General features: G+C 36.3%; 1 protein-coding gene and 2 long non-coding RNA genes across 3 annotated transcripts; 2 read left to right on the top strand and 1 right to left on the bottom strand.

Annotated features, from left to right (window-relative positions):
• The first annotated feature begins 31,376 nt into the window (after positions 1-31,376).
• mycn (MYCN proto-oncogene, bHLH transcription factor) lies at positions 31,377-36,608 on the top strand. Its single transcript, XM_066705663.1, has 3 exons — positions 31,377-31,504; positions 32,148-32,784; positions 35,037-36,608. The coding sequence occupies exons 2-3, from the start codon at positions 32,154-32,156 to the stop codon at positions 35,705-35,707; spliced, it is 1,302 nt and encodes a 433-aa protein (XP_066561760.1). The 5' UTR covers positions 31,377-31,504; positions 32,148-32,153; the 3' UTR covers positions 35,708-36,608.
• A 7,763-nt stretch (positions 36,609-44,371) lies between these two features.
• On the top strand, positions 44,372-138,872 carry LOC136750522 (uncharacterized). The gene is made up of 3 exons (XR_010816878.1): positions 44,372-44,579; positions 137,340-137,434; positions 138,484-138,872. It is a non-coding gene; the product is annotated as an uncharacterized LOC136750522 (long non-coding RNA).
• On the bottom strand, positions 95,275-122,372 carry LOC136750531 (uncharacterized). Its single transcript, XR_010816884.1, has 2 exons — positions 122,082-122,372; positions 95,275-95,687 (listed from the first exon to the last, which is right to left on the bottom strand). It is a non-coding gene; the product is annotated as an uncharacterized LOC136750531 (long non-coding RNA).
• Positions 138,873-144,179: the final 5,307 nt, after the last annotated feature.

The following is a 144,179-nucleotide window of genomic DNA, read 5'->3' as shown; positions in this document are numbered from 1 at the left end:
CTCTCTCTCTTTTGGGTGGGGGTTACATAGGATGAAATAATTCAAGGCTTTCCATAATGAGCTCCTTTTACATGTTCTGTCCCCTAATTTGTCTCAGTGCTACACCATTCTCAGAAAAAGTGACTTGAGCTCACATTATTTATTTGAGGTTAAAATGCTTTTTAAACTGTGTTAAATGTCTCATGATCTTATATTTTATTAGAGCAATTGCTGTGCTATTTCTTGTGAAGACTGGTTCTTTGATTTGCAAACTTGTTTAACCCTACCAATTATTTTATCAGACAAATACATTTCAAACAGCTCTTTGACTGTAGAGGCTGCCCAAAAGAAGTAATAAATTAATGTGTTGGTATCTTATAAAGAATAACCATCTATTTAGTGAAGAAGCAGCTTGAGGCTCCTGTGCAGCTAAAATAAAAAGAAAATGTTCTCTAAGGTTAAATCTCATTAAGGACTGCTTCTAATTCCTACCATAATGGAATATGAACATTTGAAAAGGTTGGTCATAAATGGCTTATAAATAGTAGGACTAAGGCCTAGACAAAATCAAAACTTTAACCTGTCTGCTATTTGCAAATTACAAACTCCTACCCAATTTAGTTTAGTTTAGTTTTCAGTTTATTTATTTTTTGCCAGAGGCTACTTTCTACTGCTTATATATACAAAGTGATTTGGTACAAGTTTATAATTAGCAATTTGAGGGTAGGTAGATACTTTAAAGTGATATGCAATAAGTGTTAGTATTTAATATATCTGGCAATTTCCACTGCAATTTTTCTCCCACTGGTTATGAGCACTGAGATAATACTACTACTACTACTATTACTAATGCTAATACTACTATTAATAATAATTATAGTCATTATTGTAATCATCATAATCGTAATAATCATAATTAAACATGTGAACAGTCAAAGTCTTTGAGGTAGGTGGAATTAAAGAAACTATACCTTTACCACCTTTTAGAACTGGCTTTAAAAGTCAGTTTTAACTGTTTATAAATATTTTGACAGGCTGAGAGATAAGAAATGCCTTGACCCAGAAAAACCTGTCATGTGGATTTGTGCTCTCAGGCCTCACGCTGGACTCACACACTGCACTTTAGGAGGAAGTATTTGTGTGGCAGGGTGGAATAAATACGAAGCAGTTTAAATTTCAGGTGAATTATCAGGTGTAAGCAGCACAAATCATGCTGAAAGCTTCTCAAAACATAAACAAAAAGGTGTCATTTTCAAAAGCATTTGATCTACTTTAAAAACAAATCTAAACATGGGAGCACTCTTCCACAACATTATGCATTCAGTTATTCCAGGCTGAGATGGGTCTTCCATGGATCTGTGGGAAGTTTCTGCACAGCCTCCTAGATGAAAGAAAATGGAAATACTGCTTACGAAACAAAGAGTTTTCTGTGTTATAAAACAAAATGCATTTTTTTGGTTTAGCTTTTTTTTTTTTCTCAGTTAGATGATCTTTAAGGTTCTTCCAGCCCGTCTTCTGACCAGTGACTAGTGCTTAGCCATGGCTCATATTGCCTGGTGTTTTATTAATCAAACAGTAGGGTTTCAATTCAGGAATGTGTGGCTCACACACAAAATGCTACAATGTGAGGAAATAAAGACGTAATCCAAAAGTGCAAAATGTAACCGCTTGCTAAGATTTCATATATGCTATTATTCTTATGACCCTTGCCTTGAGTGTTTTCTATAAAAACGTCATTGAATAAGTTATATCCTATATTCAAATTTTTCACACATATTTGTAAGCACTGAAAAATGTCTATTAAAAAGGCTCATGAAAAAATAGTTCAACAGTGGCTCATTAAAAATCATGACCAGATAATAAAATAAAATAAAGTCTTTGTTATCTTGTGATCCCAAGAACATGAATCACAGGATCTCATGATCACACAATAATGGCTTGTAACATAGAGATCCTAAAACAATTTCTCATGGCAATAAAATAATCTTGAGATAAATGATCCAATAATCACAAATATATGTATGTATTTATTTATATTGTATTGTATTTATTTGTTTATTTTTGGTCATGGAACAATGGACTATTTTGAAACGTTTCTCTCTTTAAACCTGGAATTCAAGCATCAGAGATTTAGTACCGACTGCATTATACATCCATAGCACCTACATATCTGTATAAATCAGTTCTGCAGTTGATTTTTTTGTCAGCTCGTATGAAAACGTTGTTGTTGGACTGGTGTTTCAGTTCGACAAAATAACAGATGCAGGTGTGAAGATGTATAGCAACAGAGAAACTACAGAGGAAGCTACACAAATCGAGCACAGCTTAACAAATAAACAGAGCCTGTGTAACTTCCTGCCATCTTGATATTAATCTCAGAAGGTAATCTGGTATTGTTGAATCAACTGCACACTGACAAGGGAAAACAGTTAATTTAAGGACTATTATATTATTTTTAGCAGTGGGATATGAAAACATTTCCCCTCTCTAATGGAACATACCTTCCTGTGTACCAAGGATGCCCAGTGACCTCACTCTTGGCTTAAAGGTGGCGGTGATCCTTGACAGGACTATAAATGCTTTGAACTCGGAAAGGAACCAGAAAAGTCATACTCTGCTGCTGATTATGGCATTGGAAATAAACTTCAGCAGACAGGAAAGAGAATTGCCTGGAACAAACAAGCACTTCCTGTATTTCAGCAAAGGGAACCAATCACCATCCTCTTTATGGTGAAGAACATTAAAACTAATTACCAATAGCTAAGAGGCATTTCTGTTTTTAGCAACCAGTCAGGGGCAATTGTTTTGTGCTTTCCAGAATTCAACTTGGAGTGTTCAGGCCTCTTCTAAAATGCAGCAAAGCTAATTGAAATGCATTATATGTAATTGCTTCTTTCTTCCCTCCACTCATCATTTTGACAAGCAGAACACCATTAAACACTTTTGTTGTTCGCAGCAACTCTACCAAACGACAGGACTATCCCTTGTTTCCAGTAATGGTATTTTAAAAAAGAACATGGCTCTTGTTTTTTAGAATTATGTAGAACAGATAAACATGTATTATACAAACAGCTCTCTCATTCAGAAAGTCATAATTCACTCTTTAAAAATCAAAACGCAAACAACAAACCTGAAAATTGTTCACAACATGCTGTCTTCTTCTAATCATACATGTAACTGCCATGATATATGGATATGTAGTTTTCTATCAACAGGTGCAAAGTTTTGATTAGTTACTGCTTCTGGTGATCAGTCTTATATATTGGTTTTACTATAATATACTATAATACTATATTATAACTATAATATAATCACATGTAAAGTCCGAATTATGATCAAATGTTTTTAAAATGCACAAACATAAAATTGAAAGATTGTGATTGTGAAAATATGTAGCCATGGCCAATGACATGCAAAGTATAAGCATGACAAAGCTGGGAAATTACTGTTTAAATGTACTCTGGTATACATTTTTGATATATATATCACATATATTTGAGATTGTCCATTAATGTGTCAAATGCAGTAATGGTGTTATAATAGAAATGACAGAGTTAATAAAGTATTCCATCACAAAAAAAACTTTAATAGGGATTGTATGAAAACCGCCATAAACATGTTCTTTTAACATAGAGATCATGCTTGAGTTTTATATTCTCTTCCATGTTCTTATTATGTCAGTGCTTTGGTAAGGGATGTGGTCAGAACTTGGATTTGAACCTCTGTCACAGGCACACGCCATGAGCCATCCACATAGCCACAAAGACAGATGCATCGCACTGAAAGACCAGTCCCCAGGTGCTGGGGATTTGGACTCTATTCAGAGTATTGTGGAGTGGTGTTACTGTATCAACTTTGTGTACACAATCAGTTACACTCACAATGCCTATTCTCAGCTGCATTCTGACACTGGATATCAGAGACACTTGTAAAGTGATACAATCACAAATTGTATACCAAGCAATTTGATTGATGTGCTTGTGAAACATGAAATATTAAACACAAACGTCTAGATTAAACATGTAAATGTTACAAAAATCCTCCCATTAACATCTATCATACACATTGAGATGCATTATTCTACAACTGCATTTCACAACACAAAGTGCTAGGGCTTAACAACCTAATAAATGGAAACACTTAAACGTGTTGCCTTAATAGAGATACTGTAATTTATAAACAGACAGATTGTAATTGCTTAAGGACAGATGGATTTTATAGCAAATAAACATCATGATATGATGGCATTACTTCCAGTTAAAAAAATAAAAATAAAAAGTGAATCATGTAATTTAGCAGAATTGATATTACACTGCACTTGTTCTTGAAAACTGGGCCATTCACAGAGGAAATAATTTCCTTAGGTTCAAACTGTCTTACTCATATTATTACAACCAAATATCCTTAATAGCATTTAAAACAAACATCTCCTCCCATCTATTCTTAGACCTTGTCTGATCTGCAGATAAAGCGCTCTCCATTTATTTGAGAACCTCAAGAATCTCAGCAGAACCGCTGCCTGGGTGGCTTGCTAATCATCTTGATTATATGATTACAGACCATTTCCCTTTGAGTAGCAATTGTACTTAAACCTGGATTTGAAAGGAAACCCTGCTGGCCACAGGCAATATGTCTTCCTGCTTCTTATGCCTTTCTTCATTTTCACATAAGTCTTACTGTTTCCTTGACTTTTCATTTTTCCTTTAATTTACATAGAAAACAAATAATAAGTATTATATTTCTGTAACACATAGCAAGGGTAGTAAGTCCGAGTTGTTCCAAGACACAGTAATATAAGGGTTGTGTTACAAATGGGTAAATCTTTATTTTCATTAAGTACTATAAAGGGCTAAACTGTTCCCAGCTACTGTAAAGCCCAAAGACTTGCACGTGTTTCCTAGTTAACCATCAACCATATGTTTATCAGATTGGCATGCTTCTGTACCAGCTGTTATACAATCTCTCGCCAGAGTACTGAATTATTCCTTAGATTTTTTACTCTGTCTTTCTTTTTAAGTACAACTATATGATTACTTATCCCATAGTCCAGCACTAATAGGAAAAGACTGACACAAGTCATGCAATGCAGAAGCTGAGAGACCATAACTGTGCTGAACAAAAAGATTTGACCACCCAGAAATGGATGGCATTTTCTAAATTGCTGCAGAGTCATGGTACATTTTATTATTTAATTTACATGCTGCAATTCCTGTGCAGCTTTTCACAAATAATACCTAGAGCATGTATGTACACGGTCAAAAGTTTTAGAACACCTCAATTTTTCCAGTTTTTATTGAAATGTACATAGCTTAATGTCTCGATGTATTCTTTCTACAATGGAAATCAAATATTGTTTGGAAAGATCTTCCCAACACTGTTGCAGACGTTCCCAGAAATGTGTTGCACTTGTAGGTTGCTTTTTCCTTCACCCTTCTGTCCAGTTCATCCAATTTTTTGGGTCATTATCTTGCTGTAGGATGAACCCCTGACCAACTAGGCATATACCAGAGGGTATTGCATGGTGCTGCAAAATGCTGTGGTAGCCGTTTTGGTTCAGGATGCCACTCACCATGTGCAAGTCGCTGAATCTGGGTCCAGCAAAATTGCCCCAGATCATCACCTCCTCCATGTTTGACAGTTGGTGTCACACACCATAGATTAATGCATGCTTGTCATAGTCACTCATATTTAAATTATGTTGCACTTTTGGCAAAGATAGTTTCCCTGTGCAAGAGCATTCATCTATTCATGAAAACTAATGAAGAACAGGCAATATATGGCCACACTAATTTCTTTCTATATTTTGTAATATTTCTATCTTGCAATTGCTGGTGGGGGGCTCTCTTTCAAGATTTATTATTATTTTATTATTTTATTCGTTCTTTTTCATTGTAGGAGTTGTTATTTGGAGAAAATGCTGGAGTATTTCATAATAGGAATCCTATATCCTCTATAGTCGTATATTTTTGATCATGAGAGACATCTCAAATCTGACTGGGAGTTACAGGAATTCAATAAATCAACCAAGGTTCCTTCAAGTTTTCTTTTTGGATCCTTTATTAAGGCAAACAAGGCTATCACTCGTTCAAAACCACCAAAATACACTTGTAATCTGTTCTGGATTTAAATCTCTTGTCACACCTCAGTACATGAACTTTGAAAGCCACCTCTAGTGAACCTGAACTAAAGTCTCAAAAAAATAGCTCAGTAGCTATGCACTGTTGTGCACAGTCAGAACAGCAGTGCAGAGCTCAGCTGCCTCTGTCATGTCACAGGCAGGGTTTGGGGTAAGAAAAGTTCAGTGCACTTAACTTGCCAATGCTTTCCTACTTTTCATATGTTTACTAATTGTAAGGAGGCTTTGTTGGTGGTGACAAGCAAAGAACCTAGTGATTGATTTATTGAAGGAAGCAGAACCTGAATGAGACAAGTACGTGTATCACAGACAAAATAGCTTTATACCTCTTTTATACCATATTGCATGATTTTTGGTAAATACATGTTAATTAATAATCGCTTCTGCTGTACTCTTTTTAAAATGAAAGGATGTTCAAAACAGAGTAAGATACCGAAAAACTACCCTTTAAAAAACAATAACGCAACACAGCTTAATCTTAGTCACTAATTAGTCTGTACTAAAAAACAAATACTTTACTAGAAATATGCGCATGACCTGACAACGCACACACACACAGTGCTCCTCTGACAAGTTCTATAGTTTGAGACAGTGAAGTATTTATTTTCAACCTATTATTCTTTTCCAACACTTTTACATTATCCCTTTGCTCTCCTGGGCCCGTTGCTTCATGGCACCGTCATACTGCCAGTTGTCAAACCTAATACTTTACTGCCTCACAGGTACTGATAAAGGCTTTGCATTTTGTGCTGACTAACAGCTGTCCACTGTGTCTTTGATCAGCGCCACAACAAATGGCTCAGCTCCCTGGAGGACTGTGAACATTTTGCTCGGTCCCTGTGCACAAGACCCACAAAAGCCTGTAGGGATATCCCTGGTGACAATGAGCACTAACCCTTGGGCAAGAAAAAGGAAACAAAGCTTTTTCAAGGCAATGATAGTACATCTGATATTGACCTACTGAAACACTGACCCCAATTCCCAGTGAAGGGGCCTGGTCTCCATGGCACTCCGGATGAAAATCAAAACATCCCACTGGAAGAAAATAAGTGGGACGTTAAAAGCTCACTTAGAGAAAAGCAACATTCTTAATTATTTATCTTTATCATATAAAGATAATGTGTGAAATAAGATGATAAAGGGCTTTATAATGCACAACATTAGCTTATATTTCCAATTATCTAAGCTATGAATGCATACATGTAATGATTATTCAGAATATTTTATATACTGGTAGCATTACTTAATTCTCAGTAAAGAAGCATTTTCCTTCAAATATTTTAGCTCAGACGTATATAATAATAATATGTATAGTAATTACAACAATATATGTTAGTGTTATGGTTATTCTTATTATTGCATATAAATAATATGTCAGAGTACATTGACAGTGATTCAGTATTTGTTCAGCAGCAAACTGCACATTCAGCATATTGTATGTGTTCTGCTCAAGGCCTGTATAACACAATACAGGTGTTGTACTCTTTAAATTGAGCAATTATTCCATAAAAGCTATCAAACTCCCTGTGCACATTGAAAAATGTTTATACTCTATATTTTAATGTTATTGAATTATGCCATTTTGAAGGATAAAATTAATGTGAAAAAGTGACTGATAACTGTATCAGTTTTCCACATGAACATGTTAGAGGGGTACAGCATCAATTGTACCTTCTCTTGGAACATTTTCTAGGACATTCTTGTCTGGTTTAACTGGGAATTGGGCTGGAATGTACAGAAAGGTTAATGCTGACTTCTAATGACTTTTGATGTTGATATGCATTCCTTGCACTCCTTGTGACTCTTGGAATCAAAGCCAGTGCTTGTTGGGGGAAAGCACTTTTCGAAGGCTCTCAAACATGAGTGCTTCAGATTCTTCACATGATGAAGTAGATTGGGAGAGAAGAAACAAAATTCTCTATAATTCGGAAATGATTTCAGGCTAAAGGAATGTGAGATGTGTGACTTATTTGATTTGAAGTTCACATGATGGCTATTTTTTTTTTCTTTCTGGAGGGGGGAGGGGTGTTTGACCCCACCAAATGCATGCAGGTCAAGAGCCGCGGGCTTCTAGTGCCCCTTGTGAAACAAAGCATTCAAGGCACGAAACAGTCTCTTTTTCAATTAGATCGCAACGCTAATTGAAAATTTCTTCTGGTTTGAATTGGAGAAGATATTTGTTTCCTATTGTTGTCCACATAGCAGACGTTTAAAATAGATACAGTATTTTTTTCCTCTTGCCTCATAGTTATTTGAATGCCTATTGTATACTTGCTTTAAATATAATCGGTGGCTAAAAATAAAAATGGATACACATATCAAAAGTGATGGGTGAATAAACAGAGCCATCTGGTACAAAACAAGAGAAAGGATTACTATAAAACTATGTAGTAGGATTAAGACATATAAACAAGAGGTGATGGATGTTATCTTCCATAGTGGGCAGTCTGAAGAAGTGATGTGGTCATCACAGGTCAGAGGTTGTAAAGCAGAGAGATCCTAAGGTCTGTCTGAGTATGTGTGAATTCAGAAGGTGCCAAAATGTGGTCAGAGATGCAGTCTTGGCGTTTCATCCTCTTCTTGTTGTTACAAAACATACCAGCCATTCAATGTTACTGGGTCCATCTGCAAAGTTATTGTAGCAGAGGTCTCAACACCATAAAGCAGCCTGAGAACACACCTGGATAATTTATAGCTCATCTGCTCAGTGCTGGTTTCCCATTTTTTAACTTGCATTCGATCAGGTGACTGAATGTGGTACTTACCTTAACAACATATTAAACACTTGATCCTACAAAGCCTGACTTTCCATGGTGGTATTGGAACTCCTGGTCTAGTGAACTCACCATGATCAGAGTCTTCTTTGGACTGATGAGGAATCAAAAGTTGTAGGAGCTTAGTGTGAAGCTGAGACTAATCTCTTCTTCAATGTCTAATAAGAGTCCCACTACCCACTTAATTTTTGGCGCTAGCATGACTGGGCAGGACAGAGAAGTTTCTCCAGATGTAAATACAGAATCCTCACTAGAGTCTGTACCATACTGAATTATAGCCTTCACACGCTGTCTTGAAACATCAATAAAATTTTTATACTAAAATGTATAAAATAAATGGACTGAAGAGAGAGCTAGAGCAGTAAGAGATGCAATTGTATATTGATTTTCATTTTGCAATCATATCTATCTCATCACAACACTGACCCTAAAGAATGATTTAATTTAAGTTGAAGTATGTAGTGTTAAAATAATCACAATGCACTTTCAAGAACTGAGAAAATATAAACAGCAGGCAAAACCTATTTTAATGTTTTACAGATAACAGGAAGCAATACTTAATGCTGTCACTAACGTAATGCTGTGGATTCTTTCCTGGTGACTGTGGTTAGTAATCTTAACAGGTCAAGGTCAATACTGCTGTCTCACTGGGGATAATAAATAGCATCTCAAAGAGCAGAAACGTGGAGCTAACAAGCACTGGATAGATAAGGCTTTCAGCACCTTAGGTCACTAAAGCAACCCTCAAAAGTAGGTTTTTTTGGATGATTTATAATTTTTGGGTTATTACTGTTGTGCCAGTACAAAACACATTTTCACACAGCGCATTAATTCAACAAAATATGGGGTGAGAAAGGAAGCAATATACCAGACATTTGGATGCATTAACTTCCCTCAGACGTAATGAATGGCATAAATTGTGTACAAAAGTACTTTATCAGTAGAGTAGATGAACACTGACTTTTGTAAATGTGTTAAGTGGTGTTTGAATAAATGCACCCAATTTCACAAATGTTCAAGATAAATGTTCTATCCTATTTGCAGTAATGTGTGGTTTAGCATGGGAGCTTGTTGCGAATGAATGAAAAATAATCAGGGCACTTGTAATAAATATTTCTAAAATGATCACATCATCTCTCTTCGAATTAATCTCCTGTAGATTGCTTTAAGAAGACAACCACAGAACCATTTTTATTTGTAACAATGAAGGGTGAGACAGGTGCTCAGATAACAGCATTACTTAATGTGTTACCATTATGTTCTCCACCCTTCCCCCATTTTTCATGTAGGAGACATAGCATAGTGCATTTGATTTTTCAATCCATAATTGTCCTTAAATTTCTGTCTTTTGTACTTAATTTTCCTTGTGAAGACCACAGAAAATAACTGGATAAAATGAACAGTAAAAAACTATTTAACAAGAGTATCTGTACACAACATGGAAATGTCTTTAAGCAAAGCCAAACCCATATTCTGCACACAATTTTGCAGTCAATACTGCAATTCTTAAGAGGCATCTTATATTCCCATAGCAACAGGGCAGAACAAAAACACAATTCTGTCACAACTAGACATCACAAAGATCAAAGCAGTCATGTACATGATTCTAAATTAGGCTTTCCTTTGAGTAAAGGCACAGACTGTGAAAATCAGTGATTTATTGATGAACCTCTGCCCTGTAGCATTAGAGACTATTCCCTACCTAGTCTATAATAGTTTTCTTGTTACCCACCACTGCAATTAACATAATAATAAATGTATTGTCTTATTAGTTTTATAACATGTGGGTTGCAACAAGATTTTTTTTTTTTTTATGGCACCTCTGCAGGCATAATGAACAATATGTAGATTTAAGTACTCCTACACAGACACAACAAATCCTTCAAAATCATTATCCTATGTACAATTAACTCTGCAAATGTTAACTTTTTCTATGTGTTTATATATATATATATATATATATATATATATATATATAAACATTGCATAATAAATGGTCAAATATTACCGGAACACAAACTGCAGAATTCCACATGCAGGACATTGACTGAAAAGAAGATATCAGTCAGCATGAAGACAAATGGACCTCTAAACACTGATAACTAATGCCAGACACACAGCCATTTGGCATGTAAACAATCTTCCTGTTTACACACAGGTTTAGACTAGTAAAGAGCTCAGACACATTCATAGAAAAAAAGAAGAAAATGCAGTGCAGCTTGTTGCAGTATATGTTTCACCTGTTTACTCATTGCTTTTACATATATACACCTATATATATATATATATATATATATATATATATATATATATATATATATATATATGTTTGTTCAACCCAAGGCAGAACATGTGAGGTCTAAGAAATGTTGTCTTTCTTATTATGTTAGGAACCCTGATTAATTGCACTGAAAGCTCAGACCTATTAGACCTATCTCCTGAGAAAGGAATGTGCGCTGACTTCAGAGAGTGTTTAGTTACAGCATGTCACCTATCGCTATAGTCCTCTATCTGAAGTTGTGAAATGCTTGTAATTCTTGAAATATTAGTTTAAACAAAAAGCACTCTTTTTACACATGACAGAAGAGCACCGTTGATAAATTAAAGTGTTGAAAATATTAACGATTTCTTCGTGTTAAGGCAAACATTTAGTCTAGATAATGAGCAGCCCAAATCAAAATAAACACTGGAGCACCAAAGGAGTTCTCATTGACCTTTGTTAAGAGCTCCGAAAGGCATGTCAGTTTTCTTGTGTCCAACACAAATGGGGGCTGCATATCAGATTTCTCTTTATTCTAAATAAATGTGCCTTTCTGGTTCCTATCCCAGCACACCTTGCAAGATAAATATTGTCTTTACATGTTTTCTGTTGCATACCATCCACAGGGTCCATTTACTACTATTTATGTATTTATTTGTTTGTCTGTTTGTTTGTGTGTTTGTTTAACACATTCTCATCTTCTGTGAAAGCAGATCAAAGAAACATTTGAACAAGTTCACCATTTTGGGAACATATATTATTTATGGGCGTAATAGTGTGGCTGGAAGTGGAAATGTGGTTTTAGTGTCCATATCTTTGAAAACTTTGAATCTTTCCAAATGCACCACAAACCGTACATTAAATATCACAATTTGTATGTAACATATCCTTGTAGAGAGTTACATAGGTCAGAGAGTAGTTGAAGTGAAAATGTAAGAAATAAATACAAAAAATTGACATAACTGAGTCAGCGGTGTTGAAAGTTATTTCACCATTTATGATTGTAGTAATTTACAGTATATCGTCTGTCCCTTTCTCTGCTAGGGATATAATATGAATCATGTAATAGGAGGCAAAGGGGTGTTTTGAAAGGAGTTTGAACTTTCCCTCTTAGCATTCTGCTAGATAATGGCCATCACATTCTCCAGTGGATTAGCTGAGGGGCTGAGATGACTGCTTTATCATTTAGGGCATTGTAGTAAACGTGTATTAGATGGTCTGTGTCAAGTTATCCTTGAAGTATGTGTGTGAAAGCTGCTGAGGTATCTTAATGTTTAGTAAGCTGTGACATAACAAGGGAGAGATATGTAGATCTTGCCAGCAGCTATCAAATGCCTCTGGAGACGAGGGACACTAATGAACTGAGGGCATCCCTCGCATAACAATAGAACAGATGTCTTTTGTTTTACACCTTTCATCCAGGCTATCTCTGCGATCCTGTCGTGCACTGGCCCACTGGGGATGACCCTTAATGACCCCATTGGTGCTTCAATATCCGTTGCATATCCTTCTTGAACACCCAATCTACTCTAATGAACACCTGAACAGTTCCTGTTATCAGTTCAGGCCGACTTTTCATGTTAAATATAATTTTTTCATATATTTGTTTTAATTATTACTAGAAAAAATATGCTTGGTTTATCCGAAATAACATCAGTCAAGATATTTCCTCTAAAAACATGTTGTTATATCTTAGGAGGAGCATGTTATTGAATTCCTCCCAATGTACAATACAATGGTTTCTGAATCTGTCCCCAGGCATAATGTTTAATCAAAGAACAATTTTGTCTGTACATGTATAGCTAAATATATGCACAATAATTAATGTCCTTTTTACAGGGCTACTCTTGAAACAGGATGCTACTGATTGCAGGAAACATTGTTAAAACTTTCCAATAAATTACTCAGATACCATCTTGATTTGTATTTAAGATGAATAAAGGCTTTTAAGTACCATTAGAAATTCTAAGAAAAGTAAATATTCCCAAGAAGCTGTCTAACTATGTAATGAATGCAATCGCTGGGTCATCTAGAAGGTTTCCCTAATTATAAAATTAATAGAAAGTCATCGGGTTAAAACTCAGTTAATATGAAATCTTTTCTCATTTTTAAAGTAGACATATGTTAGTTTTTCATAATCCTTGTCAAAGACACCAAATCAAGTAAAACATAAATAATATACATGTTTTGAAAATACATCACTTCTAACCAATTTATATTAGATTACAAAAAGCTGACCATTTTTAAATATATCTAGTATTCATCTGCAAGAATTGTTCTGTAAACTCTTAGGTGAGGCTTTGTTAAACTCTCTGTGAAGCCTGAATTTATTTAGTCGAGACAGAGTGGCACAGTTTTAAAGCCTCAGTCTTCGGGTGGTGAGCTGAAATTCTTTTCAGGACCACTGAATCATAATGACAGTCTACACTGATATCCTGCTCTACAATAATCCTAATAGGGGCAGATAAGAGCATTGAAAGGTATGTTACATCACTCTTTAAGCATGTTGTTTATCTCCAGAGTGGTAAAAATTGGGGATCAAAGTTACCCTTGTATGACACCGATATTAATAGTACTTATTTAATCTTATTAGCATACATATATAAATATACGATTCAGGAATGCACAAAACACTAGACTCCCAGTTTCTCCTCAGATCTTTTTACCTCATTAATTCCTTCATTAATAATGAATTCCGTGTCATCAAGTGTTAACTGGAGAGCATCTTTTACAGAGGAATTGTTAAGCAGACTAGTAAATGTTAAACACATATATCTTATATTGTAAAGGACTATCAAACAGGCTTCATAAGAGAAGTTGAACTCTGGGCCCATGTGTTCTGTGGGGGTTCCACGGGTGATGTTTCTCTGGGTTATGTTCAGCTGCCATGCTGACTTCATAGCAATAGGGACAACCGGTTGTTGAGGGACATTCTGGACAAAGCTAGAACAGAGCTACAGGATAGAGTGCTCTGTAAGAACAATAAAGGAAGGACACAAAACAAAATCTGTGATTGTGCAATAATAATGTCTCCAAACCTAAAGTATGTCAATTGAAGGTAAGGGCAGCAAAAGGATGGCAAGCAGTTATACTAGTCGTTATGGGTAAATTTTCATTTCTTGGCAGACGCCCTAATCCAGAGTGAGATTTGTAAAGCAAGGTGTGTGTGGAGTAGTGGTCAGGGCTCTGGTCATGGGTTTAATTCCCATGTGGGGGCACTGCTGTTGTGCCCTTGAGCAAGGTACTTTACCTAGATTGCTCCAGTGAATGCCCAGCTGTATAAATGTGAAACCTGTAAAAAGAATGTGATATGTTGTAACAATTGTAAGTCACCCTGGATAAGGGAGTCTGCTAAGAAATTTAGTAATAATAATGCATTATATTGAAACCAGAGGTAAATCCTTTATGAAACTGCTTCTCAGAATCAAGTCATAAGTACATTTTCCTGATTTTTCCATTTTTTTGTTTTCCAAGGCAGTGGAATGTGCACTGTGGAAAGTTTATTTTTGCATTGCTTACGTCATATATTGGCAGGGTTCTTCAGAGAATTCTAGGATTCCTTCCTAATGGACAATGAAAAGACGCTCAAATTATACAGTAGGTTGGAGCTGAGCAGGAAAAAACTATAAGTGCAGTCTTGTCTTTTTATAGGATTAAAAAAACAGAGGCTGCAAACTGACTATGCAGTTTTTATATATACAGTGAGGGAAAAAAGTATATGATCCCCTGCTGATTTTGTACGTTTTCCCACTGACAAAGAAATGACCAGTCTATAATTTTAATGGTAGGTGTATTTTAACAGTGAGAGACAGAATAACAACAAACAAATCCAGAAAAACGCATTTCAAAAAAGTTATAAATTGATTTGCGTGTTAATGAGGGAAATAAGTATTTGATCCCCTATCAATCAGCAAGATTTCTGGCTCCCAGGTGTCTTTTATACAGGTAACGAGCTGAGATTAGGAGCACTCTCTTAAAGGGAGTGCTCCTAATCTCAGCTCGTTACCTGTATAAAAGACACCTGTCCACAGAAGCAATCAATCAATCAGATTCCAAACTCTCCACCATGGCCAAGACCAAAGAGCTGTCCAAGGATGTCAGGGACAAGATTGTAGACCTACACAAGGCTGGAATGGGCTACAAGACCATGGCCAAGCAGCTTGGTGAGAAGGTGACAACAGTTGGTGCGATTATTCGCAAACGGAAGAAACAGAAAATAACTGTCAGTCTCCCTCGGTCTGGGGCTCCATGCAAGATCTCACCTCGTGGAGTTTCAGTGATCATGAGAACGGTGAGGAATCAGCCCAGAACTACACGGGAGGATCTTGTTAATGATCTCAAGGCAGCTGGGACCATAGTCACCAAGAAAACAATTGGTAACACACTACACCGTGAAGGACTGAAATCCTGCAGCGCTCGCAAGGTCCCCCTGCTCAAGAAAGCACATGTACAGGCCCGTCTGAAGTTTGCCAGTGAACATCTGAATGATTCAGAGGAGAACTGGGTGAAAGTGTTGTGGTGAGATAAGACCAAAATCGAGCCCTTTGGCATCAACTCAACTCGCCGTGTTTGTAGGAGGAGGAATGACCCCAAGAACACCATCCCCACCGTCAAACATGGAGGTGGAAACATTATGCTTTGGGGGTGTTTTTCTGCTAAGGGGACAGGACAACTGCACCGCATCAAAGGGACGATGGACAGGGCCATGTACCGTCATATCTTGGGTGAGAACCTCCTTCCCTCAGCCAGGGCATTGAAAATGGGTCGTGGATGGGTATTTCAGCATGACAATGACCCAAAACACACAGCCAAGGCAGCAAAGGAGTGGTTCAAGAAGAAGCACATTAAGGTCCTGGAGTGGCCTAGCCAGTCTCCAGACCTTAGTCCCATAGAACATCTGTGGAGGGAGCTGAAGGTTCGAGTTGCCAAACGTCAGACTCGCAACCTTAATGACTTGGAGAGGATCTGCAAAGAGGAGTGGGACAAAATCCCTCCTGAGATGTGTGCAAACCTGGTGGCCAACTACAAGAAACGTCTGACCTCTGTGATTGCCAACAAGGGTTTTGCTACCAAGTACTACGTCGAAGGGGTCAAATACTTATTTCCCTCATTAACATGCAAATCAATTTATAACTTTTTTGAAATGCGTTTTTCTGGATTTTTGTGTTGTTATTCTGTCTCTCACTGTTAAAATACACCTACCATTAAAATTATAGACTGATCATTTCTTTGTCAGTGGGCAAACGTACAAAATCAGCAGGGGATCAAATACTTTTTCCCTCACTTTATATATATATATATATATATATATATATATACACACCAATCAGCCATAACATTATGACCACCTGCCTAATATTGTGTAGGTCCCCCTTTTGCCGCCAAACAGCCCTGACCTGTTGAGGCATGGACTCCACTAAACCTCTGAAGGTGTGCTGTGGTATCTGGCACCAAGACGTTAGCAGCAGATCCTTTAAGTCCTGTTAGAGGTGGGGCCTCCATGGATCGGACTTGTTTGTCCAGCACATCCCACAGATGCTTGATTGGATTGAGATCTGGGGAATTTGGAGGCCAAGTCAACAGACCAGGCCACCTTCTTCCATTGCTCCGTGGTCCAGTTCTGATGCTCACGTGCCCATTGTAGGCGCTTTTGGCAGTGGACAGGGGTCAGCATGGACACCCTGACTGGTCTGCGGCTACGCAGCCCCATACGCAACAAACTGCGATGCACTGTGTGTTGTGACACCTTTCTATCAGAACCAGCATTAACTTTTTCAGCAATTTGAGCTACAGTATCTCGTCTGTTGGATCGGACCACACGGGCAAGCCTTCGCTCCACACGTGCATCAATGAGCCTTGGCCGCCCATGACCCTGTTGCCGGTTCACTGCTTTTCCTTCTTTGGACCACTTTTGATAGGTACTGACCACTGCAGACCGGGACACCCCACAAGAGCTGCAGTTTTGGAGACGCTCTGACCCAGTCGTCTAGCCATCACAATTTGGCCCTTGTCAAAGTCGCTCAGATCCTTACGCTTGCCCATTTTTCCAATTTTGAGTACAAAATGTTCACTTGCTGCCTAATATATCCCACCCACTGACAGGTGCCATGATAACGAGATTATCCGTGTTATTCACTTCACCTGTCAGTGGTCATAATGTTATGGCTGATCGGTTCAGTAAATAATACTAATACTAATACTAATATATATATATATATATATATATATATATATATATATATATATATATATATATATTAGTATTAGTATTAGTATTATTTATAAAATAAATAATATATTAGCTTCATTAAGCAGAGTGTAGGAACATTTTATGGTTATGCAAAATATGTATTTTTTAAATGATTCACTTCATTGTTTTTTATGCTCAGACCTCTGGTCTTTTTAAACGCTTGTGTGAAAATCTTCTTCCAAGTACTGTTCTGGATTCTAAGTGCTACACTTTATATCACATCTGTTTTCACAATATAATTTTTCTCTTTGTGTCAGAGACCTCCATGTGTTTGTGCGCAATGAACCCAACAGCATGCCTGCTGAATGAACATCAGAGCCTGAACTTCCGTTACAGATCACTATCTAAACACCAAGGCTTTTGTGCAATGGCATGACCAAACACAATATCTGGCCAATGTAATAGTGAACTGACCCTCAACATTTAAAAGAAGAGAGTTTCCATCTTGATGATCTTGATGACATAACACAGCAGAGGAACAAAAAGCAGTCAACCGAGGCATCACAGCTCAAATGGCTAATTCTTTACCTTTTAAATTCAAGAATATAAAAGGGGGATTTTTTTTTCTCTAATATCTGTAAAATCCTTTCACTAAAAGAAGGTGTGAAATAGAGAAAGTGCAATAACTGAATGACTTCACTACAATCATAATGAGCTGCCATGTATGTTGTAGTCATTCAAGAACAGCCCAAAAGAGCAGTCACTGTTTGCTTTGTTGAAACATGGCAGACTGTGTTATCTGTGTTCATTTTTAATGCCCAAGAATGCTTTCATATTCAAAGAGTCTAATGTATTTAAGCTGTATATTATGTTGTGTTTTGTTGCTGTTGTTGTTGTTTCTTTGTCTAAAGACATAATCTCTTTTCAAATGCATTTTATTTATTTATGTATTTATCTATGTACATACATGCAACTAAATATATTCTTTGTATAAATCAGCTGTTTACAAGTAGCCCTAACATTGAGCTTTAATTACCAGGATTTTCCAAAAAGTTGGTACAGCAAAGTAAACATTTGGTGAAGTAAATTATACTTTCTTTCCTGGAAAATGTAAACCTGCTTGTGGCTCACCTAACACATCAGCACTACCCTTATTGAATAGTAAAACAATGAAACCTTTCTCATTGAATTTTAGAGATCTATGAATGTGCTGACAAGAATGCTTGTGGTTTGTAACAGTTTGGAGCAATCATATACAGTTACATTTGAGCCCCCTATTATTTGGCCATTGGCTCAGAAATGAAAAAAATCTGCAACTTTTACCTGGTTTATACTTTTATCATTATTGCATGAAACAAAAATGAATCTCCCAAATTAAATTTTGCTATCAATGGGCCGGATTTAATCAAAATTTTGACCCACCCGCTAATAGAAAACTACAGAACTGTACTCAGTTGCGGCTTCATTTTTAGTAAGATGACACTTTCTTCTAATCATAAATATAACTGCTATAATTTACAGGTTTGTAGTTTTCTTTTAGCAGGTGGGTCAAAGTTTTGATTTAATCCGGCCCAATCTCTCATGCTAGCGATTGTTTCACTCTGATGGGTGAACATACATTTTTTAGAATTTTAAGACCAAATTTAAACCCCAGTGTCCAACAGTGACAGTTGAATAATAATTGGTTTGCATTAAAACACATATTATCACTCAAAAACCTACCTTTGCATGTTGAAAAATGAATTTGTAATTGAAACGAAGTCCAGGATTTGATTGGGGCTGGGAATTAGTCATGAAGACCACTTATAATAAGATAATAATATGTCCCTGTTTCTAAGCCTGGTGACTATTTGAATATAAAATCAATATTGAAATCATCAGATCTTATAATATGCAAAGCTATGCCATAATAGCTCCTCTAATTTTCAGCCAGAAAACCTGTGTTAATAGGGTTTCAGATGCACTAGATGTTGTATACTGAAATCAATAATGCTCTATGATTGTCTTAGAGTAAAATGAGAGACTCTTGAAAGATTAATGAGTGTCTGACAAATTCCTGGGGAAATAAAATTATAATGTGAAATTCATTATTTAAGATTTAAGTCCATTATGAAGAATATTTGTGGTGCACATATGGCATTGAAAAGTAGATTAATAAATAATAATATCACAATGCTCTATCCCACTGAACACCACTGGGATCAACTGGAATGGCATATAAAGAGCCAGCTGAGACCAGATTCTTTTACTGCACTAGAAACAACAGTATGTTGCAGGAGGAACAGTGCATCTCATTCAGACTCTACCAAAACAGTTGCAGCCCCTTCTGTTTAAAATAGTTATAATTACTTGTATTGTATTTGTACCACAAATACCTTGTATTATTATTATTGGATGTGAAAAAAATACAAAGTAATTAGAAAATGCATATAATTCTATAAATTCTATAATTCTATTCTATATTAGAATTCAATCATATTTTGTGATCAGTCCTATCAGTTCCAAGAACGTATTATTATTATTATTATTATTATTATTATTATTATTATTATTATTATTTCTTGGCAGACACCCGTATCCAGGGCGAGTTACAACTTAAGACTTACGTATGTTTGACAGTATCTGAAAACGCAGAGACTCATTTAAAAGTGGGGCAAATCTTTTCTCAACTAAATTTCGCTTTCAATTGATTTCTGCTTTGACTTAAATTTCATAGCATTCCTTTTGTAAAGATGTGTGTAAAGGTAATAATGATCTGTGCCAAGTTATAACTGGAAAATTACCCAACATGTTTTCATATGATACATCCACAGTGAAAGCAGAGGTGTCGACATCTCTGAAACATTGAATTATAGCTGGTTAATGTGTAATGAAAGACTCATTATGTTTTAATATTTTTAAACAGCCAACATAAACCCAAAGTAGGAAAGTATCTACTTGGTTTGGTTCAAAAGATTGAGCTCTGCCTGATTCTCTTCTGCTCAGGCAGGATTTGTTTAGTAAAAGGCAATTGCCATAGTAACAGTTAATCCTTAGAGCAATATCCTACAATATTGTTATGATTATACTTTGGGAATTTTTTGTTAATCCACAAGATTACCAAAAACTAGTCCTGAGACTCTAATCTCTGTGCAAAATGAAGCCTATTTCATCACTCAGTTGCTGTTAAAGAAAACATATACAGTTTAAAAATGAATGGTAATTTCAAATAAATATATTTTATGTTGACTATCATCACATGTCCTTCATTTGATCCACAATCCTTTCACAGCAGATAATAATATTCAAAACTTGGTAACACTTTACAATAATGGGCATTGATTCCTCATGAATTCCGATAGTGTGTGAAGACATAGGATATATATATATATATATATATATATATATATATATATATATATATATATATATATATATATCATGTCTTCACACACTATTGATCTACTTTATTTATTAAAAATGAATTCCATATGAATAAGAGCCTTTAAACCATTATAAATTAACATAATTGAATTGCAAATAAATTTCATCTGAGTTCACAAGAACTACATCATGTATTCATGTGTTTTACCTGTATTGAACAATCAGAATTCATGAGGAATTAATGCCCATTATTGTAAAGTGTTACCAAAAACTTAAATTAATAATACTGAAGATCTATGAATTTTGAAACCTACAGGGAAAATCCCAAACAACATGCTGGAATTTCATTTAGTTTATATAAAAAAGGTAAGAACAAAAACTAAATTAAATGAATGGAAACTGAGTCCAACATCAAGCAAAACAATCTCCACTTGCTGTCACTGGTGGGGTATAGAAATATAATTAATAAGCTAAGGACAAAAATGACACACCACATTTATATCCTAGAAGGAAGAAAAGCAGAGAAACCAATTTTACACTTGCTGATGACACAACTGTAAAATGTAATGCCCAGGTGAATCAAAAAGTGTGACCACAAGTTTCCAGCAACTGTAATGAAACGGAATTTAAAAATATCACATCCGTTAATACATCCGCTGGTATAAATGAATAAATAAACATTCAATCTTAAGTTTTCAATGAGGGATGACATTATACTGCTTTCTTCCATGTTTTTGAATGTATCTGTGTAGCTTTCACTGCTTTACCATTATTTGCATCAGCTCTAGAATGGCCCAAGCTGTCCCCGGCTACTCAGGAATATTTTGTGGTAGGCAGTTGTGGATGTGTTGAACAATTCATTATTCTTCAGTGAGTTAGTTTTTCAAATGCAATTTTTGCAGGGCTGTATTTATGCATTCAGTAGGTTAAACTAAATATAACAAATCTGAATATATTATTGTATAATATTATGCAGCTGTGAAAAAAAAATTGTGAAAAACTGAATTGTGTGACACAATTAGAACGGTATGTTTAATAATGTTATGTTATTTTGGCAAATTCACTCCTCTACAGTCTCAGCTGGAAAGCTAAGCACCATTTACATTGCAACCAGATAAAACTGTTTAGTTTTAGTAGCCTACCATATTTCAGAGCTAGTTTGCTTTAACTATAACTAACAGAGAGAGAAACAAAGAAGACTTCAATTGAAGAAAACGGAGGCATTCAATCTGATTTGTTAAGGAAATACACCACTGTGAATTCTGATATAACTGACAGTTGAAATGATTAAAGAAAGCACTCTAATGCATTTTCCAGACTAAGGTTTTTTCTCTAAGTTCCCTTTGTAAGATTTAAGTCACTCAGGACCAGTAGCTGTTCACCCAACAATAGTATACAACCCTTCTGAACTTCTAACTAGTAACATGTTGCTACAGCCCACGCCAAACACAGACAGATCTATCAATGAGCTTTCTGCCCACATTCCATTTTATGTCAACAGACAAAGACGTCTATGACCATAAGCTAATTCCCTTCAGAAATGCAGCACATCCTTTAACATATGTACTTTATGTATGTAACAGACACAAATAGATAAGCTCACTACTGATGCCTCGTAATTAGTAGTATCCATTCCAATGACAAGACCTAATCATAATGTCTATTCTGTATATATGCTCCCCTCCCTGCTCCTCTGCATGAAGGAAATTAAAAATCATTCATTATGTAATATTAAAGTGAAGCTCATTGGAACATACTTCATAGTTTGTTTGTGGTGCATTACTGCTGTGGTTTTATGGCATCAATGTGAATTCCTAATGCACTGCCTACTGTCTTTATTTATTATTTTCTTCTGATGATTTATAAGAGATCCTATGTCTTCAGTACCTATTGAGTGTGTCAATTTGACTGTTAGAATTGTAGTGAATAGGCATAACCCATAATTATAAGACCAATGGAATAATGGTAGTTGGTTCCCAGTAAATCACGGCTCCATGAAACACTATATGCTACCTTCAGCAAAAAGAGCAAGCATTTAGATTAAAATTGTTTAACCCAATTATATGAAACGCTGCCAAAATCTCTCTCTCTCTCTCTCTCTCTCTCTCTCTCTCTCTCTGTTTTAACATTATGGTCAGGTGTAAAGATATTCCACTGCACTGATGAAAATTGCATGTTGAGGGTCATCTGATGACATAATTACTGTCTTTAAATATCTATATATATATATTTATTTGTTTTCTTACGTGAATAAACAAAGATCTATTGTGGATCCATCTACTTCTGAGAATTAATCTGCTTTAGGTTGTTACTGATGGTTTTCGAAGTGAAAGAACGAAAATGAAAGGCAGCTTGTTGTTCATTGATTTAGTGATGAATGTATCAGCTACCAGTTTAGATTTAAACGAAATGAGACATTCTAACAAAACAGCTGCTAACATCTTAGTTTACTGCACTCCCAATTACATTCTTTCAGTTCTTATACATTAACAATCACAACACCAGTACTAAACTAAGCATTAATAATAACAAGAAAAAATCATAGTAAGTACTAAGTTACAGTTCATTGATTATATACATACATACAATACATTAACCTGTGAGCTGTTTATTGATATTTAAGTAATGATAAATCAAAAGGTTTATTCAACATAAATTATACATTTGAATTGATTTAAGGGTTAAACCATCTTTACCATCGATTACATATCGAAACATCTATACATATAGAATGTGAATTGGTTTTAAACATAACCAAATAATTATCTGGCACTGTTGAAAACAGCTATTTTAGAAACAATAATTGTTCTTGAAGAGTGTTTTAAAAGTAAACCCAAAGCAAAGTGATCACTGCATATATTTTTCAGAATAGCTATTTATGTTTCTTTTAAACATGTAGTGTAAGCATGAACTTAGTCTGCAACAATGTATCATGCAAACATGCAATACAATTGTTGTGGGATTGGTGCATGGACTCCAAAGAGTGTCTAAAACAGAAAGCATTATGGGTAGCATAGATGCCCCTTAATGCAAAACTTTATTTCTTTACCCACCACAGTATCACCACTGTGGAGAAGATTGATATTGACAATTGTTTGAAACCCATATAGAGACACGATATAACTCTGCAGAATTATGTTGATGACAAATTAAAGAAATATAGTACTTACACTTTAAAACATTAAAAATAGTGAAACATACACTCACCTAAAGGATTATTAGGAACACCTGTTCAATTTCTCATTAATGCAATTATCTAACCAACCAATCACATGGCAGTTGCTTCAATGCATTTAGGGGTGTGGTCCTGGTCAAGACAATCTCCTGAACTCCAAACTGAATGTCTGAATGGGAAAGAAAGGTGATTTAAGCAATTTTGTTGTTGGTGCCAGACGGGCCGGTCTGAGTATTTCACAATCTGCTCAGTTACTGGGATTTTCACGCACAACCATTTCTAGGGTTTACAAAGAATGGTGTGAAAAGGGAAAAACATCCAGTATGCGGCAGTCCTGTGGGCGAAAATGCCTTGTTGATGCTAGAGGTCAGAGGAGAATGGGCCGACAGATTCAAGCTGATAGAAGAGCAACTTTGACTGAAATAACCACTCGTTACAACCGAGGTATGCAGCAAAGCATTTGTGAAGCCACAACACGTACAACCTTGAGGCGGATGGGCTACAACAGCAGAAGACCCCACCGGGTACCACTCATCTCCACTACAAATAGGAAAAAGAGGCTACAATTTGCACAAGCTCACCAAAATTGGACAGTTGAAGACTGGAAAAATGTTGCCTGGTCTGATGAGTCTCGATTTCTGTTGAGACATTCAGATGGTAGAGTCAGAATTTGGCGTAAACAGAATGAGAACATGGATCCATCATGCCTTGTTACCACTGTGCAGGCTGGTGGTGGTGGTGTAATGGTGTGGGGGATGTTTTCTTGGCACACTTTAGGCCCCTCAGTGCCAACTGGGCATCGTTTAAATGCCACGGCCTACCTGAGCATTGTTTCTGACCATGTCCATCCCTTTATGACCACCATGTACCCATCCTCTGATGGCTACTTCCAGCAGGATAATGCACCATGTCACAAAGGTCGAATCATTTCAAATTGGTTTCTTGAACATGACAATGAGTTCACTGTACTAAACTGGCCCCCACAGTCACCAGATCTCAACCCAATAGAGCATCTTTGGGATGTGGTGGAACGGGAGCTTCGTGCCCTGGATGTGCATCCCACAAATCTCCATCAACTGCAAGATGCTATCCTATCAATATGGGCCAACATTTCTAAAGAATGCTTTCAGCACCTTGTTGAATCAATGCCACGTAGAATTAAGGCAGTTCTGAAGGCGAAAGGGGGTCAAACACAGTATTAGTATGGTGTTCCTAATAATCCTTTAGGTGAGTGTACATAGCTATATATAACCTGTATATTAAATTTTCAAAAGTAATGTACTGCGGACTTGACTAAGGTATTAATGAGCATGACCTAATTCAACTTACATGGTAACTGGAGCAGCTTAACCACTTGAGCAAGCCTTTTAGAGACAGTTTTGCAAGAATCCAGAGGTGTGTCTTTCACGTTAAAAGATTTATTTTTCTTTGTGGGTGAGATATTTTTCTCTGTCTAAATGTATGGTGTGGGCAATGGCATTATAGCAGAAAATCAAGCCCACGTCTTTAACGTGACAAAACAAGTTGAGAACATGATCTCCCTCTGTCAAAGGACTTACAATTGAATTCCATATATATATATATATATATATATATATATATATATATATATATATATATATATATGCCTGGTAGACTCAGTAGAATTTGCTCTTCTGAACACTACTGTAATAAACATTATAAACATTGACCACCAGGAATTATTGGTTTCTGTTGCAACTGGCTCATTTAAAATAACTGTGTACTCAAGAACCATTATTAATGTACACAAAACTGGGTATGTGACACAAGAGGACTTGCAGATTGATGGTATTTCAGCACAAGGTCTACCTCTAGACAGATAACTATGTCAAAATTGTTTAATGTTAAGGGTTAAGTAACCAGAATTCACTGTCAAAAACCTTTTGGTTAAACATAGTAAATGCCATGTTTTTTCTGTCATTTTAAAGACTCCAATGGAGTTACTAAAACAATGCAGTAGGTATCCTCATATTAACTCACATTAACTATTAAACAGACTTTCTTCTGGATAATATCTAGTGCAAGATGAGACAGGGGCAGATTTTAGCTAAAGGAAATAGCCACTTATATAAAAAGTCAAATTTTTATTGTTCAGAAGCAACATATAATCCATACATGTACTTGTATTTGTGTGTGCATTTATTTATTTATTTGTTTATTTGAAGATGCATGTGCCCAGATTTGTAGCACTCTGAAGTTATTATAATTCTGATACGTGTGTTAATTCAAGCAGAACCTAATACCATTTAGTGACGTGTCATCATTAATTACGTTTGTTTTGTTTTTGTTTCTGAAATTGTTTACAATATCATAGATTTTGTTATTAAAATATATTATGACTAAAAATAAGAATGTTAATTTGGCTCATCTGAAACAACCACACATTTAACTTCATTGGCAGGAAGCAACTACATGCCCAAAATGATCATCTGCACCATTTATGCCAGGTTAAAACCATTTCACCCTCTGCTGGCATACCACAACAAATTCCTCTGAAGGTTGTGTGATACAATGCCAGTATCGTATAGGTGGTTCACAGAGCCAAAAATGATGCTGTAATACCTGTTGAAAGCCATAGATTTGCTCTTTGTGAAAGCAGAGAAAATGGGTGTGAATGCCAGTACCATATGTTCTTAGAGTGGATTCATACAAGTTCACAAGATAAGGTTATTATGTTCCTGAAAGCAAATGCTTTTCATGATTGCTCTCAGTGACTCATCAGGATGTGTTATTTGTTATAATAGAAAGCCTTTATATTCTTGTGTCTAAGATCTAGGTGTCCTTGACAATATTGAATAGATATGTATCTTTCCACCATGGCATCTTTAGTGTTAAAAAGATGAGTCAAATAAAAGATGGAAAGACTGCATTTTTATTTTATAAATGCTGATAATGTTTACTTTGCTTTCCAGGTTTATAGTAGCAGCTGTTTTAAAATATCTTCTTTGATTTGCTTTGTGTGTAATAGTTCTCTATGATCTATCACATTTGAGTTTCATTTTTTTATTTTGTTCAAGAACAATAAGATTTGTGTGAGGGCACCCTTTAATTACAATGGTTTGCTTTACATAGAATTCATTTGAAGGAGTTAAAATAATCATTAGTCATAAGCCAGCCTTTAAAACACTTTTCTTTATTCAAACTATAACATTTTATGCAACAGGAATGATAATTTGCTACCTCACACATACATGAATGGTATTCAATTTTTAACTCAATTTCATTCTATATCAAGCTTTTGTTTAAATTTGCAATGTTTTAATAATCATCAAAATATTTGTTTTAAATAATAATGGTTTCCTGTGTATTATTTATTGCTGCTCAGAAATATCCCCACATTGAAAAAAATAACAAATTATTGTTGAAGCAGCCTTTTGTTATGTATTGAATGCTTATTGCATTCTTATAAGGTTTATTTTATTTTTCTAGGAAACACTTATGAATCTTTTAGCTATGCTGGCCCAATTGCTTAACCATCCATGAAACCATCTCCTGGGGCATTTCTCAGTCATGAAATAATAACATTCATAGGTAGCATACACAAAAGCAGCACAGCTTTTTCATTACTGAACTCAATGGGTTTGACACAATGTACTAGAATTAACCATGTTAAATGTGCAACAAACCTGGAATATTTTCAAATGATTTAGTCAATGTCAACCAATACAAATAGATCTGATTGTGAAAGGAGCCCTTCAATCATATATAGAAACATTTTCAAAAAGTATTGCAGCTGTCAATGCAATATATTAAAAACACCAGACAAATGGCTGATAATAGTTAATAAGTTAATAGGTCATGTGAAGAGGGGTCTCTTATTGTCTAAGAGTTGTGCCAAAGGACCACAATGCAAAGCTGAGCTGTTCTGGCTGCACAAATTGCACAAAATGACAATAAGAGACACCTTTCACCTGACCAATTAACTTAATATAAATCATGCATGTAAGGATTAGAGACACAAATATATTTACAGTGAATAAAACATTCATTGTCACAGCCAGTGAAGGCAGATATATATTATATTTATATTATATTTTGGCAGATTATTGTTTAATGGTTAAATGCCAAAACAAAACAAAAAGAATATAAACATAAAGGAGGGTTGATTCATTACTACTGTTGTTCTCATCAGCACCATGACAAATTCTGCCATCATATACCTCCGCTATAATAACTGCCTTGAAACTACTACTACCACTACTACTACTACTACTACTACTACTACTACTACTACTACTACTAATAATAATAATAATAATAATAATAATAATAATAATAATAATAATGTAAAATGTTACATACAACTTTTGCAGAAGTATTTGAAAATGACACCCCTAAAGCATTGGGCACTCTGCTACACATTGGAAATTATAGTTTCTTCAACACCTAGACCAAAGCAAAACTTTGACCTGTGTCATTCGCAAATTACAGACTTTTACCCCATGAGGTTATTATTTAAAAGTTGTAGAAAGTGATAGTAAAATAAACTGATACTTGGTACAAGTTTGTAATTTGGGATTTGCAGGTATGTGAAAGTGTTGCATTTGTCTAGGACTAAGTGTGAATATCACAATTTACCCCCTGTCATACCTCAGTGCATAATTAAAGAACGCACGGAAAAGATACAGCAGCATCAGTCATGTGATATGGTGTATTCCTTCACCCTTGATCACAGTTCAGCAGGTGTTCTTTTAAATGCTGAGTGGATTGTTTTTTTTTTTCCTGACATAGACTGGGGTAGATGTTTTCTGTCAAACATATCGATGGCTGTCAGTCTGTTTTTTGGAGTTCACTGCCTCACAAAACATGCTATAAATACATCACTCAACATGCTAACAATATGCAGATTATTTTATAAATCTGTCCAGTGAGAAACCAATTACCAGTTTGATTTCAGTGCCGCCGCAAGCTCTTCATTGAGTTTAAAAATTTAAAAATTGAATTAAGAGTAGGAAGGGAAGGGACCCTGTATGAACCATCATTTTGTATATTTAGAATAGTACTAACCTACATATGGGAAAGCTTTTATCATTAGATTGTGGAATCAGTGTGTTCTGATACTACGGTCACTTCAATAGGAAAATATCTGTCAAATATTACAGGCTTTAATATTTTTATAAAATATATTACTGATTACATCTGAAGGTTTGAAGGAGCACTCAATCTAAAAGCACATCATCAAGTGCCAGAGTTGTTTTTGTTGACATAACAAATCTGTGACTAAAACTCTTCAAAAGTAAACGACTATAACTTACCCCCATTCCACATTCATTTAAGAACAATCCTTATTTTTTTTTTCTTTGAGTGAATAGTTTTATAATTGATGTGGAGGTTACGTTAATATGCTCTAAAATATGTGTTCAGTAAAGTATTTCCCCACATCAGAAAACTGCTTTAACACAGCTTTTACCACCAAAGGAAATAATCACCGCTTCCAGCAGAGTTTTGTCACCTTCCAATTTACTCTCCTCTGGAGGCCTGAATGAGTCTAAAAGCTCTTTTCCTTTCCCTCCCACTCTTCAATCTGTGACCCCGTTTCACTTCTTTCTTGTGAACATTTCCCATTCTCACTCCCACTCCCCTCCAAATGATTTTAAATATGAAACTTCTTCCTGTTGTAGGTCAGAGAAAAAGTGACTCGGAAATAGAAGAAAATAAATAAGAATTATAACTCCCCTTGTTCTCATTCAAGGTCACTTCTCAAGCAAATAACAAATCTTGGTCCATGTTTTTATTGTTGAACTGCAATCCTGAGGAAATAGAAGCAATATCTCCAGCAATCTTTCTGAAAGATGATGGCGACAGTAGCAATCTATAATAATAGTTATAATGTTGTTAAATAATTACAGCTGTATTGTCTTTTGATTATATGAAATTGACTCAAAATCTCTAATGAATTCAATTATTGTTTATATTGTCTTCACCATCAGCCCATATTGATCCACTGCTGGATGAAAGCCTCCCCAAGATGTTTCCTCTTGCTGCGATCTACAGCTTCTCGTACATCTATCCATGCTTCTTTGTGTAATCCTTTTTTCATTAAGTGAGCACTTATAGTATGTAGTGATCAAATACTTTTCTCTTGAGACAATTGGCTAGATTTCCTTTCAACTGTGTGCTGTTTCTTCCAAATGCACTCCAGCCCATTATCACTGTTCTTTTGATTTATTCCATAATCTCTCTGTCTGTGCTGATTTGTTGTCCAAGGTAGACATAACTTTTGACTTAAGTATCCCTTGATCTTATTTTCTTAGATTTAACAAAGCTGTTGAACATGACTTGTTTTACTCAGGTTTACTTTATATACAGTTTTCTTGCTTGCAGTCTTGAAATTGAAGTTGCAGCTGATCAGTGGTATTGATTTAATCAGGAGGATAATTACACATTAAGTTGTATATATATATATATATATATGTTCTATTATTAATTAACATAAAAGTCAAATAACTAAATAAAAGTACTGCACAGTACAATAATCCTGTCGAAACGATGTTTCTTTTCGTACTGTGCATTTACTAAACTACTATCCTTTACTGTATAGATACGCATGTACTAAAACTACCATCCTACTTAAATTCCTCATTATGTATACCTTGTGGTTGCTCCCTGACTCAGTGTCAGATTTGCAGCTTCCAGTCTGACTAGTGTAATATGAGTGTTGAAACAGTTTGTGATGAAGGGAAAATAAAGAGCAGCCTGTGTGCATGTAATAGGACACACTGCTCAAGCAAACAACAGTAATTATAGTAATAATATAAGAAAAAGAGACAAATTGAGCGTGATGGGTGACATTTCATGAGGGCATGGCTTTCACGTCACACTTGTATTATTATTGTTGTTGTTGTTATTATTATTATTGTTATTATTATTATCATGTGTAGATGAAGATGACATTATGATATGCTCACCTCATGCAAACTCTCCACCTCATTCCAGCATCAGTACAAGTCTGTCCACAAGAGGTCGCAGGATCACTTATTTCTGACGCTACATTTCATCTTTGAACGTGAATTCTGTTTCACGGGGTTTGTTGCCATTATAATCGTATGTGCAGTTGTCTAGAAGTCTGGGTAATTATGTTACAATGCCTTAAAAGGAAAAGATCCCCCTTTTGTTTCGTTTCTGACACAAAATGAATTAATTGCTTCCTTTGTTTGGTGCTTTTTTACACTCATAATTCATAGGCAAGCAGCAATCATACTCTCGCATAACCACTCCCATCTGGTGGATGCAAATTGATTTAATATCCAGCTTTCTACTCATATTAATTGAAAATGAATACAATTAGTGTATGTCATTGCATAGTGAATCTCTGCGCCCCCCAGAGCCCCCTCCCCGCTTTCCTCCGTGCTCAGCTCATTATGCAGATACTAGGTCGTGTTACCGCTGAGAAAACGCACAAGTCCCTCCCCGCAGCCGAGTGGGTGGAGGATATTGGACTTTTTTCCGGGTGTCCACAGATTTGACTGAATAATATCCAGCAGCCGCAGACTTCCCTTGACAGTCCTCTGTCTGCAGCCAGAGGCGTGCATGAGGAGCTTCAGAAAGGCATCCGGGCACTATTTGGACATATTGACACGGCTCTGATCCTGCGGTCCATTGCGAGGTGAGGCTCTTTCATCTTTTTGTAAAGAAGCGTATTTGGCTTATTTTAGCGTGCACTTCTTCCGATGTAGGTCAGGGCTTTCGCGGCGCATTTCTTTGGCAATGACGGGTGATGCAGCAGCGGTGACAGATGCCCGCAGTGGCTGGCGCTGAAAGCGCGGTGATTTCAATATTGTGCCACAGATACCTGGTTCAGTGTCAAAGATGACAGCCGCGCATTTTTATAATCCTGTGTCGATTTTCACTTGAGAGCAACGAGATCCATCCGTCTCCCTCATTTATAGACATATTACACCCAATTGCTTTTCTTTAAAGTGCCGGATTATTTTGTATTAAGATAAAAACTTCAAGTTACTTACACCGAAATCCGGGGGTCTTCTGCATGTATTAATGTTATTATATTAGTCATTATTATTTACTGGTACTAGCAGTAGCAGTAGCAGCTAGGGTTGCATAATATAATTTGGCACCAGTTAACCATTTAAATACATTACGTTATTAAATAACTATATATGCATTATTATTATTATTATTATTATTATTATTCTCTTGTATCTCGTTGTATTTTTGTATGCATGCATTGAATGATTTTGGTCACTATTCGTGTTTTTATATATATATATATATATTCGCTTCTTCTTCAGGGAGACATGCCGGGGATCATCAGTAAAAACTCCGATGTGGAGTTCGACTCCTTGCAGCCTTGCTTCTACCCGGATGAGGATGATTTTTATTTCTGCGGTCCCGATGCCGCCCCCCCGGGGGAGGACATCTGGAAGAAATTCGAGTTGCTGCCGACGCCCCCTCTCTCGCCCAGCAGAGCGGGGCTCCCCGGGGACCTCGCGTCGGGCTCCGGCGACTCCGGGTCCCGGGGATTCGGTCCCGCCGACCCGCTGGACTGGGCTTCGGAGCTCCTCTTACTCCCCGAGGACGACCTGTGGGGCGCATCGGACGGAGACCTGTTTGGATCCGCTTTGGAAAGCAACCTGAACTCCATCATTATCCAGGACTGTATGTGGAGCGGGTTTTCCGCCCGGGAGAAGCTGGAGCGGGTGGTCAACGAGAAGCTGGGCAAGGCCATTTCAGCAGTGGCCAGTGGTGGAGTGAGTGCCATTGCGCAGAGCAAAGCAGTGGAGCTGAGCAGCTCTGTGGCGGAGTGTGTGGACCCCGCAGTGGTTTTCCCATTCCCAGTGCATACCAGCGGCACCAACACAGGTCCACCTGGAATTACCCCTCCATCTGTGGCCAGCAGCAGTGCGGAGGACACCCCCAGTGACTCTGGTGAGAGAGACGCGTATGCTTTCATCTAAACTGGCCTGGTGATTTAAGGACATGGTGTTATGTTGTGAATCAGTTTCAGTCAAGGGAGTACATCTGTAACACTATAGTATCCTGCTATTTTACACTTTCGGTACAATGAGTGTTGTTTGGCTTTTCAAGTTTCAGACCAAAGCATACAACTTAAAGTAGCTTAGTTTTGTTTATGTCTGTGTACATGTACTGAAACAAAATGCACCTTTGTGTGAAGTGTGTTAGCCCTTTTCCACCATTTATATTTGCACCCATTCAATATTCTGATTGGTCAGGATATTACAACCTTTAAAATGTTAAGTATTATATCCAGCAGATGGCAGTACAAATATTAGTCTTTTTCTTTTTAAATGAACTTAAACCTAGTTGGCATCTGCACAAGAATAATCAGCTCAGGTTGTGTTCAAAGTCATATTCCATCCAAGAAGCACACTTTTCACAAAGGTAAAATTGTCAGGGCGGTTTGAAAAGAAATGCAGTACAGCAGGGTCTTTTAGATACAGTGTAGGTCTTTATTCACAAAACACACACTGCTGTTTACAACAGGCTTCTCGTTATACATAAATACATACATAAAACTTACCAAAGGCAATGAGCATTTTAAAAGTTAAATAAATAGGCGTATATACTTAACCTAAAATGGGTTCACTGGAAAAATCTATCATTAAATGGCTTCTCAGACACAATCATTTGAATGATAGAGCAATGTATGGGTAATACATTTTGCATAATGAAACAGTGTTGTTTGTTTTGTTTTTTAAGGTGATAAGCCCTTACTGTGGCTTTAATTGAAAATGGCTCACAGCCCTCAGACTTTCTTGCGCATGTTTTGTATAAGGGTCCTGCTAATTGTGTTTCTGAGATACTAATTAAAAAATAGGCAACTTGGTAGGTTACAGTTGTCTAGGCTGTGTGGGATACGAGCTTATTCTCTAATTGCTACCATTTGTGCGTGTGTGTATTCTTTTGTGCAATTTAAGAATCAAACAAAGTCCATGGATAACTTGAGTAGGCTCTAATACGCAGTCTTGGAGTGGCAGGTTTGCTTCAAATGTGGTTGATCTAGCGGTCAGGAAACCCACCGCTTGGCCCAGGACTATTAATCCTGCTGAAAGTCCCTGCCAGTGTTGAAATGGACTCTGTCTCTTTAAAGTCTGAATTGACAGCTTTGAATGAGCGCGGCTCCCAACAGCTGTCTTTTTGGCTGGGCTCCAAAACACTGGCTTAAGCCCCACCAACTGCGACTGCGTTGAGGTTTAGATCAAATCATTCTGGCAATTATGTAGCTTTCCGGTGCTTTCAGATGGAGGAAAGGACATGTTTCTTCCTTGTGGATTCTTTTAAAAGAAACATGTAAGAGTCTGTGGTTCAAAGAGGAAAGTGGGAGCTTCCTTTGTTATAAATCCCTCTGATTTCCAGTATCTATCTCCATGTGGTGTTTATATAGAACCATATTTCCCTTTGCTTTTTTTTATTTTAATCAGACAAGCAAACCCATTCACAGAACTACTTCCTGTAGTTTCTATTTGAAGTATGTTTCTGTTATCAATAAATGTATTATGAGATACTTGTAAGGCGCCCCATAATAAGTTAAATATTAGCCTTATTTACAATAGACAACAAAGGGTTCCGTGCGTTAGGAGAAACATTCAGACCAAAGTTTCTTTGATAAAATCTGATACATTTGTTTTTGCATTACTGATTATTATGGAAGGTGTCACCATAATATTAATACTGCTGGTATACTAACAAAATACCTCTGGACTTTAATGGTAAGCCCAAAATGAAATCAACAAACAGCCTACAGCTGGATTATTTAGAATGCCACCACTTTCCTAAGAGAGTCCAAAAAAGTTCAGAAACAAAAGCACTTTTTTAAATTATTATTATTATTATTATTATTATTATTATTATTATTATTATTATTGTTTTAAGAAGTGTTTGTAATGCTTTTTCATACACTCCTAACTCCCATTTTATAGGACAAGTTTACAGGCTCAGCTTTAAAAAGTCGAGAATTAGGGATGTTATTTGACTCTGACAGACCATCAGATTGGAAGACACAAAAGCTCCCCTAGGTCATAGGTCAGGATCCTTTGACAATTTTAACCTCATCTCTGACCTTTTGTGTTTCAGCAGTTTTTTTGTTTGTTTTGTTATTCAAAACATCCTTTCCTAGACTAAAAGGAATTAAATGTTTCTTTTTCCTTTGTTCATTCCAGATGATGATGATGATGACGATGACGATGATGATGATGATGACGATGATGACGATGATGACGAGGACGACGAAGACGAAGAAGAGATTGACGTTGTCACGGTTGAAAAGAGGCGTTCTACCACCAACAGATCGTTAACCGCTCTTTCCATCACAGTCCGGCCAAAAAGCTGTAGCAGCAGCACAGGCAACACTGTAACCAGTCCAACTGTGACAAAGCCCCTGCAGGAGGTCATTCTGAAGAGATGTGCTCCCATCCACCAGCAGCACAACTACGCAGCGCCGTCTCCCTACACAGAGGCAGAGGATATGCCAGTGCCACCTAAGAAAATAAAGAATGAAGTGGCTCGACCTTCCAAGAATATGATACTCCAGAGGTCCAAGAGCACGAGCCCCCGCAATTCCGATTCAGAGGACAGTGAGCGCCGGCGAAACCACAATATCCTCGAAAGGCAGCGCCGTAATGACCTGAGGTCGAGTTTTCTCACGCTAAGGGACCACGTGCCAGAGCTTGTTAAGAACGAGAAAGCTGCCAAAGTGGTCATTTTGAAAAAGGCCACAGAGTACGTACACGCTCTGGAAGCTGACGGACACCGGCTGCAGCTGGAGAAAGACAAGCTTCAAGTTCGACGGCAACAGTTACTCAAAAGACTAGAGCAAGCACGGACTCGCTGAGCTTCACCTGTCAGGACTCTCACTGCCACTTTTGCACATTTTTTTGACGTTAAGAATGTTGGGTTTACTTTCAATCCAGTTGCATCACAAATACGAATAGAACACTTTTAATTGTATTCTTAATTTTTTTATACTTCGAGTTCTTGGTGAACCTGGCCATACTGTCTGATAACAAAGACAGATCTTTATAATTGAATGGACGGTGTATGGGCGTCTACGGCCTTTTTTTGCCTTCATAATTTCTGAAAGACTAAGGACAGCAACGCCATACTTAAGGTGTATCCTAAATTTAACATTTGTTCATTCCTCTATCTCACTGGTGCTTACATTTTAAGGGTATTTATCATGATGAACCTTAACAATTTTTTATGTACCCTATGGTTTTGTAAATACCATTTACACAATCTGCCTTTTTTGTACAACATTTTTGTTTTATTCTTTTTAAATGTCAAAGCTGCCAATAGACTGGAACTTTATACATACAAGTACTGTAATACCTCAATGTTTGAGGATCATAAAACCTTGTAATATAACAAATATATTGTTACTCTCTGTTATGTACTGTACTAATTCTTACACACCTGTATACTTTAGTGTGATGCTGATACATAACTAAATTTGATACTTATATTTTCGTATGAAAATGATTCGTGACTTGTAAGTAGATTTTACTTTATCCCTTTGTTTTTGGACTAAACAATAATTCTTTTGTACAGAAATTTACTCTATAAGCATTTACCTAGCCCTTTTTTCTTCATGTTTTTATGTTTGTTACTGTTGGGTGCATAGAACTGGGTAAACTGAAAAATTCTGTTTTGTTTTGTTGTATATTTAGTGCTGCAACTTATAGCACTTTGAAATACCTCATGTTTACGGAAATAAATAGACAATGAAATACTTATTTTTATTTATTTTTTATCATTATTCTTTTCTTAAAAATGCATACAACTTACACTAACACCTTCATTAAAATTCTGTATCCCAGGTCTAAACACAGACTGAAAAAGCAAATGTTTGAAATATTTTGCATTTTAGAAGCACACATACAAGGACACCCACAACCAGGAATTCAATAAGCTTGTTTTAGTATTATGTATACAAATATATGTATATATTGATTATTTTCACACATTTCAAGCTTTCAATGCACAAGGAACATCACAAAAACACCCTTTTAAAAACAAACAACATTTTATTACTTAAAATTGACAACCGAGACAACATTACTATCTTGTCAAAACTCAATCATTTGATAAATTGTCTGTATTGCAATATGTCTAGAGCATATATTCAATAATATTGTCAGTCATTCTCACTGGCAATAATAAGATTAAAAAAAGCTTTCTGGTACAGTATTGAAAGTATGCTTCTGTTTTAGGAAAAGTTACCGTACTTACAGTGTGTATATGTGTATATATACACCAATGTATTATAATGCATTTTAAGCAATAATTCACAACCTTATTTTGTAATTAATGACATGAACATAGACAGAGCATATAAGGCCCTTAAAGCACCATCGTTATATTAAGCACAGAAAATTGGTTATTTAAATGCAGTAAATCTGTGTCATTCATATTCTTTTACCCTGAAGGGTAGATCTTGATTGGAAGAGTGAAGCACATTGGATTAGTCCCTGGGGTGCCTCTGCCAGTGGCTCAAGATTAAAATCACACTGTGGTGGAATCCTGAATGAAATTGTCACTAAGAATTTAAGAATACGCTGGATACCAATGAATCAAATGAGAAGTGGTCATTTCCTTTGAGGTGTGATGTAATCAGGTTTCTTTGTGAATGTTTCAGCAAAGAACATCACACTTGGTGGTAGTTTAAATATATACTGCTGGCCCTGTTAATAACGTCTGGAAGTTGTAAAACCAGCATTTGCTGCATTATTACTCTTGTGTTTTGCCAGCGACGTGTTTCTAACAAGTGTAATGAAAGTCTGTTTACGTACTGTTGCCTGTTACAACAACAAAACCAAAACATGCAGATTTACTAGCTACTAAATAGCAGAGCATTTGAAGGCACTGGTTTGCTAGCAGGGTTTACTTGACTTTCCAGGAATGCTTATGTTTTGCATCCAAGTTCTTGAAATGTGAAGATTCAAGTGAATTATTATACATTTATCCGACATGCCTATTTTAACATCAGTAATTAAAACATCCTGTGTTTTATGCATTTGAAGTCATCAGGTCTGCTATCCAGCTACATGAATATGTTTCTGGACATTCAATTTATTACTATATTTGGTTTGTATTAAATTTAAATGTTCTCATTCCACAGCATTTTTTATTCATAAGAGTAGTGGTACTGTAGTCTATGAGGTATTGTGAAAATGTGGATGATGCTTTGACATTTTTCTTATTTATGTATTTTATTTAGTTCAGTTAAAGCTGAAAGAGAAACATTTTGCTGCACTGGTCGCAAAACAAAAGATCAGATGCCATTGCAGCTCCAATGTCTGAGTAAACAAAGCACTGTCTGCTTTCTCTAGTCTACAGGAATGCAGAGTGCTGATAGCTGAGAGAAAAACAGCATGAAAGAATACAATAAACCTTGAGTCTTACCCTTTATTTACCTCACATTTGTATTGATAGGATGCCGTGAACATGAACTCGAACAAGCTTGATAGCAATACATCTTTTTCACTATTAACATTTAACAATTACAAATATGATAAATAAACAGAAACAAAACCACCTGAATAACACAGGAAATCAAATGAACTAACCTGCTAATCCATTTGTCCTTCTAACTTCGAGGTGATGTCTGGTCTCCATGAGAAAGCCTGTGCTCTAAACACCTTCATATTATCATATAGCATTGAGAATTATCCAGTAACATGAACATTTGACATTTCTCTATGCAGACAGTGCTGAATCATATTGAACTTGTAAGGAACACCAACAAAAGAATGTAAGTGTCAATAAGATAAATCATTGAGCATAACAACGTATATTTCAATGCATCCTTACAAAACTACTGTAATGAGCACTTCTACACCACAGAGGCTTGGAGCTATTTTTTTTCTAATACTTAAACTTGTTAAGTAAATATAGAAAACGTAGTCTGTAAAGCTCTAAAACGTGGTGGTGCACAGTCACTTAAGAAATAATTAATATCACACCAAAAGTGTAAGACCGATTCTCAATAAAATCTTTGTTGTTAATTTGGCACTTATTATTAAAATATTGTTAGAGGAGAATGGGCATTTTCACACTGACATCACTGCAACATGCTTTGTTATTGTGACTGAGAACATAATGAAGTTGATTGAATGCCCTCTGCGCTCTTAATTTGGGTCTTATTAGAAAGATACAAGGTCTAGCTATGTATTAATTACTGGTATTAGTAAGCTCACACAGAGGTCCCATTGTAAACAATAAATGTGTAATTTCCTATTACAGATTTTGTGTGAGTATTTTTAGCTTTCCTTTTGGCTTCTCTGAATGTTATCGTTCCCGCTGTAATAATGTATTTATTCATGTATTTCTTTAAACGCAGATGTAACTAACAAAGAACAATAACAGGCATTATTATGTCCATCAGTAATATTCTGTGTTTAGACTTTTTTTTTTGTTTCCCCCCCTTGCAAATATAAAAGCTTACACACTCTTAGCTTTCCATGTATTGTTCTGGCTGGTTGCTGTGGAAACCAGCGCAGCTGCTGTATATCAGACCTCGGCTCTGTTTTGCTGGGCAGTCTGTCTGTTTGTGTGTCTTACCCACGTGACCTTCTAGCTAATCACAGTCCAGCAGATGACAGTGTCATGCCAGGGCGTTTAAGATAATGTTTACTAACATCAGCCACATGGCCCCCTTTTCCACTGCACTGCCCAAAATATGTCGCTCCTGGAGATTTGTTGGGCACAGGGCCAGCCTGTCTGGAGTGTGCTGAAAAATCTGTCACCAGGGACTAGTATAAGGATGGAACCTGGGCCAGGGATTTCTCAGAGGAGAGAGGATTGGGTTTTTTTCGCTTAGACTTCAGTATTTAGCTAGGGAGTAGTGTGATGAAGTCAACACAATAACCTGAAAGAGAGTTTTGTGTTGACTGTTTCTGTAATGGTATCACCCCATTGTATACACAATCCATACCAATTACTGTTTTAATTAGTCTTCAGCCACTTGTTGAAGACACATATGCATTCTGAAGGATTTCCACTCCTCAAGACCAGGACTGGAGAGAAACAATTTGTTTAAATTATAACATACTTATTGTTGTTTGTTAGTTTTCCACTAGAAAATACTTTGTGGTACTTTGCAGTAACAGGAATAGTATTTATATTAATTAAAGTAAACATTTCAGTTTTGAAAAAAAAACTACATGAAGTACTCCCTTGCGTAATTAGCAATTAGGGCTGTTTGAATACATTCTTCTCAACGACTCCTCAGACAAGGACCCCATCTCAAGCAGCTGCTGATAGTTACATAACAGCAAATGTGGAATGCATCACGGTTGGACAAAGACAGACATATGAATGATATATTGTCATGTGGTTGTGCTCATTCTGTCAGGTGAGGGCAAGGCAACATTATTTAAACTGCACATCAAGGAGAAAAACAATTATTAATCACCCTAGCAAGATTTTTTCGTTTAGAAGATGTTTCATTCTGCTTCATTCTTGATTATGAAAGCAGTCACGTTGTAATAACAAACTTTATTCCCACAGGGCATGGAGACTTATAAAGGAAGTTCAACACAAGAAGCCTCAAAGCGTCTGTATGCAGCAATCTGACATGCCCTGGTGTAGACAGAACGCCCAGTCATCCCTTTGCACTGTCACTTACACAGGTTCATATCCATAGAAGCAGTGATTTGCTCCTCTGATAATGTAACTATACTTGATAATATTTTTTAAAAAGCAAATAAACTCTGACATTGAATAAAGTTGTTCTTTAAACATCATTTGACAACTTCACACGAGCCCAGCACAAGTAATGTAGAGTTACTAGTGCAATGCACCATTGAATTATTGTTATTAGTAGTAGTTGTAGTATTAGTAGTAATATTTACAAGATGTGGTGTGTGTCAGTAATTAGATGTATTTCACCATATTGGCAGAAAAGCTTAGAGGAGCTGAGTCAGGTTAAAGCTCCCTACAGGGTTAAATCAGGATCTTCTGTTTCTACTACAGACTGTGTTGCATCATCAAGATAACAGTATCTATGTTACACTATTTTCTGTCCATTGTAAATCCTCAAAACACTTGTCTGAGTGGCTGATCATTCCTTTTCTTACACTTGACATTCAAGTTCAGTGTTTGTATTAAACAAACATATGGCAGGGATTTCACTTAATTACATAATATCCCCTGCTTCTCCCATCATTATGCTTTCAGTAATAGGACCTAGAAATTACTGCTCCTTCACATGCATATGCTACTCCTCTTGAAGTGATAATGTATTGTGCTTTTAACAAGTAATCCCATATGAAACACCAGGGTAGGTGTATATTTGTTGTCTTGTTTCTGTATGGTAAACCATGTTGTCAATAAATTCTCATAAAACTCCATGCTTAAAATGCACATAATGTCATCTCATTAAGGTTATATTAAGATGCTGCCTTAATCCTGGATAATTAATCTAGTCATAATATTATACAGTATGGTTGTCTCTCAGTATCGTATTTATTATTTTTATGGTGTTAAAAAAAAAAGATGACTGTTGCATTAGCATTAAGATATTGACCATTAAGTAAATCATATTGTTAACTCCATATTTATAATCAAAGTTGTTTATCAGTTAGTTCACTTTAGTTCCTGCCTCACAGGATACTTATTGTCATGAATCTTTAATTAAAGTTACAAACTGCTTTTCAACCCAAAACACACAACATTTCCATTCACTAAACAAGATCATTAAATTTAATGGGAAGAATCACAGATATTTTCACATTGATCTCAGGGTGTGATTTTACATTTCTGAAAGATAAACACACTTGCTGTTCCATGAAATACATAATTCTCAAAACAATGGTGTAATTTATTCAATAGCTATAGCTACTTTGGAAGATATATATATATATATATATATATATATATATATATATATATATATATATATATATAACTTTTAATATATTATATAAAATACAGTACAGTAGGCTATTGTAGGAATGTACTATATATTATTTATGCAATGGTTTTGAGAAAAATCCAAACTGGATACAAAGACTTATTATTTCAAATAAAAACATTTATTTTATTTTAGTTTGGTTGTGTTATATTAAAAATCACATGACACATGGCAAAAGCAAAACCATTGAATGTTTGCCATTAGAGAAATACATTTTACTTCAAATTTTGTTTGGACTCTCTCTCTGACTTTCTTGTACCTCCTCTTTCTCTCTCTCTCTCTCTCTCTCTCTCTCTATATATATATATATATATATATATATATATATATATATATATATATATATATATATATATATATATATAATGTATAATATATAATGTATTTATTTATATTTAAATCTAACTTTAAAAGAAAAGCATGTGTGCCAAAATATCTGTCGCTCATGAAGTCAGTACATATGTATTAAAAATAATTAAAGCATAAACATGTTTTTTTATGACACTAGCTTTTTTAAATATACATTACAAACTCATTTTTTCTTTGATACAAAGCACAATACACTATAAGTGCAGTCTGCAAATAGCTTGAAGTTTCATAATACTAGCAAGACCTGAAGTAGAAGAACTTATTCCTATTGCTTTGCTCAAACCATGAAGCCTAAACTGAAGCTGCATATATAATAATATTAATAATAATAATAATAATAATAATAATAATAATAATAATAATAATAATAATAATAATAAAAAAAACAGTGGATTGTATGTATGCACATTTATTGGTTACTTTTTATGTAATGCTAATCTCACAAATATGCATATTAACAAAAATAAAGAAATAAATCAGTACGGGTGCTAACTATAGGCTGGCTGTATTTGGCAGGACCTTGTTATTGATGCCAGGCCCTGCCATCTGCTGTGGGTTGGCGCAGGTGCTAGGGGGTATCCACTCCATACAACGAGTAATAATATAACACAAAGGGCCAATGTGCTGCAATAATTGCTGAACACATAAAGAGGGAAGGCCAGAACATTTTATCAAAGTTTACTTAGTCTGCAGAAATTTGCATACAGATGGCAGGGTCAGGGTACTGTGTGCTGCCTCAGTGGCTAAGGGTAGAGCTCGCCTTCAAACAGCTTTTTATAAAATAGAGGCTTAGGCAGGCACACACATACAGATCCATACACACTCTGCCTCACACCCACCCACCAACCAACCCACCCACACACACACTGCTTTCACTGTGGCAGTATGGAGAGGCCTCATTTGAGACTCACTGAATAGTCTTTCAAGTAGAAGGCTTTGAAAAAAGGGCTTGGCAATGGGAGAGCATATGAGAGAGAGAGAGACAGAGATAGAGACAGCAACAGAGAAATAAAAAACTCCTCTTTTTGTGAAAGGGGGCTGAGGGTTTATGTTATTGGAAACATATTCAGAAAAGCCAGGGATAGGGGGTCAGTAAAAGGAATTAAGACACTGTGTTATAGTTACTTCTATCCTCCACTTTGAATTGTGGGTAAGAGCAGAATTCGAATGGTCCCTAATGTATTTCTATAATGAGGAAAATTGGATTTAAAACTTTATTTGACATTGTAATTGCTTTTAAGAGGATGCGCCTAAAAGGTAATTCAAATGATTTTGTGTTGATGTGACAGGCATTACCATTATCATATTTTTTTTAAAGGAAAATACTCTGAACGTTTTCAAGGAGGAAAACAAATATCTAAAATCCATTCATTTTAGAATTCAGTGCAAAGTGGAATTGGTCCATTAAGCTAGATTTAAATAAAACAAATAGTTTAACAATAAACTAAAATGTTTATTCTCTGTGAAAAGATATTTTGATTAGATTAACTAAATAATGTATCTTGTTATTCCTGTTCATTATTATTCAAATCTTCTGTTAAAATAGCTATGGTAATTAATATACTTAACACTTCCATAAAATCCATGTTTATTCTGAACTGTGATACTGCATGGCAGTGTTGACATTGAGAGACTGTAGGCAATACACCATTGTAATACATGAATGCCACATTTAAAACCCTAACCACAGCCTGAACCCTGAGTCATTGGGGTAGGGAACCTAACACTTTAACATCAGTGTCAGATGCAACACTTTGGATGTACCCATCAGTGTACAGGGGTGCACCACACTACACTTTACTATATTTGTAACATGATTCAGCACGTTTTTACCATATTGCCACCTTATTACCATGTTTTTAACATATTTTACTATGATTTTACCATTTCTTTACCATTGTTTTAGCATGTTATTACACTACTGCACCATACTACACAAAGTAGAAAAAGGCATGGATTTTACTTTTTTTTGTTTTTGCTGTCACTTTTATAATTACATAAGTATCGAGATTCAAACCCACAACCTTCTAGATATGTGTAAGAACATGTCCTCTACTCCACGCTTTTAATTTTTTCTATTGATCATGTTCAAAACTTGGTAGTGAAACAGAGAATAACAATACCAGGTCCTTTTCTACATACAACATGTGAACCAAATCTACTAAAATAGGGGTGCCGTTACATCCACACGGAAGTGCAGAATTGCAACAATGACTTCTGGGAAATGAAGTGTATCGCTTTTCGCAATTTCTTGTGAGGTGTCGGTTTAGTCAAAGCAATGGAGAGGCCTTGGTGTTGTTGTTACTAGTATACCAGTGTAGTACCAAGCTCGGTTCGCCATGCTTTAAATGAGCACAGTCTGCTTCAAGGATGGCCAGGAAGTGGGGGTTCACAATACAGCCAGCGAGACGCTTCGTGATCGGTGAGTGTTTTTGTGTGTTTGTTTGTTTTTAATTATTATTATTATGAAATGAACTTTGTTACAATTATTACATACGAAATTATACTAAATTGTAATTCAGACACCTCAAGTCTCACTCATAGGTTGTTACACTCACGCCTCAGGCCGTAAATGAGTCCATTTGAGAGATGAGTCGATCCAGCCCCTACATTCAAGGGGAGGGTCTACTGTAAAGCGTTTGAACCTTTAATTTACATAAAGAAAACACTGCAGATTGTGATTTCTGTTCCTGATGTACATGCTGTCTCTTTGCCAGAATAGGGTGTATACAAATATAGGCGACAGACAATAAAGTGAACCTGTCCTTTAAATAAACTGTGATCTACGACATACTACTGCGACTAAATGTCCAGAGAGAGATCTGAGCAGACAAAGCATGACATACATCTATTCAAATAATGCATACAAATAAATAATGTGTATGCTGTTTACCAGAATCGCATAACTAATCAGCACACGCTAATGTTTCCAGGTTTAAGTCATTGTTGTGAAAGTGTATGGGTGGGGGATTGGTGGAGTAATGTCACGTATAGCTGTGTTTAGAATATATAGCTGTTTTTTGTGCAGTGATCCATGTTCACTCTTCCAGCTACACAGGTCTATATGAGGATATGGGACAGTATTAATTGGGTAACTTTTAAAAAAATCATATCCTCTTAAAGCATAATAATAATTAAGAAATGAAAACATCCTGCCTATGCATTTCCTGCCTGCTTTTGTCTCAGTGCGCTTATTGTTCCGTAGCTGACAGTGCAGCTTTCCCTCCTACAACGCCTCTCTCCCCCTAATGTTATTTATGTTGCATCCATTTCCTGAAATTCCTACATAATGTGACTGTAACATGTTTCAGTCTGTATAAGAAAACAACACAATTATTCAGACATTGAAATATTGTCAATTATATCCATTATGTTTTTAACTAATTACATTAGTGAGCATTAATCAATCTAAAACTGTACTGGGGCTACTACAATGACTGAGGGCATGTATAAAATATTGTATTGATTTTGTGACGAGGTTCACAGTTTAAACCGAATTATAATGTATTTTGACACATAACATATTATGCACTTGTATTTTGTTCTCTTCCAATGTATTTTGCAAAATGTTGCCATATGGCCTCTGTTTTCTGTGTGTAATGGTATTAGTCTAGTTTCATTTTCATTATATCACCAGAACTGTTCCCCAGATATTCCAGGAGACAGAATGTTAAGGTCATAATTCAAATTGTCCTACATTAAATATCACTGTGGTCCCAAGGTAGAATAGGGTCCACTCTCTGAACTGCTACCTTTCTAGAGGACGATAATGAGCTAACTGAGTCATTCCAGGTACATACATCAATGTCTGCATCCACAAATAATTAGATTAGAACTACTGTGGTACCCTACATGTTAGGATTGATTCATTGCTGCAATTCTAGATGGTGACAGTGTTCAAGTCCATGAGATATACTGTATGTATTTATACACATACTGGTGGACAAAATTATGGGACCCTTTTGGAATCTTACTGAAAGAGAACTGAAAAAAGTAACTGTCAGGATAAACAATGGATTTTATGAAAACATTTAAAAAAGCACAGTGATTTCTCAGTCAATTTAAAAGGTCCTTTTTACTTTTGTTTGGAGGAGTCTGTGTGGAAGGTCAAGTGCGTTAGTGTGTTTACTTGATGTATGTAAATATAGTGAAGCTATACTGGTAAGGGTTGTGCTGATTAAAATATATATATATATATATATATATATATATATATATATATATATATATATATATATATATGTTGCTCTTAGACTCTCATGCTTTTAGAGGCTCACCTCTCAAAGGAAAATGGATGAGTTCATATGGTTTAGTGCTATACTGGAAATAGTTTTTCACTATTAAAATATCACCCATTGTGGACAATGACCTCTCTCGGTACAAGCTCTTGCAATCTGTGACACAGCTTGAGCAGTTTACGTCTGTCCATTGTTGGGCCTTCAATAACCACAAACCCAAGCATGTTTCTGCTGGTGTTTACTCCCCTCTCAAGCTTATCCCACAGATAAGGCTGTAAGATCAGGGGAGTGCAGAAGCATGTGTTTCCATTTCAAGACCTCTTATACTTATTTGGATATTAGTCATAGTCTGGCTTGTTCTTTATTTATCAGATTGAAAAAGTCCTTGATCCATATTTTTTGATACATAAAATATGTTCCAACATTGAAATAACAAACAGTAAGGTTAGTATTTCTTCAAGTGAAGGAATGTGTTTTATTTTGTGTGTGTATCATTCTTAATCCATTAGAAATTTCAAGAGACTCTCAATGAGTTTTTCGGAAAGAATGGCACCCAGTTTCAGATCTGAAGGGCTACAGAACATGCATGAGGTAATGCTGATTTAACGGTCATTAAGAAGGCCAACACCAGAAAGCTGACCACTGTTTGATCTTTTTAACCTCAGAGGCTGGGACACCCTGACCTCTGCAAGGCTCCTGCCCCTCAACCTCCATGCTCACATCACCTCTTCTGTTGTCACATTCATCCCACATTAAATTCAAAATGAAACACCAATGCTTCTGTGTACCTAGCAAATCCTCCTAATCTATAGTGAGGGCAATAGACATTGTTTTACTGAAAAACTGGTTCATGTTGTGCCAATTCAGCAGGAGTCTCATTTCCTCATTCTAATGATCACATCCTAGCAGGGGGTTTTCATCAGTTTGTGATCTTGTACACCACAGTTATCTGTGTCTTTGATCACAAACCCATCTTAGAACTTTTCGGTAACCAGCCTGACACATGTTGGACACCTCTGAGAAAACAGGGGGTCAATGACACAAATTGGAGAAAAAGAGGTTATCTTGTGTATTTTTATGGTTAGTTCAGTGTGCTTGAATGACTCCTTTCTGAAAGTTTTAAAACCACAATAGTCATATATGAGTTTGATGTATTTTGTGAATAATGTATGATGTCAAATCAAAATCTGAATAATTTTGACACTGCTTAGAAAGCCTTTTAAAATTGTATCTCTGAAATCTGAACTATCAAGTACTCAAAGTTCAGTAACAAAGATTTGTATTAATATTAGTAACATTTTTTTTATTAATATGCATTTGATATAATTCTTTAATGTACAGAAGGATGCCTTTGGGACCATTAAGTGTACGTGTTAGTTGTTACACATAATAAGCTTATGTAATTTTAAATATGTAAAGCAGGGAAAAACAACAACAACAACAAAATTAAGATGAAAGATCCATACTTTTACAGAATATACTTTGAATATAGGTAATTTGGGAGCTGAAAACAGGTTACACAGTGGTTTGGACAGAGTTTTCCAGTTATCACCAGTTATTATATGAACCATGTGAGTATAAGTGTAGTCTTTTTAATTACTGAAAATTCATTTCAGCAGTATTCTCTTCCTCCCAGGCATATCATCACACATACCAGAAACATTTATCTCAACACGATCAGCACTTGTAATGTTGCGGGGTTAATAAAGCTACCTGTACTCAGATAACAGCATAAAAGGAACATTCTATTTATCATATCAACCCAGAATGTAAGCATAATAGGACTGTTCTGCTTTAAGAATCTACATTCCATTTTCCAGTACCTAGAATGCTTCATATATTCCAAATATGTATTGTGTGTAAATGTATGTACTGACTAAACTGATATATAAGTAATTTATGTACATGATAACTGAACCAAGGTAAAATTCTTAATCATGTACCATAGCTGGAAGTCATTGTGGGTACCAGCTGGCCAAGAGAGCAATCAGAGATCACTGTAACCGGATGCGGACTGTGTCTTTGACAGCTCTCAAGTTCAGTTGAAGGCATCATCTATCTAAAGTGAATTGGATTTAGTCATCTGTTCACTAGAACTCCCAGATGTTACATTCGGAGTCTTGGTTATTTGCCTAACTCTAATTAAAAAAAAAAAAGTGCTTGACCCACTCTTGTGATTTTAATGCAGCAAACATGTTCTGGTGACTACTCGGCTGAAACTTAACTATTATAAGCTTGTCTGCTTTGATGTACTATATTGACAGATCAGTGGTTTAAAGTAGAGTACTGGTACAAAATCTAATTACCATTCCACATTGCCAACTTCACTGTGTATATGCCACTTCAAGTGTATCATTGGATCCTACATTTTCACATTCTACTGGTCATGATGGTTGGCTGATCCTTTAACTGAGACTGAACTTTAAAGACGGTACCACTGGGAGAGTTTTTAGGCTAGGGAACAAATTTAATTTGAGTTGGTCAAAAGAGCATTGGATGAGAATGTTTTGGATAGGTGCAACAATGTTTCAGCTTTTCACCTACAAGAGGAAACCATTTGTTTGTGTAAAAAAAGGTGATCTACAATAAACACACAATGTTGGCCCTACATATACATTATAATGTTCAATTTTTCAACAGCTAGATTAACATGAATATCTCATAGAAGAGCAACAGCTCTAGAAATTGATGCACCGTCCTCTCCAGTCGCCTGATATTAAATCACCTAAATGTAGCGAGCTGAGCTTGTCATGTGAGTGAAAAAGAAGGCTACAACTAAATTAAATATGATTGAAACTGAGTGGACAAAATCAGATAGCAGTAAATTGTTTATGTTGAATAACGGAATGAAGCTTTCGATGGCTATGAAAGAGAAATATCTTGATTTGAAAAGTGAGCAAGGCATTTGCTTAGTTATATTTTGTGTTGGGAATGTGTGTGTGAGAGTGTATTCTGTATAAACCAAGCATTGAATGCTTCATTTATTTTTACAATTGTTTTAATAAAGATTTGAATGTTGAAAAAATCAGTGAACTAACAGTTTTTCCAAAACCCAATGCTCGCTTTGTGAATTAAGTAAACTAGGCTTCTCTTATACTGGAGCAAAAAAACAACTTACCCCTAACTAACCTTTCCAAAGGTATTGCATTAAACTACATCCTTAGCCATGTATCTTAATAATTAACAATGAAGAACAAAAAAGCTTATGCATTGTGTAATTAAGAATGAAACACAAGTCATGTTTTAAAATAACAAAAGCAACCTGTGATTATCTGCAATATTATGAAGCTAAACACTGTTATTCAAAATAAGTTTATGAGAGATATACATTTACCCTTGCATTTCATATTACTACAAATTGTTCATCAATGTAATAACAATCTACTAATTATTGTTTGTTAAAAGTAAAATTGAAAAAAATAAGAAACAAAGAGGGGGTGTCCTCCTAAAATATATAATTTTCAACTTGGATAACATATAAACAAACTGACAAATTAATGTTGCTTAAAATTTGCTGTGAACTACGGTACTTTTTAAAAATGTTGTGTAATAATTCATTAAACAAACTAAGCACTTCTGCAATAAAAATGCAAATTACTTGCTTACAAACTTTCCTGGACCTTTACTTGTGCAAGTAGGCGGCACATGGCATTAAACTGCAGCTTAAGAGGGACAGCAATTCAGATGCACAACAATTGGACATGATAAAAGATCAGAATAGCACTGCCAATTAGGAGATACTAGAAAGCAGGAATAGTATAGTAACGGGATGAGAAATCCCATGAATAAGACGGGGTGAAAAGATAACAATGGACTTTATTTCAGTTTGAGCTGATTTCTAATTACAAATGTAAGAGTTTTGCACACAGCTCTAGGACACTCTATTTTCACACATTGCTAATTGTGCTTGGAAAATGTGTTATGCTGCAGAAACGTAATTAAAATATATATTTGCCTTTGGGTTCAGTTTTGTTTTTAAAATAAATTGGCTTTTTTAAGATAACTCTTCATTTTAGAGTGACAATACACTTATTGTGTCCTCTATCTCCTGTATTACTGATTTTTATTTTTACCTTAGCGTGCACACGCACACACACAATCTGTGGACAACAGTATATTCCATACAGATATGTGTCAAATAGGGTTTAGTTAGTGTCTAAAGGTAGAATTGTTAAAAACATCTAGATCTTTTTGTAACTATTTTCAAAATGCCATACACTTTTCTAAAGTACCTGAAATAGGATTTGCAAAATTATGACCTTTGAATGCAGAGCTTGGAAAGGAAATCTGATGATGCACGGCTGCATTTTGCTGTATTTGCTGCTGTTGGGTCTGTTTATACAGAACTGTTTTGGGTTTTGGGGAAGGGTTTAATTGTCCACAGATCCTTGTAGCCCAAAGGGAGATTGAGGCAACCACTGCCCAGCTGATCACAACAAAGGCTGGTTTCGAGCTCATTGTCATCACCATGGAGTTATACCACATGAATGGTTGGCATTGATACTGATTGGGGTATTAATTCAGAGGCATTTGGGGCTCATGAATTTCACTTAACTCGTCCCATCATTTATTGGCCCAGATTTAATTGGGGTGATGTATTGCAGTGCTGTTAGATGAAGTGGAACAGTTTCTTTCTTCCAATGTTCCTTTTTTTTTTTTTTTTTTTTTTTTTTTTATACCCCTTTCCAAAACCTCCCAGTCAGAGACAGTCTGACCCTCTCTTTCCTTTACATTCTCTCCAGCCCATGAGAGCTTCATCTTTGTTTTGGTCACATGGCCTGCAAAGTATAGTGTGATGAGTAAAGAATAACAATAAAGACACCTAAGGAGTTTTTTTTTCTTTTTCTTTCTCATCATTGATACACAGATTCCATTCAGAGTTGTGTAAAAGAAGTTTGAACCGAGTCTGAGCACTGAATAGATGTTTGGTTATCAATTCCAAGTGCATTTTCATATATACAATGATCTGTAAGAGGCACATTTGGGCTATCTGAATATATCACTTGATGGTACAATAATGTATTTGTAGAAACATCATGCATAACATAATTTGGTACGGTGATTTGTATTTCTTTTGTTAAATTTCCACATTGCTCATTCAGTTTTCGATGACAACTTGTATGGCAGTGCTTTCCAATTGGAAAACTGTTTTACTGAGACTCTTCAGATAGATATTTAAAAGTGTATGTTAAAGTAAGAGTACTGCTAAATGCACTGAGGACTTTTCAATGACAATGGGCCAATTTTATATTTTAGATTTTGTATAGCTTTGTATTGTGATGAAGTGGCATTTTAATATGCAAATCACCATAATACATTCTATGGGGGGACGGAATGATAGATGCCTTTTAGATCCCTTTGCATTAACTATTAAACATTTGTCAACGTATCTGTGTGTTAAGGAAATTCATGTAAAAATTTTTAAAATGCATATTCACTGCACATTTAATAGAAGGCCTAAATATCAATGTATTAATGTGCAATGAAAACTGAGAACTATATTAATTTCTTGGAATAGTTCTGTTGCTATTGTTGTTTTATCATGAATAGTAGTAGTAAAGCATTTTAATGTATTGGTGAGTAAAGCAAAGGGGTTTGATTATGAATTTGAATGTACAGGCACTGATCCAATCAGGGTGTGTGTGTGCATTTAAACAAACAGAAACATTTTTGGCTTGGTGCCCACTTTGGAGAGACCAGGGGAAAATACCCACATCAAATCAGCATGTTAAGCTATTTGTTCACTATTAACTGAAATCTTACATTTTTAAAATGCCTGTTATAAAACAAAATGCTCCACCCTGCCAAGAGTGCCCCTCCCCCTTTCCAGCAGTATTCTTCAGAAATGTAATAAGTAACCACTGAAAATACAATTGATGTTATAGATTATGTTCATCCATCACTGATAATACCCACAGACAGCTGTGTGTTCTATTGTTCTGCCCCTCATACCAGAGATACCCAGTGACATGGCTTTGTTTACACTGTGATTTTTGCAATCAGTAATCATTCTCGCACCACTTCCTTCAATGTTTACCAGCCACGGTGTAGCCAGATGGCAAAATCAATGAGGAACACATAACAATGTTGTAATGAGAATTAGTGATGCTGTTGAGGACAGAGACCTTGGCTGCTAAGTATTGTACTGTTTAGTCTGGAACTAATGAAGAGTTCACATTTGACCTGCTTTTATTACACTGGGCACAATTCACATAGGGATCTGGTTGTAGACTATCGATTTTGTTTTGGATCAGTCTAAACTGTTATGTTTGGAGAGCCATTCATCACTAAACTAAAAAGTGAGCTCTTAAGGCACAGACATTTTTTGTAAAACGTGTGTGAGTTTATGTTGTGTTTTGCTGGTTAGGTCTAGTCCCATTTGTCCTGCAATTCACTCTATTCATGCAAAATGACCAAAAACCAAAATGAATGAAGGCTATACGATGAAGACAATTGTGATAATGGGTAGAACAGGACCCTTTCATTTGGAAATAATAAATTAAAACAACAAAAAATGTAATTTTATCTTCTGTGCAGCAGAATTTGATAATGCAGTGGCAGATTTATTGACTCTCCTCCACAATTTACACATGTATAATATAATTATAGGTGCTAGACTGGTATACATTTCTGCTCTCCAGTGATTGCAGAATAAAAGCCTTGTGGGGAGAAAGCATTGCAAATTTAATGAACACCCTGGAAAACTAGTTTGCTCACTTTGTGAACAAGTTCCATTAAGTCCAGGACAGCTGCCTTCTGCTACTAAAGTTGATAGATTACCCGACAGCATGAAGCGTCCGGGTGATTTGCCATCCTTACTGATACTGAGCCAAGAGATGCTCTTTGGGAGGCCTTGGGAGCAGGTAGGGCCAATCAAACCCGAAGCAGACTGCCTGTGCAAGCCTGCCAGGGCCAGATGGAACAGGGTGCTGTTTCTGACAGACCCAGAAATAAACTTTTTGGGTTACCAGAGAGCAAGCTACCCACAATGGCAAATGTAACCCCTGCATGACTACACTTAATGTTTGTAACCTAGCAATCATATAAAATGCTAGTACTTAGGCTTAGAAGATTGGCTCTGAATGTAATTATGTATGAGAAATGTATAGAAATATTTATCAAAATGTATGAAATCATAATGTATGTCCTTGCCATATATGTATTTTGAAATATCAACAGACAAAGTGCAGTACAGTAAGAGTTAACAACAGGCAGTTTGTGAGCTTGTTGCAGTAAGGGCAATATAATAAGCAAGGACCAAATCAAAACTTTGGCCACCATCCATGTACAAATTGACATATGGATTAGGACTAAGCATATTTGGAAATTCATACTTGAAGACAAAACTTTGAATGATAAAATGCAATAATAAACCATTTATCAACACCCACACACAGAACTGAGAACACGTTTTCGGTAATGATGCACTCTCAAGTGCTCAACATTACATATGACTAAATTAATCAGCAGCATTACTGGCTGTGTTTTTTCTCTCTCTCCATTTTTTTTAGAGGCTGGGAGGAAAGATTGTCTTGAAATGCACAACACTTTTGACAGTCTAATTGAATCGTGCTGAACTACATTTTTGAAATGGGACTTTAAAGGTTAAACTGAATATGACTTCACCTGGTTCATGTAACACAATCACCTATAGATCCTCTTGCATATTGTGTGCCTTTACTGTGTTGTAGTTCAGTTTAGAATTTAGTTTCCATTAACGTGAGATCATCGTATAAAAAATGAGTCCCCTTCAATTATTCTCATAATTGCAACAAGGAAAAGGGCTTCAGATTAGTATCTGCCATCAAACGAGGTGCAGGTCTTTGAAGAAAAGGAGAAAGGGATCTGTTGCTTGGATGTGGGTGTGTGTGTAGAGCAGCGTTTTGGTCATTTGCAACAAAGGAGAAGATGGCTTTGCAGGCCACAGCTATCACTCAGAAAGAGTGATGTTTCTATGGGATTGGTGTGACTCACAGGTGAATTGCACCTGGTAATTGTTCACCTGCTTCTAATTAGCCTGCAGGTAAGGTGAGAAGAAATGTGCGGCCTGTTTGATGAGGTAAAACACAAAAGGGGATTTGTTTTACAGTATGTAGGTGTTTGAGAACAGCTCATATGATAGTAAAGTAGTGGTAATGTTAAGTTCTTTCCTAATGTTTTTTTATTCTGTTTAAAAAAAAAAAAAAAGCCATTGTTGATATTGAAAGTCATTGAGTGCCAAAATGTGAGTAATCATAGCTTTATCTGGAATTTATTATCTATTGTAAATTGTTTTGGTTTTATAACTCTTATATTTCCAATAAATGTTTAAAATAGGGTTTTCAAATATAGTCTATTTGTGTACTAGTATAGCATTCGATATCTATGTGTGATTTCAGAAGACACAAGCTCCCAGAGGATTTGTATGTACCAGGATGTACCAGGAGCACCTTGGCACAAGTTAGTAACACTTTGTTTATAATTTGATTTGTGCCGTAAACTGCCCATATATAATTTATAACAAAACTTAATGGTGAAGAAGTTCATATGAAGAAATGTTTGTGTTAGTATTTAAATTTGTATTAGCCAATACTATTCACAATGTAAAATCATGCTCAGGAGAGAATTATTTCAGTTGGGGTCAATTATCCAGTTTGACAAACTTGTTGCAAACTTTTTTTTTTTTTTTTTTTTTTTGTCCCACAGTGATCATATTGAATGATGTAGGAAATGTGTGTTTTAAACTTGAAAGGAATTTACCTGTAGGTGGTATATATCAAGTTTCAGGATCATGCTCATAATGGTTAAGTGCAGAAACAAAATATTTTATTTATTTTTTATTTTTAAGAAATGCATTTCACATCACCAAGGTTGTGCTTTTTTGCTGACATCTTTATTGAAGTTCAGTCAATTGACCGTTTTGTTTAATTCAGTCTGTTTTAGAGTTCTTATGGTTTCTTGTTTCCTCTAGCAAATGTTCAGCACATCTTAATCCAATAAAGACACGCCTAGAAAAAAAGCACAATTTGTTAAGTCCATTTCCTTCAGATACCTAAACTATCCATGGGACTGTGTATGTTAAATGTACTGGTCAGTTTTTAAAGCATAATATAATGTTCTACACTTAATGGGAATGATTAATTAAAGCTTCTTGTCTGTTATTACACTGCAGGTCAATACATTCAATATGTTTTTAAACAATATAATGTATCAATGCATTGTGCAGCATAAACTCAAAGCCAGTGCTATTTAATCTCACCACTGTGATCTTGCATGTGTCCAATAGTATGTCTTGTCTTTCCCTGCAGCAGAATTGCTCCAAACCTCTGTCAGATTTATACCCCTAGACATATACGTTAGCTGTATATTGTTAATGTTTACGATGTTTAATGAATAAGCCTTTATTTTCTGGTTGCAAAAGTTATTAGAAGCAGGCAGTGGGGAAATAGCAGTCTTGAGACCCTTTTTTATGTAATTGTGTTTATTTTTAAGTGAATAAAGTCTGCAGCTTGTGGAGTTGTTGTTCTGAAGTCCCACAAGCCCTGTGGTGCCCTGTAACTTGAGTATATTTTACACTTTTACACTCTGGGCTTTTACACATTACCTAATGTTTCCATTTGGAGTTAGTGTTTCAGTTCTATAATAACACCTTTCACTCACCATGTATTGGGAGTCCGGCAGTTTCTTCCTGGGACACGTAGGTAAACTGCCTAACACACTTTGACTGGACCTTTTTTTTTTTTTTAAGCACTTCCAAATGAAAGCAGAAGTGCCCCTCTTGCAGTCGTTAGGTCCGATGACAATCTTAATACTGGTCATTGTCTGTAGAAAAGGGCCATTGTGAAAGCTTGTGTATGTGCTGAGTAAGGCCCATGGAATGAGCTCTCTTTGAGCTTCGCCTGCGGGACCAGCTTAGCTGAGATTGTGTAGGAATTTCCTGATTCAATAACTTTCAAACACAATCCAAAGGAGATAGATACAGCCTGAATGTTCTTATTAAGCTCATTAGATGCAACACTTTCCAAATGTACTACTAGTTTACTTACAAAATATACACAATTCCTGCACCGTGCTACTGCAAGTGACAGATGATTGATATATTAGTTGTAAAGAAAAGGAAATGCAATACACTATCTGTAGGCCTACTTCACAGTTACATAGGGCAAACTTCTCTAAAATCAACCCACATTTTATATTTATAAATGTATTATGCATAAACAAAGGGCAGTTTTATATTTTAACATATATATTCTTGATTAAAAAAAATTAACAGAAGTGAATCAGGTATTATAATCCATTGTGAATATAAGGCAAATTCCTTTTCCCCATGTAAAGGTTTTCTGAGGGTGAGAAAAGAATTTACTGTGGTGCAGGAACCAACTCTTAGTCATCTTGACTCATGCATCTTCAATTGCACATTGTGCTGTTTAATGAGACATTAACCCAATGCATTTCCTTGCATCAAAGAAGCTCACACCTAATTTTAAGTTCTTTTGAAAGAAACCTTACAATACCACCATTATGGTTCCGGGCAATACCCCTTTCTGTTTCAGTCAGCTAATTGTATTGCCACCTCATTGCAATAAATGTCTCAACCGGTATCCCCTCAGTTGCATTAAGAGGCAGTTATATACAAAGGAATGCAATATAAATTATTTTTAAGAGCTCTGTTTGCATGTCTGTGGTAGGTAGCTTTGACTTTCAAGAATGACACTTAAGTCTCAGTTAAGCTTACATTCTGTTGCATTTTTTTAACATGTCTTTCACCAACAACGTAAGATGTCTTTTAAGTTCTGTGGCCACGGCATTCTTTTTATCAGATAACATTTAATCATCTTATTTGCAACTCAGTTAATTCCTATTCAAATTCTCAGCAGGAATAAACAACAAACACAATTTAAATAAATAAAATGAATGAAGGTAGGTGAAACTTCTAATAGAAGAATCAATAAAACAAAAAAAACAACAATCACACTTAAATTACACAATATAGGCTTATATCATACACTTGAGTTGCCAATACACTAACGCTTAAATTATTCAAGAGTGTGAGGAAACCAGCTTTGTTTTTCAACAAATTTTGAATATTATGTACACAAATGTATTTATTTTTTTAAAACCATAATGAACTGGTTAAATTATGTTCTGTGGGTGATTTGATGTTTTTTCAAGAGAGGGTAATAGAATGTCCTTTTAAAAGTCAGCAACAGTGCAACACAGTAGGCTCAATTGTCGGCATAGACCATATTGCAGAATTGAGTCATATGTTAGCAGTTTGAATGTATAACACCAATTAGAGGCAGCTGTTTCTGGTGTATCATTCATAATGAAGTAGATTGGATTTATTGTCTGCATTGCCTCGTGGCTTGTTTGATGCCTGGATAATTAGGAAGTGAATGACTTCCTGTGGGCATGGATTGGCGACTTTCAAATAAAAGTGGAGGCTGTGTGGCAAAGCAACAAACAGCTGATAGTCAGTGACTACATATAAAAGGGATCCATGTTTTTTATTTCATTGACATGTAAATTGGAGCATGAAAGACACTGGTAATTTGGGTCAATAAAAGCTGAGTATAGTTACTGTGGCAGTTTTTTGGCAAACCACACTAAATCAAATAATGCACCACTGTGAAGTTATTTTTTGTGAAACAATCTGTGACATACAAGCAAGCTCTTCACAGTTTGGTTATCTATGAGCAGACTGTAATTCATTGTTGGAATGTTAATCTTTTTTTTTTTTTTTTTTTGCCAACTTAATTTCCCAAATTACTAAAGATAACATAGCTGTGATTTAAGTCTGATGTACTGATGAACTTGTACATTTGAATAGTGTTTCCTTGAGGAAAACTGAAGCAATATCTTTCCTTTGTGGCAAGACTGAAAATCATCCTAAAGCAGTGCAGTCTATTTAATATGTCTGAGTAATTAAGCAAGTCTTCTTTGATCTGTTTTAAATGAAACTATTATTACTTTTTTTTTATTCCAATGCTTCTTGATTATATTGAAATAATAATGAGTGCTTTCATAAAATATTTGCACTTCATAGTAATCTCTTATCCCATGTTGCTCTGGTTTATACTCCTTTTATAGTAATCTCTGTGTTATTACAGTAATCAGGTCACAAGTTATACATTTCAGATTTACTCTTTCGTTTCCCTTGATTTTCCAGCCTTTCTGAAGCGCCAAAGTCACTACAGAGCTCCACGTAAAATAAAAACAATCACACCCACTATTTACATAAACCATTACTGTCAAATTAACTGCCTAGCTTTGTTTATAGCCTTAGTCCCTGCTCTGTTGCATTTCCATTTAGATGAGTGACCTCACTAATCTATCAGATCTCATCTGGATGACGTTCTTCAAACTCTCACACTGCCTTTCAGCTATGTCACAAGTATGCATGCCTACACAGCGAAAGAGGGCATATTTTTTTAAGGACGGTTGGATCTCTCAGTTTTAGCGATTTATTCATGATGTCCTTTATGATGTATTTAATTCTTGAATAAATAATAACTTTTTAGTTTATTCATCCTACATATTTTTTTCTACAAGGAATGCAAAAGAAATAGACACTACAAATATATTTAACTGAATCGAAATAAATTCCAAAAGTGTTTGTCTTGTCAGAAGTGAAAACCCAAAGTGAAGTTCATCTTGGCTCTCTATTACGAATTTGAGCTGGCCATCCCATTATTTCCATTACAACTGGAGCTCTATATTAACCACATAAATATTTATCTTCATCATACAGGAAGCTGGGAGTTTTAGCACCATTAGATAAGTTAATTAATGTGTCCTTTCATGCATAATGTGTACAATTGGTGACACATGATGGTAAAATGATCCTGATAATAGAAATAAAATCAATCTGACCTCAGCTATGAAGTTGCTATGATCTTAAATTGTTAAATTGTTACATTCGTAACCTTGTTTCTACAAGTAAAATGTGCTGGAATTTCAGCAAAATGGAATATCAAACCTTTGATTTGAATTTTTGATTCAATTTTTTTGTTTCTATTAACTTGATATGCATGTTGAATTTACAAATACTATGGAAATACATGTAACATGAAAGGCTCTACTGTGAGCTATGAACTAACAATGGTTCAGTGCTGAAAGCCAACTCAAACCAACAAACTGCCTCTTCTTGGCCAAAGGTTGAGGTGACCATGAGCTGCATGAGCTTTGGACTGCTTTACAAGGGCAGTTTGTTTAGATTTTGTCCCTTGACATATACTTACACACTCATCACAGGCCCAGTGAGGAGAACAGCTATTCATTTATTGACTAATTGACTAGAAGCACAACTGTTTCAGAGATCCTCTTTCATGCCCTCAGATCTGGAGATCAGCTGTTGTATTCTTATGCAGAAGCCAAATAAAATGTACTGCTGGTGATTCACTGTGTTCAGGAATCAAGTGTTTGTCTCTGTGCTTGCTGCACTGCCACATAGATAGACCTTCGTGAAATGCTCGAAGGGCTGAGAGAATAACGCAGCTGCTCATGGGGCTATTGTATTTAATATTTTACTTTTTATTTTTCCTCAAGATAAATTCTTCAACTGTGAAAATGGTCAAGGCCAGTGTTAAATTGTCTCTCAATTACCAGATTTTACCTTGAGTTGAATATAATTGGAGGAAAAAGGATTAAGGTCAATAGAAAGAATAAATGTTCTTGTCAGTTGACATTTTCACAACATCACCCCAAGTTTTAAAATCACTACAATGGCTCCCTATAAAATTAGGATTGAAATAAAAATTCTTATGGTGTAGAAGGCTCTCCTTGGTTCTGGGCCTCCCCTTTACAAGAATCATTGGCTCCTTATGTTCCTGGTTGTGCATTAGGATAAATTAATCCTACACTTTTGACAGTTCCTGGAAGTGTTTTAGTGCTTCCTGTCTTTGGAATACTAATTCACTTCATATTAGGAATGCTGACACAGTTGAGTATTTAAATGGCTATGGGGGTACACCTATATAATGAGACAAAACTACAAATCACAGACAGAATAAGCAGGTCTAACCCTTTTACAACCACATTAATGTGTGTGTTTACTAGCTAATGTTTCACTATAATTTAAGCATGAATTCAATGACAATTTCAAGCACTGTGATGATGAGAAATGTCTTTATTAACCATTTAAACTTCATCGTGACACAGATATGTGACATGGGTAAAGCATGACACCCAGTACAGTACATTCAAGCAATAAGACGTACATCATGACTGTCAGACTGTTATTGGACTCAGGTATGCTATGTTGGAAAGTTAAAATAACTCAACTTTTCCACTAGGAATAAAACATTTATAAGGGCAGCTTAACCTAGGTTTTCAAAATCCAGCAAATAGCGGTACAGTCTATACAAATCATTACTTAAAATCATATTACATGCTTGTTTCTTTGTAAATATGTGTTAATATTATCACTGCATATTTTATTGGAAATGCATGTTATTGCACAAATGTTATCTCATGTTTCTTTCGTCTCTTTATGTCGTCTACTGAAACAATATTTGTACTTATATATTTGTATTACCTTAATGTACAAAATGAATATGTGGGGTTTTGTTTCAGAATTTAAACACAGATATACACACATTATGTATATGCAAGAGGAGGATTAAGTGGATTGGTATGTAGGCCTACATATAACAGTCCTTTAAATATATTAAGTACAATTATCAAAAGTCCACCTAGGCTATTTAGTTTTCATCTTGGTTTTCCCCCCTTTTCCTTGTTGAAGCTGCAGGGACATCATCTGGACTGAGAAACCCACTCCTGTATGCAGCGCCAAGGCCACTGACAAAAGAATTGTGCAAATGAGCCTTTAAATCCCTAAATAGTCACTGCACAATGCATGAAAGAATGTAGCCTAGGACAAAGGGCAATATTCACAGTTTAGCTCAGGGTGATGGATATGAATCGACGCATGAACATGGGTTTGTTGTTGGTCCGAGTAGGCCGCAAACCCCTGCTGAGTTCCCCAAAGACCGAGCTCTGTAATGCAAACAGCCCGGTCGAACCCGCAAACAATTAGAATATACTAACTGGCCATTATCTGAACTTCACCTTGCTCTCATGATTGATATGGGAAATATATGCTACATAGTTTCTTATGGTGAAGAATACCATTTTTCTTTGTATACTAATGCAACAGTTATTCTGCTCAATGGAAATATTAAAGATGAGTTGTAAGCAATATAATGCTGTTTTTATATACATAAAGGGTTTAATTTTAGTCTAAAAAAAGACCTTTCAAAGGCATTCCCAAGCAAATTAGCCATAACCTAGGAAATCCACTTGTGTGAAAACAATTTCAAATAAAGCTATACTTTAATTTAAACAGGAAAACAAAAATCAACCATGTCTGCATTCTTTCTTCATTTAGCTGAAACAAACTGATTATAAAATAGTTTGAAATGAAATACATTTGAATATATAAGTAAAACTCCCATAGCGGAAGAATTTGTAACACTTAATTAATATTTAACATTTGGATGTCGAAGGAATTATAAATAAGTCAAGGGTATGCCCATTGTAATTCATGCAAAATAGGCTAAATGTTTTTGCTACAATAATAGATGTAATTGAATCTGATGCTGTGAAATGCACATCACGTTATTTGACCAGTAATGCTTTGACATAAAATGTTTACTTTAATTTGTAACAGAGTTAATAAACACAAGATTAATTTTATGTTACTTTAAGCTGAGTTCCATTAATCAAGTACATTAAAGAAAATATCATATGGACAGAGCAATTATACCTAATAAAACAAATTCAATTTAAATTCAAACACATTTTTGAAAATCATGTAATGCCAAAGTAATGTATTAGTTCCAGGATAAGAAGGAACAAGTTATCTATAGAGACAGGCTGTGAACTATATTCCTCTTTATTGTTTATTCACTCTTATTAACATATTGGCATCTCTGGATAGATCACTTTATCCTCAATTAAATCTTACTAAAGACATATAAATAATTTTTTTTTTACCTCATTATTATTCCAGTGTCATTCCTTTTTTATCCTTGGTTGATATATGTGTGTTGAGCATTTGCAAATTAGTAGTTTGATTATCAAAACAGATGCATGCCTCCACCTCCAAATGATGCATAGTATTTTAAGGAATACTCCTTCACAAAATCACAGAAGCAACACCCAAAATAAGATCCTTATGCTGCCATTGTAAAATGATTTCCAGCAAGTTTCCTTTACATTTTACACTAGTGAGGCATTTTATCTCACACTTATACACCCCTAAGTGTCTACTGTTTACTACTGATTGTACATGGATGTTTTTTTTACCATTAAATAAAGGAAGTATAATTAACTGATATTCATTATAATGTAATGAGATTACTGCTTTAATGGGACACATTTTCCACTGAAATGTTTACATGCTTATACTTAATTCATCCTAAATGCAGATCTGGATGAAAATTTTAATATGAACCTGGCAGTGTTCTGACTCAAGGTGAAAATGTCATATTCACTTCTGTTTTAGAGGAGGAGAGCAATTTGTCTTTGTTGGACTGTTTTACAAGCTTGTATTGAGTGCATTGAGGCAAGATTTATGTTTGACTGAAAGAAAGTGCTCATGATTACACTGATATTTGTATCTGTGATGTACGTTTGGTGCACTGTGACTTTGTGAGCGAACAGAAAAGCAGATGTAAGAATATATTAAAATATGTTTATGTTGTTCAAAACCTATATTTTCTAAACCACACAACCATTTCTGGATCAAATAAAGGACATGTTTGTGTACAAATGTAACCTCTCCGTCACCAGATCAATTCAGAATCATTATTTAAATTTAAATTACCTTTTTATGAAGTTCTTAAATATGTATTTCATATAAATTAGGTATTGACTTCTGAACATTATTGGATCTTTGCACATGTTCTTTTTTGTTGCTTTTGAGAAGGACATATTAGTGAGATTTGTGAGCATCATGATTCAAAAGCTGTTTTAATTGCATGATTGTTCAGTTGCATACATGCAGTCGAGGTAGCATTGTAAGAGCTCTGAATGTACTGTTGATTTTATAACTCCTAACAGCTGTATTTGCCATTTATGTACAACTGTGAATAGGAGATTGACCAGTTATTCGTGGACATGCATGTATTAAGAACATAAGAAAGTTTACAAATGAGAGGAGGCCATTCAACCCATCGTGCTCGTTTGGTGTCCATTAATATCTAAGGGATCCAAGGATCCTATCCAGTCTATTTTTAAATGTTCCCAAACTTTCAGCTTCTACCGCCTCTCTGTTTGAAGAAGTGTCTCCTGTTTTCCATTTTGAATGCCTTGAAGCCCAATTTCCATTTGTGTCCCCGGGTGCGTGTGTCCCTGCTGATCTGGAAAAGCTCCTCTGGTTTGATGTGGTTGATGCCTTTCATGGTTTTAAAGACTTGGATCAAGTCCCCACGTAGTCTCTTCTGTTCCAGGGTGAAAAGGTTCAGGTCCCTCAGTCTCTCCGAGTAGGACTTTCCCTTCAGACCTGGAATAAGTCTGGTTGCTCTCCTCTGAACTGCCTCTAGAGCAGCGATATCTTTCTTGAAGTGTGGTGCCCAGAACTGTACACAGTATCCAGATGAGCTCTAACTAGTGCATTGTACAGTCTGAACATTACTGCCCTTGTTCTCAATTCTACACTTTTGACAATATACCCTAGCATTCTGTTTGCCTTTTTTATTGATTCCCCACATTGTTCGGATGGAGAAAGTGAGGAGTCCACATAGACTCCTAGGTCTTTCTCATGCGTTACTTCATCTAGATTTGTACCTCCCATAGTGTAATTATAGTGGACATTTTTGTTACCTGCATGTATTACCTTGCACTTGTCCACATTGAATTTCATTTGCCAGGTGTCAGCCCACAACTGAATATTATCTAAGTCCCTTTGAATAACCTGTGCTGCCAAGATTGTATCTGCTGAGCCACCTATTTTAGTATCATCTGCAAATTTGACAAGTTTGCTAACTACCCCAGAGTCCAGATTAGAAAAAGCAAAGGCCCTAGTACTGATCCCTGTGGAACTCCACTAACAACCTCACTCCAGTTAGTGACTCCTCTAATCGACACCCTCTGTTCCTATACATCAACCAGTTCATAATTCATCTACTTACATTACCCTGAATGCCTACAGCTTCCAATTTGAGGATCAGTCTTTGGTGTGGAACCTTATCAAAAGCTTTTTGGAAATCTAAGTATATCATATCGTATGCTTTCACGTGATCTACAGCTGCAGTTGCATGTTCAAAAAATTCGAATAAATTAGTAAGACATGATCTGCCTCATCTAAACCCATGTCGACTATCTCCAAGAATATGGTTTTCATTAAGATGCTCCTCTATTTACTGTCTAATCATTTTTTCCAACATTTCACAAGTAATACAGGTGAGACTGATTGGTCTGTAATTTCCTGGCTCAGTTTTGTCCCCTTTCTTGTGGATTGGTATGACATTTGCTGTCTTCCAGTCAGTGGGCACATCCCCTGTTCTAAGTGTCATTTGGAATAATTGAGTTAGCGGCCTATAAATAATTTCCCTCATTTCTTTAAGTACTGTTGGAAATATACCATCTGGCCCAGGTGATTTGTTTGTTTATAATTCTGCTTGTCCCTTTTTTACCTCCTTCTCATTTATCCTGATCTCTCTTAGGGTTTGACTGGACTGATTGTCAACCTGTGACATGTCATCTGTTTTTTTCTTTTGTAAAAACCTCTGTGAAATACTCATTTAGAACATTTGCCTCATCTTGTTCGTTTTCCAAGATACCTCAATTTTTGCCCTTTATCTGTTTCACTTCCTCCTTTATTGACCACTTGCTGTTGTAATATTGAAAAAAGCTCTTTGCATTGGTTTTAGCTCCAAGAGCTATGTTTCTTTCTATTTCCCTCTTTGCTTTCCTGATCCCTTTCTTAAGATCTCTTTGCAGCTCAACATATTCTATGTATTTTGTTTCGTCACCATCCTTTTGTATGTGCTATAAAACATTTTCTTTCTCTTGATATTTTTTTGCATACCTCTATTAAACCATTTTGGCCAGTGTTTTTTGGTCCTCAATTTGCTAAGTTTTGGTACAAATTGCTCCTGAGCCTCAAGTAGTATATTCTTAAAATATACCCATCCATTTTCAACTGACTCTGTATCCAATGTGTTCCAGTCTACCTCTTCTAAGTGCCATCTCATACCTTCAAGGTTTGCTTTTCTAAAATTGTAGACCATTGTTTTAGACTTGGACCTTGTTTTTTGAAAGAATGCCTCAAAGCTAACCATATTGTGATCACAATTTGCCATTGGTTCTCTAACTACTGTCCCCCTGACTCTATCTTGGTGATTTGAAAAGATCAAGTCAATGCATGTAGTCCCCACTGGGCTTTCCCATTCTAAGTTTGGGAAATTGAAACCCCCCATTATAACAGCCACATCCTTGCTACATGCAGTCCCGATTACACTGTACAATGCAGCATCTTTCTGAATATCTGAGTTGGGTGGCCTGTAACACACTCCTACCGCTAATCCTCCAGATCTCTTGTTCAAAAGTTTCACCCACAAAGATTCTGTTCAGTTACTGGGATCTAATACAAGTTCTTCTGCCTCAATGTCATGGATCAAACTCATTTGAGTTAAAAGACTAATGTTGAATGTTCTACTTGTATCCATTTTACCTGACGCTTCTTGCTTGCTGCATCTTCACAAAAACACAGCTAAGACAAAATCAATATCTATCAATTTTCTATATCTGCGTTTATGGGTTGGTAAAGACTGCTGGTAGTTTCCATATGGATGGGCATGCAGGTTAATAAATAAAGTACTTCTGAGCCTTGAAAACAGAGATATTCCGAAACCAGATTCTTTCCAGAGGTGTGGTGTTGTCTTCAATAGCCTTCAGAAGTTGAACTTGAAGGTAAACAAGAACTCTTACCATTGCTGTATCCTTATTTAGCATGCCTATAATTACCTTATTCAATCTGATCCTGCCCGTGATTAGAACCAGCATCTCTGCCAAGACAAACCCACTGCACGAAAAAGACCCCTGATCCCCTGATTACGTACACTCTTCAAGTCTTCAAGGGAGTCAAATCTCTAGCCAGCTATTACATAGGGGTATTACTGTGGTCAGTTACCACTAAGCTGATGCTTCACTTATTTTACTGATTGTTTAATATGAGCAAATGATTTGTTCACTTCATCCCTTACTTCTTTAAGTAAAATTAGATATACACAATCAGCTCAAGGTTATTCATGTAAAATCTCAGTCCTGGTAATACTTCTGCTCTGCTAATATTGAGATCTCTGAAGACTGCTAGGGGTAATCTGGGACAATTTATTTGTGTCCTCTTAAATACTTGTACAAAACCTCCATTAAGTACACTTTTGTCCTACAGATAATCTAGTTTTGCTGGTCGTTGTAGTGTTTGCATATTCAGTGTAATATCCTCTTTCTTCAGCATTCTATTGAACTGATACATTTAACAGCTGTGGCAACTGCTTTTAAACTGTCCTCACCTTTGCTATGCCCAGCTGCTACTGAGTTCTAGTATCTTCGCTAGAAAGGATGTTCAGTATACTTTGGAATCCATTTGTCACTCAATTCAAGGTTACCGGAACCAGAGAATGAGAGAAGCACCAAAGCAAAGTAGATCTACGTACATGCTTTACAGAGAGCATTTTAATCTTTGCATGACATTAACCCTTTCTGTGCAAAAGATGCTACTGATACAGTGGCTCTCAAACGACTGGGCCACTCCAGGACATTGAGTGGCATAGTTAACCCATGGTTAACAAGAAGGTTAACCCATCTTGTACAGCCAGTCAATGCCACACTCCTAGACCGTTATAGCAGTGCCCTAAAGATTCTCTTAATTGAAGTCAAGGCAGTGAGGAAAGCAATACATTAGTTCTGTTGCTTGTATTTTGATTAAACAGCAATTTCCTCAGCTGAATTGTGATGAAGTGGCACTATTGATATTGGCAACAAAATGCACCCAAAAAAAACACTCTGTTGCAGGTTGTGCTTTCACAGGGGAGTGATCAATGTGAAGTACACATGAGTCCACAAAGCTCCTGAAAGTGCATGGTGGTGGCAGCATCATGTTATGGGAATGCTTCTCTGCATCAGGGCCTAGAAACCTTGTAAAGATAGAGGGCAAAATGGATGCAGCAAAGAGACCTGGGACTTGGGAGAAGATTAATCTTCCAGCAGGACAATGACCCCAACACAATGAAATGTGGAAAAGTCCAAGGGGGGTGAATACTTTTGAGAGCCACTGTATATGAACTTTCAGTTTTGTATCCTGATTATTCCAGAGTTTCCATCCAGTCCATTTTGACTTTCCCAAATATGATTTACTGTTCAGGTTAACAAGCAGTTATGGGAAACAACAAACTGCCATTGATTATTAGCAGCAACCTAAGCAGCAACAGTACTACACATTGATATTTCTGTGTGAAATCTGTCAATAAAAGTGTTTCAATTTGTGTACATTAGTAAGTCTCAACCTCAGCTTTACATTTACACTTCTCCATTTTATAATGGACACAACTATCAAGCAATATTATAGGAAGACATGAAGTTGTTGATCACACAATTCTTTAGATCAGATTATTTGCAGGAGCTGTGTAGATATCTTGAGGTTTAGTATGGAACTGCAAGTTAGTTGACATACTCTAATTGAATGGATTCCAAGGTGTACACCACCTCTAAGCCAAGGTGTGCCATGGACATAATGATATGCAGTATTTAAGAAGTAAGTTAAAGGAACAATTTAGTGTAACATACATGAATAGTGCTGGGGACATAATGAAACGAAAACAACAGTAATGCTAAATGTTGCTGTTTTTGTGTGTGATCACAGCTGAAGTAAACTATTGAATAACATCTCCAACACTGCAGCTCACTGGCACAATCTTGACTTGACACACTAACAGGAAGGTTAACCCATCTTGTACAGCCAGTCAATGCCACACTCCTAGACCGTTACAGCAGTGCCCTAAAGATTCTCTTAATTGAAGTCAAAGCAGTGAGGAAAGCAATAAATTAGTTCTGTTGCTTGTATTTTGATAAAACAGCAATTTCCTCAGCTGAATTGTGATGAAGTGGCACTATTGATATCGGCAACAAAACGCACCCAAAAAAACACTCTGTTGCAGGTTGTGCTTTCAAGGGGGAGTGATCTATATGAAGTACACATGAGTCCACAAAGCTCCTGAAAGGGCCACCATGGCAGCCAGCGAGGCGCTTGGACTTCAAGGAGCCTTCTTCAAAGCCTCCCGCCGTATTTGAAAATGCACGGCATTCAGACTCAGCGGATTTCCCCATTGTCTCCAGTCATCAGAAGCGAGTGACATCTTGAACGCCTCAAGAAGATTAAATAGCAAAGCTCAGTCGGAAGCTAAGAGAGAAAAAGGAAAGGGTCGGCCATTATGGAGCAGGTCCTTTCTTGTCTGTGAAAGAGCATTCAAGGAGGGCTATTGGGAGAAGAAGGCGCAGATAAAGCACACAATGCTGGGGAGAAAGGGAGAACTCTGAGTGGAACCAGAGGGAGGAGGGCAGGCCTGAATGAGGATTAGTGCAGCTTCATGGCAAAGAAAGGGGAATCTTAGTTGAGATGAAAATGAGGAATCACTACTCTGGTCATTCGGTTCACTAAACATTAACAATGCATGATGGGAGGTACTTGACATAACACTCTTCCAGGCCATGTTTAGCCTCATCATAGGGCAAAAAAAAACATATTTTAACTTATTAAACATTTACAGGGAGATGACCATGTGGCCTGTAAACTTCTTTAAACAGCTGTCTTGAAAGGAAATTTGCTCTACTGGACATCCAGGTCTGCTAAAGCCTTGATGCACAGAAACTGCTGACTACAGGACAGATTGTGCTCAGTACTATAGTAGTATACATCTTATGCTTTAATTGGTTTCCAGTCACACCACTAAGTTACATGATTTCTGTTATTGAAAAACTCCTACCAACCTACAGTTTGTCATCCATACTCTGTATTGAAATACTAATACCAGGATGAATGATACAAATTGTTTATGACACCACTATTTTAGCTGGGAAACAAAACTAGAACTAGTGTAAATGCAATGGGGAAGGTCAAGATGGTTAATTTAAGGACTAGTCTTGTTCTAAGACCGAAGCTCTTCAAAATGGTCTAAGCCAATAAAAGGCTTCATGTAAAGTAGGTAATACTACATGAGCTAACCCCACAAGTTAAGACCATAAGACTAACCGTATATATTTACACAGCATGTTCAACTTCTATCAAACATGATTTAAGTCGTAAGACTTCGATGTGAAAATGACACATTAAGGATGCATGATTAACGTCATTATTGGATTTGTATAAATGGGATATACTGAAAACAATGAAGCATTCAGTAGACAATGCATTACTAGATATTAGTTAATTCAGTAGCCGGGAAATAGCACTGTTGGTTCACTCTCATTTACCCATGTATACACATTCCCCTAAAGAGTGTGCAAATTAGGTATCTTATTTCATCCCAAGTACTACTTGTAATTGGTCAGAACATAGGCCTACATGTTCTTGAATACTTCAGATGCAAAATTCTTGAATATATTGATCACAATCACATTTTCTTTGTAGATATGCAAATACAAATATTAAAATGGAAAACAGTCCTTCATTTTATGTTATGTATTTTTTAGTAAATGAAATTCAATAATGTAGAAAGAAAATCTAGTACTGAAGTATATATAATGAATACCACTTTTTCAAAACCATTCTGGCATTACTTTTTTTTTTCTACCTGTGTGGTGTAATGGGATATTAAATGTAAAGACATTATGGGAATTATTTTCCAGTGTGCGTTTGAATAGAGATTTTCCCCCTATTAATATCCAGCTAATGTTCCATAATAAGAACAGTGCATTGATTTCTTATTCTAAGACTGCTGCTGCTTATTAGAGCTCTTTCATGCATTAAAGCAATTAAGCCAATTAAACCCATAACGGGTACAACAGAAAATCTGTTTATTCATTAATAATCTCCACCTTTTTTCTAATTTAATTTGCCAAGATTTGTTTTCTGTTGATATTGGGCATCTAAGTTAATTCCTTTCAAATGGAATTTCAGTAGTATACTTAATCATCCTTCTATATTTGAATAATAATGACCTTTCAGACATACAAATGTTGGGTTGCGGATACAACCTGGCTTATCTTCAAGAGAAAATAGTTCACGTAAAGGGATTATGGGTATCTTACCTTTCAAATGGAACCACTGAAGCCTGGTATCAAAGCTGCAGGCTCCCCCTGCCACAGCATAACTTCACTGCACTCAGATGGCACTTCCTGTTTTGCCAGAGGCCGAAGGACTACATGGTGACCTTGCAAAGTTGGGAACTGTTTTGTTTTTCACATAACAAAGTTGCATCCACAACCCAACATTATCTTTCAATTAAAATATAGTTCACAAGAAGGTATTATGGCATACTGTGTACCCAAGCAGTCATAAGGGAGGACCACAGCAACAACTCGCAGTAAACGCACAATGGACAGAGAAAAACCTCGTCCAAGAGACCAGATCGAACAGAAAAATATATCGGAATAAAGAACATAGGAAACGTAAAGAGCAGGGATCTCGAACATGCTAAGAAAAACTCAAAACATAACTGCCCTGAGGGAGGCCAAACTTGGCTGAGCACCCAAGTGAATGCTGCGTGTTAGCCAGTGCAACGTCGGTGACATAAGCCACCTCAGATGTGCTGTTGGTCTGTATCAGCACATGCCTGTTCCAGAAAGACTTGTAGTGCTCAATCCATAACTTTCGAGCTCCCACACTATTCCAGACTACCCCCAATCCATCGTTGGAGGCGTTTGGTATGACAACCTCCTGGCAAAACACTCGACCAAGAGCCATGCCCTGAGTTAAGTTGGAGCTCCGTCTCCACCACGGCAGAGGCCTCCAGCAAGCCGGTGTCACGATGACCCGGCCAGCACGATCACGGGTGCAGCACCAGCGCCCAATGCTAAGGATTGTGAGGTTGCAGCCAGCAGCCTACAGGCACTCTTTCCCCAAGCCTGAACAGTGGGAGACAAGAGTTTATCGCAGCAAGACTCTGTTGTAAGCGATGCTTCTAAGGAACCAAGATCCAGATGTAGTTCCAGAAAATGAGGACTCCAGCTGATTCTTCTCCATACTGACCTTGAAGCCAAGCTCCTGGAGATGTACAAGCACCATCTTGCTCCTGCAACTGGGCATACCAGCCAGTCCAGGTAGTTGAGAACATGGACACCCTGGGGCTTCCGCACTGTGTCTATGCACTTGATAAACATGTGTGGAGCAAGAGAAAGGCTGAATGGAAGAATGCAGAACAAGTATGCCATGCCCTGGAATGCAAAGCGCAGAAACTTACAATGACTGGGACTGATGGGAATGTGAAAATAAGCATTAACCATTTGCCTTGTCGAACAGACAGGATAATGGAATGGTGCGTGAGCATCTTGAACCTCAACACCCTTAGGTGGAGATTCAGTCATCTCAGATCCAAAATGGGGCAGAATCTGACATCTTTCTTTGGCACCAGGAAGTATTTGGAATAGAACCCTCTTTGGTGGGCAGAATGGGGGGACTTCATGAATTGTGCACTTGACAAGCAGTGCTGAAACTTCTGACTATAGGATTGAAAGGGTATTGCACTAACATCTGGACCACACCCAGGAAGTGTGGTGTACGGAGCCGATAGGTAATGGAAATTTTTTTGAGCAGCCACGAATTGCTGGTGCAAGAATGCCAAATGAGGATCTGCAGTGGGGTGTATGGGGAGAGCAGCTGCACCGCCTCAGGGGCGGTGAGGGGCCCTCATGAGCATGGAAGCACTGGGGGACGCCTATAAGGAGTGATGCAAAGAATCAGAGTGGCGAGGCCTCTGCTGCGGAGGTAGGCCAGAAGCCAGGGGTGAGAGCTATATCTAGAATGGGAGCAAAATCCCTGGGCCCTGGCCAGCCTATCCATAAGGTTGTGTTCAAGAAAGACTGTGCAAATCTTGATCCCACAGTGAAGCAATGGCATGATCTGGGCCCAGACATGCCACACTGTACTCGTGGGGATCCAACGAGGCTGACGGAACACAAGGAGAGTGTAACACCCTGGTGTTAGCAACAGAGGGGGTAAGCGTATCCATGCCAGTACCCGCAAAACTGAGCAACTGTGCAGCCGTACAGCAAACGACACTCAAGGCCAGTTGCTAATAAGAGAGACACAGAAGCCTATAGAACAAAACTGGCAGAGCCCTACCAGTTCCCATTGGAGATTAAACAATCACGATTGGCCCTGCAGCCGGGGACTAGATTAGGAGTGTTGTCGGTACAGCAAGCTCAAGGCTGTGGCTGGGGTGGAAATCTAGCACAGTGTCTGAAGACCTATCGGAGCCCCATTGACTGTGTCTCAATTACAAATGCAAAGAGAAAAAAAAATTAATAGAAAGTGAACAGGCATTTCTATTTACCAGCTGGTGTCTTCACAGGGAGAAGAGAAGTAGAGCCCTGAGTCTACCACTGAGTCCCAAGCACCCGCAGACGGTTTGAACAAAGCAGACAAAATAACTCTGAAGAATTCAAACCCGGAAAGGGGCAGCCGCCATCTTTCAGTTCTAACCGATGGGGGACATTTTTGGATATAATCCAATTATTTTTCTTCTAGAGAATGCAAAAGCAGAGTGAAAGCAAATGGCTTCTAGGAGTTTGTGAATTGGTAAAAGGAAGTGCCGTGTGAGTGCAGTGAAGTTGGTGTGGCAGGGGGTGGATGCAGCACGTCACAGCACACACGCCTGTTGGCAGCTTTGATACAAGACTTCAGTGGTTCCAGTTGAAGGGTAAAATACCCATAATCCTTTCTTGGGAACTATTTTTGAATTGAAAGATAACAGCATGGAATAAAAATAACGATTTCAGAATTACAAAGAACTGGTAAGACTTAACATGGTGAAAGCAGTAAACATGGTGGTATTTTCAGTTAGTCATTATTCCTCTTTTGGACAGTCTTTTTATTTGTAAAATATTACAGTAGAATATGAAAGGACTAAATGCAAATTGAAATGACAAACCAATGGCCTATCAAGCTTTATTCAACCACCTACCAACCTCCAAATACTCAATGCACTTTTTCAGAGTAACCACCTGTAGAATAATACATTTCAACTGTTATATAAATCTGCTGACATATGAAGCAGCAACGCTGTTGATGTGCAGTCAGCTGAAACTATTTAAATGTGCTTGTCCCATTCATTAAGAAGCATATTACCATTATGACACACCAGAGCAATGTCTTACTGTTATTGTTAATACTTGTAAACTGTTATTGTTAGTACTTGTTATTGTAAGCTGTAAACATTAATGTATGTAATTACAATTTCAAAACCATTTTTGGTAAAGTGTACACACCTTTTCCAGTCATAGAACCGAAAATGCACACATACAATACAGTATTTGTACTGTCTACTGGGGTCAGTTGTAGATCAAACTATTGCCTTCAATACTTTAAAGCAAAATGTGAATGATTTTCTAAAGTCATGAATAGGTTATAGTAATATATATATATATATATATATATATATATATATATATATATATATATATATATATATTGAAATTAAAAGAACTCCACATCCAGGATTTTACTTAAAACAGTTTCTCATTAAATGTTCAGATAACTCAAACTTTATTAAAATATTGCCTTGCTAAAAGCAATATTTTAACTATAATACTGCAATAATATTATTATTATTATTAATAATAATAATAATAATGAATCTACTTAATAGATGATATGCTTTTCCAGACCTAGCCAACAAGTTCAGAATAAAATTAGCAGGCGCATTACATCCATGCTTAATGAAACTTTAGTTAGAGTCACTGAAAACCCTTTACATGCATTAGATGAGTTAAAACGTTTTTTATCCATCAGCAATAGATAAAATGTCTTTGGAATGCCTGAGAGTATAAAAAATGGATGAGGGTTTGTTTCACAGGAATGCTAAGCTGTGGAAAAGCTGTAGGCTTTGTTTTGGAGCTGTCATACTGAAGGAGGTGAGGATGGATTAAAATTGCACCATGGGCCCTGAACAGAGGACCCCTGTAGGTAGAGCAAGCCTTTCAATCTTCTGATCAACAGACCTGAAACAAGAATGCAGGAGGCTTGCGTTCCCACGTTCTTTCACAGTTTCCTACTGCAGTTTGCCTCTGTTCAAACCCTGCCCTTACACTTCTATTATGCTATTGAAATAATGAATTATTTGGCCCGTTCACTTTGATATGCATAAGCAGATTTAATTAAAGAAAAATACAACAACTTTAAAGATCTTTTTTAATCCATTAGCTTTGATAAAGTGGTGTTGTGTTTTTATGCACATCCTGTTCTAAATTCAATGGCCCTGTAAAGAAAACTGGGTCATCTTGTTCCTATTCTCCTTTTATTAAACCATCAAACCTCTTCAATATAACTTTTACCAGATATCCACTGACTGTTATAGACAACTTGTTTTTGGTTCTTTTTAAAATAGGAATGATATAGGGTACAATTATGAAAAATTATAAGAATTGGTATTGGATATATGGTATATTTATATTTTATTCCTGGTAAAATAAGATTGTGTTAATATTCTGCTGACTGATTAATAGTAACAGTATTTTGTACATTAACACTTAAGCAATCTTCAAAAGGATTGACATGAAATACTGCAATGTGATGCAATTACACTAGTTCGGTTTACAGAAAAAAATGCTGAAGTAATTCATTGCTTAAAAGTGACTTCCTTAAAAACGGCTTGCATGTTCATAGTTATCCTTTAAATATCTCTGTGTTTCTCTTGTCACCTGATCATCATTATATGGTTTCACCTTTTGTACAGGTCACTGTGTCTAAAGCATCTCGATCTATGATGACTGTTGGAGTTTAGCCATGAGTGGTCTGTGAAATTCTTTTGATTTTACGCATTCTTTTCTGTGAAAAACATCAAAAATAACTTGTTTAGTGAAAAATGTTTGCTAAATTTTATATATATATATATATATATATATATATATATATATATATATATATGATGAAGAAGATGAGGGATTTTAGAACTGAAACCAAAATTATGATGTATATAATGTAAAGTGTTAATGTTGTTCATTATTGTAATATGCAGTATGCAAGCACAGTAGAGTAATCCCACATCTACAGTATGTGGTCCCATATGTATCCCACCTGCTTTACCAAATTTGTTAACTTACCTTCAGTCTCACTCTCTCTCTCATCACTACATCCATCCCTATGTGTGGTATTATGCTCACCTTCCTAACCTACAGAAAGACCATGATCTTCCACCTTTCCACAATCCTGTAAAAGTCTTAGGCTACATATTATCTGCTGACTATTATTTTCAAGCAATGCTGATTCTAACATGCAATACTGAAATCCAGTAGCCTCATAAGGCACACATTTGATAGATGGCACAGAAAGCTTATACGTATGCTGCATGACTAATGAACAGGTTAGCGTTCTGTAAAGGGAATAAATCCCATGTATCACGTGTGAGGAAGTCTGTGCCCACATGATGGCAGGGGTCATTGGGACTGCACAACAGATAAAACACTCTCATCCATTGTATCGGGGTCAATAAGCTTGGTGCCAGCAATTCATTATATGCATTTCCTCCATTGTGTGCTTGAGGACACCTAAGAAGACTGAGGAGATTGAGATTTACTGGATACAACTATATCTGGTTTGTAAGAATAATTGAAATAATAGAAAAGTGTTTTGTTTGTTTGGTTGAAAATGATTTATATGTAACAATATTAATAATATATTCATAGCTAAATTGCATTAAGTTTGTTATTATGTTTAGACTACATATCGTGGTGGTTTACAGATCAGATTGGGTGATGTGGTCAAACTGAAACCTTAATAATAATTATGTGAACTAAATCCCCTAGAGTCATTATCCTCCTCTGAACATGGTAGAGCATACCAAGGGGATGGCATTTAGGTGTTTGTCACTGTGCTGGTGGAGTCGTGGAGATTGGGAGCTCAGAGGTGTGCCTGAGACAGCAGTGCAGTTCCCAGTGGGGGCTCTGACTGCACAAGCTACATGCTTTCCATGGTTGTTTAATATGTCTGTCATTCAATGTGCAGGTCTTGTATCAATAGATTAATGCAGGAACCACAAAGTGCTAAAGTCTATATATAACCCTGTCAGACTGTCTTCTAATTTTCACTGTGTCAGCAGATGCAACACACCATTAGAAAGGCTATGAAAACAATAACATTATTTCTGGTTTAATATAGGAATGTAAATAACACTTATGGCAGTTCCTGCTTCTACACCAGCACCATGGTTAAATACGTTATGCTTCTAGAATCTGTGGAAAGTACACATTTTTTTCTTTGAATAAAACTACAATTATCACAACAAAAAGAAAACTCACATTTATAAGTCAAAGCTGTAGTTCTGACTCTCTCTTCTTTTATTCATTTTGTTTTTACGTATTAGTCTCCTTATCATATTAATCTATCCTTATTTAAGTCTACATCATTGACATATTTAAAAATGATTTATCTTTAACTAATATAATAGTACAAAGGTCAAAATGAAATCAATACTTCACCATATTTACAATGTATTGGCTGTTAGAGGGTGCTTCCTTCTACCTAATGCAGTGTTTTTAATTTGTGGTTTACAAAAGGTATTTTTTTATTTCAGTCCTTGGCAAATTATATTAATTTAAAGTAATTTTGCTTAGATTACATCCAATGCACAATTTATAATGATAATGTAAAAAACATGATCTGTGAATGTGCTTATAATTGTAGATAATATTTACACATTGAGAGTCAGTTTCTGTAATGTATTGGGGGTATATTTGTCTTAGAACAAGAATTTGTTAATGGGCTTGAGTATTTTCACCAAAGCACTGGAATCTTCATGGCCTGCTTTTAAGCACTAATGTATTCTTTTGAGGGAGAGGGCAGCCAAAGGTCATGAAAAATGCCCTTTTGGTAAAAAAAAATGTAAATGACACATTGCATCCAGTTTTATGCAATGGTATAGCAACCTATTAACATGTTCTTCTCTGAATGAAAACTGGAATTCCTTTTCATTTTAGTTTTGCCCTGGTATGTGTTTGGCAGGTGATTCCCAATAACGAAGGCCTGCAGTCGAAGCAAAAAAACAAGATGCAGAGTTACATGGGAGATTAAAAAATAAATCAAGATAAAAATTAAATAATTAAAGCATCTCGTATAATATTATAATTCAACAGTTTTGTAGGGTTTTATAAACAGATTTCTCAAACTCTATGATGTGATAAAGCTGTGATATAGGCAGCAAATATGTTTATTTCACTATTTGTTATGCCATTTAATGTTTCACTGAGTTTAAATATAATTTATATTAAATGCAGAAAAGTCTGCAGTTATATATAATTACACCAATACTGCCTTTCCTTTAGCTGTGAAAAAGCAAAGCTCTTTAGATTAAAAAAGCTGTTTTACCTTTATTTCTCCTTTTACTTGTTCTTTCTAAGTTCCTGGCTGTTATTATGCAAATTGTAGTTTACATAAAGTTTTGCATCAACTCAATTTAAATAATGAACAAACAAAAAGAGATTACTCTTGACTTAAAGTGACCCTACTAGTTAAAAATATGAAGATAAACCTCCAATTTGCATAATAACAGAAAAAAATCTCACGAGGTAAGAACACCACAGACATTCCTCAAACAGGGCAACAATTCTTAGAAAACCAGAAGCATCAAACGGCCGCAAAAGGATCAGAAACTAACCTCAAATGTTTATTTTTAATGTTTTGTTTGCTTTAAAAAAAAAACCGTTGTCTTCTCCTTATGCAAAGGGAAAATGCAAATATATGTTTTCAAGTAAAGACGAGTAACCCCTAAAACTTTTTTTTGTTTTATGTGCTTGAAAATGTAACTAACATAATTATTTGTAGCACCCGAGATACCAGTTAAATAATGAATTAAATGAAAAATAAAGAAAGTATGAAAACTTGTGACATTTGATGTATTCCAACTGTGTATTCCAGCAATTCCAATAGTGTGAAGTTAATTCAAGCGACCTTGGAAGGGACAACACTTGCAAAAAACTGTTAATTTAGTTTTATCTTTCCAAAGTAATAACAGGCAGGGTCCATTTCTGTATGACTTCTGGCTAGCTGCTAATGCATGGCCCATACTGTCAATCTGCCTCTGTTCTGGAAAAAGCCTTAGGTCAGCCACTACACTTGAATCTGTAGTCTGCTGAGTGATCTGTTGGGAGACTACCAGTGGATGGTGACTAATCTCTGAATGAACTGAACTTTAGCTGGAGGCAGACTATCGTAAAACTGGACTGATGGTTTGAAATCCCAGGAGAATGCAGGCTCCCACACATGGAGACTAATAAACTAATTTGGCACAAATAACGCCCATCCTCCCTGGGTTCTGTTAAATATCTGTAAATCTTTAATTTGACGTGTCAATAACGCTGCACGCTTTAGATTGAAGAGATGTACCTAGCCTGCCAGCCTTCACTTGGGATTTTTGGAACGGTGTACAGACCACACTGTTTCATGTCTTTTCTGTCTCTTTTCAAGCTGTGCATCATTGAAATTGACAGATTTACACAGGAAACCTGGCTCTGCGAGGTCTGCTTTGGTTGGTGGCAAACAGGAATATGAGGGAATTAACTTCTGGCCTGCTGACAATGGTTAAATCTGCCAAAGCAGAGCTGGGTAATTTGGTTTCTTTTATGTTGAGTTTGTGCCAGCACACTAGAGAGGATTAAGCACTTAAATTCTGCATGGAGAACTCTAGCCCCTTGACTCAAAGCCTATTATCTTCATAGCCCAGTGTTGCCTAGATGTGCCACTGTTTTAGATTTCACTGGCAAAGAGAAAGCATTTTAGATAAGTACATACTTGGGTCTAGTCACAAAGGGAATGCAGGAAATAACCTAAGAGTGTTTTGTTGGTATTGTTGTCTCTTTTTAAATACCATAATTTAAACAGTAAAATAATCTAACCAGTGAATGGATGTAAAATGCGATTGTCTTACATTCCACTAAATACATATTCCAAATTAAACAGTCCAGTCAATGTGTTGATGATGCAGCATGATTCCACTAGCACATTCCAAATGTCTGATCATTACTTTAGCTAGCTATTGCTTTTCAATAACCAAAGAAAGGTATCAGTAGACCAATTGTTTGTGTTAGGACTAATCTAACTTGGGTACCATGAGTAAATGTCAACAAATGACCACTTGTGACTGGTTTTCATGAACATGAATTGCCTAAGATGTTATGTAATCTTCTGAAACCGATGAAAGAAATCTGAAGTTCAGTTCAGATGTAAAATAATGATAATAATGTTTTAAATAACCATTCTGACTGCTGATTGAGAAGTATGTAACATCTTGTTGTAGGGTTGAGTAACATCTGGTGTTGGAAAGTTATGTTTCATATTATATATTGGCATGCGAGGAAATATGAAATAGTTACCATGTTTAAGTCACTCTGGATATCAGGAGGATATGTCACTTAAAACATTATAAAAGAATTTTGACAATTAGAAAACTTGAATGGCTAGCCAATTACCTGCAGTTTAGCCAATATAGCACATGTGGCAGGAGACTTAAGGGAACGCCAACAGCAAAGAACAAGGATGAACAGAATTAAATGACTGCAGAGGCATGGAACAGTATTCTTGCATAATTATGCAAGAAATGCAAGAACATATTAACATAAGAATAGAGTATAATGAAAAACATGCTGTTTTGGTCCATCATGGTTCACTTAAATCCCATAATCTATGTGATCCAAAAACAGCATCTAACTACAGTGTTTTTTATTCAATGGCTTGACTTAAGAAACTGCTCCAGGCATTAAGCACTGTGTGTAAAAACTTTTTCTTTTGTGTCAGCTTTCCACAGGATAAACTAGCTTTGAAGTAACTGCTAGAGTCAAGCTTATTTCTTTCAATAGTTTGAAGGCTTCAGTGTATATCTGCCTTCAGCTGTAGGGCTGAGTCTAAATGGATTTTGGTATCTCAATTTCTCACCATGAATCTTGCCTTCAGTCATGGAAAGAGACCTGTTACCTATCAAGTTGAGGATACTACCCAAAGGGGGTGGGGCCTATGTGGTTAACATGGGACCTCAGTGAACACATTTTGTTTAAAGAACAAAGCTGCCTATTGGTCACAGATCTGGTGCCTCCAGGTGGACTCCCAAAGCCACAAAGCCCTAGGATCTCTCCTGCCCTAACCAGCAGTCTAGGATCACAAAGACACAACTACACAGAGCCTACATAATCCCTGTTAGTTCCTGCACCCCCTTTCTCGTTCATGTATTATTAGTTGGATGCTATCTCTTTCCAGTAGAGCCTGGCATTGCCCTGCTGCTGGTTTATGTTGGGTTGAGGGGCAGATCTCTGTGTTCCAGTCCCCATGCAGTTTCGTTATCTCGGCAGGTCTGTTAGTCTGCTCCTGGTGCAGTTGTTCCAGGTACTGCAGACCCTGAGGTCCTGTTCCTGAAGTACCTGGCAGATGATGTGCACCTTATCCAGCAAAAAGAGGCTGGTTTACTGTGTAATTTTCACACAGAGGGCTACTTGAGTGATACAGTGGCCAATAGGCAGCATTGTTAAAAGCATTCACTGAGGTCCCATGGTAATGTCATAGGCCCCTCCCCCTTAGGGTAGTATCCTCTTTCTCAGATAACCAGGGTTGTATTGACAAACTAACCATATAATTCTCTGGACCCTGACCTAGATTCAATAAAATCTTCAACCCCCTTGTAAAGTACAATCCCAATACTTGATAGCTGGTTAGCAGTGAGTAAAAGACAGAAGCCTCTGGCAAACCTAATTCCACCAGCACCTGTTTGTAATTTGTGATTGGTGAGTGGGCTGATGTTTTGATTTACTCTGACTCTAGAATAGGACTTCTGTTCCTGAAATTAATATAGTATCCCTGATCAGATCTTACTACAGGATTCCATGACACCATTATAATTTCTGTGAAACTTAAATGTACAAAATTACTGAAGGAAATTGAAGAATTTGAAAAATAGTGGAGAAAATGCAGAAGTAACCAAATTAATATAATGAACTTCACTTACATGTATCACAATCCTAAGCACTCCTAATTATTACCATATCAAATGTTAAGAGACCAAACTTGGAGAGGTACAATTCATAAACCCTGAGCCTTTAGACCGTTACGTTTAAATTTGCTGTAGAAGATAAATTCCTTCATATGTTGCAAGAAACCAAATACCTGCAGTGTATACTGTCAATCAGAAGAAAACCAACACATCGTCTGCAAGTAATAAGAAAATGTATTACTGCATATAATACACATTTACACAAACTGTCTTTAAGCAGCAGTTTGTGCATACACATTTTCAAACACAAGCATACATTATGGTTCTAACAAAAGGCATTCCTCACGTGCTAAATGCATGAGTGATGTGGAGAAATTTGACACACGTTTCCTAAAGTTATGCTTGCTGTTTGTTCGATATGATTGAGAATTGCCCTTTGACATCGTTTGAAGATCTTAGAAATGTCACTCAGGAAACATTTCAAGGTATTGCATTTCAACGTGGAAATGATGCTTCTTAAATGTATCAAAGTGCACTTTCCAATTACTATAATGCTAAACTATTTCCTTGTCTTTGTTCATGTAAATTACGGCTAATTTCCTGGGGAAGATCCTTTTCTAAAGTTAACATGACTCTACCTCACAGACCAACGGATCATGCTCTATTCTGTGCGATACACATAGCCATTGCTGCTGATTGCAGGCACCGTAGGTCAGTAAAAAAGGGAGGCCTACAGAAAGGCCAAAAACATGAACTGTATATACCTTTGTAGCCACTTCCTCCAAACAAGATGCAATCATCGCCACAAACTGACATGAATTGATGCCAGATGACTTTCACTACTGATACTGTATGAATACATTCCTTTCGGCAAAAGCATAATCTAAAACACCCAGTTAAACTGCTAACATATTAAAATGCACTTTTATGGTTTATTGGCAGTGATAGAGCATCAGTATGCGCTTTAATCATTAAATGTTCTACTTGCAATGTTCTGAAACGTTTCCTTAAACTTTTCTAGATCATTAGCATAATGATTATTATAAGATACACAGCCTTGGGATAAGTTGAAGGAGCACACAGTCCCACAAATACTCGCTGGCAGGCTAGGAACAGCAGTGTATGTGGCTGCAGTGGACTGGGGACTGTGGTTCAATTCCCCACACCAATTGCTAGATCCTTCTGGTGTTACAGTGTCTTAGCCTGCTTTGTCCAGTTAGGGGCAATACATTAATTTAAAATGATGTATATTAAAATTTGAGTTAAAATGTCCGGGCAATGTATTTCAAACAATAAAGATTGACAGCTTCCATCCAAATCTCATTGACTTTGAAATGGTTTGCCACAGAAACTAAACAAACTGTAATTTCTAGACCTCTGTGTACATAAAACTGAATCCATGAATAAAATGAATACAAAATGCTTGTATGTGAAAAGAAAAATGCAACTTGCACTTAATAATGGACTGGATTATTATTATTTATTTATGTATTTATTTATTTATTTATTTATTTATTAGCAGACGCCCTTATCCAGGGTGACTTACAAAATATAAGCGCAATACAAAGTGCAAAAATACAGTGCAGTTCAAGGCATAAAACATTACAAATTCAAATTTACAAAATACAGTGCAATTCAAAGCATAACACATTTTACAAATTCCAATTTACACAAGTGAATACAATAAAGGAGGTCTTACATCCTGGATTGTAGAAGCTGAGTGCAGACAAGATCTTAGGTCACAGTCAAGGGCCACGGGAAAGGGAGCATTGGGGAAATCAAAATAATACGAGTACTAGTAACGCAATATAACCATAATGTTATGGATTATATAACCATAATGTTATGTATGTGTATGTATATATGTATTCATTTGTCCTTCCATCTGTCACACTAACAATGGTGATCAGTAAGATTAGTTGGGGACCAGTGAAGAGAATGACCCTCACACACATGTGCTTTTTACAGAGTGGAACAGGAAAGGACTAAATAAACATCTTATGTGACTAAGGACAAAAGAAAACCAATGCCTGTTTAAGAACATTTAAGGAGTAAGTGACCTGTATTTATGGCGCCATGTCGGCAAGATAAGTTACAGTCCATCAGGCTTCATGTGTTTCTTTAATTCAGCTGCATAAAACCTGGAGTTTAATTGGTGTTAAATTAGGTAATAACAAACTGAGGTGTAACCAAAAGCAGGAGGGACTGAAGTCAATGAAACTTTCGTAATAATGATAATTGCATTCCAGAAATGCTGACTAAGTTTCAATCATACCTTCAACCCACCAGCTGATTGCAAAATTACAAACCTGGTTCCTGATGGTGGCTTTTTATTTTCCTGAGACATTTCACTTCCAACCAACTTTTTAAACAAAATCGAACTGGTATCCTTTAAAATATTTTAATTGTTTTATGTAAAAAAAAAAAAAAAAACTCATGTACACTATGACTTAATTTATCAATTACATAAGTAATAAATCTTTTTTTTTTTTCAAAAAAAATGTTACAAAGATTATTTTATTTTGTGTGCTGGTGTCACCAAATTGAAAAGGTAAAACAGCCCTGAGATATTGTATGCCTTATTTATTGTTTTCAGTTGTTCTTCATATTACCTAATCCAAACAATAGGGTATCAGTTTACATACCTGTCAAGAGCAATGTTTATTTCAATTACATTCTGATTTCATTATTATATAATTAAACACTGGAAAATGTTGAAAAGGAAATACATATTAGGCCAAAACACATCACTAACAGGTGGAATTAGACATATTTTAGCACCTTCTGTTTCTCTGCATCCTGAAACTTAGACCAAGATTAATTCAGAGCTGTGACCGCCAATATAAATTGTAGCTATCATGTTGTGATAACACTTAATTTAATAGGTAACACTTTATAATAAGGTGGTGTGATTCCTAATGAATTCATATATGAATACCACAGGATTAAAACATCAATACCTCTTGAACATCATCTGAGTTCTGATGTTGAGCACATGAACCCTAACCCTAAAACCTAACACTAACCTTGTTATACATGTGATCGACATCAGAGCATGACATATTCCTGTGTTTACCCTGTGATACTCGTATATTAATAAGTAATACTTTTCAAACATCTCTTCACAAATTCCTCGGACAACCTTAACTTACTTTGCCTATATATTTTTTCTTCACCCACTATACAGAATCTCCACAACTGAGCTAAAATCCAAATCAATTACCCTTGGTTGTTGCTTTCTCATGTAAGAATGCAAAAAATGCTCCAAGTCTGGGTGCTTGAAGGCTCACAGTATCAGATGCCCTTGGTCTTTTACAACCCCCTGCATATTTTAGGTGATTAGAAATGTATTCGTTCAAAGGCAGCAGTCTCATTCTCACCACCTTGTAGCTAAATTTACAGGCTTTGCTGAAGATTCCTGTTTCATGTTCCAACAGTTCCAAGGAGGAACTTGAAACAATAAGATAAAAAAGTAACAGCTGAGCATTTTCCATTTTACAGGCAGACTTAGAAAGGTAACTGATACACAAAGCGAAATATTCAGTTTCATTGGGATAAATCAAGAAGCAGATCTTGTGTAAAACCTCCCATGTCTGAAGCTTATGGGCAGGGGCATACTTTAGCCCAGAGACTATAAACAACGGGTACAGAGGGTGCTGATACTGGGATGCAAAATAGTGGCAAAAGAACAACAGTCCAATTATGACCGCAGTGGCAGCAGCAAACTTACCTTCCACAATACTGATTGGACATTGCATTAGTGTAGCTCTTTTCTAATATTGTTTGTCTATTAAAAAAATGTCTTGGAAGTCACAATTAAGTGCAACCAAATATTAAAGAAAAGGTTATGCTTTACAATAATTTACCTGCAAGGATTTCTGATCACAAGAACATTCTACCGCTTTGCAATGGGTTAAATGTCAGGTGACTGCAGCCATTGATTGAATCTTGGAAGAAGTACTGTTGAAAGCTATATTAGCTCTAACATACTTAGGCTACATCTATAGTTATGGTAAATATGCATCCACCCGAAACAGTCTGTTTCCCATCCTGTGACATGCAAAGAAAGGTCAAAGGCTCAGTTGGTAATTAACCTCCCCTCCCCACATTGTAGAAGACGCATGTTATCATTGTACATTTTGTAGGTTAGTCAAGATCAAGTCTTTATTGTCTGATAGAAGAGTGGTTAATCCAGTCAGAGCAGATGTGGTATTTTGGCTGAACAAAAAGCATTAGTTAACAGGCACTTTTGCACATAGGAATAAAAGACAGTGGTAAGATCTGTGATGATGAAAGTGAAGATACAGATATTGCCCTTTTACTGTTCACCTTCAAATAGTCATACACATATTATAAATGGCATACAACAAACTCCCAAATAACAATATTGTAAAGATCATCCTTAGCTAAAATGTAGCTTAGTGACATAAAGCAAAACATACCTGTTTTCAGGAACTCCTAGTCTTCAGTTCAGTTAATCTTATTGAGATTCGGTTTATGCAAAGGTCTTAAAGGTCTCCTTGTCATTGACCCCTTAAAAAAGATATAGGTTTGTTTGTTCTTTTTAGTATGGAAATTTGTTATATCGTCAATTTAATTAGTGCTGATTTCCCTGCATACTCCGTGAGTTCAAGATACAGTGCTTATGAATAAAGCTATTTCTTGTTTAACAATTTACATAGTACAGAAAAACATACAAGAATATATATATATATATATATATATATATACATATATATATATGTGTGTATATATATATGTGTATATATGTGTGTGTATATATATATATATATATATATATGTGTATATATGTATATATATATGTATATATATATGTATATATATATATATATATATATATATATATATGTTTTTCTGTACTATGTAAATTGTTATAGATAGATAGATATAGATAGATTGATATAGATATACACTATATATATCGAAATATAATATGGAAAATCAGGTATAATTGAGGTATAATTTATGCAGTCACTACCTGTTGCAGACATGAGCGGAGACTTAAAACCAGCACATGAAAAACTTGAACCACATCAAAATGGCTGGACTCAAATAATTCCTTCTGTGATCATAAAAGTGGTACATTTCTGGATCTGTTTTTTTGCGATATTTAACAACAAAAATAACATGCCTCCCAGTCAGCCGGTATCTGGGCAACCCTGGCACAAAAAGGCTTGAATCTGAGGGCCATGGCCAGCTTCATGTCAAGTTCAAGCCTTGCATGCTGCCTGCCCAGCACGACGTTGACACAGCCTGGTGCGTCCCAGAGCAGGAGCTACCACTGCGGCTTTGTGCGCCATTTGAACCCTGAGGGGCTGTGAGAGACATCTCAATCAGCGGGGTATGCTTCTGCCTTTCCCTGGGTCTGCTTCACTGGCATTCGTGCTTGATGGATCAGACATCTGAGGACTCCTTTCATCTGGACAGCGGGGCTCCCGGGACCCCTCCATCGGCGCTGACAAAATCTGGAACCTAGATATGCACTCACTATTGTTCCTGGTGGCCCCTCATCAGCCCAATCCACTGTGTAGGTTAATAAAGCTTAAAAGCAGAAAGGACCGGTGAGCAGCTGATTGACAGTTTGAAGAATATGACTGTAGCGGCAAGTTTTTACACCTCATTTAATTCTAGTTACACAAAGAGGAAGGGAGCGATGAAGGTTTTGAAAACTGTTCCAAGTGCTTCAAACTAAGACATGCGATGGAATTTTGTTCACTCTGCTTGTATGGTGTGGGCATGGCTAACAGTTTCCCCTAAGGCCTAAGCAAACTTTCTTAAAAGATTAAAAACTGCTTTGGTCTCAAGACAGTAAAGCCCCAAACGGCTCAGACTTCTGAGGAAGAACATTGCAAACAGATAGTAAAATATTAGGCATTGTGGAATGGCACTGTGTACACCATCCATTAGCCACTTTCATGTGCAAGATTTAGATCCCCAATATACAAGCATATACAGGCAAAGATGTTTTTAAACATGCCTAAAGGTACAAAGACATTTTAAGAACTTTAAAAAATGTATTCTCAATGAAAACCTAACATCATTCATCTTCACTACAAGATAAGGTCTAGCTAATTTTATTTTGTTACCTGAATATTTAGGAAACTCCATTAATTTGCTTTCAGGAAGAGTGAAACTAAAGAGTGAAAACACCACCTTACATATCCTGTAATCTACATACATAGATTAAAGAAAGAAGTCGAGTAGCAGTGTAATTGTTTAAGTGAAAGTCTCTCCTGCTAAAGTTGCATATGAAATACTGGAATAGTTAACCAAATACACTTCCTTCTTTTGTTTAAAAACAGCATTGATGTTAATGAGCTGCACATGCATCTCCATCACCTCCATACAAAAGAAGTGACCAAGCAATATGAGTAACATGCATCATTTACTGTCTAACTAAATCATTTCAATCTTAGTGTTATTTTAACCCACATATATCATACTTAATAATAGTAATAAAATGTATGTATTTTTATTATTTTATTTTTTTCAACTCTCTTCAGGGCACTTTAAAGGAGACTTAATATTACATTCCACAGAATGCCTGTAGTTTATTCAGGGGACCTAAAGATATGCTACTCAAGACGGAGAACTATAGAGAGCAGCATTCAGCTTGTTTGGATCTTGGTCTGTGGGGACATACAAATCACAGAGAGATGAACCATGAACCGCACTCACTTCTGGGCAATTGCATTCTGCACTCCTTGTCAGCATGACTGGCACTTGAACCAGCAAATTAAAGATCCCTTGAGTCATTCTTAAACTCAGCTCATATAAACTACCTGCTTATAAGACCATATACTTTGTCCATTAACAAAACTGAAACATTAAAAAACTGAAACAAATACTTTTCTTGGCTCCAGCATGCCAACAATGTGTGACACATCTCATTCCATGTTAACAATATTATTTGCAGATTTGTGGCATCAGTACATACCCTAATAGGTATACTGTGGCTCCAAAAAGCTAAACACTTAATTGTTTTGGTTTGTTTGTTATTTACAGCAAGAAATAATGTAAAGCCATGAAAATATGTTTTTGTTCTGTTATTTATAACTTGGGAGAAAAATAAACATGATGTTTGAGTAAAAAGACCTTACCTTTCCTGCTATTTATTATTTCCATTAAACATTAAAGGCAGATACCAGTAAAGAATATTAATAGCCCATTCCATCTGGATTGATAGCTTTGAAATCCACTTTTTATCATTATCATCTTGTGTAAGAACAAATGCAATGATCTATATTGTGCCTTAATATCAGATCACCTTACCAGATCACCTTTAACATCTGTCTGCAAATAATTACCCAGGTCTTAAAATCCATTTACGCAGTCCAAGCGGATTTGAATTAAAGACTTCAGCACCTTTAATTGAATTGAAATTGACCTGCACTATGCTCTGAGAATCAAAATCTGATTTTTAAAATTATATTTTTTCATAAAATGTCTTTGGTCTGACATTCAGTGCTCAGGAACAAATTATATATTTTTTTTAATTTTAGGACTTCAAAGCAGAAGACTGCAATGTTTTTCTTCAGATAGATTGACAGATAGATGGATGGATAGATAGATGGATAGATAGATAGATGTGTGCACAATTATTATCCCATCTGGACATGCAATTTTATCCACAAGAGCAGAGACTAAATAACATTTTGTAACTAAAAGCAACCTGGACTGTGACCTGTTAGCAGATGGTACACACTTAAGGGCAGGGAAGACCTTTTCTGCTTAAGTTATAGTTCAGTTATCTGATTATGTGATATGTCTGATCCAGGAGAAAAAAAACAAGATATGGTTCAGTCTGTTGATCTCTGAAGACAGAAAGATAAGTTATTGGTGTGGTGCTCTGTTTTAAACACATTATACGATTCAAAGAGTTCTTAATTAGGTATTCATGTAAATTAATATTAAGGAATACAAGTTTGTAATGTTTGTATGATTAAAATTAATCCAGACTAAATGCAGAAATAATATGAATATGATTAAATGTAAATGCAAAGGCATTGTATTGAACATGCTACCCACCCCAGACACACATCTTTAAAGTGTTTTATTTCCACGTTTTCCAAGTTACTTTATATATTTATATTCTTGAATAATTGTCTGCCCCTTTTTCTGTTGAATTGAATTAAAACTATTACAAAATAATAATAATATATATTATTTGTTTTTGTTTTTCTTGTACTGTTGAAGTTTTATAGTGAGGTTACTTAATACTTTCAGAAAATTGTTTCACATTTCCACACAAGGATTTCTATATTGATAGATATATAAATCAATTCCTTCCCTGGCTGAATAGTTACAGAAGTTAAACACACCCTATTTCAACAAAGTTCTAGATAAGCTTCACCCAGAGCAAGTCAAAAGAGTTCAGGACTTGAAAGGACTCCAGTGGGATTATGGGAGTTTGGTCTCATACAAGAGCACTTTTAGTTGTTTAAGATCAAGATTTGTTACACAGTAACCTTGTCACCTGACTTTACATCTTTCAGAAGCCCATGTCAGGAGTCCTGCCATCACTCCTCCAAATTTGACAGGCCTTGCACAACCTTTGCTTTATGTTTGCTTTTCTCGTCAAACTCTGTGTCAGATGAAACGAAGCTGAGAGCAAGGAGAATGAGAGAGGTAAAAATGCTGGCAGGCACTAGAATGTAATGGAGTTTAAAAAAAAAATCCATTAAAAAGTAAATCCAGCTACCAGTGTTGAATTGAGATAGACATTGCAAAGCATTACCACAGCAGGGGTTTGGGCTTTTATACAGTAACCTATCTTGCCTCATTATTTTTTCATCAATTTTACAATCTATTCTTTTTCGTTTTTTTAAATGATCCATTCAAGCATGTACTGCCCCCGTAACTGTTTACCATGCTTTAATGTATAATTACACAGCAAAGGCATGTTTTGAACCCAAACAGTTTAGGGTATGCCTATTAAGTGCTTCAGCAAAAAATAATAAAAGTAGCTAGCTCTCAGAGTACCCAGTTTCCTAAAATCCAGGTCTCTTTATCATGTCTTCTGGCATTTCACTTTGCTGTGTATTTTAAAAATACGATTTCCTCAGTAAATTCAAAATTCAGTTAACAGCAACCAAGTTCAAGAGTTCAGACAGACAGCTTCTGTGAGGTAAAGACAGTATTAATGGGAATAAGTAAGGTTTATCCTAGTCAACTTATTGACCTACTTCCTTTGGTTGAGAGAACAGGTTTGCAAATAGGAGTTTTAACTTTAATTAATATGCAAGTTTTCAGTTTGAATCCAAACCATTTGTCATCCCACCGTACACACTTTAACATATTTATGTCCGGTTAGACATCATGGCTATGCCTCACAATTAGTAATAACCTCAAGATTTGTAAAATTAGTGTATGGGATATCCTCTTTTTCAACCCTAAAATTATATTTAAGTTGATGATGAAACAACAGCCAGTGATATAAATGTAATCAAGCAGCACAAACTAATTTTCCCTGAGTCATTTTCTAATGTCACCATAGATTCATTTTAATTGGAAACCACTTATTCTAATAATTCTCAAATTATTCAAACCACAAAACGAAAACTATTATTATTATATCTACTCATTTTTCTAATTCCCTATTTTGTATTAGGCATTTCAACATTTTCTACCTACACACTACATATTTGCTTTCTCTTTTGCCTTTGGCGGGAAACACCATTACAAGGTAATTTTGTTTACAGGGCTTTGGTAGTAAGTCCCCAATGAGAACCTATGCTGTCAGCTGAAATCCACTGCCTTTCTAGATGCCATACATGCATCTGCCTCTGTCAGCTCCCAATATGACCTTTTTTGTTAAAGAAAATGCTGTGTCAGTAAGTTTCCAAGGCACACACAGCAGACAGATTTTCTGGCATTGGACAACATCCCCAAGTATCCATTTAGACTATAATCTGTTTTTATACTGTCCAACAATAAAATAAAAAATCTATCTATATATATATATCTATATCTATATCTATATATATATATTCTATTCAATGATAAGTACAATGTACCAAAACAAAAAAAGAATCACAAATTTACTGATGCCCAAGTTCTCTAAGAGTACTACATTACATTCAACACAAAAGCATTTGCATTTAAGCTTATGCTCAGTTCACGCTAGCTCAACTCCTCTGTTGACAAACAGAGGAGCCATTATGGAGGAAAGAAAAAAGGAATAAAAAAACTCAAACAATTGAGGAATCTTCAAAATGTACCTGTCATGTCATGTTGTAATATCTGCTAAAACAAGTTTTCGCGTGTAAATTATACAAACCTAAGATAAACCTGGCAAAGAAAATGCATGGTTTAAACATGGAAAACCACCATACATTTCATCCAAATTTACTGTGTTAAACTTTTAAAAAGGCTGAAGATCTGCTGTTGCTGCATATATTTTATAATCTGAATACCATAGTATTCTCTTTTCTTTTCAATCACCAAATTTCATGTGACAGAATATCATAAAACGCTATAATAATTGCGTACTTATGTGTGTTTACATTGCTTTCAGATTGTTTGTTTTGCTTCGAACTGTAAGTCATCAAAGATATCTAAACAAAAGTATTTAAAATGAAAAAAAATATTTTAATGTTTTTATTCATATATTTACAATGAATTACTGAATTAAATAAGAAAATGAAATAATAAATGTATTCAAGAAACATGACTACAACCCACAATTTAAATATGTACCAGCTTTTTATAATTAACATGTTTTTTATTCCTTTCATAAAACTTGCCTCAGCTTATAGGGCCCCCTATAGCCATGTACTTGCCCTCCTCCAGTGTGAGATATATTCTGCTTATTAGCATTTTTGTGTGGGTGATAAAGCAAGTATTTAAACAACTGTTTACGTTTGTTTTGTCTTTTCGATTGTTTTAAAGCTTTAGTTCAGTCTCTTTTTCTCAGTTACCCACAACTATATCTACAGATTCTCCTCTTCTTGTGTTATTGGTGTCAAGCTGGTTCTTACAATGATTATCTCATGTTAAACGTCCTTTGTCCAAGCAAGTGTAAATCTTTATACAAATCACTGCTGTAACATCTTTTTTGCAAACCCATTATTCAAAATAGGCATTTTCAAATTCCACAAGGATTTGCATTATTAGAGTGTTTAATTGAATATGACCAGAGGATTTAGTACCTTGGAGGCCAAAGACAAAGTAAATGGATGGTTATTATAGGGGGGGGGAATCCATTAAAACTGAACAAAACTATGTGTATTGAATATTTCTGACACCATTAGCTTGTGATAAATGTCACGCCTATTTTTGAACACTCTGGGTTCATCATTCTAATTCAGTGGAAAGTTCTTAAACCTGTTAAACACGCTTTTGCAATACTGATGCTGAGATGAGCAAAGAATACTTTTTTTTTTTTTTTTTTTAATAAATAGCAGATCAAAATCTCCATACATGTAAGTGAAATCAATGGCAGACAAGTACCAGATGTAACTGTCTTTCATGTGAGAATGTATACTATCTTTATCTTACATCCTCCCTTGCTGTGCAAATATGTAACTGATTTATTTCGGCCTGCAGGAATCCTTATTTCATTCACAGCACTAGCACACACCTTCAGTTTGAAGAATGCAGGATCTTCACTATTACTCATTTCATCGATCAACTCTTTGATAGCTCTTATTACAGGTTTCTTTTGCATCTGTCATGTGTGAGGAATTTTGGTGGAGCTTTCTCAGGCTGCAGGAGGCAGAGGTGGTTTGTGATTTATGGAACAGCATCCTTAAGCAAAAAAATAAAAGTAATAGAAATAAGGCTGTGTTTTTCATTCTTTTTGAATGCTGCATACTAATTAAGTAGCACTGAAAAGAAAACGTTCCTGGCACTTATGTGACAAACACTTTCACTTTTCTCAAAACTTAATAAGAAACATGAATTGATGGGCATATAGTACACAGATGGAGCATTTGTGCCAAGTGCATTTATAGACCTTTCACACAGCCTGACTTAATGTGCTTATTATGTTGCCCTCTACATTGTGAGCTGTAATAGTTAGTGAAATAGGTAAACAATTGCACTGGTGTCCCAAGCCTATGGAGTGGGAATTTCTGAACAATAATCTACATTTGTCTCCCCAAACAGACGTCCAAATAAAAAATACATAAACACCAGATGCAGTCTGCTAGATCCCAGACTAAGTGATTCAAGAGTGTCAGCAAACGCTCACTTCCAGTGCTGCAGCCGTCCCTTTTAGAAGTCGTTATAAAAATACATGGAAGAGGAAAGCCTTGAGTATCCCAATCCCTTAAGAAACCAGTGTTAATGTGTACGATAAAACTATCAAGAGAGCGACAACTTGCAGTGTACTTAATGACAGCCCACAATAGCACCACAGAAAAGCGCAAAGTGCAAAGTCTGTGCTAGCAGTGGTAATTGTCTGTGTAAACTATCCAGTCACAGTAGCAAATGCCGAGCTGTCAATAAAACAGAAGACTGTCCGGGCTTGTGGTGAGCATCTATTATTCATGGTTATGCTGTGTTTACTCATTGTCAAGTGTACCAAACCACGTAATTGCAGAGGATTCACATTATTCTTAGGTGGTATTCTCTACTGTGTATTAAATTAAATAATCAAACTAAAGAAAAAGGCTGAAATGATAATCGAGAGAAACTCAAGCAGCTAAACACTTTGTATGCATTTCTATTCTACATTGGCAGAATCCAAAATGTTTTGAGGAGCAACTCTGTAAGGTGCAGTTCTTAACTGGTCTCAGAGCGAGTGCTGAGAAAACTCCATTGCATCATAAAGAAGGAATGATATGCCTTTGTCAGTGACTTACTCTCAGGAGGAAAAGAAAACAAGTTGAAACACACTCTGCATAAGTCATGAAAGGTATGCTTGCAAAGCAGGGCCAGCGCTACCTATAGGCAGACTAGGCAATTGCCTAGGGCCTCGGGCTTGGAGGCGGAGCCTCCATAACCGTAACATCCCTATACTCAAGTGTAATGGGGCTCATTCGTGTCATAATGAGATCATTACAAAGTGATGTAACCCCTTGGTAAAAGTAGTATAGCGTTAATCCTCCTGTGGTAGGAGTCCCAGCATGTTAGCGTAGAGGACTTAACACTCTGCTGCACTGGAGCTGCTGCACTGGAGCTGCGGCTCGAATCCCGTGCGGGGAGCCCTGACCTGCATTGTTTACACCAGTCCACCAATCAAGAGGGGGGCCTCCAACATAAATTTTGCCTAGGGCCTCCAAATGTCTAGAACTGGCCCTGTTGCAAAGACACTAAGTTCAAATAGCTATTCGCTTTAAATAGCTTTTAAAACAATAGATTAATGCTTCCCAAGTGAGTGAAGCAGTAAAGGCTGCCTCTCGGAGCACTGGTTGAACTCTTGAGTCTATGATCTGAGTCTGGGCTGTTTCATTAGCCAGGACTAGGGGGTTCCCAAGGGATGCACTGTTGGATCACCAACAGGTCTGGATGGTCTATTCCTCCCTCTGACACCTCAGCTCTGCTATTTACATGATGAGATTGTGATGTGAAAAACTGAAGAGCCATATTGTGGAGGGCACATGTATGTTCTATTAATTTCTACCATTTAGTTGTGATATATATTTGTGTGTTCTGTATATATTATGTGCTGTATATATAGATAGAGAGATTTCTCTTTTGGAGTATGTGGATTTACATACAGAATCACTCAAGCAGTACTTTTGGAATCAACCTATGGGAATCATAGGTGCTGGCCAGCCAGGAGTAGAGTTGCAGACTCTTGATGTAAGGAATGGGAATTGTACGTCAAGTTTTATTTTAATAATTTACATTTTTACAACCCAGTCAGTTGACTTTACTGAGCTACGTAATCCCCACAGATGAAATTGCATTTACAGGATCACTGTTCACACCTGGTCAGTGAGAGGCGTTATGGCAGTGTAAGGAGGATGATCTTTGGAAGAGGTCATTCTCCCTGTCGCAGTACTGGGCCCAGTGTGGTCTCTGTGTATCACCAGTCACCCCAGTGGTCTCCTGTATGCATGGGTGACTATCAACTTCACATGATGTGCTGGATTATTGAGGTGAACCACTGGGGATCACTCATCCTTTCACGCTTTTCGCAAAAGTGTTATCCCACTGAGAGCCAGGGGCATTGCCACTTGAGACTTGGAGGCTTATCCTTGTGTGAGGGAGGCTCTGTGTTGAGAGAGAGAGAGAGAGAGAGAGAGAGAGAGAGAGAGAGATTGTGCTATACTAAAAACCAGCAGCAGTAAAAAGTTATAATAAGAAGAACTCTAGCCTTAAATATTTTTTTGTATAAAAATTAAGCCCTTTCACAAACATTCAGTTCATTGACTGGTGTCATATATATCTTTTTTGTTTTCTCAATTTATAAGGTTTCATGTTGTATTTCCAAACCAAACAATGGCAGCCCTAACATCTTTTTAGAATAAAAAAAAAGCTATCAAAATCTAAATGTTCTTTTCTTTTTGGATTATATGTACAGTAAAAACTAAAACAAAAAAACTATTCGAGCATTTGTAGAGGGAACAGATTGATGAATGTTTAGACAATTACTTCAGTCATTTCTAGCCCTGTATCAGTTTTACTAAGAAACAAGATTCATAATTTACTGCTAGTTCAGATAAAATAGTAACAAATCTACAACCAATGTTTAACATACAGTATAATTTGTTTGACAAATTAATTTGTAATTAATATACAAAACAAAAACAAATGATTAAATATATTGTAAATGAGACACACAGTTAATTGGTTAAATTACCAGAATTCTTTATACCATAAATACATTTAGTCTCATTTAAATACCCTGTGTGAATTTTATATAAATACACAAATTATATATGTGTGTGTATATATATGTAACATGCAATATTTTTCATTTAAAAAATTTAAATTAAGAAAATGTAATCCAATGGTATGTGCTTATATGCATATTGGACATCGGTGGAAAATGTCAACTTCATTGATTTGGTCACTGTGGTCTCTTTGTCTGTCAAAGGTCCGTCTAGCCCCTGCAGGGGAATGCTTCCTCTGAGATTTCCTGCTGATAAGCCCAGGTGAGTGATGGAGATGACACAGCATTAGTAAAGATTACAGGAAGCACATGTCATTAGAGTTCACCTTGTTTATCAAAGTAGCACATGATGTTTCCAGCCATTTCAAACATGTATTTTAATTACAAGTTCACTTGAATTATGTATCTGAAAACTAGCTATTTTATTACAAAATATGCTATTATAGGAAAATAATATGAGAGACTGCAGAATTCAGAGATGTGAAATTCACACTTGCATTACCTTTTCCTTAAAAATAAATACAGAACCAAGTCCTTAATTGCTCATTTGAAAATGTGTAAAAGTTAGCTAAAATAGATTATTAACGCTGCAAATGGAGAATATGTTAATTGCACACTGTGCCTTGGTGTATTTAGTTTAGGAGCTTAAGTTCCACAGCTGCACTAAACTAAAAAGACCATATTCAGGGCCATTGACTAAGCACAGGATCCCCACAAGAGGAAGTTTGCACATAACTGTCTTTCAGGCTCCTACTGAATTACAAATACCACACGTACTGAAACACTATTACAGCTTCCTAGTGTTCACAGCAAGGAACCAAACCCCTATGACCTCCACCATCTTATTAAAAACTTTGCAGGACTCTGTCTCTGAAAGAAAAGCCTGGTAACTCAACTGATTTTTTTTTCCATAAGCCCTTCAAGCTGAGATGAGGGCCTTGTCTTTTGATGTACCCAACTTTCTAATTGGAAGGAAGTAAAGTGTTAGCTTGTCAGGTCATTAGTCCCCCTGACCCTTCTCATCATCCACTCTAAATGTCATTAGGAAAGAAACATTCTCACAGAGGTTCCCAAGTGAGGAGTTGTCTGGGTTTTGTTAGGACACTCATAAAATCAGGCGCAATTTAAATCAAATTTGAGATCTAACACAGCCCAAGAAAAAACAATTTAATTACACTCAATGTGAGTCAATCTATTTTCTCTAAGGGAGATTATCAAAATGCTAACTATCCATAAAACATAGGAAAGAAAGATGAGTACAAATGGAAGTATATGAATATGCAGGTATCCATTTCACATTGCATGACACACAAAATAGTGATTTTATAGGATTTTCTTTTTGACACCATATTATGTTATCTTGTGTACCTGTTTTTATGTTATGTAAGTAATTAGATAGCCATATTACTCTATCTGTCAGTCTGTCCATCCAAAACTACTTAGACAAAAGCATCCAGATATCCCAATCACGACAGGAGTTCACACTCCAGAGTCTGTGAGGTTATTGTATTGTATATTGTATATTATACTGTATACAGTGTTTTACTTTGACAAAGAAACAGTTTCTAGATGAGCAGCAATGTAAGAATTCCATCAGACCAGACATGTAGCGGATCAGAAGAGAAGAGGACCACCCACATCTGCCTCCACTAATGGTTTTTGAATAAATACTGTGAAGCATGTATGTAATTAACAGTTCTAAAAACACAACACTACATGTTTGAAAGCAAAGCCTGGTGTATACTTTTTCCTCTCATGAACAAAATGATCCTCTGGTTGCGCAAGTCTCAGTGGCAGCAGATTACTTAGTGGACAGTATCCAAGCTCTCATCACGTTCAGATGGTGATCTTGAATATGGCGAGGTGTGTGTGTCTGTGTCTGCGTGTGTGTGTTATCATGTCTTCAAAACTCATCAGCACTCCTTAGTGCTCTGTGTTCATCCAGTTTTGTTATTGAAAACACGTGACTGTCTTGCAAATCAAAATGACCTAACTTTTTAAAATGGCTTTTAATTTAGTCCATTTAAAGCTGTCATCTGTATGCAAAATGTTTGTATTCCAGCTTGTGTTAGGATCAGTAGGTGAACATCCTAATTATTCATGGGGCTACATGTCTGTAACTGGAGCCATCTAATTTTCCACATGACCGAAAACCCAATTGCATTACAAAACATCTTATTTGTTTTTTTTAATGCAGACATAGCATAGCAAAAAACAAAGAAAACCTTTTGAATGATTGTGTACTCATTTAAATCTTTAACAAAGATTTTACATAGTGATATTACTGAAATGAAAGCTAAATAGAATGCATTTCAAGTTTTGTCTTTGGTAATGAAGTGGGAGATGGACAAGGACTGTGGGAATTTTACATGAGTTCCATTCATATAGTATGAACTCACAAAACAAGCAAACTGTTAACATAAACTATATTTAAAATGTCAACACCTTAACATAATATATACCTTAAAATGTGTGTGTCTGTGTGTGTGAAACAACGTTCTTTAAGAAATGCACAGATTATTTATATATATATATATATATATAATTTGTATGCTCTTCTGTGGACCTCTAATTTACATTTACAAAACAACAGTGGTCTGTGGTCTGCAGCTAAAACAGAGCATCCTGTAGTATTAGCCCAATCACACTGTAATGAGAGCACTTACGCTGAGGATCACCCCTTAGGGAGAAAGTACTGAACAATACCAAAGGATAATTGTATTCTGAATAGTAGCTCTTGTAACCTGAAAGACAATTTATTTTAGCACAGTTGTTAGAAGATTGCTGTAGACTGCCTGGGGGGAGCAGTATGTTAAAGTCTGCTGTCACTCAGTGTGAGACAGATTGGTTCTTCATTTCATTGTTTTGTAAATTAAGGGGCCCTATATTGCAACCTGGCGAAAAAAAGAAAAGTGAAACAACAGTAATTCATATATGTAACTGTGGAGAGTATTTTGTAATTTTAGTTAAGCTAAGATTACTGTTGTTATTGTTTTGCAGTTGGTGATTTTCAATTTAGTAGGTCTCATTGGCTATTGTTTGCGTATGAGTAATGTAGTTTCACACTGTACTTTCATACATATTCTTGAAAGGTTTTCACTATAATGATTTGAATGCATACAAAAGAAACATAAAAACTGTAGGGATTTCCCAGACATTGACCAAGTTCATGCTAATACTCACTCGTCTTTGATCCAGAAACCGGTCTGTATTTCCCTTTGTGCTTGCTATTGTTGCTTAAAACCGACATGAACCAACACGAAGTTCTGGATCATTTTAAAGCCTGATTTCTACATGATACTCTCCCATTGTGATCAAAGATGATGAAACTTATGTTCTTTGTTAGCCCTACAGGTACTGTCAGGGAGACCATTCCTCTCCAAGAAAGGCTTCTTACAAAAATGTATAATAAACCTTGAACTGTGTTTACCTGGATCAGAAAATTGATCTATTAAATTCCCATGAGGAAAAAAAGGTATGTTCACAATACATCAAAGACTATGCAGTTCAGTCCTATGATATTTGAATGAGTAAAAACACGTCAATAGACGTTTTTGCCCTTCTTCATTGTCGCATTAATTGTACATTTAAAATGTATTTTAAAATAAAAAGGTCTAGACAGTTCAAACCTATCATAACAAAACCATAAGCATTTAACTACTAAGTTGCAAACACAAATATTGTATAAATAAGTCAAAACTAAACATATTACTATTTTTACGATTACTATCACTATAATTTGGTTATACTGAGTTCACATCATGTGATTAAGCCAAATGTGATTGTGCACTGATATTGATGTCTAAATGTATATTGTATAATAAATCTTTAATACTGAGCATTTCAATCAGTATCTACCTTGTTTGGCAGCAATACAAAATATGTAACAAGTATGGTAACACTTTACAACAAGTCTCCCTATTTACATAGTAGGTACTCAGTAACTACATCTGTAGTTACTCATAAGTACAGTTCAATTATGCATTATTACAATGTTCTTAATATGTAAAAAGTGGGCCATGCCCGGTATAGCTCCAAAGGTAGCCTCCTGGTGGGCATCCTTACCAGACAATTGTGTAATTGCATCTACCTTTTATCATTTACACATTAAGTACATTGTAATAATGCATATTTACATTGTTCGTATAAGTAACTACACGTGTAGTTACTGAATACCAACTTTTAAAAACACTGTAATTGGGAGATTTATTGTAAAGTGTTACCAGAAATACTAACAATGAAGAAGGTACACAATGTTCTCATCTTCTTCATTGCTTATTGTTAGATGTTATGTATGCATTTGATTGTTGTTGGGTTTGTTTTAGGTTTAAGACAATAATTATGAAAATAAAACCGCAAATCACAATGTAGACCGCTGTAGCATTGAACATTATCCTCTGTGTGAGCGACTGTAGAATAATAGCCATACGGTGGAGTTCTGAATTTACCATGTACAAACAGAGAATTCTCTTGCTGATGTGGTTACGGATTTGTAAAGCCAGTCTACATCCCAGAGATAAAAGAAAATTGAAAACATAATCATTGTGCTTCCAGGCAGTTGAGGCGGCTTGCACAGGGTCAGGCAGGTGTAGTAGTGTTAATTGCGGAACAGAAGAGATTTGATGACTCATTAAGTCTGTGTGGATGGGGCATAGATTAACAGCAACCACAGAGCGCTAGAGAGATTTTAAAACCCCTTAAGGTAAGCCTATTAAGTAACAAGCAAACTTAATTTCAACAATGTAACTCTGTAGCTCTGTAGTTGCTTAGTTTATATGGAAACTCCAAGTGTATTTTTATTGTTTATATCAGTGAATTAATTACACCTATTTTGTTCATTCATGTACAATGAATAGCTAACACTCCTGAGTCTTTCTCCTCTGTGTCTTTAAGTTGCAAAAGGGAAATCCTCAACTATTAGATAATATATTTAAGAGAATTGGGTCAATGGAGTTGATAAAGACTTAACTGATACTGTCTCCGAAACAAGGGGCTAGACCAGCATATGAGGTGTTAATGTCAAATGGCATTTTCTGTCAAACTCTTTATATGAGAAAACTGATGCCAATTGTGACTTTTTTTTTCTCCTCTTAAAGATAAATATGTGCAAAGATACAGTTTAAATCCTTTATAAATATGACTTTGTACATGCTTTTTGCCCAGATTAAGAAGCAACAAAGAGACAAAAGCACTTTTTCCATATAGGACCAACAAGAGCATGGGGATACCACTGGAGCCCGGTGAGACTGGTGTTGAGAAACGAGAGACGTAAATCAAACGCAAATCAGAGAGGAATTGTATGAAGCCAGGCTGGCAATCCGCACACAATCACAACCTCTCTGTGTTCATCTGATTTATTGAGCTGAGACCAGACTATCAATATGTACAGGCATGCTCAGTCTCCTGGGATTCGGAGCTATAATGGGTAAAAACGAAACACGACAGTTTACACACTCCACTTCCCAACCGGACTCACACTTTTGTCTGGGGAAATCCAGATTGCGATTCCTTACATTTCCTCCAGTGTAAATAAAACAATTTTACATCCCATTCACAAATCTCAGGGGGTTATTATTTATTTATTTGTTAGCAGACACCCTTATCCAAGAGGACTTACAGTTTACATGAGAAACATTTCAGAACATTACAAATGTTGTGTGCATTAATACAATCAGTAGAAAATTCAGTAAGCATACTTCCTGGTACAATGAGCTAACAAGAACAGACATTTTACAGTTAAGTCCGAGATATGTGCTAACGGAAGGGGTAGGCAGAGGAGAAGTTGCAAATCCTATGGAAAATCCTTTGAATTAGAAACGAGCATAAGTCAATAGTAATTACATCTCCTTAAAATTGACTGCCTTTTAATTTGAATTTGATACATTATTTTGTTTAATATTAACCCTTAAGAACAGTGTGAGATTGAAATATTTAAAATGCTGGTTACAAAAATGTTAAAATGTTATTGGTTTGTTTGTGAAACAAGACTTCTTGTTATTCATAGTTTTCTCTTTACATAGGCTGCACAGCTGCTATAGATTAGCCAATACAATGTTTCCTGTTAACTCTGACCGTTCAACAAGTTATTTTATATACCATAGTCAATACTGACTCATTCCAATATAAGTATAAATGTAAATGTTGTTATCTATCATTGTTTTCCTAAGATACAAACATATTTTAGTTTGTAGTCACTGGAATAATGTATTGTTAATAATATATACATTGTATTGCTATATCAAAAAACAAAAGGACAACAGTGTCAATTGTATAATCAAGAAATAGGCCAATCACTTTTGTTTGTCCTTGTTTTTACAAATGTGACCAGTAGGAGACATGTTTAAATGTATTATCCAGTCTGTTTTTTGTTTTGTTTTGTCAGATGAAAAGATAATTATCAATTATAATTTACCAGAATGTATATTACATATATTTTACAAGTAAAACATAGTGTTTATACAGAAAATCTGAAAATATGTATGAAGAAAGTAGAAAAATTTGATGCAGTTTGACCAGTTCTTGCCCATTTGGCTGCGAGTAGTTTTTGTCTCAGCTATGAATTATCTAAGGATCTATGCAGCTGTGTTTTTGTGTTGTAAGATTTACATTAAATCATTAAGCCCTACATATATGAGTAGTATTTAATTAATAGCAGTAAATAAAGAGGTAGAGAAGTCCAAATAACCAACATGTGTCGTGGGCTCAGGCAAACCCCTCTGAGCAAAAACAAAACACAAAAAAAGTTTGAATGCAATTTGTTTAAAAGAGGCCTCTTATTGAATACAAATAAATATTCAAGTGTACATGCCTTTTTATGTATTTAATTAGCATAAATTATTGTGAATGTACTCTTGAATCCTTTTATTTTCTGCTGTCTTAATGTTTAACCACATTATCCAATGAATGAATACTTTTACAAATGATAACAGGTGTGAAAGTTGCAAACTGAAAGGAGCAGCTGTTAAAACACATGGCACCATGAAGAAATGATTTGAAAATGATTAGCCAGTGGTCCAGAACAGCTTAAGGTCTTACAGTGTGGCCATTCTGGGGGGTCAAACGCCAGCTTGCCTAAAGGAGGCCGCGTGTCCTGTGAGGGTTTGCCAAGCAGGCAGTGAGACAGAGCAGCTTTCAGGGCCACACGTCATCGGGAGGCACATTCTCACCATCCTCTGTCAGCAGGAACAAAAAGTACAAAAAATGTGTAACCAGAGTGGCCTTCATAAGGAAAGAGGCATTCTTCACATACTAACAGCAACCAGCATTGGCAGGAAAACCAGACAACTGGGATGAATGTATGAGCTGTGTTTCACAAACTCCTGCATCGATATCAGGAATGAAACTGAAACACCAACTGTTTCAATGACGTGCTGTGACTGGAAGGGGTGCAATACTAAAGCACTGCAGTATTGATTGTGATACACGTTGACAATGGGACGCTTATTCCCGCTTGGGGTTTTGAGGAAAATTTTAATTGGTTTCAAGTTAAAAGTTTATGTTGTACATTACCATGGCACAATGGTATCAAACCATTTCAAATTAATATTATTATTTATTGTGGATAATTTCACTTTTATTTTGTTTAACTTATATAAACAATATCATCTATTTGAAGATTTTCTCATTTTGTTTGTCACTTGAAGACCATCTCATGATCATTCACCGTTTTCACACTTATGCAGTATTTACATTAATACGTAATAAGGGAGACACATCTCTTTGTGGTCTCTATCTGGGCTGCAGTAACAACATTTCTGTTTTATTATCTAATCTTTAACAGCTGGTGTTCTTCAATAATAAGGACAAACACATTATTTGGGGTCTATTAAATCAAAATCTGGTAATACAATAGAATGGAATTTTATGAGAATGCTAAGGTTACATTTCTGCAGGCTAGTCTAGTGAGCAGAACGTGGTCCTGCCTTGGTCCTGGAGATTCCCAGTCCACCAGCTTGGAATGAAAACCAGAAAACCAAATAAATAAAAACTTTATATGTTTGTCCATGTGCACTATATACAACCTTCCTGTTATGATTGAAATTAATGCAATTATTGTATTCTTTACTTCCTCCAAATAAGCATTGCATAAAGCCAATTTTGACTAAAATATATTTATATCAAACAAAAAAATAATAATAATATAGAATCTTTTGTATTAAGATTTGACTTACTATAGCAACTATAGCAACTACCAAGCTTTGAAAATGCACACATTCAGGTTATTTCCACAGCATTATGCACTAGTCTAGTCTAGTCTGTCTATTGAAAATATAACGGCAAACACAATGCAGAATTTTGCCCCTCTGAATTAAATAATAGATGTTGAACACACACATTTTCTTCCCCCCTCCACATGGTAGCGCTGTTATTTTAAATGCTGTCCTTATCAGTTCAGTGTGGGTAGCAGGCTCTGTTAGAGATTGATAATTAATATATGAAACAAGAAATGTTTACAAACCTTAAAAGCAGCAATTGTGAGCAAATATTAGTTGTTCTGAAGTCAACAGGAAGTTATTCATTTACTCAACACTTATATCAAATGAATCACTGGCCATGCTGTCCCTGGTGATTTATCTAATCAGTTGTGTAGTTAAAAGTATACATGAGAATATTAGAAAATAAAGGACATATGCCAGTGAGGACTCGGGTACTTTTTAAATTTGTCTCAATATCGTATTGCTTCTTTGACATATAAATAAATCTGTCATGCCCTTTACAGAAGTATAATGTGTAACCCTCTTTTGAACTAACACATTTTAACACTGATATATTTTTATTTGCCTCCAAAACAAATTAAACCTAAGAAGATGAAAGGACGGCAGTACTACAGTAACAATACACCATGAATTGGGGTTGCAATTACTCTGTCATCTATTTGCATGGCTACAATCTTACTCCACTATTGGAATACCCTTTAAGTTCAAAGAAGAACTATCACCACATACTGACCTGAAGTTCATCTTGTTAAATTGTGTCACCAATAAAGCTTTGTTTCTATGCAATCAACTCATTTCTAAACTCAAGTCATTGATGTCAAGGCTATTTAAAGGGAGTTTTCTAATTTAATGAGTGAGCTGTACCCTTCCAAAAGTTGCTGCACAATAAACAAAATAAATTTTCTAAACATTTCAGAAAAAGTGTCATTGGTATAATGATTTATAGATGTAACAAAGGTATATCAATTTATGAATGAGACTTTCATTTCAAATGTTTGGGAGACAATTCTAAGGTTGCAGGATATTGATACACATTTCATAGAATATAGTGTTCAGCATTGAGAATACATATCGGTATAATAATAATAAAAAAAAAAAAAGTTCATTCATATGGGTTTATGTACTTGGATTCACAGACACAAACAAAACAACAAATAATGAGAGAGCGAATTGGGGGTGCAGGCAATAGTTTATATTCTCAGAACCACACAGATCTTGATCTCTGTCTAAAGTATTTCTGAATTCGGGAACTGGGGCACTCCTATATGTCTCTATACCACCCATCTCCCCCGAATCACTGTGCCCCTGTTGTGCTCACACAAAAATCTGCCCCACACTCTAACACAGCAAACTGACAGACACACAAACACTGCAGTCCCTCCATTCTATATAACAGTCCCAAATTGTTTATATACAGACGAGTGACAAATTAAAGGAAAAACCAACATAAAGTGTCTCAGTAAGGTGTTGGGCACCACGAGCCACCAGAACTGCTTCAATGCTCTATGCACAGATTCTATGAATCTCTGGACTCTACTGGAGGGATGAACACCATTCTTCCAAAAGAAATTCCCTCATTTAGTGTTTTGATGGTGGTGGTGGAGAGCACTGTCTAACACATCGGTCCAAAATCTCCCATAGATTTTCAATTGGGTTGAGATCTGGTGACTGCGAAGGCCATAGCATATAGCATTCACATCATTTTAATACTCATCAAACCATTCAGTGAGCCCTCGTGCCCTGTGGATGGGGGCATTGTCATCCTGGAAGAGACCTCTCCCATCAGGATAGAAATGTTTCACTATAGGATAAAGGTGATCACTCAGAATAACTTTGTAATGATTTACAGTGACCCTTCCCTCCAAGGGGACAAGTGGACCCAAACCATGTCAGGTGCTTTCAGCAGTGGACAGGGGTCAGCATGGGCACCCTGACTGGTCTGTGGCTACGCAGCCCCATACGCAACAAACTGCGATGCACTGTGTGTTGTGACACCTTTCTATCAGAACCAGCATTAACTTTTTCAGCAATTTGAGTTACAGTAGCTCGTCTGTTGGATCGGACCACACGGGCCAGCCTTCGCTCCCCACGTGCATCAGTGAGCCTTGGCCGCCCATGACCCTGTCGCCGGTTCACCACTTTTCCTTCCTTGGACCACTTTTGATAGATACTGACCACTGCAGACCGGGAACACCCCACAAGAGCTGCAGTTTTGGAGATGCTCTGACCCAGTCGTCTAGCCATCACAATTTGGCCCTTGTCAAAGTCGCTCAGATCCTTACGCTTGCCCATTTTTCCTGCTTCTAACACATCAACTTTGAGGACAAAATGTTCACTTGCTGCCTAATCTATCCCACCCACTGACAGGTGCCATGATAATGAGATTATCCGTGTTATTCACTATATATTATATTATATTATATTTAATAACAAAAGAAATGTTAAAAGCACAATCATTATTTTTATTAATACCTGAAGTAGGAAATTGATACTAATTTAAAAGTTGAAAGCCTGCTGTTGACTGAAACTATTACAGTTGCAAAACTCTGTGTGGGTGTGTCTGCATGTTTGCTAAGGAAATGCTACACTACTCAGCTTTTGGAGCCAGGGTATATTAAGCACTTGATTTGTTTTAACCTTGATTTGTCATTGATATTGGTGATCTTGTAATTTGATCCTTGCTGTAAATGCAGTCTGGCAAACAACCAATCTCCAGACACACGTGATGTGGACTCCCCACACTACATCATAATTCAAATACGAATACTTCAAGCAAACACCCTAGCCACATCTATCACATTATCCCTGCATTTCCAACCTTTGTTTTGATGCTTTTAAAGCCAGTTTCATAACGTTTACATCTTAAGTAAATGGAAGCTCTTAAAACCAAAACACTGTTCTTATGCCAAACCTGAAAATCAGGTTTTGAGAATAAATATTTAATTTGCTTGTCAGCTCTGGCTTTGAACAATCATCATTATTTCTGGACCCAGTCGCTAAATATAAAGCAGAAACAAATGGTTTTACCAGTCGCTTATACATAAACTAACTTTGATCCAGAAATGTTCCTTTTTACAACCCAAAGCAAGTGCTCTAATTCTACTTACCTTCTACAATTCTACAAACATTCCACACTGAGTGGCCTGCCTATAGTATAAATTACATTTCACCATGTAATTTATTTAAATTATTAACTTTATTTTATATGCAGACTATGCAGTACTATATGGATCCAACATTGAAGGTTTTATGATGAAAGGCAAAAATATGGTAACACTTTATTTTGACATGCTAAGAGGGTGCTTTACTATCTCTCCCCAACATATAGCAAGGAACACAAATGTCAGCCACAGGCATAATTTGCTATTTCATCTGAAACCAATAGCATCCAGTTAATATTAATTAGTTATAACAAATCTATTGATTTTTAAGTTTTGAAGTCATAGGATGTCATTTAAGTTCATTAATGAGTGACATCAATTTCTATTGAACCCTGTTTATGATTTTTTGTATATTTTTCAAATTTTCAGTGATTAACAAAGAAAGGGCTTGTAACCAAAACTATTATGAGCTTCATTACAGGGCATATTGTGTATAACAGCTCCCCTTTGCACTTTAATATTGTTAAATGTTGTTGTTATTGATTTAACTGTTATACCATGATAAATAATGAATACATTATTTGACTTAATCTCAATTGCTTTACATTTAAGGACTGTGATAATTGTCTTTTATATGGTGAATTTTATTTGTATTATTTGCTTCACATTTTTCCTATCCACATCCAGTCCTTCATTTGTGAGCAAGTTCTGACATTGTAATGAAATAAACAATGTATTTATTCAAAACCCCTCCAAAGTACCATGGCTGCTGTGGATCTTTATCACTGTGATGAAGGGCAGATTGCTTTAACCTTGCTCTACAACAGAAAATTGCCTTTTTGTCTCCAAGATAGCGTCACTCGGGCAGCCTGCACTGGACTCAACGCTTCATGTCTTGACCAGTTCTCGGGTGATGGCAGTTGCCGTCAGTCTCTTGTATGCGACATATTCCAGTTCCAGTCAGGTATCCACAGGAGTGAAAATTAGGTTGCTTCAGGTGAACATTGATATCATAATGAGAATTGATGTGGGATCATTGTTCACCTTGTCTAACTAGACATAGTGGTAATCTGATACTGTTGATTTTTTTAATAGCCTGGAGGTCTGGGTAATCCCGAGTAGCAGAGCTTCATCTCAGATGGATTGGCTCTTTACTCTCCATTTAACGCTTCCATCTATTATCGGGAAATTCCTTCTAAGAGGTCTAACAATTTTACATTTAATTTATAACCCTCTCATTTGCAGATATGAGATCACATATACACACTCTTGTTCTCCATGGGTCCAAAGGAGTAACTTGAAAAGGTCCTTTAAGGAATTGTGGTTGTGACTTACTTTGTTGATGTCATTATTCCCTGATATGAATAACAGGTGTCAATTCGTTTCACCGCCAGTCTTTTGTCTGTTCATCAAACTGAATCCATTATTATCTCTTTAATAGTAAGTAAGAAGCATCCATGTCAAACAGTCATATATAATTCATATGCAATTTCTCCTTCCATGATTACTATCATTATTCCAGATCACATAATTAAAAACATTGTATTTTGATTACTTCTGTTCGCACCCGAAGGCTGTGTTTATTATAACTTATAATAGGATATACTACGGTAAGACACACCCAACAGTGTATAAAGATAACAAGAAATGTTCACCTGTACAACAAAAACTAATACATGCAAGCCTATTGTTGCCTTCAGGAAATTCAAGTCTATCTGACCCATTCAGGACAGACCCATTTCCTTAAACAAATAGTGAATGATTAACGCACATCTGCCAGAGATCAATACAGCAAGACTCAAAGGAAGGTAAGAACAGCAGATTATGCCTGTAAAGATAAAAAAAACTGTGAGACCCACTTAGAGCTGAGATAAAGTGTTTCTTCTATATTTAGGCTATCTGCACGTCAAATGCAAACTTTCCCAGAGCGACGGAAAGATCTTGAGCAGGGTGTGGATCTGGCAACTGGAATGGAACAGACCGTACAAAGGAATGTGTGTCTAGCTAATTAATACTACTGCAGTGGCAGGACCTTATAGCTGAGCCATTTCTTTCACTAAAGTCAGACTTTGTGCATCAAAACATTGATTTTAGGATGCTTATTGTTTGACTTTTAATATCTAACATGAATGCATTAATTATACATTTGATTTAGCCACACAACGGTAAGCATTTATTGAACTGCACAATGGTAATTTAACTTCAGTTCACAACAACCACAATGAACAAAGTCATATGCATTGGACTCTTTTTAGAAAGCACATGAGCCTGAAAGTCATGTTGTTGCTCTCTGAAATCATCTTATTAGTTTACAGCTTTATTTTTAATTTAAAATTTTTGCAGCCTAGAGAGAGCTGACGTAAGACAGGGGGATGTGTCAACTTTGGGACAGAAGTGTTACAAACATTTACCTTGACAAAGTGGGGATTGGTTGCGTAAGTCCTTACCTGCAGTAGGGGTACACAAAGGAACATACCGCACTGCTAGACTGCTTTATGGTTAATGCAATGATAAGCTGGCAATTAACCTTTCAACTTCAAGAAATGTTATCACCTATATTTGTTTAGATCAAATGCATGACATGAAACATTGACAGTTGGTTATGCTTTTTTTATTATTATTTATCACAAAATACTAAAGATTTAAAGGCCTCAGTTCATACACTTTAAACAGATAAGTTGTAAGGAAACAGAGCAATTACTGGAACTGAGGTGATTGATGATTAATGAAAACTTTACTTAATAAGAATCTGTCTGTGCTTTTTCTCAAGGCTCTAAGGGGCAGTAATAGAGCCATTAAGTTCAATTGAAATATGCTTGTCAAGGTTTACTCAGTGCTTTGCCAGGAACATAGAATGAGCAACTTCTAAGTGCCGCCATTCCTTATCTTCACAACTGATTACGCGTCCTCCTTGGAGGTAATTTAATTGCTTTTGCAGACCTTAAATATGTTATTCCAAATGGTGTTTTTATTGATTTTTAGGGCTATGATACAAGGGTCATGCTTTCATGACAATAAAGCTGTTAGCACGGTGTCTGCAGGCTTTCCCTGAACCAGTTATTCAAGCGAATTGGCTACAGTCAGTTGAAGATTCAGCATTTTGGTGATTGGACAAAGGTTATATTGATTTATATATAAACATAAAGACACAAAGAGAGACAAAGACAGAAAATTGAACTTCATATAAATGAATGGACAATTTCAGGTGTGGAAAGAACTTTGTTTCTGAAAGTATAACTAAGCAGAGGTTTTAAAACTTGTGCTGACTTATTTGACCTTGTTTAAACAGCCTTGTATGTTGCATAGACATGACTGCCAACCCTTCTGTTTCTAGTGCAGTCTGGTCCTGCCTCACAATGTACAGAAGGAAATCTTGAGAAGAAGGTTCACTAGAATTATTATTATTATTATTATTATTATTATTATTATTATTATTATTATTATTATTATATCTTGGCAGACGCCCTTATCCAGGGTGACTTACAACATAAGTACAAAACAAAATAAAAAATACAGTTACAGGATGATATACATGGCAAATAGTTTGTGATTCAGTGACTGACTAGACCAAAAAAAGAGTACAATTCTGGGTGTAAGGTGTAATTTGTGCCACTGCACAGTTATACAGTCAACAGTGATACCTGCACACCTAGTTGCATACCTGTGGTTGAAAGAGAGCAGTTCTTTATCAAATTAACACATTGCCCTCACTCACATGGCTCATTCATCGAAAAGGTATTGCAGAGGATTATTTCAGTGCATCTGCAAAATAATCTTTAATGTAACATTAGATTTAGATTAAATTAAATTGCTCTCCTTCAACCTACATTACTCCATGATGTTTCAATTTAATTTCCTAACACTTAACCTATTACAGTGGCTAAAGTGACAGAGTGAGTCATTCAGAATGAGTAGTAATTGTGTCATTCCCAGAACCGACCTGCCACTGTGGGACTGATAAATTTAATTCAACAGTATCAAAGAGAACATGCTTATCGATTCAGAGATAGCATTCGGTCACATTCATAATCCGATTTTGGTTTAGCTTCTGGTCTAAAGTGAAAATGGTGAATATTGGTCATGTTTAAATCATATAAAATGTGTGTTATTTTGTCATTATCATTTAAACCATTGCATTAAAAATAAATCTGAACTACCCCATGCAATTAAAAAGAAAACTGAACTGTAAATCTTACAACAACTAACAATTTCTTATTGTGTGTGTTACAGTGGTCCCCTTTTTCTCTTCGACATACAGTTTCCTCAAGGAACCGAAACATTGCATGATGTGTCTATTTCCTTTTCCTTCATTGCCATTTTGATTGTTTTTTATGGTTTACTAGCCTGCACATTCTAGGTATTCTTTAACAGTATTTTCATCTGTATAACGTTTTCTGGTCTGCAGGTGTGAAATGGCATCTATACAATTCAGAATCAAACTGTAGCTGAATTCACTGTTGCTTAAAAAGGTAGCTATTTCCAGACAATGAAAGCTGCCTTAAAACTAAATAATGGTAATATTGTGGTTCTCTAAAGACTATCAATGAAGAAATAAAATAAATCTGAAATTAACAATGGATAATGCAGCAAAGTCACAAAATTATTTAATTTGCTCTAACAAAAATGATATATTCCTGCACTCTTGAGTATTTCCTTTAAACAAATTATTTTAGACAGTTTAAAAAACATCTTTCTTTGTCATGAACATATCTTTCCGCAGCGTTTGGTATGTAATTGCTGCATCGTGTTTGAACAATGTCAAAGTTGTGAAATTAGTTGTTGAGTAACGTGATGGGAATGATTAACCTGTCACTGCGTTTCTCAAGATTTACAACTCCAACCTAACAGGTTTTAGTTGCAGGATGTCCATTAAAGATAAGGCATAATATAATATAAGAAGATAAGGCGTTATAATCTCTCTAATCCTAGTTTCCTTTGCAAACAAAGTTAATTAATCAATTTATTTAAAAGCAGTTTGAGAGGTTTTGTTTATGTGCTCAGACAAAGCCAAATGCCTGTTTAAAGCAGATTTATTGGAATGACCTTGTCATAATTTTCTGTGATGCTTTAAATCAGATGTCTTAGTTTTTTAAGGAGTTGTATTGGGGGGGGGGGTTTGTGTCCATTTTAGGACATAGAAATCAATGGTGCAAGATGTGGTTTCTTGAAGAGATATCATTGCTGTTGGCAATCAAGTTTAAAAAAAAGTATTAAAATAAGGGGAAAAAACAACAACAAGCACTTTATCCTTAGCTGCATATTAGGGTTTATAATCCCTGTGACCGGAGCTCGCTCTCTCGGACAGAAAACTTAAGTTTGTGATGATCAGAGACACAGGATACATTTAAAAAACCCAAGTACACATTTATTCCAACAGGCTCAGTATGGGTTCTCCATGGAATTGCATTTCTTAAAACAAACACATCAACCAAACAAAAAGAAAGTCCAACACAGCACTCTAAACAATGTCCAGGATGGCAGGCTGAGGGTGAATCTATTCTCAGGGGTTGTGACCTGAGTTCAGAGTTAAGTTCCCTCACTGTCTCTGCACTCAGACAAACAGAGGCCCAAAACAAAACACTCCCCATTGTTCTCCTCACTCTGGTAATATACCTTAGGCCCCTCCCTCAACAGGTGCACTAACTTAGCCCAGGTAATTTAACAAGCCATTCCCCTCCATTCTGTAAGCTCTCCCACTTAGTTTGCAGTACTAACCCTCACAGACACACACTCCCACCAGCAGGTAACAACCACTGAACAGCAATAATAACCACCACAATAACAATAATAATTTAATCAATAGTAAACAAATGTCCAATGACCAGGCCTAGGAAAGGCCTAGTGACATTCTGTGTCACAGTTCCATAGCATCACTTAACCCATTATTTGATTTTAAAACCCTGACTTTATAAAAAGAAAGACTTTTCTGATAACACCAAGTACAGTACAGAAGAAGACTTTCAAAAATGAATATGTATTTATTTCTTTATATACTGTTAGAGTTAGTCAGACTCAGTTATTAAAGCTATAGCATTACTATTCAGCCACAACGATAGTTTAATCGTAGATGTGAATCACTTTGACTGGAGTATCTTTGCAGAAGTGATATTCCCTGGTGGACATTAAAGAGACATGTACCTGACAGTCACTGAAGGTCATTCTGTGGTCTCCAGAGACCAGCATAAATGCTTCTCACTGATAATGTATTGCTTCCGTAATGACATTAAAAGAGAAGTTTAAAAATGCTCTATTTTCACAAATAAAACATGTGAAAGTTCCCTCTCTCCCTCTATAATAATAATCCAAAAATGTATACATTTAATGTATGTTTTAAAAAAAAAATAAAGATGTGTTACTGACTGATTGATCTGTCCTTAGTGACCCCCCTGCTGTGTCACCCTTACCAAACATTTTAATGGATGATTCATTTTTCATGTAAGGTTCCTAAAACTGATTTGAATGTTTTCCGTACAAACCTGTGTAAAATTGTTATTTCCTATTGGTATCTTGGGAATTATGAATGGTAGGACTGCAGAAAAACATTAATGTGGACCAACAAAATATAAGTTTTATTATTCAGCCATATATTATTCATGTATGTGCTCATCTGTAGCATAGTGTTTGGAGAAAATTATTAACAGATAGGAAATTTGGCTCTGTCAGTTTGTGCGTCAATTCACAGATGACATACAGTAAATCCTTCTGAAGCTTTTTTTTTTCCTTTTCCTTTCGTGGAGCTGAAGCGACTAAAGGCCTGCGGTTTCCCAAAGATATCAATTTAATAGCACGTTGCCTTCCGTCAGTTAAAACGGCATGCGAGGCCTGAGACTGAGCACAAAGCATAGACATCCTTCACAGAGCCAGCCATGACTTCTTGCAACAAAGCACAAAGAAGGTAACCACACAATCCCACACTGTGGATGTGGTTTAGTGGTTTCTGCATTAGGTAATTCTTTACAGTGAAATTCTGGGTCTGTGGCCAAGCGTGTTTTTTCAAATTAGCATCTGGACCAAACTGATAAAATGTATAATGAAATTTTCCAAGAATAGGTATGCTATGGTTGCTTTATGCTGCATTGTTTTTGTTTTGCTTTTTCTCAGCTCTTTTTCCCACTATAGAGCAGAAAATAATCTTGCTGCAACAGAACAACACAATCTTGTGGGAACCCAAGACAAAAGTAACATCCACAGACCACATTGTAACAGTGCTGAAGTGGTAATATTTCAGAAAACAGCTCCTTCCCATACTAGCTCAGTCCAAAGCATGGATGGGTGAATCTCATGACAATTCAATGCAGTTTTGGTATTTCTGTCTGCACCAATGGAATCAAAGTGGTAATCTCCAGGCTATAGAATTCATCCTTTAATCTATACACACATTGCTTTCAAATATGGGGTATATATATATATATATATATATAATTCAAACATCTTATCCACAAACAAAATCAAATCAATAGCTTGTGCTAGAAACTTTAAATACAATATTTATTGTTTGATATACGTAAGGAGTTAAGCATTCTACTGAATTCTGTCTCAAAGTGGGTTAAATTATTTCTTCAATGAAAAATCTGTTTAAATGTTATAGGCGTGCATTTGTAACGTGCTCAGGTCAGGCGTTCATGCAAGTGCTCCACACCATACAGCTCCAACCAGTATATAGATAAACCCAATACGCCAAAATAACTGTCTCCAGACACGGGAGTTTAATAAACTCTATTGATTTCACAGAAAAGTTATGTCTCAGTAATGCACTCATGCACACAATGGTTTGTGCACATCAATTGAAACAAGTACAATTGCTAGCAGTAGACAAAAGGAGAGGTGATATTATAGTAAACATATGTAAAATTGAATTCAACATATTGCACGTCCAACACTAAGCATAAAGTATCCCTTGCTTTACTGGGACAGCTAAAGAGATAAATATGTAATCATTTCAGTTGCATTATAATTACTAAAAAACATTAAACAAGCTTAATTTTCAACAGCGCAGCCGTCCTCTTAATCCAATGTATGTCTGCTGTGTTTACTAGGTATTTTATGGATGGTATAACTTAAGAAATTGACAAGACTGATAAATACAGATCAGATAAGATTTCCTTTTATATTCCTCAATAGTTACTCAAATGGAGAACAAAGGGTGTGTTATTGTATGTTATTTCACAGACTTTTGCAGTAGTTGATAGATATCAACAGCAGGGAAATCCTTTGTTTTTCAAATTGTCACTTTCTGATGAAAATATATTTATGCAATGATTTTCTAGATTCATATCAGATCTCTTTAATTATTTTGATAAATGTTAACGGTGACTAGATATTAGATTTGTGAATGAGAAATAGTTGATTGAGTAATTAAATACAAATGAGTGATGTATGTAAAAAAACATTCTATAAGAACATAAGAAAGCTTTCAAACGAGAGGAGGCCATTCTACCCATCGTGCTCGTTTGGTGTCCATTAATATCTAAGTGTTATAAGGATCCTATCCAGTCTGTTTTTAAATGTTCCCAAATTTTCAGCTTCTACCACATCGCTGGGGAGTTTGTTCCAGATTGTGACAACTCTCTGTGTGAAGAAGTGTCTCCTGTTTTCTGTCTTGAATGTCTTGAAGCCCAATTTCCATTTGTGTCCCCGGTTGCATGTGTCCCTGCTGATCTGGAAAAGCTCCTCTGGTTTGATGTGGTCGATGCCTTTCATGATTTTGAAGACTTGAATCAAGTCCCCACCTAGTCTCCTCTGTTCCAGGGTGAAAAGGTTCAGTTCCCTCAGTCTCTCAGTAGGACTTTCCCTTCAGACCTGGAATAAGTCTGGTTGCTCTCCTCTGAACTGCCTCTAGAGCAGCGATATATTTCTTGAAGTGTGGAGCCCAGAACTGTACACAGTATCCAGATGAGCTCTAACTAGTGCATTGTACAGTCTGAACATTACTGCCCTTGTTCTCAATTCTACACTTTTGACAATATACACTAACATCCTGTTTGCCTTTTTTATTGCTTCACCACATTGTTTGGACGGAGAAAGTGAGGAGTCCACGTAGACGCCTAGGTCTTTCTCATGCATTACTTAATCTAGATCTGTACCTCCCATAGTGTAATTATAGTGGACATTTTTGTTACCTGCATGTAATACCTTGCACTTGTCCACATTGAATTTCATCTGCCAGGTGTCGGCCCACAACTGAATATTATCTAAGTGCCTTTGAATAACCTGTGCTGCCGAGATTGTATGTGCTAAGCCACCTATTTTAGTATCATCTGCGAATTTGACAAGTTTGCTAACTATCCCAGAGTCCAGATCAGTAATGTTTATGTGAAGTAGTACGTTTTGTATTGTTTAACATGAAATCAAAAAATGTTTTGGTTTACTGGAAAATGAACTAAAAAATTAATTACATGAAATTAGCCTAACTTATGAGAGCAGCTCAGGGAAAGGTTAAAATTGTAACATCTTCAAGGAAAGACAGGTGCTAGAAATAGTCACTGCACACCTACACACTCTGCCTTGTGTGTAAGTGAATGTTATATGTGAAGGTAATGAAAATGTGATTGGCAGTTACTTTCCTTTTCTTTCTTTATTCAATTGCTGCAACATTGTTGTTTTGTTTTATACAAGAACGTGGATTTGTTTGAAAGCTTTCTTTCTAGGTTGCTTTTGCCTTAATCTCACAAGAATTGCTGCCTACAGATGAGGCTGGCACACAAAGACAACATTTAAGGAGATGTTAGAAGTCAAACAAAGCTAATTGGGGACTGTTAGATATTTCATTGTGTTGAAGACGTCTCCCTATAAATGAGATGGGGAATCACAAAACAGCATTGTCTTTGTGTGCTGACAGACAGGCTAATGACAGTTGGAACTCTAGACTTCATGTCTTCCTGCCTTATTGAGAGATGTCAGTTTAGTTTCTTGTTTCTTGTTTTGTTTACATTCTTGTGAACATCGATAATTTTCACCATTTTGTAACTGCTGTGTTATATTATTCTGTGTGCAAGCCTTACCTAGACAGGTTCATGACCCAAGATTCAGTCTTGGTACAGAAAGAGAATATTCTGCGAGAAAACCAAACATCACAAATCTTTAAACCTTTGCTCAGAGAACCAAAGAAACTGACATTCATTTAATTACTACAGTGTAGTGGAAATAAGCAAGACTCACAAACAGATGATTCTGTCATAAACTAAGCTTTTGTTGTCTTAATCCTTATTCTATTTTCCAACTCCAGCATTTCACCTGTTTGCTGGTTGGCTAAACAATTGTTTAAGTCTCCTGACTGCCTGGTGTCTGCACTTTTAGCATTTCACTGTCTTTGAGTCTCATTTGTTTGATTACCAGCTTAACACATCAGTTGACATTTTTCTTCTCTGCATGAGTGGATCCTCTGACCCTGTCTTTTGGCATTTTGCAGGAACCAAAGGGTCATAGGTCCCCTGACCATTGTTGCCTATGGAATCTGTTTTCTGTTGCTGATCAGTGTGGCCTCTGCAGTTCAATTCATCAGTGTTTTTTGGGCCAGAAGTCTTTGGACCAATTTTGATTAGCTGGAATTTACTATAAAAATTTAATAGAAAAATAATAAATGTTCTATTTATAAAATAAATATATATTGCCTAATTTAATTAATAGTAGCTTTCGGTAGGGCCGGAGCCTCTGAAATATTTAACAACTAAGGCCGAAAATGTTACCTTGGCACAAAATATTACCTTCACTACATATTCAGGAAGTGGACTTACATTTTCTGTATATTTATAGATACATATTTACATTTTACCTCATACTGTTATTTAAATAATACCAAAGGTGTTCACAAGTTGAAACATATTTAAAAAGGGATTACATATCAAATACATGCATACAAGTAAACAAAGAGACAATGCAATGTGTAAACAACCAACATCCCTTTCTAATAAATCCAGAAAATGCACATTAAGCCTTCATGTTAATCCAAGCAGAACAGTTATCAAGCTAGCTGATGTAAAACCTCCAAAACTCTCTTCACGGAGGATATATGAAAATCCCCATGATCAATGCACACATCCTAACTACATTTCAGCATCTTAGCTGTAGAATATAACAGCCTTACTTCTCTTGCTGTTTGAAAGCCACGTCTTAACTCATCCTACAGTAACAGAGCTTATTGTGAAGAACAATAAGGCGATTTGTTGCTGAACCTTTGTCAATCAAGCAGTCAGACTCTAAGATAAGGCGATACACTTGTAGACAGATTACTAGCTTGTAATTAGGGATTTCTAATTAGCTAATTTACAAATAAATCCTCTCAAGGCTAACCAGGCTGTTCACATTCAGGTCAGACATTTCTTGGCATGACAAGGCTGTGCTGTTTGAAGGAGCCTCATCCTCAGGGGACAATAATCCCTGGAATGACCTGGTTTCTTAAGGTTGCTCCTAATGATGTGATGCCTGCTGAGAGGTCACTTGGTGTCATCAGCTTCAATGTCATGGTCACTATTAATAGTGATGGCACATAAAATGCCCAGGAAGAATTTGCTTGAAAGGGCCAACCGTTTCTTCATTGTTCTGCTTTTGGAGGGCTTTAGGATCGTTGGTGAAGGCAGTATAAAACTGGACACCCCAAACCGCGCTCAGTTTAGAGGTTTGAATTCCTAAAGTGAGGAGTGGATTAGTTCTATAAAATCTAGGTTAGGCGGTAGACTGTCCATCTGTTGTTTTGTATTCCACGACCAGTCAATAGGCTTTGTCAAGCAGGTTTTTTTTTATTATTATTGATAGGTAATCCTTTGTTTACGTGTGTAGGAAGAAAGGTTATTTTATGGAGTTAAGGCAATTTCCCTTTCATGTACATTTAAGGCTAAAACAATAGGATAATTGATATATTAAACAACACCTCTTTTATATAACTGTAGTTTAAACTCAGAATCTCAGAACAAAGATGCACAAAAAGCGAATTAAAATCCCAAACTCTAGGGGAGGTAGTGCTAAATGTCTTGTCAGAGCAGGTAATCCCCAAAGTGATCATATGAGCATATTAAGTCAAATAAGACCTACATCCCTATATATAATGTGTGATCAATTTAAACATTGAGACCACCGATAGCAAATATTGTGGGGTCCTTTAATTGTTGGTTAGGTGTTAATTTAAATCATCCCTTAATCTTCTTATGCAGATACCAGTGTTACATAACTTCTGGCTAAACATAGAAACTGGCAATGAGGGAGAGTCTGAGCGAGACTTGCAAGTGTCCGCATCCTTACTGTTCAGCAAGTGGCTTCAGAAAGGGCTGGCAATGACTCCATGGCCCTATGAGGAATTTGAGAAAACAGGCAGTTTGAGCCCAGACAATGTTAATGTAGGTCAAGGGGAAATAGACTACTGATATTAAGATGCAACTGATATTTCAAGCTATGAATTTAGTTAATGTGTGCACATGGTAGAAAATTGTAATGCTGTGGGTGAAGGGAGTAAATTGACTGATCTATCAGCAAGGCTTTGCTCATTTTGGTTATTATTTATTAGTAACGCCCATCTGTTTTCCACACATCAGCAAAATATAATGCCTAGAGGATTGTTTCCTGAATTTGCCTGAGAAAGTCCTATTTTTTTTAACGCCAAGCACACAAACCCAGGCTGATTGAGCTCAGACTCAGGTATCTGCATCTGGCTTCACCACCTGGCTGCTCAGTAGGGGGTTGTGGGGCGCGATGAGGACAGTGCGCCAATGTCAGCCCTCCTGTCTAGCCACTGGGGACAAGGATATACATGTTGAGCTCTCCCAGTGGGTCTCCAGCCAAGAATAACAACACAGTGTGTCTCAGGCTTAGAGCAATGATTTCTCGGATGCACGGCTCACTTCCCCCAGCATGAGAAGTGCAAAGTTAGAATTAAGAGCTACTAGCACAATGTCAAAGTAATTTATTTTTGACTGCCACATATTATCTGTGACTATCCTCTCTGCATTATGTTTGTAGTTGTTATCCTGCATGCTTTGCCAGCATATGTGTGTTGGGGAGAGGTGTTTGTTAGTACAGTGTGTATCAGTCATCATAAAACCCCTTGCAAATTTAATTGTGTAGAATGTACCACAATGATTTGGTTGCTATTAAACACACACCACTGTGGTTGCTCACCCTAACTTGACACTCTTGTGATGACAATGTGTTTGTTGAACAGCAGATGGACACAAAAGTTGAGTGGTTTTTGAAGGGGAAGTTTCCAGTCACTGTGCAGCGACATTTTCACAGTCAATGCAAGACTTTTCTCTGCACCTTGCAGAATGTTAGTTAGTCAATACATCAGATAATTAAGTGAACTTGGAAGTATTATACTGAGGCCTTGGGGCAACAGCACAAGCTACACGTATTGCCAAGGATATTGGCTTAATGAGAATAGAACAAAAGGAAGAGTTTAAGTTTAATTCTAATATTTAGCAGTGTCTAATGTATTTTTGTGGTGCTAAGAACATCAACTTGCTGTTGTTTCAGCGTTTTGCTCTCAGACCAGACACAAGTAATTCATATGCTAAAACATATTGAAGTTAGTGACAAAACAGACCTTTTTTGTTCTTGTTCGCTTATGAAACCCAAATGTGTAGCTTTCATATTGCAAAAAACAAAACAAACAAAAAAACATTACAAATAAAATAACATACAAATTTGAAAAGACTAAATTATTTGATTTGCATAATTTAAAAAAGCTGATCAAGATGATAATCAAAGCCACATTTGAGTATTCAAGTTAAATCCAGCAACAACTCTCTAATGAGACATGCAATAATCATTAGTGGACCTGTTATGCATAGAACAATTATGGTGTTTTTGGCCGACTCATCATGATTAATGTTTACCGAACAGAGAGCCGCTGTGCATTAAAGGCTATGGATAGATATACAAATATAGTTACTGTTTACTTGACCGTGTTGTAAGTGTAATATATTTGATATAGGTTACACTAAATATACACATGAAGCAGCTGAACCACGAACAGCTGATGAAATAGGGCAATGAAGTGATGCCTGAGTCAGCATTGTACTGCCATAGAAACCTGAATATGTTTAACCTTTTTAAGCTGAAAAAGAGGAAAGAAAACAGGACAAATAGGTAGCCATGTCGTATAACTGTGCACTGGAATCAGAAAGAGATCAAGATCTGCAACAATTGTTGTGTTCAATTTATTTTATTTTATTTTATTACTGAAAGGCTCAATTATGGCAGTATTTATATATAATAATACAGCCACTCTATTTCCATGTCCCGCTGACACTGCTCAGTGGATGATTTGTAACTTTTGTATTTTAACAGATTCCAGATAATTAGAAGAAACAATAATTTTTAGTATCATTTTTAGAACATTTTCTGCCTTTTTACTTATATAGTTTAGACCATCGAATGGTCAAAAGCTTAGGGACATCAAAAGACCCTAAACTGCTGTTTAATACACAGATACCAACAGTGATTATAGTAAACTAAACTTTCTCACCTGCAAGGACTGAGAAATGCTGAATCATGTCTTTGGCTTCTACTGGTTAGGTTACTGTGATGCTCCTTTTTTGGTCCTTCCTTACCATACCATTATTTACTTATAACTAATTCAAAATGCATAATCAAGTAGTCTTATAAGCCTTCCATACACTTCCATACACTTCCATAAATGCCTTTGATTTTGACTTGTAGACAAAACTACCACAGCCAGTTTTCTTTAAGCTAAAACACTTCTGTTCATATATTCCCTTTAGAGCTATTTTTTCACTCCCACACAGTAGACTTTGAACTTTTAGCTGTGCCTATTTTTTGCCACTTGCAACACAATAGAGTCAGTGTGTTAAAGATAACTATGTTTCAGCACCATGAAGGTCAAGTACGATGACAGTGTGAGACACCCACTTTGCTGTATCACTACCTTAACCATGAGTACTTTCAGTCCAGAGTTTCACATGCTCTGAGCCGCTCAGACTCTGATAATGTGTGTCACTGTGTTATCTATGTAACCCATGTTACTAAATGAACAAGACAGTTGTAGTGTCTGATGCCTGTTCCACTGTCTCATGAATGTCCTGGAAACTTTAGTCTATTAATATATGGAACATATGGTATTTCCCTAATTCTTGCAGGAAGTGTCTATATTTAAGCAAAACTACTGTCTCTTAACCATAGGAAAGTTCTTCATTGTAGAAGATATGAGATTAAGTTTCCATTGAATGTAAAATAGTGCACAGTAGACGTGGTAAATACAGCCACAGGAGATGGCTGAGTTCATTAAATTAACATACTTTCACTTGATTTAATGTAATTTCTATCAGTGGCATGTGCTTTCTAACAATTTATTATTATTAGTAGTAGTAGTAGTAGTAGTAGTAGTAGTAGTAGTAGTAGTAGTAGTAGTAGTAATTATAGTAGAAGTAGTACTGATTGATGAATTGTAATGATATCAACATTGTGACATGTAAATAACCCTTATGATGGTAAGAAAAAGCACAATTATGTCTATATATAGTAATATCTGAAAACCAAGGGAACCCGAACAAAAAGTAATTAAGCAGTGAAATGAAGGTCCGTGTAAGACTATCTCAAGGAGGAAGGGAAGTGTCAAAGAGTGAGGGGGACAATTTCACCCACACAACTCGTAAAGAACATCTATGAATGATTGCGTCCTTCATAAATTGGGGAGACACCTATTTTAGAGGCAGACAAATTCACTATCTCTCTAATATATTATATATCACCGATTTACAGCTTCTCTATTCCATGTCACATTTACAAAGTGTATGATCACCTAGTGTATGTTCATCTTCCCATCTACTATGTGGTTGTCTTCTAGGTCGTTTTTTTTTCATGTCTGGCCCATTGCCATTGTAACATTTTCACTCTCACTTATTTTTCTATCACTTTTTGTTATTCCAAGCATACATCTCCTTTGTGTTGTCTGTAGTTTCTGTATCGATTTTGCATTAAATGAGCAGGTTTCACATCCATAAGTGATTTTGCATTATATATATATATATAAGCTGTAAAATATCAACAGCTGGAAGACAACATACTTTCATGAGACAATTACTTCCTAATCTTTATAACTAGCATGATTACTTATGTGCAATCTCTTACACAACGCCTGCAACATCTGGCTTTTACACAGGATTGCCATAAGCTCTTCCATGTTTCTACAAAGGGACCTCTTTACTCATATATTAGTAATCTTACACCACACAAAAAGAGTAAGAATAAATCAAGCTGAAGAATGACAAAGGCAACTGGCCAAAGGGTTTGGTGTCATCTTGCTCCCAGTTCCGAAAAAAAAGGAAAACTGGAATTTGCCAGAGGAAAGTTCTCTTTCTTTTCCTGGACAGCTGAGTGTCTTATTATGGGATTAAACTTAAACATTCGGCCTCCAGGAATGTTAGCACATGCATGAGAATTGGAACCAGGCCGAGGATGGTAGCTCTGAACAGCTGAGGCTTTGGTAGACTGTGGACACTTGCCAGCTTTATGATCAGCATTCATGTGGAACAGCTGGAAGATAAAGGGTAATGTTCCTCTTAAAGCTGTGTTATGCTTTATTTCTAAGAGAACACAAAATTTCCATTATAATTGTTCAGAAAGGTATAGGGCAGCTCATGAGTTTCACAGCCAGGCTTTCAAGCAGAGGAAATTGAATGTTTTACAGCTTTTCAACAGTTCTCTTGTACAAAAGAATGATATAACCTGGGCGTTTCGGCAGTGGGGAGAGGCATCAAATACAACATGTTCACTGTAGGACCTGGAATTAATGCAACACTGTTAACAATTCCAGAGTATAGAGGTACTATAAAATAGTTAATTTAAACAATTCCGAACAGTGGGGAGCAGGAATGTAGTTAAATGTTGGTGCTAGGCAGGAGGGGAGTACAGGTGGGTGAGTGAGTAAATCTGTTATTCACTAGTTTGCAACATCTGAGAATGTGGTTTATTAATTTAAAATATGAATTTGAAAAAACATGATTTGTTAATGGCAATTACCCTCTATAATTATCACATTCATATTCATATATATATATATATATATATATATATATATATGAATATACCGATCCGCCATAACATTATGACCACTGACAGGTGAAGTGAATAACACTGATAATCTCGTTATCATGGCACCTGTCAGTGGGTGGGATATATTAGGCAGCAAGTGAACATTTTGTCCTCAAAGTTGATGTGTTAGAAGCAGAAAAAAGGATCTGAGCGACTTTGACAAGGGCCAAATTGTGATGTCTAGACGACTGGGTCAGAGCATTTCCAAAACTGCAGCTCTTGTCGGGTGTTCCCAGTCTGCAGTGGTCAGTACCTATCAAAAGTGGTCCAAGGAAGGAAAAGCAGAGAACCAGCGACAGGGTCATGGGCGGCCAAGGCTCATTGATGCATGTGGGGAGCAAAGGCTGGGCCGTGTGGTCCGATCCAACAGACGAGCTACTGTAGCTCAAATTGCTGTAAAGTTAATGCTGGTTCTGATAGAAAGGTGTCAGAACACACAGTGCATCGCAGTTTGTTGCGTATGGGGCTGCGTAGCCGCAGACCAGTCAGGGTGCCCATGCTGACCCCTGTCCACTGCCGAAAGTGCCTACAATGGGCATGTGAGCATCAGAACTGGACCACGGAGCAATGGAAGAAGGTGGCCTGGTCTGATGAATCACAAGTTCAAGGTGTTGACTTGGCCTCCAAATTCCCCAGATTTCAATCAAATCGAGCATCTGTGGGATGTGCTGGACAAACAAGTCCGATCCATGGAGGCCCCACCTCACAACTTACAGGAATTAAAGGATCTGCTGCTAGCATCTTGGTGCCAGATGTTGATTAAGTGCTTTTTTCCCTTTGATCATCTCTACATCCTAACTCAGTACCTGCAAGGTTATAGCTGTAAACACATTTGAAATACCTGCCTGAGATCTCACTACACTCATTCTGTATGTTGTTGTTTTCTATTGATTGATAGATGTTATTGCACACAATTAGCTTTTATGTTTAATTCTTTTTTATGAGAAAAACGTGTTTTCTTTTACATGGAATAAGAAAATGACTTTCTTAATTATATTTTGCATTTTAACTTTTCATTGCCATCGATTCTTACATGGAGAAATTACAGGTATCAGAGTAACGTTACTGCAAGAGAATATGATGTTTCCTGTGGTGATGCTCTGTTTTGCGTGCTGTGTGATACTTCCCAAACTTAACGACCTTCACCCAAAGTAATGAAGGTTCGGTAAAGAAACTCCAGGACCAGGACGTAGAATCTACTGCCCCCTGTGTAAATTATTTCACTTCAGGTGGAGTTAGTATTTATGTTCTTCAAGAGTTTCTTCAAAATCAGTGTTGTATTTAATGAATGTATGCCGTTTTATACCATATCGTCCTAAGGGCTACATAGCACATGAAATTAATTTGGAACAGGTAAAAGACATTTGTTTTCCTACCATGATCACCTCACCATATAATATCAAAGACATCTACTTGAAAAGAAACAAAGCTTTCAGTGATGTGGTTCTGTTTGATCTTGAAAGTCAATTTGCCAGGAACTGTGTGGATGTCAATGTTTGTAAACAGTGCAAGTTTATAATATACCCACTGTAACATTGTCCTTCTTGAAAAGAAATAGCAACTTTATGTTTATTACTTTAGGTTTTTTTACAGTTTCTCTGAAGGCATTGAATTAACAAACACAGGATATAACCACAACAGATTTGTGTTTAACAAAAATAATTATTAAAATGATTATAATGTGTAGGTGCTTGTAGCATTCATATTCTTAAATACATCAATGTGAAGTATTTTATTCCAGGCATAAATATATTTATTACATTTACAATTGAATAAGACATTTTTCTCTACCGATTCTTAACTACCTGTGGATTAAATCAACTCTATCCTTTAGCAATTCACTTCAAAAAGTATACAAATATATAAGGATAAAAATATACATATCTTTAGCCCATCACAAAGAGTGTTTTCTTTAAACTGCCTTTTAACTGGTTTGTGTGGGACAAAGCAGACCATATAAGAATGTGCTGTAAACACTATAAATTGGTAACAGATTAAAGGGACATAATTTTAAAGGTCTTTATGTAGAGATTGAGGAAAAGTAAGAATATGAGTTTAATGATAGCTTTAAAACTCAAATGAGAAGGTGCATTATTTTAAATTTCATTCTAAAAAATCCAAGGCGATGCTCATTCAAAGAGTTGCATTAAGTCTGGTTTAGAATTCCAATCTGAACAGTGACAAAGGGTGAAAACACACTACACCATAAGCATATGAGTGTGTGTGTGTGTGTGTGTGTGTGTGTGCACATGTATGTACGTGTGTGTACGTGTGCACGCATGTGCGTGAAAGCTGAGTATTTTAAAAGTGCCCAGTTGATAAATGCATTCAGGAAGGCAATATAAAGATATATGATATGCAATTTCTTAGATATTCTTAGCCTCTTATTAAAATCTTAACGTGTGGCATATTTCCTACATACAGGATTGTATTTGCTGTTTCAATATGAATACATAAATTGAAAAACATCATACATTTCCTATAAATTACCTTGATGTACAGGCACACACACACACATGCACGCACACATAATGCATTATGTTCCTTTATTCTGAGACTTCCTGTTTTGACAATATTATCAAATGAATGAATGAAATGTTACTTAAATGTATCTTGACCACATTGAAAGTTGATATTGACAAATGGGGTAGTAAAAAAATAGTATTGTATATCAAACATTTTCAATAAATTATAAATAATAATAATAATAATAATAATAATAATAATAATAATAAATGAATCTGATATTATTATGGTTTAACTGGAGTACAAAGAAAGTACTTCTAACAATTAGTAGGTTGATATTAAAACATACATTGATGTTTTTAGGGGGATGGTCCGAAACAGCATTGATTGATTCATTTAAATTTAATTGCTTTAAAATGTGGAAAGGCATAATTTAGCTGTAGTTGCCCAGTAACTGCTAATGCATCTAATCTTTGACAATGAGTCTAATAATGTCAGAGTAATTACCTGTGGGAGAGAACCCTTGGTAGCAACAGAGGAAAATCCCATTAACTATCCCTTCGCTCCCCACGTGCATCAATGAACCTTGGCCACCCATGACCCTGTCGCCGGTTCTCTGCTTTTCCTTCCTTGGACCACTTTTGATAGGTACTGACCACTGCAGACCGGGAACACCCCCAACTAGTTAATCTGCAAGTTTCAATTGCCGCGAGTCCCTGGTTAGGGGCTTAGCACTAGCACTTCTGACAGCTTTCACCTGGTTTTAAGAACAACTGTATGCCTTGGAGATCATGAAATAAGATGATTAGGACAAAGCCTCAGGAAAATTGTGTCCAGCAAACCCAACAGTGAATGCCATGCCTTACCTCATGTACACTGGCTGAGGAGCACTACCGATGCATTGCATTCTGCATAAAGTGAATGACAGTTTTAGATCTTATCGTACAACAAGACATTTGCTATTTCTGGATTAAAATTGTCATGTTAATTTATTGTTATTGTAAACTTTGTAATGCCGATGAAATTAGGGAATGGTATCGATAAAGTGCAGTTTAATGAGGATTAAGTCAACTGTGACGGCACTCTTAAAATGACATCACTCCCCAGGATTCTCAACAGCCTAGTCAGTTGGTAGCCTGTGTGGGCTCAGAGGTGCACTGGAGACAGAGTTTCGGGTTTAGTCTGAGTGCAAACCCTGTGTTAACAAAGCAATCAGATGATTTTGAAAAAGTATTCTGTTAGAAGATAGTCAAACCATAGTATACTTTGGAACTATAGATCAATGGAATCCATTCATTTTGGCCAGCAGTTCAGTCAACTATTGTTTGTGCCATTGTCATTGGAGCAAATTCTCTCTCAAGATATAAGAGACTGCTCTCAATAAATAATAAGCAAGCCTATATTTTTCATAGCTTAATATTATACTTTAACTAAACATAAGTCATTGCAAATCTAAAAGGCTAAAGTAGTTTTGATAGTATAAATAGAATGCACATAATTAAATTACATCATGACTTGTGTGGTACAGCTGATGTTAATCCCATTCAGACATGTCTGTACTGAGGATTGTGGCAGCACTGTGGACGAGAGGGCTGCTGTGTTTTTCTCTGAGATGAAACAGGGTTCGGACCACTGTCTCCACACATGGAAATATATATGTCGCCATCCTCTCCCAGTTTTGAATGTGCAAATTTGACCTGGACACTCCACTTAGACACTGCAGATCAGTTAATGGAAAAGAAGACGCAAAGTATTTCAATGGCCCTGCTTAATTTAGGTGTAATTGCTGTGCTTTTTACACTGACACAACATCTTTTACCTGACTCAAACAAGGCCCTGAAGGACAAGTGAAGGCTTCAATTACCTCAAGCTTCGAGTTTCTTAAAGAAAATCCATCAACTTATAACAACAGTAACAAGATTATCCCCCAAACGATAAGTAATTTAAAGGAGTAATGTTAAGATGGAGATTAATATGAAATGACTGCTGATACGTAAATCATGCTGATCATGTAAATATATAAATAGATGAAACTGACACAGATATTTTAGGATTTGGAGCTTCGTATTTTCGCTTTGTTATGGTGATGTCACACTCTGAATGCAGTAGAGTGTACAAACACACTGCATCATGGGACTGCTCTTTTGGCATAGCCGGTGTGTCACTCGGCCGGTGAGGCTATGGGAGCGAGGTGCTTGGAGGTGTGCCTGAGAGATGGCACACACTATATGTGCACAGCCCCATTGGTTCAAAAAGGTAATTGCTTTAGACTGGGGTGGATAGAACCTGTTCTGTTGTCAAGCGTGTAATCTTTCTTTTGTTTGTTTTTCTTTTTTTTTTTTAATCCCCAAGAATGAATATTAGTTACCGCGGAGGGCCCTAATTACAAACAGTCCATCTACACAGCCAGTTATTAAGCAGAACTGGGTCATTCATGGTATGCTAATTAGATTGGCCACTTTGATTCACTTAATAAACTGGAGTGGAAAGGAAGCTCCGGAGAAGTGTTCCATGTTATAATTTTCTGTTTAATTATAATCAATTCTGTCTGATGGATAAACTAATTAAATGAACACATACATCATGGTACAGCCTGTTGTGTCCTTTAGGTAGCAATTAGATTAATTTAGGTAGAATCTATAATTGGTCAACTGAAACTACAAAATTGGTAATGATGTAAAAACTGTATGATTTGATCATTTATAAACATGATACACTTGAACATACCACATAAACCACACAATGTTATGGTTTAAAGGGTAATGGCACCTTTCCACATACAAAAAAAAATATATATATATATATTTTTTAATTATAAATATCTGGAGAGGTGAGCAACTGTAGATCATTTTTTAAATTCCTGAACTCCAGCTGAGCATAATAAAAGCAATGAAGTCTGTGTAAGTTCAGCCCATGTATGTATAGTAAAGGTTGACCCATGTTTAAGATCAAATAAAAGAAGAAAGAACCAAAGAAGAAAAAGCACATGGCAGAAACAATGTCTGTTATACACTACCGCCAAATAAATCACTCTTGGACGGTTTAGCACCAGATGATGAGTATGAGTGATTAGCAGTAAATGATTGTCGCTGTGTAACAATTTTCGCAATCGAAGAATTGTCAGAAAATATAATGGAGTCAGAGTCATTCAGAACATTTCTTGTATTTATTTATGTGTCTTGTTAATGACGGAAATGTAGGTTTATATATATATATATATATATATATATATATATATATATATATATATATATATATATATTATACGTCAACAGACAGACACTGACATAGACAAGGACTGCCAATACCACAATATCAACACATAACAGAAATGCTTAGTGATCAGAGCTCATCGAAATAATGAATAAAAAAAAAGGTATGGTGAAGGTGGAGGATGATCATCAAACACATATAAAGTGCAGAGTAGATCGGTGCTAATGCCAGCCCTTGTCTATGTCAGTGTCTATGTCAGTGTTGAATAAGGTAATGAATGGAAACACGGCTTATGAAGCAAACAGAAAAAGTCCAGGATGGTTCGGAGATTCACACGATTATGCAGTCATCTTCCCCAAAAAAAACTACACACAAAAAATGGAGGAAAACAGGCTTGATCTCACCCACTGTGCAGTCCGATCGGAGAAGAGATCCTGTTGGGGTAATCTTTTAATTGTAAATCCAATACTAAATGGATTCCCAATGCTCCGCCAGGTCATCCTTTAACACAGGGTCTTCTTTAACAAAGTTAACCACTCAAGATACACTTTTTTCAGGATTCAGAATAGAATAGACAGAGATGATCAAGTTTGATCCACACACACACCCCGCTTCTATACACAAAGAGACAGATACACTACCATTCAAAAGTTTGGGGTCACTTAGAAATGTCCTTGTTTTCCATGAAAACATACATGAAATGAGTTTGAATAGGAAATATAGCAAAGTGAATAGGAAATATAGTCATTGACAAGGCAAGAAATAATTATTTTTAATTGAAATAATAATTGTGTCCTTCAAACTTTGCTTTCGTCAAAGAATCCTCCATTTGCAGCAATTACAGCCTTGCAGACCTTTGGCATTCTAGTTGTCAATTTGTTGAGGTAATCTGGAGAGATTTCACGCCATGCTTCCTGAAGCACCTCCCACAACTTGGATTGCCTTGATGGGTACTTCTTACGTACCATACGGTCAAGCTGCTCCCACAACAGCTCAATAGGGTTGAGATCTGGTGACTGAGCTGGCCACTCCATTATAGACAGAATACTAGCTGACTGCTTCTTCCCAAAATAGTTATTGCATAGTTTGGAGCTGTGCTTTGGGTCATTGTCCTGTTGTAGGAGGAAATTGGCTCCAATCAAGTGCTGTCCACAGGGTATGGCATGGCATTGCAAAATGGAGTGATAGCCTTCCTTCTTCCTTCTTGTACCTTGTACAAATCTCCCACTTTACCACCACCAAAGCACCCCAGACCATCACATTGCGTGCACCACGCTTGACAGATGGCGTCAAGGACTCCTCCAGCATTTGGTCTGCGTCTCATGAATGTTCTTCTTTGTGATCCGAACACCTCAAATTAGATTCGTCTGTCCATAACACTTTTTTCCAGTCTTCCTCTGTCCAGTGTCTGTGTTCTTTTACCCATCTTAATCTTTTCTTTTTAATTGGCCATTCTGAGATATGGCACTTTCTTTGCAACTCTGCCTAGAAGGCCGGCATCCTGGAGTCGCCTCTTCACTGTTGACGTTGAGACTGGTGTTTTGCAGGTACTATTTAATGAAGCTGCCAGTTGAGGACCTGTGAGGCATCTGTTTCTCAGACGAGACACTCTAATGTATTTGTCCTCTTGCTCAGTTGTGCACTGGGGCCTCCCACTCCTCTGTCTTTTCTGGTTAGATCTAGTTTGCGCCGTTCTGTGAGGGAGTAGTACACAGAGTTGTACGAGATCTTCAGCTTCTTGGCAATTTCTCACATGGAATAGCCTTCATTTCTCAGAACAAGAATAGACTGATGAGTTTCAGAAGAAAGTTCTTTGTTTCTGGCCATTTTGAGCCTGTAATCGAACCCTCAATTGCTGATGCTCCATATACTCAACTAGTCTAAAGAAGGCCAGTTTTAATGCTTCTTGAATCAGCACAAGAGTTTTCAGCTGTGCTAACATAATTGCAAAAGGGTTTTCTAATGATAAATTAGCCTTTTAAAATGATAAACTTGGATTAGCAAACACAACATGCCATTGGAACACGGGACTGATGGTTGCTGATAATGGGCCTCTATGTAGATATTAATTTACAAATCATCCGTTTCCAGCTAACAATAGTCAGTTACAACATTAACAACGTCTACACTGTATTTCTGATCAAAACAAGGACATTTCTAAGTGACCCAAAACTTTTGAACAGTAGTGTATATATAGGTTTTGTGGAAGGCTGACGTGACCTTAGATTGCATCCCCGTGACTGCTGACTCACCTGTCTATTCGTAAAAGAAAAGTGTCCCTACCGTAATTAAGGGATTGACACTAATAATCAAATGTGCATTATTGGATGAGCCATTTAAGTTATTTGCATATTCATATATGTGTGTATGCTTGTTTGAGTTTACCTGGCCAGGCATGCTGCAACTTTTACTTGTGCAGAGGATAAGAAACGGTTATTGCTCATCATATTATGTGGTAAGGCCACAGCTGCTTAATGTTGTGTTGTTAAAGGTGGTAAATGTATGTTGTTTGTTTGCCTTGATAAATGTGACATGTCAATAATACTTTATTTAATGTATGTATGTATTTATATATTTATCAAATCATATTTTTAAATTAATTTCCTTCAGTAGACATTTGCATGTCCTATATATATATATATATATATATATATATATATATATATATATACACCCCTTCGACTTAGTACTTGGTGGCAAAACCCTTGTTGGCAATCAAAGAGGTCAGACGTTTCTTGTACTTGGCTACCAGGTTTGCATACATCTCAGGAGGGATTTTGTCCCACTCCTCTTTGCAGATCCTCTCCAAGTCATTAAGGTTTCGAGGCTGATGTTTGGCAACTCGAACCTTCAGCTCCCTCCACAGATTTTCTATGGGATTAAGGTCTGGAGACTGGCTAGGCCACTCCAGGACCTTAATGTGCTTCTTCTTGAGCCACTCCTTTGTTGCCTTGGCTGTGTGTTTTGGGTCATTGTCATGCTGGAATACCCATCCACGACCCATTTTCAATTCCCTGGCTGAGGGAAGGAGGTTCTCACCCATGATTTGACGGTACATGGCCCCATCCATCGTCCCTTTGATGCGGTGCAGTTGTCCTGTCCCCTTAGCAGCAAAACACCCCCAAAGCATAATGTTTCCACCTCCATGTTTGACGGTGGGGATGGTGTTCTTGGGGTCATAGAGAGTGCTCCTAATCTCAGCTCGTTACCTGTATAAAAGACACCTGGGAGCCAGAAATCTTGCTGATTGATAGGGGATCAAATACTTATTTCCCTCATTAACATGCAAATCAATTTATAACTTTTTTGAAATGGATTTTTTTGTTGTTATTCTGTCTCTCACTGTTAAAATACACCTACCATTAAAATTATAGACTGATAATTTCTTTGTCAGTGGGCAAACGTACAAAATCAGCAGGGGATCAAATACTTTTTTCCCTCTCTGTATATATAGTGTATTTTACGTTATATTTTTGATGCAAAAACATATATATATATATATATATATATATATATATATATATATATATATAGTGTATACATTTACTGTAAACATCTTTAGAACTAAGTTTTTGTGTACTTTAAGTAAAGACCTATGTAACTTTATTTTTCCAGGCATAAACAAGCTAAACCCTTTTTTTATCATTGGTATATATAGTCTTAAGATAAATCTGGTTGTCTGGTTTATTCCACAATCTTTGAATTTTGTCCCCTTAATGAGCTAGTTGCCCAAACCCCAAATCTAATTATCAGATAGATTTTTCTCATTAGTGTCATTGAAATTAAATGATTTCCTTCCTGGAGTCCATGCATTCCTCAGGAGCTGTGTGACTGGTTCTTAGACAGGCCCTAGCATCAGTCAGTCAGACACAGAGCATCTTTGTCTTGTAGGTCTTGGGCCTCAATACAAATCCAGGGCCTTCACACATCTGCCACTAGCCAAGCACAATGTATTAGCACTTGCACAATATATTATCACTGAAAAGGATTTGGACGATTAACAGAAAAACAACAAAAAAAAGCATTTTGCAAATACATTTCTAAAGAGATAATCTGATGAGAAAAGTATTTAAAATGTTCAGCCTTTTAGCAGTGCCTTTTTTATTCGGGTCTGTCGCCCTAAGCATCTGTTTGGTGGCACAATTAGAGCCATCCTGCCTTAAAGATTGAGTGTAGCTGAGTAACAATTGTGCAAGAGGGGTTGACTAATTTATAATTGTCTCCTATCTGATTAATTAATCTGTGCATTATATTTTCATTTGAATAAAAATAAAAGATCATTAATCATTTTAATTAAAGTCTCTCTTTAGCTTCTATGTGATTGTGGGGAATGTCAGTCTGGAGACATAATATGAAGTTGACATTAAGTATGAGGCTGAAATGAGCATGACTGCCTGTTTCAAATAGGGATCATTTATGTATTGTCAATTAAGTTAGTCAGCATGGATCTTTTCATTTTCCCATAGATATTATAGCTTTAGGTTTAACTTTTTTCATTGTATTATTTATGAATGCAAATATTAAGTACAGAATACAGCACAGGACTGTACAGTAAACATATAGCAGTGTCTGCCCTAGATATCAAATTAAAATCACAAAATAACTAAATAAAACCTGTAGCCTGCAGATCAAATGTGACTTACTGTGGATGGGCATTCCCAAGGGATTGTGCACAACAAGCCAAAAATTGGGTATGATTTGGTGGCAATTGTTATATATATATATATATATATATATATATATATATATATAACAGGTGCTAATGAGTAGGTGAAATTGTGCACAGCAAATATGTGTCTATCAGTGTGCTTGTATGATGTTCTGGTACAGTGTTCTAAGATGCATACACATGTACTAGTGTACTAACCTTTTTACAGGTACATATTCAAAACAAATAACAGTTATGCAAGTTGTAGATTTATTGCAGGGCTGCAGGTTAATTCGGTACATTTAAAACTAAATCTTATTCACATTCTGTTAGGACTTTCACTCAAAAGGGAACGGTAGCTTGATAAAAAGAAAGAAACAACTGGCATAATATTGCAAGGCGGCAATATAATCAAAGGCTGTGGTAAAAGCTGTTAAATATTGGTTAGACTGATGTTTTTTCAGGTATTACTGCCTAACTTGAATAACTTTTTAACTCTCATGTTTCACATAATCTCTAAACCTGCTGTATGAAGTGTTGATCTCATTCTGAACTCTCAACTTTCCCTTGGCTCCCACATTAACCATAGCACAAAGCTTAAACTATCTACAGAGAGCTCACCTCCTGCCTTAGCTGTCCTGACATGAAAACATTGATCTAAACCCTGGTTTCTTCCACAATTGATCACTGTAAATCTCTGTAAGCTGAACTCCCAAAGGCCTGGAAATTTAAGTTGCAGTGAATTTAAAATGCACCAAACAGACCTGTCAGTCGATATAAGCTGTTCGGCCACTATGCTCCTTTTCTTTACTGCTAAGGCAGGAGAATCTCTGTTCTGAGCTTTATCATTGTTTCCCATCATCCACTCCCCCATCACCAACCTCTTTATGTACAATTAATCTAATCTTATAAAATGTAACTGAACATGTATTGTAACAGACTTGATTTCACATACGTTCAATAGTGTCTACAGGCCTAAAACATTTTCCCTTTCTTGTATTCTGCTTCTTTCACTTTTCGTGTCCTTCATATTGAATATATGGTGTCCTACTTGTAGTCATCTTACCTTGGGTTGGCATGCTAAAATCTAGCTGTCTTATACAACATGTACCATGAGAACTGAAATCCAATCCTCTCCCCTTTGGGGCAATCATTACCTCCTCAAAAATTGCAGGTAACTTCAGCTGAAACAAACACGAGGTTTACAAAGACGAGCGCAGGTGCTTTTGATGCAAATGAAAGAGTGGTCTAGTTTAATCATTTGAATTCAAGAGGGTGCTGAGTTTTACAAAGGGACAAAGCATTCGTCTTCCCTGCAATAAAGTTATTGACCTTCGCTCTTCCCTGGAGTCTATGAGTAATACCATGAGCTTGTGATTGATGGTCTTCCTAATGTGCGCACATTCAGATGGTGTGCATGCAGGTCGGGTCAGGGAAGAAAGGACAAGAAGAAAAGACTGAATTAAAAACACATTCTACCTATCAGACTATACTTTTAATATCAGACAAGTCACTTCACCAGCAATTCATTATTGGCCACCTCATTATTATCACTTGTGCTTCAAATTAAATTAGAGCAATATTGTCTCATTTTGGTGGATTTACATAATCTATTCCTCTTGTTGATATAGACTGATATTTTGTAGAGCATATTTAGTAAAAAAAAATAAAAAAATTCAATTGATAGATTGAACCACTGAAGCAATAAAAACCTATGATACATGCACTCATAAATGACCCAGCAGAAGACAACATGTGTGGGAGGATAGATTACAGGACCCAACATTTTGTAAAACAGATCTGTCCAGGACTAAAATAGCTGAGGATGTAAAAGAGCAAGGTTGTGATTGTGCAGTTTGCATTACCTTTATTACTGCATACATTTTGACAGCATATTCACATAATCAGTGTACTGTAGGTTCAAATGTGTCTTCTTCAGGCTTATATATTGTATTGTATTGCAAATAAATACACCTACAGTTAACAGGCACAAGAAATTAAAGGGAAAGAGCTTTGCCAGAGATGTGCTGCCCACCCGCCTTGGGAGTGTGCTCTTTGGAGGTATTGACAATTTTCTAATCCCCCTTTGGACCTCTGCCCACGTTTAAAAGTAAACTCTGCAAGCAATCGTTTCACATGTATTCACCTTCCTATGAATGATACGGCAGGTGTCTTATTTCAAAATTTCACAATATTATCAGTATTAAAGTATCTAAAGTCAAAAATGTAAATCGCTTGATAATTTCCAGGGTTGAACTCGATACCTCCTTTCTGCAAGAAAATGTGCCTTTGTGTGGGAAATATCTGCCACATATTGACCTCTCCTGTTCATCTCCTCGTAAATAGACAGCTGAGCTATGGGAGAAATGAAAAGACAGCCACGCTGGATACAGTTGCAGCCACAATGTCCTGTACAACCACTGCCTTGATATACAGGGAAGGTATATTAACAAGAATAATGGAAAACAAAGATGTATTATTGAATTCTTTTTTTTTTTTTTGGTGGGGGTTGACTTTGTTTCTTTTTTGTTCAGGGGTCCTCACAGGCCACCTCTTGACAGGTGCTGACTTAGCGAGACATTCTCAACTTCCTCGTGTCTTCGTACAGTTTTAAGGATTATTATTTGGACACACTGCAGCCATTATATTCCAACCTTATTTCTGGCTTTCCCTAATCCTACTTTTTCCCTCTTGCTGCTGATGCCTCCTGTCAGTTTGTCCCCCCTCCTAAGCCCCCTAGAATACCCTTAATCAGCGTGTAGCCGGCTGCTGTCACAGCAGGAAAATTGATAGGATCTGCATTGCAGATGAATCACCAGAGCCAGATTAGCTGCTGATGCTGATGATGAGCTGTTCCCCCTGCACCGCTGCTCTCTGCAGTTTCTTTTGTCTGCACAGTGTCTGTGTTTGTGGCAGTCTGATGGTTTCAGCTGGTGCCAGCCAGTTCTGCTGCACCAACCCAGAAGGGGCTTGACGCATAGGCTGCAGCCCCACCTAGAGGCCTATCGCACCACTGGAAGATGATGAAATACTGGCAACACTGCAGTAACTGCTGACCTAGTCTGGGAGCACATCATTATATGCAAGGCTCACGTGAAAGATGTTATGCCAAAAAAAAAAAGGACCCATAATAAAATAAACACAAGGTCGATGGTGGAGGGTAGATGTTTTATATAGCCATACTTGGCCTAAAGAAGATAGGCTTGTAATCAGATTATGTTTAATTTATTTAAGTAAGTGCATTTGTATTTTAATTTCTGCATGGTTATTTAATTTTGTAAAAAACAGAAATATAAATATGAATCCCAACTAATCTAATATATTGATAGTATTTGTCAAAACATTTATTTTATTAAGTGATATTTATTTGCAGTGAAGAATATCTGAAATTAATCTGTTAAAAACCTACTCATTTCATATCAGTTTGAATGCAATCTGAGAGGTTTTACTTACACACCAATTCTGAATATTTCTTCTTTTTTAATTGCAGGACTTATTATTGAATCTGAAGGTTTCTTGAAAAGGATGTCATATCTGCAGACCATCAAACAGGACACATCTCCCTAAAAGATATCAAGATTTAAGGAAAAACTGAAATTCAGCAAAATAAAAAGCTAAATTGCTACTAACTTCATTAGGTTCATATTATCTTTAAAATTGAATTTGAAAAAATGTCCTTACGTCCTTACATTTCACAAACATATATTTCAATTATAAAAGAAACAAATCATGTTGTCACTGAAGTGCTGACACCAGAGAGAGCGTGGAACCAAATCAAATCTATGAATGCATGTTGAAAATTCTCCAGTATTGAGATGTTATATTGTTTTGTTGTATATTATTTTTGATGGGAATTAATTATTAAAAATGAAAAATCAATGGCAATTTGTTTTTACCTTTTTTCAGCAACCAGTATTGTCCACATGGAAAGGTCTTGTCTTGAACGGTGCCATGACCATACATAACCACCATCTTGAAACCACAATGAAAACCTGGATTCAATCAGGAGGTCTCATGGGATTTATTGACATGTGTGATTTATTGACACACCCAAATATTACAATGGCATGATGTTGACATTGCAGTGTCCTCCTTGACCTAGACCTTAGCAGTGCCTCTGCCCTTAAAGTACCTAATGATTTTTTTTTTAATTCCTGTCTCCCCCAGTCAGATGGAGCCAAAGTCAAATGGAGGCTGTGGAGGAGGAGCCAAAAGCAAAATTTCAATGAACTGGCTGTTAGAAGTTTTAGCCATTAAGTTATTAATAATGTAATGTCTAAATGAGCTCAGTGGTAATGCCTCTGAAAGGCTAATCTGTCATGAATATACTTGGGATTTTTTTGTCACATGTGTTGGGTTCCCTTCCTTAGCTATAGCTTCGCTTGACGACATCAGAGACAAACCGAAGTGTTCTAAAGTCAGGATGGCACAGTAGTGTCCGCACCGTCTGCTGCAGCTGGAGACTGGCATGGTGCGAAGCAGAGCTGTTTGTGTGGTACTCCAAGCTTTGAAAATACCATCTGAGGCTCCAGTTTCTGCACTCTTGACAGACAAAGTGTCCATTCTGCTGCCTTTGGCTGTCGGGGGGACAGTTGTCTTTTGGCTTCTCTCTTTAACCTCGATAACCACCTTGTTAACAGTTGACAGCAGACTATCCAGTGCTTTGCAGAATTCCTGTTGACTCCTTCATGTACCCCAGATGTCAACCTTGTGCTCCCTTTCAAAGCCCATGAGTCTGTGGAGTTTTCTTTGGCATTACTCTGTGTACTCCAAGGCTTCCTATGGCTTGCTTCTGTCCTGTTCTAGCAAGTATGTGCTACTGAATTTGAATATCAGCGAAAATCTATTGTCAGGTTTTTCTGGATATTTATACAAACACACATCCATATAGGTAGATCTGTTCATGTCATAAAGAGAGAAAAAGTTTAAAAAGCAAGACCAACAAAGCCTTTCATTTTAAATTGTTATTATAACGTAATTCACAAAGTCGCCTTTCTGAGGTACTAAGTGGAGTAATTATCAGCTGAATGATTTAATGACTGCTAAATGATTCTAATTGCTTTAACTCCAGAATTATGATATGAAGAGCTCTTTGAAGTGAAAGACTTTGTGAAATAATCCACTGTGCTCTTACTGCACTGCATTTATTTATTTATTTTTAACAGAGAACCAAAAAACGGTGAACCAAGGACAATCTAACAACTAAATGTATGTTTTTCAAATTCAGCGCAACAGAATTGTATTGTAAAATAAGATATTCAATTGTTTGAGTGTCTTATTAGATACAAAGCTACCTTACAGTTGTTTCAAATAAATAAAACAAACAAATACATAAATAACATTTCCACTGCCTTCATCTGTGAAAGAAGGTGGTGCAGTATAGCCACAATAGGCTACTCGGTAGTGTAATGTTTATGACAGTTAACTACAGTGTTTCAATATCTCTTTCAATATTTATGGACCCTGCCTGGATTTCAGGGGAAAGTTGCATAAACACATCTGTGTGGGTACAGGAGACAGGTGAACTGATTTAGTAAAACAATCCCCTTCACCTCTGAACTTGTGTGACCTTCACTTTGAGAAATGTTTTTACCAGGAATCATTAGACACAGAGAGTGAAATGTGAAATATGAGTTACGTATAATAGAAGCAATGCATAGCTTATGAGGTCTAATTCACAGAACAAGGGCTGGCGAAATAAATATGGTTATACTGTGCCATTGACCCTTTTGAATGGAACCAAACCTGATACCTCCGTCTGTTACCAGACACTTCCCCCATCGCAAGATTATCCCACATCTTGCATATAGATTATCATAAATCAATCCTTCTGTCATAAAAAACTTCTATATACAAATGAATAACCACTAACGTTTTGAACAATATTATAGTAAATCTAAATCCAGCAGACACATTTAACTTGCAACCTGCTGTGAGAAATAATAGCTTTCTTCTGTAGCTAGTGTATTAATCACCAGATATGGGATCTATGTGATTTACTGCAGAAAGGTAAAATCTTCATGAATTGTAATTTACAGGAGATTCTTATTTACAGCATGCTACTTCCTAAAGTGACAAGCAGCTAGCTCCTACAATAACCCTGAACCTTATTATCTTCTACTGGGTACATTATTCAAATGGTTAACTGCCTGTGAAAAGTCAGATTTGTCAGAAAACTGTCAAGATGCTTTTTAATCCAATTCCAACATTGTCATCCCATCTAAATAAAATATAAGTTGTGTTGATGTGAACAGTGCTCCAAAGATCATCATAAAGAGTTTGCTTATGAATTTATCCCCCCACCCCCTTTTTTTTTAGTATGTGACAGTTACCAGTAACTCTCTGTGTATTGGGAATCAGAAAGATATCCAAGCATGCATAATTGCTTTGTTGATCCTATGCCCATTAATGTGGAACTTTTACCATTCAAATAAAAGCAAATACCTTGTTACATAATAGCAGACCGAGTCAGTAACCTGTTAATGTTTATCTACTTAATTGTCTATTTTTTACAGAAGAGAAGGTCAATGGTCAGTAACCGTGGTGTTCTAAACCATGTCCCTCAACATCCCCTTTGCTTTATTTTGCTTTGTTTTGTTTTTCCTTTACAATTTATCTTAAATGTATCTTAATATATATATATATATATATATATATATATATATATATATATATATATATATATGTATATATATATATATATAATCTGAAAATTGACATGAAAGCTAGGCAGCTGTTGTGGATAGTAAAACACTAGGTGTAATGATGGAAGAGGACGTTCATTTAGTTGACTTTAGTCTTTAGCTGAAAGTAGAATGCCCTAATCATAAATTGATCATACATTCATGTTCCATAGTTGCAGTTTTGTATTAATATGCTGTGTAGTGTACAGAAAAAGAATGTAATTGCATACTATTTTCATATATATGTATTATTTATTTATTCATTAATTTGTAAGGAACTTTTTGGCATGCACATCATTTACTGTTGTTTTATTGTTTCTCGGCTTCTTAAAATCCCTTTAAAAAGCTTAAAATATAATTTGGGTTCCTCATTAAAAGCACAGCGGTTGGTCCTGGCAGTACAGTCTTTGATGACAGCTCTGCGTTTGGGAAATTTCTAAATTCTATATCGGGGTACAGTAGGGGTTCTGGCACGTTATAGTTCCCAGGACTGTAATCCATAGGCTGCATGAGTCCGTGGCTCTGTTGTATGCTATCAGCAGCTGTGGTAGGGAAGCCATTGTCACAACCTATCATATCTGATCCTTTGGTCAAGTTCAGAGAGACTGTCTAGCTTGTTATGAAGTAATCGTGAAAGTTAATGGAGATTGGCTGATGCTCTTAGCACTTCTCTCTCACTAACGTTCCTGCTAATGCTGCCCTCCAGTAAGACTCACTGGTAAACCGATTCCCAGTGTGCAGTGAAGTTGAAGTCCTCCCTTGACTGGTGTACGTCTTACTGAAAGAGGAGCATGAATAACTTAAAATGAGCTTTGTTACTATCTTTATGACCTATTTATGCTCTCCAAACCCAAAGCCATTTACAATACAGCTCCTTAGGACAAACAAGGTATTTATTTTTGCAGTCTTTTCAATACATACTTCATGATTTCTGCATGTTGTACTACACATACCTATTATTATCTCATTGATCAGCTTAAAGGCCAAAGTCAATGCTACACACATATATACAAAGAGAGAGAGGGAGAGAGAGATTTATACTCTATATTTCAAAGAGTAACATTTTTATTAGTTTCAGAAAATTGCCAACGTGTTTGCTTATTTGCTGACCTCAAGACCATCGCTGTGTCTGACATTTTGATCTAAATACAGTAAGGTATCAAAAAACAAAACAAATAGGGTTACTTGTTGATTTTGCATTAACAATGGCCAGATTTACAGCTTTATGTTTGATATGTATCCATTCTTCTCTTTCCTTCCTCTTATTTTTTTCTGTTTGAGAAATAGGACACTTAAAAAGTCACTCTGAATCAAATACAGACTGTTTCGAAAAACATAATTTCTCTAAATGAGTTGGCAGCTACAGCAGGACATTAGTAGTTTTTTTTTTCTTTCACGGGCATGCTATCAATAATGCCTGGGCTGGAATATGATCCTGTGACTTCTGATCCCTGGGTCTCACCTCTTTAACAGGTGCTGCTTCTGGGCATGTGATTGGTATTTTGCATCTGATAATGTTTCCTTTAAACTGCATGAAAGTGTACAGACTGTATTGCCACAGTGAAGTCCATCGTATATTCGCTTACTATTGTCCTGGTGTTAGTGTACATTGGAGGAAAATAGGATGCCTTTGTATAACAATACCTATATCTTTCCAGGAAGACATTAAACTCTTCAAATGAAATTATGAATGAAGGAAGGATCTCAGTAATAGACAGCCTTCTACGTGGCATAAGTGTCAATGCTTAATTAAATTTGATGATCAACACTAATGTTTTAATCGCATGGTAGATGGTACCTTCAGATTCAGAGGTGATTACTGAGATGGATTTGTTCCAGTCTTTATATTTGTATGGTGTGTGGTTGCCATCATGCAGTGACTTACTAATTCGACACATCTGTTACTTATGTTTGTGATTGATCAATTTATTGATTTTAACTGGATGTTATTTAATGACTTAATTACTGAAATCAATTGAAATTCTTTATCAGTCGCCTTTTTTTGCACTCTCAAGCACAGCAACATTATTCCCATTTGCAGAGGTACTGCATTAACCCAGTTGGAAGTGCTTTTCATCAGGATATTTGTGTAGTTCGAAAGGTTCATACTTATTTCAAGTATTTCAAGTTCATTCAAATATTTAGTCTCACATTATCTACGGGGGCTTCATGTTTTAACCTCTGATGAATGACATCATCTTATGAATTAAACAGTGACCTGAAAATGCCTAAACAATGAGGATCAGCCACTCATTCCAGCACTCCCTTTACTCCAGGGGCAACCAGATTTAATGTGACAGTGCCTTGAAACAATTCACAAATCTGTTTCCTGAACTTAATTCTCCTATTTTAGCCATCTACATAATGTGTGTACATCTTTATCTATGTTTTCTAGTTTCTTCATGCATTCTGACTGGATTTCCCCTTTTGTTTTTTAATACCTTTCAACATTGCTGTACTACGGATAGGTCAAATACGTTTAGCTTTACAAATGCACCATCCC

The sequence above is a fragment of the Amia ocellicauda genome, chromosome 1 (assembly GCF_036373705.1).
Source record: "Amia ocellicauda isolate fAmiCal2 chromosome 1, fAmiCal2.hap1, whole genome shotgun sequence".
NCBI classification, from domain to species: Eukaryota; Metazoa; Chordata; class Actinopteri; order Amiiformes; family Amiidae; genus Amia; species Amia ocellicauda.
The sequence above is the reverse complement of the archived record's forward strand: the minus strand, read 5'-3'. Positions and strand labels throughout refer to the sequence as shown.

Coding starts and splice junctions, on each gene's coding strand:
- mycn (XM_066705663.1), top strand. CDS start 32,154: ATGCCGGGGATCATCAGTAAAAACTCCGATGTGGAGTTCGACTCCTTG. Junction 32,785..35,036: donor GGACACCCCCAGTGACTCTG/GTGAGAGAGACG, acceptor TGTTCATTCCAG/ATGATGATGATGATGACGAT.